Source organism: Styela clava, chromosome 2, assembly GCF_964204865.1.
Source record: "Styela clava chromosome 2, kaStyClav1.hap1.2, whole genome shotgun sequence".
Classification (NCBI taxonomy): Eukaryota; Metazoa; Chordata; class Ascidiacea; order Stolidobranchia; family Styelidae; genus Styela; species Styela clava.
The window spans coordinates 31,029,150-31,173,328 of record NC_135251.1 but is presented as its reverse complement, the minus strand read 5'-3'; the positions used below and the strand labels follow the sequence as shown (position 1 = coordinate 31,173,328).

General features: G+C 36.4%; 6 protein-coding genes across 8 annotated transcripts; 3 read left to right on the top strand and 3 right to left on the bottom strand.

Moving 5' to 3' along the window:
* The first annotated feature begins 57,542 nt into the window (after positions 1-57,542).
* On the top strand, positions 57,543-62,355 carry LOC120335572 (alpha-1,3/1,6-mannosyltransferase ALG2-like). The gene is made up of 8 exons (XM_078110171.1): positions 57,543-57,838; positions 57,963-58,152; positions 58,442-58,605; positions 58,947-59,162; positions 59,478-59,600; positions 59,840-59,988; positions 60,175-60,278; positions 60,487-62,355. The coding sequence occupies exons 1-8, from the start codon at positions 57,694-57,696 to the stop codon at positions 60,614-60,616; spliced, it is 1,221 nt and encodes a 406-aa protein (XP_077966297.1). The 5' UTR covers positions 57,543-57,693; the 3' UTR covers positions 60,617-62,355.
* Positions 62,356-62,625: 270 nt separating this feature from the next.
* On the bottom strand, positions 62,626-80,860 carry LOC120335571 (cilia- and flagella-associated protein 57-like). 2 transcript variants are annotated; one of them, XM_039403103.2, is made up of 25 exons: positions 80,538-80,859; positions 79,541-79,656; positions 77,908-78,090; positions 77,154-77,294; positions 76,666-76,784; positions 76,232-76,412; positions 75,567-75,720; positions 74,822-74,960; positions 74,345-74,510; positions 73,976-74,089; positions 73,581-73,793; positions 73,169-73,342; positions 72,239-72,400; positions 71,964-72,089; positions 71,442-71,565; positions 71,103-71,293; positions 70,807-70,980; positions 70,394-70,552; positions 69,915-70,055; positions 69,251-69,370; positions 68,961-69,092; positions 68,692-68,835; positions 63,402-63,555; positions 63,012-63,121; positions 62,626-62,847 (listed from the first exon to the last, which is right to left on the bottom strand). In XM_039403103.2, the coding sequence occupies exons 1-25, from the start codon at positions 80,710-80,712 to the stop codon at positions 62,770-62,772; spliced, it is 3,690 nt and encodes a 1,229-aa protein (XP_039259037.2). In that variant the 5' UTR covers positions 80,713-80,859; the 3' UTR covers positions 62,626-62,769. The 2 variants fall into 2 exon arrangements, with proteins under 2 accessions (XP_039259037.2, XP_077966296.1); XM_078110170.1 differs by lacking the exons at positions 62,626-62,847; positions 63,012-63,121; positions 63,402-63,555 and adding exons at positions 67,054-67,286; positions 67,420-67,529; positions 67,806-67,959 and having other exon boundaries at positions 80,538-80,860.
* On the top strand, positions 63,826-66,490 carry LOC144419925 (alpha-1,3/1,6-mannosyltransferase ALG2-like). The gene is made up of 5 exons (XM_078110172.1): positions 63,826-64,096; positions 64,336-64,484; positions 64,672-64,775; positions 65,046-65,169; positions 65,617-66,490. Exons 1-5 carry the CDS (start codon positions 64,027-64,029, stop codon positions 65,620-65,622), a joined length of 453 nt encoding a protein of 150 aa, XP_077966298.1. The 5' UTR covers positions 63,826-64,026; the 3' UTR covers positions 65,623-66,490.
* A 5,117-nt stretch (positions 80,861-85,977) lies between the features above and the next one.
* Positions 85,978-88,926, top strand: LOC120336350 (uncharacterized). Of its 2 annotated transcripts, none has more exons than XM_039404020.2 (4): positions 85,978-86,140; positions 86,406-86,532; positions 87,528-87,578; positions 88,213-88,926. In XM_039404020.2, exons 1-4 carry the CDS (start codon positions 86,007-86,009, stop codon positions 88,228-88,230), a joined length of 330 nt encoding a protein of 109 aa, XP_039259954.1. In that variant the 5' UTR covers positions 85,978-86,006; the 3' UTR covers positions 88,231-88,926. The 2 variants fall into 2 exon arrangements, with proteins under 2 accessions (XP_039259954.1, XP_039259952.1); XM_039404018.2 differs by having other exon boundaries at positions 85,978-86,206.
* Positions 88,927-92,040: 3,114 nt separating this feature from the next.
* On the bottom strand, positions 92,041-112,507 carry LOC120336349 (tubulin polyglutamylase TTLL7-like). Its single transcript, XM_039404017.2, has 22 exons — positions 111,966-112,507; positions 109,953-110,126; positions 109,438-109,633; positions 108,978-109,139; positions 106,365-106,581; positions 105,048-105,212; positions 104,864-104,969; positions 104,440-104,500; positions 103,256-103,342; positions 102,397-102,547; positions 102,051-102,163; positions 99,845-99,941; positions 99,264-99,452; positions 98,659-98,751; positions 98,272-98,438; positions 97,441-97,551; positions 96,703-96,895; positions 96,358-96,438; positions 95,978-96,138; positions 95,393-95,713; positions 94,943-95,131; positions 92,041-93,556 (listed from the first exon to the last, which is right to left on the bottom strand). The coding sequence occupies exons 1-22, from the start codon at positions 112,039-112,041 to the stop codon at positions 93,379-93,381; spliced, it is 3,288 nt and encodes a 1,095-aa protein (XP_039259951.2). The 5' UTR covers positions 112,042-112,507; the 3' UTR covers positions 92,041-93,378.
* A 22,505-nt stretch (positions 112,508-135,012) lies between these two features.
* On the bottom strand, positions 135,013-137,670 carry LOC120336229 (nonsense-mediated mRNA decay factor SMG9-like). Its single transcript, XM_039403856.2, has one exon. The coding sequence runs from the start codon at positions 137,605-137,607 to the stop codon at positions 136,081-136,083; it is 1,527 nt and encodes a 508-aa protein (XP_039259790.2). The 5' UTR covers positions 137,608-137,670; the 3' UTR covers positions 135,013-136,080.
* Positions 137,671-144,179: the final 6,509 nt, after the last annotated feature.

The window sequence follows — 144,179 nt, the reverse complement described above, 5'->3', positions numbered from 1 at the left end:
CCGACAGGGACCCGTGGGTATTGAACCCGACCCGACCCGACCCCGACCAATTAACTGAATTTGCAGGCCCGACCCGACCCGAGCCCGCCTAATTAACTGGATTTGCAGGCGCGACCCGAGCCGAGTATGGTAAAGTATAGGAAGAATATTTTCGGAATTCAAGAGTCGGGGAAAGGTTCATTACAGCTTCTTCTCTGTTTTTATTCAAATTGTTTCTTTTATAACAAGTATTCCTTTGTTTAGTATCCACACATAGATTTTTTTTAAACATATATTTATTTCAAAAAAAGTAAGCGATAGAGAAGCCCGACCCGACCCGAACGTAATGATTGACATTTCAGGCCCGACCCAAACGTAATGATTGGCATTTCAGGCCCGACTCGAACGTAATGATTGGCATTTCAGGCCCGACCCGACTCGAAATGTCGGATCAGGCTCGGGCTTCAGATCTTAGCTCTACTCTGAGGGATCGGACGCTCTTAATCACCACACGAGCTAAACACTCAGTCACGCAGTTTGTAAAGAGATAAAAACAAAGCACTAAAGAGACCATGAAATGGAATCAAAATAGTCACAAGTTGATTAGTTTTTGACATCCTTCCCAATTGAGCAATACGCAATGGTTGGGTGGTTGGCCTAGTGGGTACTTTTATCTGACTTTGTTCTGATTAAAAAAATCCACAGAATCATTGCGGCATATATTTTGATAAAACGAATAATACACCCAGTGCCATATCACAAATTCAAATATTCTTTAACTTTCTTCCCGAAAGTAGCATTTTCCTTTCCACCTCGAACTTAATGCTGGAAAGAACTTTTTAAGTTCAGGGGTTTAGCAAAATTGTGTTCCCACACGTCGCAATTAAAGCAATGATGATGCGCCATTGTTTGGAAACAATATATGTTCGAAGTCAAGTTCAATCGTCAATGTGTTCATTGACTTTACTGATAGAATTCTGTATCCGTGTCGAGCCGTTTTTTTTTTATTATGGAATCAAGAAACGTTGTATATCTACAATCGGTTACTACTGCATTAAAAGCACAAAACATAATTCATATTCATCGATCGTGTGAAAACGGTGAGGTGCCCTGAGAAAAAATTGCCACGGATCCACCAGTCAATCCACAGGCAGGAAAGGTATATATCAGTGGTTCTCGACCGGGGGCCTCGGAGCAGTTTGAGGGGGCCACGACACAAGGCTAATAATTGATCATAAAGCGACATTGTTTGCATACTTTCCTTTTAAAATAAAATTTCCCGTTCAGACGTTCACCGCAGTTTCATTACCTAAATAGGGTATTTGCGATCACTGGTTGTATTCATTTTCTTGAGCGTGAATTGTTTGATCACAATGAAATTTGGAATCCACCAATCAAAATAGTTCCCCAGTATGTTGCCTAACTTGCAGACTGGCAGTTCCACTGGTTATGGTTCTTCTAATATAATATATATTATTATCATCAACACAAAATCTAGAAACCGTCTTGATGTTGACAATGACATTCGTCTAACTATGTAAAAGAACTCGCCTCATATATATAAGAAACTTCGTCAGACAGTCCCAAGCGCAAGATTTCCTTTGATTTTACACTGGATAGCTTTTACCTCTTTGTCTGTGGTTTGCTTTTGCATTACATAATAGGTCGTAAAAACATAATACAATCAACACGTTCAGTTTTCGGGAATGGCGGACAGGGAGACCCACGAGTGCAAAAGGTCGCCGGAGGGGGGGCCCCGAGGCATAAAAGGTTGGGAACCACTGGTATATATATATATACATCTTCAGGTGTAACCAAAAAAATGCGTAAGATTATTTGTCTGATCAGTATAGGTAAGCTTATTCGTTGCTATGGTTCCTCAAAGATCCAAATGGAACAAACAGAGCCCACCTTAATTTCCTGTAAATTATTTTGCACTGCTCACGGCGGCTATAAAAATGATAACACGTTATTTTATCCTACAAAAAAGTCGGTATTCACTGAAATCAAAGACCAGATTGAATACGATCTTTCTCCACATTATGTGAATTGTCGATTAATTTCGAAATCTCAAGATCCGACTCCAGCAATGCCAGTTGATTGACCACGTGATAGAAAAACGTTGCATATTTGACATCCATACAATCACAATATATTCAATTTGTGAGCTCCAAACTGAACTACGGGCTATTGGTATGGCCACAGATTTCATCATCGATATCGCTTCAAATAAAATTGGTAAGTTTGTCAAATTTGAAAATTCCAGTAAGCAATCGTTATCGTACGACACGACGTTTTTTTATTCCTCCACTTGTAATGAGAAAAACAAATTTAGTTGGTAATCCAATTTTTCCTGTTTGTTTTCTTCTTCATGAAAGAAAATCACGAGCTTCTTTTTTTCATTCGTACAAACGGCAATCAAAGTGGGAAACGACAGTGAGATTCCAATTTCAACGGACATGGAATTTTCAATAATAAATTTAATAAAAAAACAGCAAAGGCTGAAAAACGTATATTGCACTAATCACATTTTACGGGACGTGGAATCTTGGATAAAGATAAATGAAGGAACTGCGCACGATATCAAAGTGTATGAAGACCATGTGGAGCGATTGATAGATTGCGCTGATCTTGAAGTATATATATATATATCAATCGTTATACATGAAATTTTTTAATAAATGATCAAGGCTGTTTAAAATTTTAATAATCAACTTAGTTCAGACATCATCAATGGTTCCCTAAAAAATTGCAACAAGTAGATTCCGAGCTTTTAACAACATCACCACCACAAATAACGCGAGTGAATCCTTTAATAAAGTACTAAGAGATGCATGTGAATCCCGAGAGCGCCGTGTAGACGATATGGCTTTAATATTATTCAAAATCCAGTCCTATGAATATGATTTTTAAATGACGTAAATGGGTCTTGGTCGATTTCAATTATTTCCAGGAGTTGAAAGAAAGGTAATGGATTATGAAAATATTCCAAAGCTCCTGTCTTTGAGCGACATATACAAACAAATACAAGGTAAACGTATTACCAAAAAGCTTTCTCAGCCTGACAGAGAGCCGCAAAAACGAATCGTCGGAGACATGGTGTCACAATAGAACACCAATCCGGAACGTTCGTTGTTCGTAATCCCCATGCAGATACGCGGAACGCTGTAACCATCAATCCAAAAATATGTAGCTGTCTTAGTAAAAAAGGATACTGGCACTTAAAGGCAGTGGATATTTGCCTGCAAACTCAGCAATTAGACAAAAAAAAAATTCATTGTCGGCCTTACGGAAGAAACAGCGGAATATCAAGGGAAAATCTGGCCGAAGAGTCAGACAAAAAGAATACCACTATAATGTGATATCAGCTCCGGATGCGTTTACAAATAATTTACTTGATGCGTACCGCAATAACTCGCAATTGAGTGTTAGTGAGAATGATGAATTGCCAATAACATCAACGCCAAAACATCCGGTAAATATTTAAAACAAACTACAATGAAAGCCGAATTCTCTGAAACCCTTGGCATTTTTCAAACCTGGTCAATGGTTGACTGACGACTGCGTAAACTTAGCTGTAGAGCAAATTGAGGAGGACTTGGAAGAACATCAACAGGTTCTCGTAGTGCCAAGCACTATGTTTCAAGCCGCTCAACATGAAAATTGGAAATGTGTAGCTGAGTTTCTCAGTAGGTACGATGCTTTGAATTACGACCTGTTCGTTTTTGTTGTAAATTATATATACAGAGATAATGGGAGCTAGTCGTAGCAAATTTAGACAAAAAAGATATTTGTATGTTTGATTCCGAGATGGCTGGTCGCAATTTTTGCCAGTCAAAAACCACCATTGACATATGTATGGGAATAATACATTCCTCATACGCAGCAATAGGCCGCTCCCCGAACATACTGGAGTGGAAGCGATTCGTTCATTTTGATACACCCCAGCAAAACAACACCCCTAAACTGCGGAATGTTCGTTGTATGAAATGTTTTCTTTGTTTTGTCTCTATTACTTTTCGCATCTATTAACGGCCTGGTTGCAAGACAATGGGGAGAATATATCTATCTCTACTGGTGCCGTAAATGGTACCACAATCAATGCCAAAATAATTTTGAATTAAAAACATATTGGGTATGCAATAGGTGTATACAATGAAACTGTATTTTACGGTCTATCATTTAACTTTTCAACGTTTTTCCTTTTTAAAACTCCGTATTCCTACCTCAATTTGCCTAGAACCCTATTTGTTGTGTCTTTTTTAAATCATTATAGAGTGATACACAATTTTGGTATAGTTTGAAATTGGTCCATATATATATATATATATATATATATGTGATAAAATAGTAGTAATGAATAAACAATATTATTGATACCACGTGGAAACTCAAAGTAATTTTTTCTACTATAGAACAACAAAAATTTTTACTAAGGAGGAATTCTTCCTTGCTGGAAAACGCTAATATAATCGTTTTTTATCCTCTTTGGATAAATAAACTTCATTAAATCCTATTTTTATTATTTTTCACAACTTTTCGTAACTCATTTGCTATATGTAAATCATTAAGTAGTAGCCTATTTTACAACCGTATTTTACTATCTCTTTTTAAAATGTGAGATCGCGGACCTCTTTACAATTTCCGGTATTTTTGGATTTAGGCTGTTATAAAATTATTCACCTGCGACTGCAGCAACTGTATTATATATATATCGATATCAAGTTTTATGGCAGCTTATTTACAGATGAATTCTCGCTATAAATGTTCAAAATTTATTAATTTTGAATTGGTGTTTGACAGGACAGTATGTTTATTTTAAAAAATAGTATACAGTCTTCCCAATCACAATGCCCTGAATATATCAAATATTCTTGGCCTCTGATAGCACATATATAAGTTGATAGCATGATCTGATAGCTCTGCTTGCTATCCATTGTATTCAAGCCAAATTTTCCTTAGTCTGCAAACGTTGAATTGCAGTTCTACAAATTAGAATATCTTATTCGATTAGGATGAAAATGACAGTAAACTTATTTATCAAGTATTTGCGTAATTTTTGAGGTTATATATGACGCCGAAATAAATCCGAAATCCGACACCTAGAGAATTGACAATTACTTTCAGCAAATCCATCTAGGCCGCAATAATAACAATGTCTTGTTTATAATGAGAATCGTTTACGCAAATGACAGCCATTAGTTTATTTTTATTCCATTTTGTATTGCGTTCCTTTCAATAGTCTGTCAATTTCCTTGTGTATTTTTTCTACATGCAAAATTCCATTAAAATAAAACCAAAAAACAAATATTGATTAACGCTCATTCTTGCAATCATGCAGTTCATGAAATAAATCAAAAAGTATGATCACGAGTGCTTCACAGCTCTCAGGTTTCGCCGATATGTCGTAGTGAAAATATAATAGAGCGACATCAATATTATACAATAGGTGCTTCGTTTTACTAAACAAAGTACCTTCCAGATAACAAAATTTTATTAGATGTTCGTCTGCTATGTGAGTTTGATAAATGCTATGAAGAAAATACATATATAATGTTTTTATCGGCAACGCCCACTTTCCAGTCTTCCAAAGTACCTGCAATTGTGCCACCGATATTAATTTACCATTCTCAATTAGAAGAACAATAAGTTTGTTAGTCGGCTATATGTCTTTAATTGCTGTAGAAGGCGTAAAATCAATCACAGAAATCATTACAATCTCAGTGTATTTTTATGGGTGGGCGAACACGTACTACTTCTTTTATCAATACCTTTCCATCTAAAATCTGTACGCTTCAAACATTTTTTGAGGTTTTGTTTGCTCTTCCGATTCTCTAATTAGTTACTTTTATTTTTTTGTTTTTATCTATTATTTTATCTTCTATTGCTGATTATGGAGTCATAATAGACTTATAACGACCTATGTTGATCTCTATTTTTTTTAAATGTTTAATCAAAAATATTTGCGTGATTCTCTGTCCGTCATTATTAGATTTATCCGATTCGCAGGTGTTTCTCACTTTTTATGTAAAGGTTTTATGAGAGAAACACAGAATAAACTATATATATATACATATATATATGCATGTTTACGCTTTTCTCTATTTCCCCGGGAGCCGGCGACTGGGCCCGATACCAATTTACCATTTTGATTTGAAACTACTAGAATCAATTGTATACATCGGATATGAATGTAGGCTATATCGACTTCGTAATTAGCTAAACCGACAATAAATCAATCGGCAAAAAACAGCATAAAATATGGCCCCGGATTCCTATTATGACCCCATTTTCTACTAACGATATCGAGCGCGACTCCGTCTGATACTACATTTTGAACCTCATTTATTGGTTTACTCATTATACTTCAGATGTTCAACATTCAAGCTTTGTAATGCATATAACAAATTCAATGTATTTAACTAATTTATTATGTTTCCAGAGAGTATTACACCCATTTTCCCTTTTTCCGAAATGCCTAATCGGTTGTGCCTGCCGGTAACAATTTATCATTCCTGAATAAAACGACTAGTGCAAATGCCTTCATCGGATATTCCACCAGCGTAACTAATAGAAATATTTTCATTTCATGGTATTTAATCAGTGATGAGCCCATTACCTTTTTGTTAAGCATATAGAGGACTTGCACGGGTCATGTGACCCGTGTTACTGGACGGCAATAAAACAAAAACGTCCATTTGGCTCCTGTCAGTTGCAAGTCGGATTATACGTTTCCGTTTTGATTGGCTGTTGAAAATGGTTATTTCGTATTGTTCCGTTGGCTGTACGTATAGTATAGACAACGAAATGGATCTTCAGTTATATTTCACTGATTTCAAAAGATCCGGAACGTCGCGCAATGTGGATATCATCTATTGCCTATTGGCAGAACTGCTTGGTGTCAAGTCCAGAAGCCATCTTACTTGTGTTTCACTGTTTGCGGACAGCACTTCGTTGATGATGAGTGATAATGTGGTGATAGTGTGTCGTTATCAATTTCTTTAAATATTCACAAGCTCCCTCATTTCAATGGAAAGCAGATGACAAACTACTGTTATTACAGTATTAGTAGGCCTAGGCGTGGGCCTACTTGCAGTTGCAGACTTGACTTGTGTAAGACAGTAAGGAATTGATAATCAATTGCTATAAGGTATTGTTTCCCTAATTAGCAGGTAATCTATTAAAAAGGGGGAAAGATTGAATAGATACCTAAAGTTTAACACCAGTGGTCATGCAAAAAAATAACCAGAATTCAATTGAATTCGCCATCTAGGAATACGCTCGCCACCGCGTCTCTGATCACCCTGGTAGTTTCACAGGTTTCAATCCCATGCGGGGATAGTTATGTGCGAGAGGATTGCAGCTCTACTCCCACCGAGGGTGGTTCACATGACCGCTGATCGGTTACGACCATTCCCCACCATCCAAGTCCATGCTTCTGAAAACAAATAACTGGCTCCCCCCAGATAAATCCTATCCTAATGGTGCTTGTACAACTGATCCAAAATGTCTTTTTATTGTCATTGGTAAAAAAGATATGCTACCCGGAATCAAATTCATTTACGACTAGTGGCTGTGGTGGGATATGGACCTAAATTTCACACTCCTTGATTTGATCGTTAGATTTTATGAAAACTCTATCTGTATCCATTATCTTACATATATGAGTGCGACCATGGAATAGATGGATGGCAAAGTATAAGTTGCAACAAGACCACAGTGGCGCAAGACCTCAACTTGCGTGACTTGATATTACATCTTCAGTATCCATTTATTGATGCTTATCGTAATGACAAAGTAACTTGTGATTACTGTGGATTGGTGGAGATAAATTGTCCATTGTGCTTTAACGAAAGCGACTTCAAGACGACCCTATCAAGAAAAAAAAATTGTTTCGGTGGGTCTGGTAGTGAAGGTTTCAGTCTAAAGTTGAACACCGATACTACAAACAGATACAGTTGCCAATGAAACTTAGCGAGGCGTAATATTGCGACTTTGTGATCTGAAAGGAAATTCTGATGGGTAGCCGGCTAGCCGCAACCTTTGTTCAAAGATATTATGAGATATGACTTAAGAGTCTAAACTTTTATTTGAGAGGGGTGTAACCCAAGCTAATTTGCAAATGGTATTCATGGTACCAAATGGATCACAAACTTTACAGTAATTATAAATAAAGCACATCAGAAATGTATTTTTGAAAAACAATTGGTTTTATCTGCAGATACTAGATTGATATTGAGATTGACCATTTCAATGCTAAATTTTCTTTAGTCAAAAGGCACACTTGATTCACAAAGATTTGTGAATGCGCACAGTACACCAATTTGTCTAATATTTTGATTCCATAGGCAGGAGGTTGTGGATCGGTGCTGCTCAGGATGGGATATTTTTGCCTCTAAATGCATATTACGTGTTTCACATGAATCCATCGTGCTCAGATTCGACTGTTTTCAAGGTCTGAAGGCTCCAACATCCTTATTTTAAGAGTACACAAAAGAATTTTCAGTGTGGCATGCATGGGTCAGTTGGAGTCACTAACATCAAGATATCTATAAGCAAGGAAAAGATAACCTGGAAGTAACATTCCATAATTTAGAGTAAAAAATGTATCTGCCTCAACAGCCCTTTCAAATGGAAGATATGATGCTTCGGGGGTAATTTCTATCAAATATTTTACAGTATTATGGTTCTAGTGAAAAGGGGTGTAGGCGGCTTTTTTTAAAGTGTGGTAGGTCTAGTCGAAAGACACATTAAATGTTTATGCTAACAACTGCAAATTAATATTGCAACGCATACAAGTTAACAGAATTCGTTGAAATGGTCCTGCCTTTTGCCTTTCTTCAAAATCCCCCTTTTTCTAACTATTCTCTTCCTCTCTGGGGATGGCGAAAATTCAAATATCGATGGGACATATAAGCAGCTGATGATGGGTTATCTTCCCTTTTTCCTGAAAATAAATTAAACACTAATCATCATTTGACAGTGCCAAGTTTGTGTATCAGATCAGTAATAAATTACCTGCTAACTAACAAAACAATCAGACAACACCTTCTGACCATTAATGAAGATTTCTTTCAATTTAAAACGCAACTATGCCTACCAATGTGGGTAGTTTTTAGGATAGAATTTATCTGTGGTTGGGGACAGATTGCAAGGTGCAACATCGTACCATTACCATTCTATGTCGGGATTAGTTAGCCAGTTATTTGTTTTAGAAGCATGGAATTGATGGTGGGGGATGTCGTAATCGATCAGCGGTCGTGTGAACCACCCTCAGTGGGAGGAGAGCTGCAATCCCCTCGCCCATAGCTATCCCCGCATGGGATTGGAACCTGTGAAACTCCCAGGGGGATCAGAGATGCTGTGGCGAGCGTATTCTTAGATGGAGAATTCAATTGAATTCTGGTTATTTTTTGCTCTAGCACTGGCGTTAAACTTTAGTTATCTATTCAACTTTTCACACTTACTAATAGATTACCTGCTATCTAGGGAAACAATACCTTATGGTAATTATTGATTAATACCTTACACGAGTCAAGTCTGCAAGTAGGCCTACCAATAACAGTAGTTTGTCATCTGCTTTCCATTGAAATGAGGGAGCTTATAAATATTTGAAAAAAATGATAACGGCACATTATGACTCACCATCAACGAAGTGCTGTCCGCAAACAGTGAAACACAAATGAGATGGCTTCTGGACTTGACACCAAGCTGTCCTGCCAATAGATGATATCCACACTGCGCGACGTTCCGGATCTTTTGAAAACAGTGGAATATAACTAAAGATCCATTTCGTTGTCTATACTATACGTACAGCCAGCGGAACAATACGAAATAACCATTTTCAACAGCCAAACAAAACGGAAACGTATAATCCGACTTGCAACTGACAGGAGCCAAATGGACGTTTTTGTTTTAAGCCGTCCAGTAAACAAGGTCACGTGACCCATACAAGTCCTCTATATGGTCATCAAGCGCGTGCGACTCCTTCTAACGCTGCGGCGGTGTGGCTCAACGGGCTAAGCGTTAGCAATACGCTCGCCACCGCACCTCTAATTACTCTGCGTGGGTTCGCAGGTTCGAATCCCATGCAGGGATGGTTATGTGCGAGAGAATTGCTGGACTCCTCGCCGTCGTTGGGTGGTTCACGTAACCGCTGGTCGGTTACGGCTTCCTCCACCACCAAGTCCATGCTTCCGAAAACAAACAATATATATAACTAATCCCATACCCGACTTGGAATGGTAACCGGACGAGAGGCCGTGGTTCGCCATATGGATAAGCCGTCTTATCGACTTTCCTCTCCCCACGGGATAAATATGTAAATCCTATCCTAACACTATGTTTTAACCCCCAGTTTTGAACCTTTGGTTTACTCTTTGCATGTTCTATACAAATCCGACTATTTTTAGGTAATTCATTATATCCATTTCCCCCTTTTTCGAATTTATTCGAACTTATGAATAACACGTTCTTATTCAAACCGTAGATTATCAATCATTTAAAACGTGTAAGGGGAATAAAAAAATCTCGCGGTATCGACTAGGTCTTATTTTAAGGGGAGGGCTTATATTAAAATCATTTTTAAAATTCAGGCTAGGTAACTGTATATTTTCAGCGTGGGTCTTATTTTTGGGGAAACACGGTACGCTAATCATTTTGACTAATATTTTTATTTTCTGTCCGTTTATTGGTGATAATTCCCATTTTATTTATATTTTCGACGTGCCTAAATAAGCGCCCAGCATATTTGGTGATCGATCGCGTGCGCCTCCTCAGTATATATTTACGGTTAAAACATTCAGGTGTATATAACCTCAATGGGTTAAAGGCACTCAAATAAACCTTTTTACGGTGCAGCAGCGCGCTCTCATGTCGTTTCGTACCTAAAGTACTTCTCATGGGCGTAGCATGACAATTTTGCATATGTCAATCCTAACCCCCACCTGACTGCGTCATCCGAAAATTACGTCACTAAGACGTCGCAGTGACATAATAGAGCCCTTCAAACTATACGGACTGTCATCCAAGACGCGCAGACGATCACCCGAAATCGAGTAAGCTATTTTTCTCGTTGCAACGATCCTGTTTCGAGAGATATCGCTGCTGTTAGTGAGGTATTTAAATCGGCGCAGATGACATTTCGGGCGATCGTAGGTATACTTTGGCAAGCTCTATGACGTGAGTGTGACGTCGTAATGACGTAATTATTAGATGGCGTATTCAGGTGGTAGTTAGGATTGACACATGAAAAAATTGTTAGGCTACAGCTACACTAGACCCGAATAGTCTATTATCACAAAACAAACGAAGATTGAAGTGGACAACACTGAAAGGCTGAAGAAAGAAACGGATGAAGTGGAGGGAAAACGGAAGTTGAAGTGTTCCCAAAGGTGAAAAATTAAAAAAAAACACTAAAAGGCTGAACACTGAAAGGAAGAAGTGGATGAAATTTCTTCCGACGGGTAGTTAGGTGGCTGAAGTCACTGAAAAGCTGAACACTAAAAAGAAGAGGTGGATGAAATTTTTTCCGACGAATAATGAGGTGGTTGAAGTCACTAAAAAGCTGAACACTAAAAGGAAGAAGTGGATGAAATTTTTTTCCGACGAATAATGAGGTGGTTGAAGTCACTAAAAAGCTGAACACTAAAAGGAAGAAGTGGATGAAATTTCTTCCGACGAATAATGAGGTGATTGAAGTCACTAAAAAGAAGAAGTGGATGAAATTTTTTCCGACGAATAATAAGGTGATTGACGTCACTACAAAACTGAACACTAAAAGGAAGAAGTGGATAAAAAAATTTCCGACGAATAATGAGGTGGTTGAAGTCACTAAAAAGCTGAACACTAAAAGGAAGAAGTGGATAAAAAAATTTCCGACGAATAATGAGGTGGTTGAAGTCACTAAAAACTGTACACTAAAAGGAAGAAGTGAATAAAGTTTCTTCCGACGAATAATGAGGTGGTCGAAGTCACTAAAAAGTTGAACACTAAAAGGAAGAAGTAGATGAAATTTTTTCCGACGAATAATGAGGTGGTCGAAGTTACTAAAAAGCTGAACACTAAATAGAAGAAGTGGATGAAATTTATGCCGACGAATAATGAGGTGGTTGAAGTCACTAAAAAGCTGAACACTAAAAAGAAGAAGTGGATGAAATTTTTTCCGACGAATAATAAGGTGATTGACGTCACTAAAAAGCTGAACACTAAAAGGAAGAAGTGGATGAATTTTTTTCCGACGAATAATGAGGTGGTCGAAGTCACTAAAAAGCTGAACGCTAAAAGGAAGAAGTGGATAAAAAAATTTCCGACGAATAATGAGGTGGTTGAAGTCACTAAAAACTGTACACTAAAAGGAAGAAGTGAATAAAGTTTCTTCCGACGAATAATGAGGTGGTCGAAGTCACTAAAAAGTTGAACACTAAAAGGAAGAAGTGGATGAAATTTTTTCCGACGAATAATGAGGTAGTCGAAGTCACTAAAAAGCTGAACACTAAATAGAAGAAGTGGATGAAATTTTTTCCGACGAATAATGAGGTGGTTGAAGTCACTGAAAAGATGAACACTAAAGGGAAGAAGTGGATGAAATTTCTTCCGACGGCTGGTGAGGTGGATGAAGTCACAAAAAATATGAACACTAAAAGGAAGAAGTGGATGGAATTTCTTCCGACGGCTGGTGAGGTGGATGAAGTCACAAAAAATATGAACACTAAAAGGAAGAAATGGATGGAATTTCTTCCGACGGTTGGTGAGGTGGTTGAAGTCACTAAAAATATGAACACTAAAAGGAAGAAGTGGATGGAATTTCTTCCGACGGCTGGTGAGGTGGATGAAGTCACTAAAAATATGAACACTAAAAGGAAGAAGTGGATGGAATTTCTTCCGACGGCTGGTGAGGTGGATGAAGTCACAAAAAATATGAACACTCAAAGGAAGAAGTGGATGGAATTTCTTCCGACGGGTGGTGAGGTGGTTGAAGTCACTAAAAATATGAACACTAAAAGGAAGAAGTGGATGGAATTTCTTCCGACGGCTGGTGAGGTGGATGAAGTCACAAAAAAGATGAACACTAAAAGGAAGAAGTGGATGGAATTTCTTCCGACGGCTGGTGAGGTGGATGAAGTCACAAAAAATATGAACACTAAAAGGAAGAAGTGGATGGAATTTCTTCCGACGGGTGGTGAGGTGGATGAAGTCACAAAAAATATGAACACTAAAAGGAAGAAGTGGAATTTCTTCCGACGGCTGGTGAGGTGGATGAAGTCACAGAAAATATGAACACTAAAAGGAAGAAGTGGATGGAATTTCTTCCGACGGCTGGTGAGGTGGATGAAGTCACAAAAAAATATGAACACTAAAAGGAAGAAGTGGATGGAATTTCTTTCGACGGCTGGTGAGGTGGATGAAGTCACAAAAAATATGAACACTAAAAGGAAGAAGTGGATGGAATTTCTTTCGACGGCTGGTGAGGTGGATGAAGTCACAAAAAATATGAACACTAAAAGGAAGAAGTGGATGGAATTTCTTCCGACGGCTGGTGAGGTGGATGAAGTCACAAAAAATATGAACACTAAAAGGAAGAAGTGGTTGGAATTTCTTCCGACGGGTGGTGAGGTGGATGAAGTCACAAAAAAGATGAACACTAAAAGGAAGAAGTGGATGGAATTTCTTCCGACGGGTGGTGAGGTGGTTGAAGTCACTAAAAATATGAACACTAAAAGGAAGAAGTGGATGGAATTTCTTCCGACGGCTGGTGAGGTGGATGAAGTCACAAAAAAGATGAACACTAAAAGGAAGAAGTGGATGGAATTTCTTCCGACGGCTGGTGAGGTGGATGAAGTCACAAAAAATATGAACACTAAAAGGAAGAAGTGGATGGAATTTCTTCCGACGGGTGGTGAGGTGGTTGAAGTCACTAAAAATATGAACACTAAAAGGAAGAAGTGGATGGAATTTCTTCCGACGGCTGGTGAGGTGGATGAAGTCACAAAAAAATATGAACACTAAAAGGAAGAAGTGGATGGAATTTCTTCCGACGGCTGGTGAGGTGGATGAAGTCACAAAAAAGATGAACACTAAAAGGAAGAAGTGGATGGAATTTCTTCCGACGGGTGGTGAGGTGGTTGAAGTCACTAAAAATATGAACACTAAAAGGAAGAAGTGAATGGAATTTCTTCCGGCGGCTGGTGAGGTGAATGAAGTCACAAAAAAGATGAACACTAAAAGGAAGAAGTGAATGGAATTTCTTCCGACGGCTGGTGAGGTGGATGAAGTCACAAAAAATATGAACACTAAAAGGAAGAAGTGGATGGAATTTCTTCCGACGGGTGGTGAGGTGGATGAAGTCACAAAAAATATGAACACTAAAAGGAAGAAGTGGATGGAATTTCTTCCGACGGCTGGTGAGGTGGATGAAGTCACAAAAAATATGAACACTAAAAGGAAGAAGTGGATGGAATTTCTTCCGACGGGTGGTGAGGTGGTTGAAGTCACTAAAAATATGAACACAAAAGGAAGAAGTGGATGGAATTTCTTCCGACGGCTGGTGAGGTGGATGAAGTCACAAAAAATATGAACACTAAAAAGAAGAAGTGGATGGAATTTCTTCCGACGGATGGTGAGGTGGTTGAAGTCACTAAAAATATGAACACTAAAAGGAAGAAGTGGATGGAATTTCTTCCGACGGCTGGTGAGGTGGATGAAGTCACAAATATATGAACACTAAAAGGAAGAAGTGGATGGAATTTCTTCCGACGGGTGGTGAGGTGGTTGAAGTCACTAAAAATATGAACACTAAATAGAAGAAGTGGATGGAATTTCTTCCGACGGCTGGTGAGGTGGATGAAGTCACAAAAAATATGAACACTAAAATGAAGAAGTGGATGGAATTTCTTCCGACGGGTGGTGAGGTGGTTGAAGTCACTAAAAAAATGAACACTAAAAGGAAGAAGTGGATGGAATTTCTTCCGACGGCTGGTGAGGTGGTTGAAGTCACAAAAAATATGAACACTAAAAGGAAGAAGTGGATGGAATTTCTTCCGACGGCTGGTGAGGTGGATGAAGGCACAAAAAATATGAACACTAAAAGGAAGAAGTGGATGGAATTTCTTCCGCCGGCTGGTGAGGTGGATGAAGTCACAAAAAATATGAACACTAAAAGGAAGAAGTGGATGGAATTTCTTCCGACGGCTGGTGAGGTGGATGAAGTCACAAAAAATATGAACACTAAAAGGAAGAAGTGGATGGAATTTCTTCCGACGGGTGGTGAGGTGGTTGAAGTCACTAGAAAGCTGAACACTAAAAGGGAGAAGTGGATAAAAAAATTTCCGACGAATAAAGAGGTGGTTGGAGTCACTAAAAACACTAAAAGGAAGAAGTGGATGGAATTTCTTCCGACGGGTGGTGAGGTGGTTGAAGTCACTAAAAATATGAACACTAAAAGGAAGAAGTGGAGGGAATTTCTTCCGACGGCTGGTGAGGTGGATGAGGTCACAAAAAATATGAACACTAAAAGGAAGAAGTGGATGGAATTTCTTTCGACGGGTGGTGAGGTGGTTGAAGTCACTAGAAAGCTGAACACTAAAACGGAGAAGTGGATAAAAAAATTTCCGACGAATAATGAGGTGGTTGAAGTCACTAAAACACTAAAAGTAAGAAGTGGATGAAATTTCTTCCTACGGGTTGTTAGGTGGCTGAAGTCACTAAAAAGCTGAACACTAAAAGGAAGAGGTGAATGAAATTTTTTCCGACGAATAATGAGGTGGTTGAAGTCACTAAAAAGCTGAACACTAAATAGAAGAAGTGGAATTTCTTCCGACGGCTGGTGAGGTGGATGAAGTCACAAAAAATATGAACACTAAAAGGAAGAAGTGGATGGAATTTCTTCCGACGGCTGGTGAGGTGGATGAAGTCACAAAAAAATATGAACACTAAAAGGAAGAAGTGGATGGAATTTCTTTCGACGGCTGGTGAGGTGGATGAAGTCACAAAAAATATGAACACTAAAAGGAAGAAGTGGATGGAATTTCTTTCGACGGCTGGTGAGGTGGATGAAGTCACAAAAAATATGAACACTAAAAGGAAGAAGTGGATGGAATTTCTTCCGACGGCTGGTGAGGTGGATGAAGTCACAAAAAAATATGAACACTAAAAGGAAGAAGTGGATGGAATTTCTTCCGACGGCTGGTGAGGTGGATGAAGTCACAAAAAATATGAACACTAAAAGGAAGAAGTGGTTGGAATTTCTTCCGACGGGTGGTGAGGTGGATGAAGTCACAAAAAAGATGAACACTAAAAGGAAGAAGTGGATGGAATTTCTTCCGACGGGTGGTGAGGTGGTTGAAGTCACTAAAAATATGAACACTAAAAGGAAGAAGTGGATGGAATTTCTTCCGACGGCTGGTGAGGTGGATGAAGTCACAAAAAAGATGAACACTAAAAGGAAGAAGTGGATGGAATTTCTTCCGACGGCTGGTGAGGAGGATGAAGTCGCAAAAAATATGAACACTAAAAGGAAGAAGTGGATGGAATTTCTTCCGACGGGTGGTGAGGTGGTTGAAGTCACTAAAAATATGAACACTAAAAGGAAGAAGTGGATGGAATTTCTTCCGACGGCTGGTGAGGTGGATGAAGTCACAAAAAAATATGAACACTAAAAGGAAGAAGTGGATGGAATTTCTTCCGACGGCTGGTGAGGTGGATGAAGTCACAAAAAAGATGAACACTAAAAGGAAGAAGTGGATGGAATTTCTTCCGACGGGTGGTGAGGTGGTTGAAGTCACTAAAAATATGAACACTAAAAGGAAGAAGTGAATGGAATTTCTTCCGACGGCTGGTGAGGTGAATGAAGTCACAAAATAGATGAACACTAAAAGGAAGAAGTGGATGGAATTTCTTCCGACGGCTGGTGAGGTGGATGAAGTCACAAAAAATATGAACACTAAAAGGAAGAAGTGGATGGAATTTCTTCCGACGGGTGGTGAGGTGGATGAAGTCACAAAAAATATGAACACTAAAAGGAAGAAGTGGATGGAATTTCTTCCGACGGCTGGTGAGGTGGATGAAGTCACAAAAAAGATGAACACTAAAAGGAAGAAGTGGATGGAATTTCTTCCGACGGGTGGTGAGGTGGTTGAAGTCACTAAAAATATGAACACTAAAAGGAAGAAGTGGATGGAATTTCTTCCGACGGCTGGTGAGGTGGATGAAGTCACAAAAAAGATGAACACTAAAAGGAAGAAGTGGATGGAATTTCTTCCGACGGCTGGTGAGGTGGATGAAGTCGCAAAAAATATGAACACTAAAAGGAAGAAGTGGATGGAATTTCTTCCGACGGGTGGTGAGGTGGTTGAAGTCACTAAAAATATGAACACTAAAAGGAAGAAGTGGATGGAATTTCTTCCGACGGGTGGTGAGGTGGTTGAAGTCACTAAAAATATGAACACTAAAAGGAAGAAGTGGATGGAATTTCTTCCGACGGCTGGTGAGGTGGATGAAGTCACAAAAAATATGAACACTAAAATGAAGAAGTGGATGGAATTTCTTCCGACGGGTGGTGAGGTGGTTGAAGTCACTAAAAAAATGAACACTAAAAGGAAGAAGTGGATGGAATTTCTTCCGACGGCTGGTGAGGTGGTTGAAGTCACAAAAAATATGAACACTAAAAGGAAGAAGTGGATGGAATTTCTTCCGACGGCTGGTGAGGTGGATGAAGGCACAAAAAATATGAACACTAAAAGGAAGAAGTGGATGGAATTTCTTCCGCCGGCTGGTGAGGTGGATGAAGTCACAAAAAATATGAACACTAAAAGGAAGAAGTGGATGGAATTTCTTCCGACGGCTGGTGAGGTGGATGAAGTCACAAAAAATATGAACACTAAAAGGAAGAAGTGGATGGAATTTCTTCCGACGGGTGGTGAGGTGGTTGAAGTCACTAGAAAGCTGAACACTAAAAGGGAGAAGTGGATAAAAAAATTTCCGACAAATAAAGAGGTGGTTGGAGTCACTAAAAACACTAAAAGGAAGAAGTGGATGGAATTTCTTCCGACGGGTGGTGAGGTGGTTGAAGTCACTAAAAATATGAACACTAAAAGAAAGAAGTGGAGGGAATTTCTTCCGACGGCTGGTGAGGTGGATGAGGTCACAAAAAATATGAACACTAAAAGGAAGAAGTGGATGGAATTTCTTCCGACGGGTGGTGAGGTGGTTGAAGTCACTAGAAAGCTGAACACTAAAACGGAGAAGTGGATAAAAAAATTTCCGACGAATAATGAGGTGGTTGAAGTCACTAAAACACTAAAAGTAAGAAGTGGATGGAATTTCTTCCGACGGCTGGTGAGGTGGATGAAGTCACAAAAAAGATGAACACTAAAAGGAAGAAGTGGATGGAATTTCTTCCGACGGCTGGTGAGGTGGATGAAGTCACAAAAAATATGAACACTAAAAGGAAGAAGTGGATGGAATTTCTTCCGACGGGTGGTGAGGTGGATGAAGTCACAAAAAATATGAACACTAAAAGGAAGAAGTGGAATTTCTTCCGACGGCTGGTGAGGTGGATGAAGTCACAGAAAATATGAACACTAAAAGGAAGAAGTGGATGGAATTTCTTCCGACGGCTGGTGAGGTGGATGAAGTCACAAAAAAATATGAACACTAAAAGGAAGAAGTGGATGGAATTTCTTTCGACGGCTGGTGAGGTGGATGAAGTCACAAAAAATATGAACACTAAAAGGAAGAAGTGGATGGAATTTCTTTCGACGGCTGGTGAGGTGGATGAAGTCACAAAAAATATGAACACTAAAAGGAAGAAGTGGATGGAATTTCTTCCGACGGCTGGTGAGGTGGATGAAGTCACAAAAAATATGAACACTAAAAGGAAGAAGTGGTTGGAATTTCTTCCGACGGGTGGTGAGGTGGATGAAGTCACAAAAAAGATGAACACTAAAAGGAAGAAGTGGATGGAATTTCTTCCGACGGGTGGTGAGGTGGTTGAAGTCACTAAAAATATGAACACTAAAAGGAAGAAGTGGATGGAATTTCTTCCGACGGCTGGTGAGGTGGATGAAGTCACAAAAAAGATGAACACTAAAAGGAAGAAGTGGATGGAATTTCTTCCGACGGCTGGTGAGGTGGATGAAGTCACAAAAAATATGAACACTAAAAGGAAGAAGTGGATGGAATTTCTTCCGACGGGTGGTGAGGTGGTTGAAGTCACTAAAAATATGAACACTAAAAGGAAGAAGTGGATGGAATTTCTTCCGACGGCTGGTGAGGTGGATGAAGTCACAAAAAAATATGAACACTAAAAGGAAGAAGTGGATGGAATTTCTTCCGACGGCTGGTGAGGTGGATGAAGTCACAAAAAAGATGAACACTAAAAGGAAGAAGTGGATGGAATTTCTTCCGACGGGTGGTGAGGTGGTTGAAGTCACTAAAAATATGAACACTAAAAGGAAGAAGTGAATGGAATTTCTTCCGGCGGCTGGTGAGGTGAATGAAGTCACAAAAAAGATGAACACTAAAAGGAAGAAGTGAATGGAATTTCTTCCGACGGCTGGTGAGGTGGATGAAGTCACAAAAAATATGAACACTAAAAGGAAGAAGTGGATGGAATTTCTTCCGACGGGTGGTGAGGTGGATGAAGTCACAAAAAATATGAACACTAAAAGGAAGAAGTGGATGGAATTTCTTCCGACGGCTGGTGAGGTGGATGAAGTCACAAAAAATATGAACACTAAAAGGAAGAAGTGGATGGAATTTCTTCCGACGGGTGGTGAGGTGGTTGAAGTCACTAAAAATATGAACACAAAAGGAAGAAGTGGATGGAATTTCTTCCGACGGCTGGTGAGGTGGATGAAGTCACAAAAAATATGAACACTAAAAAGAAGAAGTGGATGGAATTTCTTCCGACGGATGGTGAGGTGGTTGAAGTCACTAAAAATATGAACACTAAAAGGAAGAAGTGGATGGAATTTCTTCCGACGGCTGGTGAGGTGGATGAAGTCACAAATATATGAACACTAAAAGGAAGAAGTGGATGGAATTTCTTCCGACGGGTGGTGAGGTGGTTGAAGTCACTAAAAATATGAACACTAAATAGAAGAAGTGGATGGAATTTCTTCCGACGGCTGGTGAGGTGGATGAAGTCACAAAAAATATGAACACTAAAATGAAGAAGTGGATGGAATTTCTTCCGACGGGTGGTGAGGTGGTTGAAGTCACTAAAAAAATGAACACTAAAAGGAAGAAGTGGATGGAATTTCTTCCGACGGCTGGTGAGGTGGTTGAAGTCACAAAAAATATGAACACTAAAAGGAAGAAGTGGATGGAATTTCTTCCGACGGCTGGTGAGGTGGATGAAGGCACAAAAAATATGAACACTAAAAGGAAGAAGTGGATGGAATTTCTTCCGCCGGCTGGTGAGGTGGATGAAGTCACAAAAAATATGAACACTAAAAGGAAGAAGTGGATGGAATTTCTTCCGACGGCTGGTGAGGTGGATGAAGTCACAAAAAATATGAACACTAAAAGGAAGAAGTGGATGGAATTTCTTCCGACGGGTGGTGAGGTGGTTGAAGTCACTAGAAAGCTGAACACTAAAAGGGAGAAGTGGATAAAAAAATTTCCGACGAATAAAGAGGTGGTTGGAGTCACTAAAAACACTAAAAGGAAGAAGTGGATGGAATTTCTTCCGACGGGTGGTGAGGTGGTTGAAGTCACTAAAAATATGAACACTAAAAGGAAGAAGTGGAGGGAATTTCTTCCGACGGCTGGTGAGGTGGATGAGGTCACAAAAAATATGAACACTAAAAGGAAGAAGTGGATGGAATTTCTTTCGACGGGTGGTGAGGTGGTTGAAGTCACTAGAAAGCTGAACACTAAAACGGAGAAGTGGATAAAAAAATTTCCGACGAATAATGAGGTGGTTGAAGTCACTAAAACACTAAAAGTAAGAAGTGGATGAAATTTCTTCCTACGGGTTGTTAGGTGGCTGAAGTCACTAAAAAGCTGAACACTAAAAGGAAGAGGTGAATGAAATTTTTTCCGACGAATAATGAGGTGGTTGAAGTCACTAAAAAGCTGAACACTAAATAGAAGAAGTGGAATTTCTTCCGACGGCTGGTGAGGTGGATGAAGTCACAAAAAATATGAACACTAAAAGGAAGAAGTGGATGGAATTTCTTCCGACGGCTGGTGAGGTGGATGAAGTCACAAAAAAATATGAACACTAAAAGGAAGAAGTGGATGGAATTTCTTTCGACGGCTGGTGAGGTGGATGAAGTCACAAAAAATATGAACACTAAAAGGAAGAAGTGGATGGAATTTCTTTCGACGGCTGGTGAGGTGGATGAAGTCACAAAAAATATGAACACTAAAAGGAAGAAGTGGATGGAATTTCTTCCGACGGCTGGTGAGGTGGATGAAGTCACAAAAAAATATGAACACTAAAAGGAAGAAGTGGATGGAATTTCTTCCGACGGCTGGTGAGGTGGATGAAGTCACAAAAAATATGAACACTAAAAGGAAGAAGTGGTTGGAATTTCTTCCGACGGGTGGTGAGGTGGATGAAGTCACAAAAAAGATGAACACTAAAAGGAAGAAGTGGATGGAATTTCTTCCGACGGGTGGTGAGGTGGTTGAAGTCACTAAAAATATGAACACTAAAAGGAAGAAGTGGATGGAATTTCTTCCGACGGCTGGTGAGGTGGATGAAGTCACAAAAAAGATGAACACTAAAAGGAAGAAGTGGATGGAATTTCTTCCGACGGCTGGTGAGGAGGATGAAGTCGCAAAAAATATGAACACTAAAAGGAAGAAGTGGATGGAATTTCTTCCGACGGGTGGTGAGGTGGTTGAAGTCACTAAAAATATGAACACTAAAAGGAAGAAGTGGATGGAATTTCTTCCGACGGCTGGTGAGGTGGATGAAGTCACAAAAAAATATGAACACTAAAAGGAAGAAGTGGATGGAATTTCTTCCGACGGCTGGTGAGGTGGATGAAGTCACAAAAAAGATGAACACTAAAAGGAAGAAGTGGATGGAATTTCTTCCGACGGGTGGTGAGGTGGTTGAAGTCACTAAAAATATGAACACTAAAAGGAAGAAGTGAATGGAATTTCTTCCGACGGCTGGTGAGGTGAATGAAGTCACAAAATAGATGAACACTAAAAGGAAGAAGTGGATGGAATTTCTTCCGACGGCTGGTGAGGTGGATGAAGTCACAAAAAATATGAACACTAAAAGGAAGAAGTGGATGGAATTTCTTCCGACGGGTGGTGAGGTGGATGAAGTCACAAAAAATATGAACACTAAAAGGAAGAAGTGGATGGAATTTCTTCCGACGGCTGGTGAGGTGGATGAAGTCACAAAAAAGATGAACACTAAAAGGAAGAAGTGGATGGAATTTCTTCCGACGGGTGGTGAGGTGGTTGAAGTCACTAAAAATATGAACACTAAAAGGAAGAAGTGGATGGAATTTCTTCCGACGGCTGGTGAGGTGGATGAAGTCACAAAAAAGATGAACACTAAAAGGAAGAAGTGGATGGAATTTCTTCCGACGGCTGGTGAGGTGGATGAAGTCGCAAAAAATATGAACACTAAAAGGAAGAAGTGGATGGAATTTCTTCCGACGGGTGGTGAGGTGGTTGAAGTCACTAAAAATATGAACACTAAAAGGAAGAAGTGGATGGAATTTCTTCCGACGGGTGGTGAGGTGGTTGAAGTCACTAAAAATATGAACACTAAAAGGAAGAAGTGGATGGAATTTCTTCCGACGGCTGGTGAGGTGGATGAAGTCACAAAAAATATGAACACTAAAATGAAGAAGTGGATGGAATTTCTTCCGACGGGTGGTGAGGTGGTTGAAGTCACTAAAAAAATGAACACTAAAAGGAAGAAGTGGATGGAATTTCTTCCGACGGCTGGTGAGGTGGTTGAAGTCACAAAAAATATGAACACTAAAAGGAAGAAGTGGATGGAATTTCTTCCGACGGCTGGTGAGGTGGATGAAGGCACAAAAAATATGAACACTAAAAGGAAGAAGTGGATGGAATTTCTTCCGCCGGCTGGTGAGGTGGATGAAGTCACAAAAAATATGAACACTAAAAGGAAGAAGTGGATGGAATTTCTTCCGACGGCTGGTGAGGTGGATGAAGTCACAAAAAATATGAACACTAAAAGGAAGAAGTGGATGGAATTTCTTCCGACGGGTGGTGAGGTGGTTGAAGTCACTAGAAAGCTGAACACTAAAAGGGAGAAGTGGATAAAAAAATTTCCGACAAATAAAGAGGTGGTTGGAGTCACTAAAAACACTAAAAGGAAGAAGTGGATGGAATTTCTTCCGACGGGTGGTGAGGTGGTTGAAGTCACTAAAAATATGAACACTAAAAGAAAGAAGTGGAGGGAATTTCTTCCGACGGCTGGTGAGGTGGATGAGGTCACAAAAAATATGAACACTAAAAGGAAGAAGTGGATGGAATTTCTTCCGACGGGTGGTGAGGTGGTTGAAGTCACTAGAAAGCTGAACACTAAAACGGAGAAGTGGATAAAAAAATTTCCGACGAATAATGAGGTGGTTGAAGTCACTAAAACACTAAAAGTAAGAAGTGGATGAAATTTCTTCCTACGGGTTGTTAGGTGGCTGAAGTCACTAAAAAGCTGAACACTAAAAGGAAGAGGTGAATGAAATTTTTTCCGACGAATAATGAGGTGGTTGAAGTCACTAAAAAGCTGAACACTAAAAGGAAAAAGTGGATGAAATTTCTTCCGACGAATAATGAGGTGGTTGAAGTCACTATAAAGCTGAACACTAAAAGGAAGAAGTGGATAAAATTTTTTTCGACGAATAATGAGGTGGTCGAAGTCACTAAAAAGCTGAACACTAAAAGGAAGAAGTGGATGAAATTTCTTCCGACGAATAATGAGGTGGTCGAAGTCACTAAAAAGCTGAACACTAAATAGAAGAAGTGGATGAAATTTATTCCGACGAATAATGAGGTGGTTGAAGTCACTGAAAAGATGAACACTAAAAGGAAGAAGTGGATGAAATTTCTTCCGACGGCTGGTGAGGTGGATGAAGTCACAAAAAATATGAACACTAAAAGGAAGAAGTGGATGGAATTTCTTCCGACGGCTGGTGAGGTGGATGAAGTCACAAAAAATATGAACACTAAAAGGAAGAAATGGATGGAATTTCTTCCGACGGTTGGTGAGGTGGTTGAAGTCACTAAAAATATGAACACTAAAAGGAAGAAGTGGATGGAATTTCTTCCGACGGCTGGTGAGGTGGATGAAGTCACAAATATATGAACACTAAAAGGAAGAAGTGGATGGAATTTCTTCCGACGGGTGGTGAGGTGGTTGAAGTCACTAAAAATATGAACACTAAAAGGAAGAAGTGGATGGAATTTCTTCCGACGGCTGGTGAGGTGGATGAAGTCACAAAAAATATGAACACTAAAATGAAGAAGTGGATGGAATTTCTTCCGACGGGTGGTGAGGTGGTTGAAGTCACTAAAAAAATGAACACTAAAAGGAAGAAGTGGATGGAATTTCTTCCGACGGCTGGTGAGGTGGTTGAAGTCACAAAAAATATGAACACTAAAAGGAAGAAGTGGATGGAATTTCTTCCGACGGCTGGTGAGGTGGATGAAGGCACAAAAAATATGAACACTAAAAGGAAGAAGTGGATGGAATTTCTTCCGCCGGCTGGTGAGGTGGATGAAGTCACAAAAAATATGAACACTAAAAGGAAGAAGTGGATGGAATTTCTTCCGACGGCTGGTGAGGTGGATGAAGTCACAAAAAATATGAACACTAAAAGGAAGAAGTGGATGGAATTTCTTCCGACGGGTGGTGAGGTGGTTGAAGTCACTAGAAAGCTGAACACTAAAAGGGAGAAGTGGATAAAAAAATTTCCGACGAATAAAGAGGTGGTTGGAGTCACTAAAAACACTAAAAGGAAGAAGTGGATGGAATTTCTTCCGACGGGTGGTGAGGTGGTTGAAGTCACTAAAAATATGAACACTAAAAGGAAGAAGTGGAGGGAATTTCTTCCGACGGCTGGTGAGGTGGATGAGGTCACAAAAAATATGAACACTAAAAGGAAGAAGTGGATGGAATTTCTTTCGACGGGTGGTGAGGTGGTTGAAGTCACTAGAAAGCTGAACACTAAAACGGAGAAGTGGATAAAAAAATTTCCGACGAATAATGAGGTGGTTGAAGTCACTAAAACACTAAAAGTAAGAAGTGGATGAAATTTCTTCCTACGGGTTGTTAGGTGGCTGAAGTCACTAAAAAGCTGAACACTAAAAGGAAGAGGTGAATGAAATTTTTTCCGACGAATAATGAGGTGGTTGAAGTCACTAAAAAGCTGAACACTAAATAGAAGAAGTGGAATTTCTTCCGACGGCTGGTGAGGTGGATGAAGTCACAAAAAATATGAACACTAAAAGGAAGAAGTGGATGGAATTTCTTCCGACGGCTGGTGAGGTGGATGAAGTCACAAAAAAATATGAACACTAAAAGGAAGAAGTGGATGGAATTTCTTTCGACGGCTGGTGAGGTGGATGAAGTCACAAAAAATATGAACACTAAAAGGAAGAAGTGGATGGAATTTCTTTCGACGGCTGGTGAGGTGTATGAAGTCACAAAAAATATGAACACTAAAAGGAAGAAGTGGATGGAATTTCTTCCGACGGCAGGTGAGGTGGATGAAGTCACAAAAAAATATGAACACTAAAAGGAAGAAGTGGATGGAATTTCTTCCGACGGCTGGTGAGGTGGATGAAGTCACAAAAAATATGAACACTAAAAGGAAGAAGTGGTTGGAATTTCTTCCGACGGGTGGTGAGGTGGATGAAGTCACAAAAAAGATGAACACTAAAAGGAAGAAGTGGATGGAATTTCTTCCGACGGGTGGTGAGGTGGTTGAAGTCACTAAAAATATGAACACTAAAAGGAAGAAGTGGATGGAATTTCTTCCGACGGCTGGTGAGGTGGATGAAGTCACAAAAAAGATGAACACTAAAAGGAAGAAGTGGATGGAATTTCTTCCGACGGCTGGTGAGGTGGATGAAGTCGCAAAAAATATGAACACTAAAAGGAAGAAGTGGATGGAATTTCTTCCGACGGGTGGTGAGGTGGTTGAAGTCACTAAAAATATGAACACTAAAAGGAAGAAGTGGATGGAATTTCTTCCGACGGCTGGTGAGGTGGATGAAGTCACAAAAAAGATGAACACTAAAAGGAAGAAGTGGATGGAATTTCTTCCGACGGGTGGTGAGGTGGTTGAAGTCACTAAAAATATGAACACTAAAAGGAAGAAGTGAATGGAATTTCTTCCGACGGCTGGTGAGGTGAATGAAGTCACAAAATAGATGAACACTAAAAGGAAGAAGTGGATGGAATTTCTTCCGACGGCTGGTGAGGTGGATGAAGTCACAAAAAATATGAACACTAAAAGGAAGAAGTGGATGGAATTTCTTCCGACGGGTGGTGAGGTGGATGAAGTCACAAAAAATATGAACACTAAAAGGAAGAAGTGGATGGAATTTCTTCCGACGGCTGGTGAGGTGGATGAAGTCACAAAAAATATGAACACTAAAAGGAAGAAGTGGATGGAATTTCTTCCGACGGGTGGTGAGGTGGTTGAAGTCACTAAAAATATGAACACTAAAAGGAAGAAGTGGATGGAATTTCTTCCGACGGCTGGTGAGGTGGATGAAGTCACAAAAAATATGAACACTAAAAAGAAGAAGTGGATGGAATTTCTTCCGACGGATGGTGAGGTGGTTGAAGTCACTGAAAATATGAACACTAAAAGGAGGAAGTGGATGGAATTTCTTCCGACGGCTGGTGAGGTGGATGAAGTCACAAAAAATATGAACACTAAAAGGAAGAAGTGGATGGAATTTCTTCCGACGGGTGGTGAGGTGGTTGAAGTCACTAAAAATATGAACACTAAAAGGAAGAAGTGGATGGAATTTCTTCCGACGGCTGGTGAGGTGGATGAAGTCACAAAAAATATGAACACTAAAATGAAGAAGTGGATGGAATTTCTTCCGACGGGTGGTGAGGTGGTTGAAGTCACTAAAAAAATGAACACTAAAAGGAAGAAGTGGATGGAATTTCTTCCGACGGCTGGTGAGGTGGTTGAAGTCACAAAAAATATGAACACTAAAAGGAAGAAGTGGATGGAATTTCTTCCGACGGCTGGTGAGGTGGATGAAGTCACAAAAAAATATGAACACTAAAAGGAAGAAGTGGATGGAATTTCTTCCGACGGGTGGTGAGGTGGATGAAGTCACAAAAAATATGAACACTAAAAGGAAGAAGTGGATGGAATTTCTTCCGACGGCTGGTGAGGTGGATGAAGTCACAAAAAATATGAACACTAAAAGGAAGAAGTGGATGGAATTTCTTCCGACGGGTGGTGAGGTGGTTGAAGTCACTAAAAATATGAACACAAAAGGAAGAAGTGGATGGAATTTCTTCCGACGGCTGGTGAGGTGGATGAAGTCACAAAAAATATGAACACTAAAAAGAAGAAGTGGATGGAATTTCTTCCGACGGATGGTGAGGTGGTTGAAGTCACTAAAAATATGAACACTAAAAGGAAGAAGTGGATGGAATTTCTTCCGACGGCTGGTGAGGTGGATGAAGTCACAAATATATGAACACTAAAAGGAAGAAGTGGATGGAATTTCTTCCGACGGGTGGTGAGGTGGTTGAAGTCACTAAAAATATGAACACTAAATAGAAGAAGTGGATGGAATTTCTTCCGACGGCTGGTGAGGTGGATGAAGTCACAAAAAATATGAACACTAAAATGAAGAAGTGGATGGAATTTCTTCCGACGGGTGGTGAGGTGGTTGAAGTCACTAAAAAAATGAACACTAAAAGGAAGAAGTGGATGGAATTTCTTCCGACGGCTGGTGAGGTGGTTGAAGTCACAAAAAATATGAACACTAAAAGGAAGAAGTGGATGGAATTTCTTCCGACGGCTGGTGAGGTGGATGAAGGCACAAAAAATATGAACACTAAAAGGAAGAAGTGGATGGAATTTCTTCCGCCGGCTGGTGAGGTGGATGAAGTCACAAAAAATATGAACACTAAAAGGAAGAAGTGGATGGAATTTCTTCCGACGGCTGGTGAGGTGGATGAAGTCACAAAAAATATGAACACTAAAAGGAAGAAGTGGATGGAATTTCTTCCGACGGGTGGTGAGGTGGTTGAAGTCACTAGAAAGCTGAACACTAAAAGGGAGAAGTGGATAAAAAAATTTCCGACGAATAAAGAGGTGGTTGGAGTCACTAAAAACACTAAAAGGAAGAAGTGGATGGAATTTCTTCCGACGGGTGGTGAGGTGGTTGAAGTCACTAAAAATATGAACACTAAAAGGAAGAAGTGGAGGGAATTTCTTCCGACGGCTGGTGAGGTGGATGAGGTCACAAAAAATATGAACACTAAAAGGAAGAAGTGGATGGAATTTCTTTCGACGGGTGGTGAGGTGGTTGAAGTCACTAGAAAGCTGAACACTAAAACGGAGAAGTGGATAAAAAAATTTCCGACGAATAATGAGGTGGTTGAAGTCACTAAAACACTAAAAGTAAGAAGTGGATGAAATTTCTTCCTACGGGTTGTTAGGTGGCTGAAGTCACTAAAAAGCTGAACACTAAAAGGAAGAGGTGAATGAAATTTTTTCCGACGAATAATGAGGTGGTTGAAGTCACTAAAAAGCTGAACACTAAATAGAAGAAGTGGAATTTCTTCCGACGGCTGGTGAGGTGGATGAAGTCACAAAAAATATGAACACTAAAAGGAAGAAGTGGATGGAATTTCTTCCGACGGCTGGTGAGGTGGATGAAGTCACAAAAAAATATGAACACTAAAAGGAAGAAGTGGATGGAATTTCTTTCGACGGCTGGTGAGGTGGATGAAGTCACAAAAAATATGAACACTAAAAGGAAGAAGTGGATGGAATTTCTTTCGACGGCTGGTGAGGTGGATGAAGTCACAAAAAATATGAACACTAAAAGGAAGAAGTGGATGGAATTTCTTCCGACGGCTGGTGAGGTGGATGAAGTCACAAAAAAATATGAACACTAAAAGGAAGAAGTGGATGGAATTTCTTCCGACGGCTGGTGAGGTGGATGAAGTCACAAAAAATATGAACACTAAAAGGAAGAAGTGGTTGGAATTTCTTCCGACGGGTGGTGAGGTGGATGAAGTCACAAAAAAGATGAACACTAAAAGGAAGAAGTGGATGGAATTTCTTCCGACGGGTGGTGAGGTGGTTGAAGTCACTAAAAATATGAACACTAAAAGGAAGAAGTGGATGGAATTTCTTCCGACGGCTGGTGAGGTGGATGAAGTCACAAAAAAGATGAACACTAAAAGGAAGAAGTGGATGGAATTTCTTCCGACGGCTGGTGAGGAGGATGAAGTCGCAAAAAATATGAACACTAAAAGGAAGAAGTGGATGGAATTTCTTCCGACGGGTGGTGAGGTGGTTGAAGTCACTAAAAATATGAACACTAAAAGGAAGAAGTGGATGGAATTTCTTCCGACGGCTGGTGAGGTGGATGAAGTCACAAAAAAATATGAACACTAAAAGGAAGAAGTGGATGGAATTTCTTCCGACGGCTGGTGAGGTGGATGAAGTCACAAAAAAGATGAACACTAAAAGGAAGAAGTGGATGGAATTTCTTCCGACGGGTGGTGAGGTGGTTGAAGTCACTAAAAATATGAACACTAAAAGGAAGAAGTGAATGGAATTTCTTCCGACGGCTGGTGAGGTGAATGAAGTCACAAAATAGATGAACACTAAAAGGAAGAAGTGGATGGAATTTCTTCCGACGGCTGGTGAGGTGGATGAAGTCACAAAAAATATGAACACTAAAAGGAAGAAGTGGATGGAATTTCTTCCGACGGGTGGTGAGGTGGATGAAGTCACAAAAAATATGAACACTAAAAGGAAGAAGTGGATGGAATTTCTTCCGACGGCTGGTGAGGTGGATGAAGTCACAAAAAAGATGAACACTAAAAGGAAGAAGTGGATGGAATTTCTTCCGACGGGTGGTGAGGTGGTTGAAGTCACTAAAAATATGAACACTAAAAGGAAGAAGTGGATGGAATTTCTTCCGACGGCTGGTGAGGTGGATGAAGTCACAAAAAAGATGAACACTAAAAGGAAGAAGTGGATGGAATTTCTTCCGACGGCTGGTGAGGTGGATGAAGTCGCAAAAAATATGAACACTAAAAGGAAGAAGTGGATGGAATTTCTTCCGACGGGTGGTGAGGTGGTTGAAGTCACTAAAAATATGAACACTAAAAGGAAGAAGTGGATGGAATTTCTTCCGACGGGTGGTGAGGTGGTTGAAGTCACTAAAAATATGAACACTAAAAGGAAGAAGTGGATGGAATTTCTTCCGACGGCTGGTGAGGTGGATGAAGTCACAAAAAATATGAACACTAAAATGAAGAAGTGGATGGAATTTCTTCCGACGGGTGGTGAGGTGGTTGAAGTCACTAAAAAAATGAACACTAAAAGGAAGAAGTGGATGGAATTTCTTCCGACGGCTGGTGAGGTGGTTGAAGTCACAAAAAATATGAACACTAAAAGGAAGAAGTGGATGGAATTTCTTCCGACGGCTGGTGAGGTGGATGAAGGCACAAAAAATATGAACACTAAAAGGAAGAAGTGGATGGAATTTCTTCCGCCGGCTGGTGAGGTGGATGAAGTCACAAAAAATATGAACACTAAAAGGAAGAAGTGGATGGAATTTCTTCCGACGGCTGGTGAGGTGGATGAAGTCACAAAAAATATGAACACTAAAAGGAAGAAGTGGATGGAATTTCTTCCGACGGGTGGTGAGGTGGTTGAAGTCACTAGAAAGCTGAACACTAAAAGGGAGAAGTGGATAAAAAAATTTCCGACAAATAAAGAGGTGGTTGGAGTCACTAAAAACACTAAAAGGAAGAAGTGGATGGAATTTCTTCCGACGGGTGGTGAGGTGGTTGAAGTCACTAAAAATATGAACACTAAAAGAAAGAAGTGGAGGGAATTTCTTCCGACGGCTGGTGAGGTGGATGAGGTCACAAAAAATATGAACACTAAAAGGAAGAAGTGGATGGAATTTCTTCCGACGGGTGGTGAGGTGGTTGAAGTCACTAGAAAGCTGAACACTAAAACGGAGAAGTGGATAAAAAAATTTCCGACGAATAATGAGGTGGTTGAAGTCACTAAAACACTAAAAGTAAGAAGTGGATGAAATTTCTTCCTACGGGTTGTTAGGTGGCTGAAGTCACTAAAAAGCTGAACACTAAAAGGAAGAGGTGAATGAAATTTTTTCCGACGAATAATGAGGTGGTTGAAGTCACTAAAAAGCTGAACACTAAAAGGAAAAAGTGGATGAAATTTCTTCCGACGAATAATGAGGTGGTTGAAGTCACTATAAAGCTGAACACTAAAAGGAAGAAGTGGATGAAATTTTTTTCGACGAATAATGAGGTGGTCGAAGTCACTAAAAAGCTGAACACTAAAAGGAAGAAGTGGATGAAATTTCTTCCGACGAATAATGAGGTGGTCGAAGTCACTAAAAAGCTGAACACTAAATAGAAGAAGTGGATGAAATTTATTCCGACGAATAATGAGGTGGTTGAAGTCACTGAAAAGATGAACACTAAAAGGAAGAAGTGGATGAAATTTCTTCCGACGGCTGGTGAGGTGGATGAAGTCACAAAAAATATGAACACTAAAAGGAAGAAGTGGATGGAATTTCTTCCGACGGCTGGTGAGGTGGATGAAGTCACAAAAAATATGAACACTAAAAGGAAGAAATGGATGGAATTTCTTCCGACGGTTGGTGAGGTGGTTGAAGTCACTAAAAATATGAACACTAAAAGGAAGAAGTGGATGGAATTTCTTCCGACGGCTGGTGAGGTGGATGAAGTCACAAATATATGAACACTAAAAGGAAGAAGTGGATGGAATTTCTTCCGACGGGTGGTGAGGTGGTTGAAGTCACTAAAAATATGAACACTAAAAGGAAGAAGTGGATGGAATTTCTTCCGACGGCTGGTGAGGTGGATGAAGTCACAAAAAATATGAACACTAAAATGAAGAAGTGGATGGAATTTCTTCCGACGGGTGGTGAGGTGGTTGAAGTCACTAAAAAAATGAACACTAAAAGGAAGAAGTGGATGGAATTTCTTCCGACGGCTGGTGAGGTGGTTGAAGTCACAAAAAATATGAACACTAAAAGGAAGAAGTGGATGGAATTTCTTCCGACGGCTGGTGAGGTGGATGAAGGCACAAAAAATATGAACACTAAAAGGAAGAAGTGGATGGAATTTCTTCCGCCGGCTGGTGAGGTGGATGAAGTCACAAAAAATATGAACACTAAAAGGAAGAAGTGGATGGAATTTCTTCCGACGGCTGGTGAGGTGGATGAAGTCACAAAAAATATGAACACTAAAAGGAAGAAGTGGATGGAATTTCTTCCGACGGGTGGTGAGGTGGTTGAAGTCACTAGAAAGCTGAACACTAAAAGGGAGAAGTGGATAAAAAAATTTCCGACGAATAAAGAGGTGGTTGGAGTCACTAAAAACACTAAAAGGAAGAAGTGGATGGAATTTCTTCCGACGGGTGGTGAGGTGGTTGAAGTCACTAAAAATATGAACACTAAAAGGAAGAAGTGGAGGGAATTTCTTCCGACGGCTGGTGAGGTGGATGAGGTCACAAAAAATATGAACACTAAAAGGAAGAAGTGGATGGAATTTCTTTCGACGGGTGGTGAGGTGGTTGAAGTCACTAGAAAGCTGAACACTAAAACGGAGAAGTGGATAAAAAAATTTCCGACGAATAATGAGGTGGTTGGAGTCACTAAAAACACTAAAAGGAAGAAGTGGATGAAATTTCTTCCTACGGGTTGTTAGGTGGCTGAAGTCACTAAAAAGCTGAACACTAAAAGGAAGAGGTGAATGAAATTTTTTCCGACGAATAATGAGGTGGTTGAAGTCACTAAAAAGCTGAACACTAAATAGAAGAAGTGGAATTTCTTCCGACGGCTGGTGAGGTGGATGAAGTCACAAAAAATATGAACACTAAAAGGAAGAAGTGGATGGAATTTCTTCCGACGGCTGGTGAGGTGGATGAAGTCACAAAAAAATATGAACACTAAAAGGAAGAAGTGGATGGAATTTCTTTCGACGGCTGGTGAGGTGGATGAAGTCACAAAAAATATGAACACTAAAAGGAAGAAGTGGATGGAATTTCTTTCGACGGCTGGTGAGGTGTATGAAGTCACAAAAAATATGAACACTAAAAGGAAGAAGTGGATGGAATTTCTTCCGACGGCAGGTGAGGTGGATGAAGTCACAAAAAAATATGAACACTAAAAGGAAGAAGTGGATGGAATTTCTTCCGACGGCTGGTGAGGTGGATGAAGTCACAAAAAATATGAACACTAAAAGGAAGAAGTGGTTGGAATTTCTTCCGACGGGTGGTGAGGTGGATGAAGTCACAAAAAAGATGAACACTAAAAGGAAGAAGTGGATGGAATTTCTTCCGACGGGTGGTGAGGTGGTTGAAGTCACTAAAAATATGAACACTAAAAGGAAGAAGTGGATGGAATTTCTTCCGACGGCTGGTGAGGTGGATGAAGTCACAAAAAAGATGAACACTAAAAGGAAGAAGTGGATGGAATTTCTTCCGACGGCTGGTGAGGTGGATGAAGTCGCAAAAAATATGAACACTAAAAGGAAGAAGTGGATGGAATTTCTTCCGACGGGTGGTGAGGTGGTTGAAGTCACTAAAAATATGAACACTAAAAGGAAGAAGTGGATGGAATTTCTTCCGACGGCTGGTGAGGTGGATGAAGTCACAAAAAAGATGAACACTAAAAGGAAGAAGTGGATGGAATTTCTTCCGACGGGTGGTGAGGTGGTTGAAGTCACTAAAAATATGAACACTAAAAGGAAGAAGTGAATGGAATTTCTTCCGACGGCTGGTGAGGTGAATGAAGTCACAAAATAGATGAACACTAAAAGGAAGAAGTGGATGGAATTTCTTCCGACGGCTGGTGAGGTGGATGAAGTCACAAAAAATATGAACACTAAAAGGAAGAAGTGGATGGAATTTCTTCCGACGGGTGGTGAGGTGGATGAAGTCACAAAAAATATGAACACTAAAAGGAAGAAGTGGATGGAATTTCTTCCGACGGCTGGTGAGGTGGATGAAGTCACAAAAAATATGAACACTAAAAGGAAGAAGTGGATGGAATTTCTTCCGACGGGTGGTGAGGTGGTTGAAGTCACTAAAAATATGAACACTAAAAGGAAGAAGTGGATGGAATTTCTTCCGACGGCTGGTGAGGTGGATGAAGTCACAAAAAATATGAACACTAAAAAGAAGAAGTGGATGGAATTTCTTCCGACGGATGGTGAGGTGGTTGAAGTCACTGAAAATATGAACACTAAAAGGAAGAAGTGGATGGAATTTCTTCCGACGGCTGGTGAGGTGGATGAAGTCACAAAAAATATGAACACTAAAAGGAAGAAGTGGATGGAATTTCTTCCGACGGGTGGTGAGGTGGTTGAAGTCACTAAAAATATGAACACTAAAAGGAAGAAGTGGATGGAATTTCTTCCGACGGCTGGTGAGGTGGATGAAGTCACAAAAAATATGAACACTAAAATGAAGAAGTGGATGGAATTTCTTCCGACGGGTGGTGAGGTGGTTGAAGTCACTAAAAAAATGAACACTAAAAGGAAGAAGTGGATGGAATTTCTTCCGACGGCTGGTGAGGTGGTTGAAGTCACAAAAAATATGAACACTAAAAGGAAGAAGTGGATGGAATTTCTTCCGACGGCTGGTGAGGTGGATGAAGGCACAAAAAATATGAACACTAAAAGGAAGAAGTGGATGGAATTTCTTCCGCCGGCTGGTGAGGTGGATGAAGTCACAAAAAATATGAACACTAAAAGGAAGAAGTGGATGGAATTTCTTCCGACGGCTGGTGAGGTGGATGAAGTCACAAAAAATATGAACACTAAAAGGAAGAAGTGGATGGAATTTCTTCCGACGGGTGGTGAGGTGGTTGAAGTCACTAGAAAGCTGAACACTAAAAGGGAGAAGTGGATAAAAAAATTTCCGACAAATAAAGAGGTGGTTGGAGTCACTAAAAACACTAAAAGGAAGAAGTGGATGGAATTTCTTCCGACGGGTGGTGAGGTGGTTGAAGTCACTAAAAATATGAACACTAAAAGAAAGAAGTGGAGGGAATTTCTTCCGACGGCTGGTGAGGTGGATGAGGTCACAAAAAATATGAACACTAAAAGGAAGAAGTGGATGGAATTTCTTCCGACGGGTGGTGAGGTGGTTGAAGTCACTAGAAAGCTGAACACTAAAACGGAGAAGTGGATAAAAAAATTTCCGACGAATAATGAGGTGGTTGAAGTCACTAAAACACTAAAAGTAAGAAGTGGATGAAATTTCTTCCTACGGGTTGTTAGGTGGCTGAAGTCACTAAAAAGCTGAACACTAAAAGGAAGAGGTGAATGAAATTTTTTCCGACGAATAATGAGGTGGTTGAAGTCACTAAAAAGCTGAACACTAAAAGGAAAAAGTGGATGAAATTTCTTCCGACGAATAATGAGGTGGTTGAAGTCACTATAAAGCTGAACACTAAAAGGAAGAAGTGGATGAAATTTTTTTCGACGAATAATGAGGTGGTCGAAGTCACTAAAAAGCTGAACACTAAAAGGAAGAAGTGGATGAAATTTCTTCCGACGAATAATGAGGTGGTCGAAGTCACTAAAAAGCTGAACACTAAATAGAAGAAGTGGATGAAATTTATTCCGACGAATAATGAGGTGGTTGAAGTCACTGAAAAGATGAACACTAAAAGGAAGAAGTGGATGAAATTTCTTCCGACGGCTGGTGAGGTGGATGAAGTCACAAAAAATATGAACACTAAAAGGAAGAAGTGGATGGAATTTCTTCCGACGGCTGGTGAGGTGGATGAAGTCACAAAAAATATGAACACTAAAAGGAAGAAATGGATGGAATTTCTTCCGACGGTTGGTGAGGTGGTTGAAGTCACTAAAAATATGAACACTAAAAGGAAGAAGTGGATGGAATTTCTTCCGACGGCTGGTGAGGTGGATGAAGTCACTAAAAATATGAACACTAAAAGGAAGAAGTGGATGGAATTTCTTCCGACGGCTGGTGAGGTGGATGAAGTCACAAAAAATATGAACACTCAAAGGAAGAAGTGGATGGAATTTCTTCCGACGGGTGGTGAGGTGGTTGAAGTCACTAAAAATATGAACACTAAAAGGAAGAAGTGGATGGAATTTCTTCCGACGGCTGGTGAGGTGGATGAAGTCACAAAAAAGATGAACACTAAAAGGAAGAAGTGGATGGAATTTCTTCCGACGGCTGGTGAGGTGGATGAAGTCACAAAAAATATGAACACTAAAAGGAAGAAGTGGATGGAATTTCTTCCGACGGGTGGTGAGGTGGATGAAGTCACAATAAATATGAACACTAAAAGGAAGAAGTGGAATTTCTTCCGACGGCTGGTGAGGTGGATGAAGTCACAAAAAATATGAACACTAAAAGGAAGAAGTGGATGGAATTTCTTCCGACGGCTGGTGAGGTGGATGAAGTCACAAAAAAATATGAACACTAAAAGGAAGAAGTGGATGGAATTTCTTTCGACGGCTGGTGAGGTGGATGAAGTCACAAAAAATATGAACACTAAAAAGAAGAAGTGGATGGAATTTCTTTCGACGGCTGGTGAGGTGGATGAAGTCACAAAAAATATGAACACTAAAAGGAAGAAGTGGATGGAATTTCTTCCGACGGCTGGTGAGGTGGATGAAGTCACAAAAAAATATGAACACTAAAAGGAAGAAGTGGATGGAATTTCTTCCGACGGCTGGTGAGGTGGATGAAGTCACAAAAAATATGAACACTAAAAGGAAGAAGTGGTTGGAATTTCTTCCGACGGGTGGTGAGGTGGATGAAGTCACAAAAAAGATGAACACTAAAAGGAAGAAGTGGATGGAATTTCTTCCGACGGGTGGTGAGGTGGTTGAAGTCACTAAAAATATGAACACTAAAAGGAAGAAGTGGATGGAATTTCTTCCGACGGCTGGTGAGGTGGATGAAGTCACAAAAAAGATGAACACTAAAAGGAAGAAGTGGATGGAATTTCTTCCGACGGCTGGTGAGGTGGATGAAGTCACAAAAAATATGAACACTAAAAGGAAGAAGTGGATGGAATTTCTTCCGACGGGTGGTGAGGTGGTTGAAGTCACTAAAAATATGAACACTAAAAGGAAGAAGTGGATGGAATTTCTTCCGACGGCTGGTGAGGTGGATGAAGTCACAAAAAAATATGAACACTAAAAGGAAGAAGTGGATGGAATTTCTTCCGACGGCTGGTGAGGTGGATGAAGTCACAAAAAAGATGAACACTAAAAGGAAGAAGTGGATGGAATTTCTTCCGACGGGTGGTGAGGTGGTTGAAGTCACTAAAAATATGAACACTAAAAGGAAGAAGTGAATGGAATTTCTTCCGACGGCTGGTGAGGTGAATGAAGTCACAAAAAAGATGAACACTAAAAGGAAGAAGTGGATGGAATTTCTTCCGACGGCTGGTGAGGTGGATGAAGTCACAAAAAATATGAACACTAAAAGGAAGAAGTGGATGGAATTTCTTCCGACGGGTGGTGAGGTGGATGAAGTCACAAAAAATATGAACACTAAAAGGAAGAAGTGGATGGAATTTCTTCCGACGGCTGGTGAGGTGGATGAAGTCACAAAAAATATGAACACTAAAAGGAAGAAGTGGATGGAATTTCTTCCGACGGGTGGTGAGGTGGTTGAAGTCACTAAAAATATGAACACTAAAAGGAAGAAGTGGATGGAATTTCTTCCGACGGCTGGTGAGGTGGATGAAGTCACAAAAAATATGAACACTAAAAAGAAGAAGTGGATGGAATTTCTTCCGACGGATGGTGAGGTGGTTGAAGTCACTAAAAATATGAACACTAAAAGGAAGAAGTGGATGGAATTTCTTCCGACGGCTGGTGAGGTGGATGAAGTCACAAAAAATATGAACACTAAAAGGAAGAAGTGGATGGAATTTCTTCCGACGGGTGGTGAGGTGGTTGAAATCACTAAAAAAATGAACACTAAAAGGAAGAAGTGGATGGAATTTCTTCCGACGGCTGGTGAGGTGGATGAAGTCACAAAAAATATGAACACTAAAATGAAGAAGTGGATGGAATTTCTTCCGACGGGTGGTGAGGTGGTTGAAGTCACTAAAAAAATGAACACTAAAAGGAAGAAGTGGATGGAATTTCTTCCGACGGCTGGTGAGGTGGTTGAAGTCACAAAAAATATGAACACTAAAAGGAAGAAGTGGATGGAATTTCTTCCGACGGCTGGTGAGGTGGATGAAGGCACAAAAAATATGAACACTAAAAGGAAGAAGTGGATGGAATTTCTTCCGCCGGCTGGTGAGGTGGATGAAGTCACAAAAAATATGAACACTAAAAGGAAGAAGTGGATGGAATTTCTTCCGACGGCTGGTGAGGTGGATGAAGTCACAAAAAATATGAACACTAAAAGGAAGAAGTGGATGGAATTTCTTCCGACGGGTGGTGAGGTGGTTGAAGTCACTAGAAAGCTGAACACTAAAAGGGAGAAGTAGATAAAAAAATTTCCACGAATAAAGAGGTGGTTGGAGTCACTAAAAACACTAAAAGGAAGAAGTGGATGGAATTTCTTCCGACGGGTGGTGAGGTGGTTGAAGTCACTAAAAATATGAACACTAAAAGGAAGAAGTGGAGGGAATTTCTTCCGACGGCTGGTGAGGTGGATGAGGTCACAAAAAATATGAACACTAAAAGGAAGAAGTGGATGGAATTTCTTTCGACGGGTGGTGAGGTGGTTGAAGTCACTAGAAAGCTGAACACTAAAACGGAGAAGTGGATAAAAAAATTTCCGACGAATAATGAGGTGGTTGAAGTCACTAAAACACTAAAAGTAAGAAGTGGATGAAATTTCTTCCTACGGGTTGTTAGGTGGCTGAAGTCACTAAAAAGCTGAACACTAAAAGGAAGAGGTGAATGAAATTTTTTCCGACGAATAATGAGGTGGTTGAAGTCACTAAAAAGCTGAACACTAAATAGAAGAAGTGGAATTTCTTCCGACGGCTGGTGAGGTGGATGAAGTCACAAAAAATATGAACACTAAAAGGAAGAAGTGGATGGAATTTCTTCCGACGGCTGGTGAGGTGGATGAAGTCACAAAAAAATATGAACACTAAAAGGAAGAAGTGGATGGAATTTCTTTCGACGGCTGGTGAGGTGGATGAAGTCACAAAAAATATGAACACTAAAAGGAAGAAGTGGATGGAATTTCTTTCGACGGCTGGTGAGGTGGATGAAGTCACAAAAAATATGAACACTAAAAGGAAGAAGTGGATGGAATTTCTTCCGACGGCTGGTGAGGTGGATGAAGTCACAAAAAAATATGAACACTAAAAGGAAGAAGTGGATGGAATTTCTTCCGACGGCTGGTGAGGTGGATGAAGTCACAAAAAATATGAACACTAAAAGGAAGAAGTGGTTGGAATTTCTTCCGACGGGTGGTGAGGTGGATGAAGTCACAAAAAAGATGAACACTAAAAGGAAGAAGTGGATGGAATTTCTTCCGACGGGTGGTGAGGTGGTTGAAGTCACTAAAAATATGAACACTAAAAGGAAGAAGTGGATGGAATTTCTTCCGACGGCTGGTGAGGTGGATGAAGTCACAAAAAAGATGAACACTAAAAGGAAGAAGTGGATGGAATTTCTTCCGACGGCTGGTGAGGTGGATGAAGTCACAAAAAATATGAACACTAAAAGGAAGAAGTGGATGGAATTTCTTCCGACGGGTGGTGAGGTGGTTGAAGTCACTAAAAATATGAACACTAAAAGGAAGAAGTGGATGGAATTTCTTCCGACGGCTGGTGAGGTGGATGAAGTCACAAAAAAATATGAACACTAAAAGGAAGAAGTGGATGGAATTTCTTCCGACGGCTGGTGAGGTGGATGAAGTCACAAAAAAGATGAACACTAAAAGGAAGAAGTGGATGGAATTTCTTCCGACGGGTGGTGAGGTGGTTGAAGTCACTAAAAATATGAACACTAAAAGGAAGAAGTGAATGGAATTTCTTCCGACGGCTGGTGAGGTGAATGAAGTCACAAAATAGATGAACACTAAAAGGAAGAAGTGGATGGAATTTCTTCCGACGGCTGGTGAGGTGGATGAAGTCACAAAAAATATGAACACTAAAAGGAAGAAGTGGATGGAATTTCTTCCGACGGGTGGTGAGGTGGATGAAGTCACAAAAAATATGAACACTAAAAGGAAGAAGTGGATGGAATTTCTTCCGACGGCTGGTGAGGTGGATGAAGTCACAAAAAATATGAACACTAAAAGGAAGAAGTGGATGGAATTTCTTCCGACGGGTGGTGAGGTGGTTGAAGTCACTAAAAATATGAACACTAAAAGGAAGAAGTGGATGGAATTTCTTCCGACGGCTGGTGAGGTGGATGAAGTCACAAAAAATATGAACACTAAAAAGAAGAAGTGGATGGAATTTCTTCCGACGGATGGTGAGGTGGTTGAAGTCACTGAAAATATGAACACTAAAAGGAAGAAGTGGATGGAATTTCTTCCGACGGCTGGTGAGGTGGATGAAGTCACAAAAAATATGAACACTAAAAGGAAGAAGTGGATGGAATTTCTTCCGACGGGTGGTGAGGTGGTTGAAGTCACTAAAAATATGAACACTAAAAGGAAGAAGTGGATGGAATTTCTTCCGACGGCTGGTGAGGTGGATGAAGTCACAAAAAATATGAACACTAAAATGAAGAAGTGGATGAAATTTTTTCCGACGAATAATGAGGTGGTCGAAGTCACTAAAAAGCTGAACGCTAAAAGGAAGAAGTGGATAAAAAAATTTCCGACGAATAATGAGGTGGTTGAAGTCACTAAAAACTGTACACTAAAAGGAAGAAGTGAATAAAGTTTCTTCCGACGAATAATGAGGTGGTCGAAGTCACTAAAAAGTTGAACACTAAAAGGAAGAAGTGGATGAAATTTTTTCCGACGAATAATGAGGTGGTCGAAGTCACTAAAAAGCTGAACACTAAATAGAAGAAGTGGATGAAATTTATTCCGACGAATAATGAGGTGGTTGAAGTCACTGAAAAGATGAACACTAAAAGGAAGAAGTGGATGAAATTTCTTCCGACGGCTGGTGAGGTGGATGAAGTCACAAAAAATATGAACACTAAAAGGAAGAAGTGGATGGAATTTCTTCCGACGGCTGGTGAGGTGGATGAAGTCACAAAAAATATGAACACTAAAAGGAAGAAATGGATGGAATTTCTTCCGACGGTTGGTGAGGTGGTTGAAGTCACTAAAAATATGAACACTAAAAGGAAGAAGTGGATGGAATTTCTTCCGACGGCTGGTGAGGTGGATGAAGTCACTAAAAATATGAACACTAAAAGGAAGAAGTGGATGGAATTTCTTCCGACGGCTGGTGAGGTGGATGAAGTCACAAAAAATATGAACACTCAAAGGAAGAAGTGGATGGAATTTCTTCCGACGGGTGGTTAGGTGGTTGAAGTCACTAAAAATATGAACACTAAAAGGAAGAAGTGGATGGAATTTCTTCCGACGGCTGGTGAGGTGGATGAAGTCACAAAAAAGATGAACACTAAAAGGAAGAAGTGGATGGAATTTCTTCCGACGGCTGGTGAGGTGGATGAAGTCACAAAAAATATGAACACTAAAAGGAAGAAGTGGATGGAATTTCTTCCGACGGGTGGTGAGGTGGATGAAGTCACAAAAAATATGAACACTAAAAGGAAGAAGTGGAATTTCTTCCGACGGCTGGTGAGGTGGATGAAGTCACAAAAAATATGAACACTAAAAGGAAGAAGTGGATGGAATTTCTTCCGACGGCTGGTGAGGTGGATGAAGTCACAAAAAAATATGAACACTAAAAGGAAGAAGTGGATGGAATTTCTTTCGACGGCTGGTGAGGTGGATGAAGTCACAAAAAATATGAACACTAAAAGGAAGAAGTGGATGGAATTTCTTTCGACGGCTGGTGAGGTGGATGAAGTCACAAAAAATATGAACACTAAAAGGAAGAAGTGGATGGAATTTCTTCCGACGGCTGGTGAGATGGATGAAGTCACAAAAAAATATGAACACTAAAAGGAAGAAGTGGATGGAATTTCTTCCGACGGCTGGTGAGGTGGATGAAGTCACAAAAAATATGAACACTAAAAGGAAGAAGTGGTTGGAATTTCTTCCGACGGGTGGTGAGGTGGATGAAGTCACAAAAAAGATGAACACTAAAAGGAAGAAGTGGATGGAATTTCTTCCGACGGCTGGTGAGGTGGATGAAGTCACAAAAAATATGAACACTAAAAGGAAGAAGTGGATGGAATTTCTTCCGACGGGTGGTGAGGTGGTTGAAGTCACTAAAAATATGAACACTAAAAGGAAGAAGTGGATGGAATTTCTTCCGACGGCTGGTGAGGTGGATGAAGTCACAAAAAAATATGAACACTAAAAGGAAGAAGTGGATGGAATTTCTTCCGACGGCTGGTGAGGTGGATGAAGTCACAAAAAAGATGAACACTAAAAGGAAGAAGTGGATGGAATTTCTTCCGACGGGTGGTGAGGTGGTTGAAGTCACTAAAAATATGAACACTAAAAGGAAGAAGTGAATGGAATTTCTTCCGACGGCTGGTGAGGTGAATGAAGTCACAAAAAAGATGAACACTAAAAGGAAGAAGTGGATGGAATTTCTTCCGACGGCTGGTGAGGTGGATGAAGTCACAAAAAATATGAACACTAAAAGGAAGAAGTGGATGGAATTTCTTCCGACGGGTGGTGAGGTGGATGAAGTCACAAAAAATATGAACACTAAAAGGAAGAAGTGGATGGAATTTCTTCCGACGGCTGGTGAGGTGGATGAAGTCACAAAAAATATGAACACTAAAAGGAAGAAGTGGATGGAATTTCTTCCGACGGGTGGTGAGGTGGTTGAAGTCACTAAAAATATGAACACTAAAAGGAAGAAGTGGATGGAATTTCTTCCGACGGCTGGTGAGGTGGATGAAGTCACAAAAAATATGAACACTAAAAAGAAGAAGTGGATGGAATTTCTTCCGACGGATGGTGAGGTGGTTGAAGTCACTAAAAATATGAACACTAAAAGGAAGAAGTGGATGGAATTTCTTCCGACGGCTGGTGAGGTGGATGAAGTCACAAAAAATATGAACACTAAAAGGAAGAAGTGGATGGAATTTCTTCCGACGGGTGGTGAGGTGGTTGAAGTCACTAAAAATATGAACACTAAAAGGAAGAAGTGGATGGAATTTCTTCCGACGGCTGGTGAGGTGGATGAAGTCACAAAAAATATGAACACTAAAATGAAGAAGTGGATGGAATTTCTTCCGACGGGTGGTGAGGTGGTTGAAGTCACTAAAAAAATGAACACTAAAAGGAAGAAGTGGATGGAATTTCTTCCGACGGCTGGTGAGGTGGTTGAAGTCACAAAAAATATGAACACTAAAAGGAAGAAGTGGATGGAATTTCTTCCGACGGCTGGTGAGGTGGATGAAGGCACAAAAAATATGAACACTAAAAGGAAGAAGTGGATGGAATTTCTTCCGCCGGCTGGTGAGGTGGATGAAGTCACAAAAAATATGAACACTAAAAGGAAGAAGTGGATGGAATTTCTTCCGACGGCTGGTGAGGTGGATGAAGTCACAAAAAATATGAACACTAAAAGGAAGAAGTGGATGGAATTCCTTTCGACGGGTGGTGAGGTGGTTGAAGTCACTAGAAAGCTGAACACTAAAAAGGAGAAGTGGATAAAAAAATTTCCGACGAATAAAGAGGTGGTTGGAGTCACTAAAAACACTAAAAGGAAGAAGTGGATGGAATTTCTTCCGACGGGTGGTGAGGTGGTTGAAGTCACTAAAAATATGAACACTAAAAGGAAGAAGTGGAGGGAATTTCTTCCGACGGCTGGTGAGGTGGATGAGGTCACAAAAAATATGAACACTAAAAGGAAGAAGTGGATGGAATTTCTTTCGACGGGTGGTGAGGTGGTTGAAGTCACTAGAAAGCTGAACACTAAAACGGAGAAGTGGATAAAAAAATTTCCGACGAATAATGAGGTGGTTGAAGTCACTAAAACACTAAAAGTAAGAAGTGGATGAAATTTCTTCCTACGGGTTGTTAGGTGGCTGAAGTCACTAAAAAGCTGAACACTAAAAGGAAGAGGTGAATGAAATTTTTTCCGACGAATAATGAGGTGGTTGAAGTCACTAAAAAGCTGAACACTAAATAGAAGAAGTGGAATTTCTTCCGACGGCTGGTGAGGTGGATGAAGTCACAAAAAATATGAACACTAAAAGGAAGAAGTGGATGGAATTTCTTCCGACGGCTGGTGAGGTGGATGAAGTCACAAAAAAATATGAACACTAAAAGGAAGAAGTGGATGGAATTTCTTTCGACGGCTGGTGAGGTGGATGAAGTCACAAAAAATATGAACACTAAAAGGAAGAAGTGGATGGAATTTCTTTCGACGGCTGGTGAGGTGGATGAAGTCACAAAAAATATGAACACTAAAAGGAAGAAGTGGATGGAATTTCTTCCGACGGCTGGTGAGGTGGATGAAGTCACAAAAAAATATGAACACTAATAGGAAGAAGTGGATGGAATTTTTTCCGACGGCTGGTGAGGTGGATGAAGTCACAAAAAATATGAACACTAAAAGGAAGAAGTGGTTGGAATTTCTTCCGACGGGTGGTGAGGTGGATGAAGTCACAAAAAAGATGAACACTAAAAGGAAGAAGTGGATGGAATTTCTTCCGACGGGTGGTGAGGTGGTTGAAGTCACTAAAAATATGAACACTAAAAGCAAGAAGTGGATGGAATTTCTTCCGACGGCTGGTGAGGTGGATGAAGTCACAAAAAAGATGAACACTAAAAGGAAGAAGTGGATGGAATTTCTTCCGACGGCTGGTGAGGTGGATGAAGTCGCAAAAAATATGAACACTAAAAGGAAGAAGTGGATGGAATTTCTTCCGACGGGTGGTGAGGTGGTTGAAGTCACTAAAAATATGAACACTAAAAGGAAGAAGTGGATGGAATTTCTTCCGACGGCTGGTGAGGTGGATGAAGTCACAAAAAAATATGAACACTAAAAGGAAGAAGTGGATGGAATTTCTTCCGACGGCTGGTGAGGTGGATGAAGTCACAAAAAAGATGAACACTAAAAGGAAGAAGTGGATGGAATTTCTTCCGACGGGTGGTGAGGTGGTTGAAGTCACTAAAAATATGAACACTAAAAGGAAGAAGTGAATGGAATTTCTTCCGACGGCTGGTGAGGTGAATGAAGTCACAAAATAGATGAACACTAAAAGGAAGAAGTGGATGGAATTTCTTCCGACGGCTGGTGAGGTGGATGAAGTCACAAAAAATATGAACACTAAAAGGAAGAAGTGGATGGAATTTCTTCCGACGGGTGGTGAGGTGGATGAAGTCACAAAAAATATGAACACTAAAAGGAAGAAGTGGATGGAATTTCTTCCGACGGCTGGTGAGGTGGATGAAGTCACAAAAAATATGAACACTAAAAGGAAGAAGTGGATGGAATTTCTTCCGACGGGTGGTGAGGTGGTTGAAGTCACTAAAAATATGAACACTAAAAGGAAGAAGTGGATGGAATTTCTTCCGACGGCTGGTGAGGTGGATGAAGTCACAAAAAATATGAACACTAAAAAGAAGAAGTGGATGGAATTTCTTCCGACGGATGGTGAGGTGGTTGAAGTCACTGAAAATATGAACACTAAAAGGAAGAAGTGGATGGAATTTCTTCCGACGGCTGGTGAGGTGGATGAAGTCACAAAAAATATGAACACTAAAAGGAAGAAGTGGATGGAAATTCTTCCGACGGGTGGTGAGGTGGTTGAAGTCACTAAAAATATGAACACTAAAAGGAAGAAGTGGATGGAATTTCTTCCGACGGCTGGTGAGGTGGATGAAGTCACAAAAAATATGAACACTAAAATGAAGAAGTGGATGGAATTTCTTCCGACGGGTGGTGAGGTGGTTGAAGTCACTAAAAAAATGAACACTAAAAGGAAGAAGTGGATGGAATTTCTTCCGACGGCTGGTGAGGTGGTTGAAGTCACAAAAAATATGAACACTAAAAGGAAGAAGTGGATGGAATTTCTTCCGACGGCTGGTGAGGTGGATGAAGGCACAAAAAATATGAACACTAAAAGGAAGAAGTGGATGGAATTTCTTCCGCCGGCTGGTGAGGTGGATGAAGTCACAAAAAATATGAACACTAAAAGGAAGAAGTGGATGGAATTTCTTCCGACGGCTGGTGAGGTGGATGAAGTCACAAAAAATATGAACACTAAAAGGAAGAAGTGGATGGAATTTCTTCCGACGGGTGGTGAGGTGGTTGAAGTCACTAGAAAGCTGAACACTAAAAGGGAGAAGTGGATAAAAAAATTTCCGACAAATAAAGAGGTGGTTGGAGTCACTAAAAACACTAAAAGGAAGAAGTGGATGGAATTTCTTCCGACGGGTGGTGAGGTGGTTGAAGTCACTAAAAATATGAACACTAAAAGGAAGAAGTGGAGGGAATTTCTTCCGACGGCTGGTGAGGTGGATGAGGTCACAAAAAATATGAACACTAAAAGGAAGAAGTGGATGGAATTTCTTCCGACGGGTGGTGAGGTGGTTGAAGTCACTAGAAAGCTGAACACTAAAACGGAGAAGTGGATAAAAAAATTTCCGACGAATAATGAGGTGGTTGAAGTCACTAAAACACTAAAAGTAAGAAGTGGATGAAATTTCTTCCTACGGGTTGTTAGGTGGCTGAAGTCACTAAAAAGCTGAACACTAAAAGGAAGAGGTGAATGAAATTTTTTCCGACGAATAATGAGGTGGTTGAAGTCACTAAAAAGCTGAACACTAAAAGGAAAAAGTGGATGAAATTTCTTCCGACGAATAATGAGGTGGTTGAAGTCACTATAAAGCTGAACACTAAAAGGAAGAAGTGGATGAAATTTTTTTCGACGAATAATGAGGTGGTCGAAGTCACTAAAAAGCTGAACACTAAAAGGAAGAAGTGGATGAAATTTCTTCCGACGAATAATGAGGTGGTTGAAGTCACTAAAAAGCTGAACACTAAAAGGAAAAAGTGGATGAAATTTCTTCCGACGAATAATGAGGTGGTTGAAGTCACTATAAAGCTGAACACTAAAAGGAAGAAGTGGATAAAATTTATTCCGACGATTGATGAGGTGGTTGAAGTCACTAAAAAGCTGAACACTAAAAGGGAGAAGTGGATAAAAAAATTTCCGACGAATAATGAGGTAGTTTTAGTCACTAAAAACTGTACACTAAAAGGAAGAAGTGAATAAAGTTTCTTCCGACGAATAATGAGGTGGTTGAAGTCACTAAAAAGATGAACACTAAAAGGAAGAAGTGGATGAAATTTCTTCCGACGGATAGTGAGGAATACTTGAAAATTTAATATATTAGGAATTGGGTAATTTAATGTTTGTTCTGTTCGTATTTATGAGACAATGTCCTCGTGGATTCGTTTTTTGTTAATTTTTTATATGTTATGCTCAGTTCGAGCCTGGCGTTGAAGGCCATGACATTCTCGTTATATATTTTTTAATTTTGATGTAATGTGCAAACAAATTAATATATATATATTTTCATATCTAGTCGCTCTAGATCAACAAACCTTGTAATTTATAATAGCCCACCTCAAAATGCCTCTGAAGCTTACCAGTGGCCCATGGCCCATTGGTTGAGAACCAGTGGTCTAACAGGACTTCGATTCGACTAATACATCATTATTCAAAGTCTTCGTGCGTGAACTGCTTGCAAAATTTATAAAAACAGATATTAAGTTCAAGGAATGAAATACGGAATCAAAAATAAATTATATTCGGGCACAATATCACGGCAATCTATGTACATAGATGTGTGGTCAACTGCGCGATTATTATTAATTTTTGATTGCTATTTTCGTATTTACAAAATACAACGGCGATCCATGGACTTAAAATGTGTGGTAAACTGCCAGATTATAATTAATTCTTGATACATATTTTCGTATTTATAAAATAATAAAAGATATATATGCGGACATTGAAGTGCCCGAATATAAAAAAAATTCATTCGTATTTACTCACGAAAAAATTGTCGCAAGTCAGAAATATAATTTATACTTTATCCCGCTTTTTGGCAAATAATTTGGATAATGGTTGGTATTTAACAACCGGCTCTCAACCTTTCCTGCGGCTCTTGGTAATGCCTTGAAAATTAATCCTTTTTCAAAGAAAATTTTCAATTGAAAACTAATCATTGACTTGAAAATAAAATGTGGAAGTGTATTAGTCAGTCGAATGGATTCCCCCGTGTTTATTTGCTTAGTGTTGACTAATCTATACAAGATGCAATAGTGACGCAACTGTAAGCATTTTCGCGGCCACTCCGACACTTTTCACTTGGAAAGATTTTAAACATGACTGTAATCATTATTGGCTTGTTTTCGGGGATTTTCAGTTTTTGTCGCATTTCTGAATATTATGTATAAATCAAATAACTCAATGATTTTATTAATTTCTAGAGCATTTTAATTTTGTTCCAGTAATCAAAAATAGTCCCGAAATATTTGGCGATCATCTTAAGCAGCTACTGCACATTGCATCCTCCACGATTACGACCCGCTTTGACAAACTCATTTATAATCAAAGCCAAATTAAATGGCTATTAGTCTAGGGTGGACAAAATCGAATTTTTTTTCGAATTGAATAATTTGATATTTATTAAAATGATAATTGAGTTTCTCATGCTTTTCTATGGTGTTCGTGTTATTTTAGCATTAGATAGATAAACCTAGTGAACTTACGATTGTGTGAATCCTGAATGTTGATTTAAAATAGCGATTAAATAAATTGGCAATAAAGGCATTTCTAGGCCTTTGTGCCTAATAGAGGGTCAGACGCTAATTATACCTAATTCCTTCAAGTTTTAAATTTTTTTTTTTCAACAAAACAACACCCCGATGGTTATTATATCTATAATACTTACTGAGTAACGCTCAATATTCTTTAAGGAATTTGCAAAACAGCACTTCACCTAATGATTTTGATTATGTCATGCCTTGATGCTTAATTATTACTGCCCAAATGCTTCAAAATTTAACAATTGTAATCATTTTCAATGATAATAGACGCAACAAGTCATGAACGAATCAGTGTGCATTGTTACAACAAAATTCTCGATTGATATTACGTTCTAACTTTTGGCTTAACGGCCATGTATGATCGAGTAAAATGTTTACATATTCGGAACATTACTTGGCTAAAGACGGAAGGAATCACTAAAGAGCTAATACAAAGTGCTTTAAAGGGAGTAGGACGTGGCATTTCTTATCTGGTTACAACGTAATGAATGTGTTTCATACAAGTAGCTCATACCAATATTTGGAAAAACTTTTGGTCATTTTTAAATCCATGCTATTTATATAACTAGAGTTTTCTAACGACCTAAAATCATTTTAACATTTGATTTTAATCAACTTTATGTTCGGTAATGCAAGAAATGGCTAATGACATGTCACCAAGCATGCGGAGTTTAAAACCTGGGGAATTTATTTTGAATACCTAATCTGGTTTGACGTTTCTAAATTTACATAACGGTCGTTACGTTTTTTTGCAAAATATGGAATTGAAACGTTACGTTAGGTGCAAAGATAAACATATAGCACCATAACACAATAAAACGACTTTTCAAATTTGTCTTTTTTTCTGATAGCGAGCGCTGTTTACAAAGCTCGCACAATTCACGATTGAGTTGGAGACGCGCGAGTTCGGTGTCCAAGCAGAGCGGCGCCGGTCACGTGGTACCGGATATTCGAATACATATAAAAATGTCATTCAAATATTTTATGATACAAATATTTTGCCCAGCCTTAGTTGTTACGTGTGTTGTTGTTACGATGACTAAGTATTTTAAATACGCGCTTAAGGTTTGTTGTTATTTTACCTTGCGTTGTTTGTGTGCGGCTCTTCATAACTTTGAGGTTTGAAATGCGGCTCTGGGACTAAAAAAGTTTGAGAACCACTGATATAGATCATTGATTTTTAACCGGTGTTCCGCGAGAGACCTCCGGGTGTTCCGCGGAAAATTGCTTTTTGCAGTATTATGACGTCATAACTGATATTTACCCGTCCGATGGATTTATATAAATTTCACAAAGCGCGGTTCACAACCGCTTCCAATCTTGCTATCATTTTTCACTACCTATCTTTGCGAAATGAGTTTTTTAAGCATGGCCGGTCTAGGGCTGTGCAAAATATTCGAATAGCGAATACAATATTAAAATATGCGAATGCCATTTTACTATTCGTATGTACAATACCACATAATCTGTACCGCTTTGCTTGGGCACGGAATTCACGCCGGTAAATCGATCGCTTGGATTACGCGAGAATTCACCCTCGGCTTCCACTGTTATTTTGCAAAAAGCGTGCCGACACTAGTCCGTAAAGGTAGAAACGTCAACCCAAATAAGATATCTAAAATAAAGTTACCAGATTTTAAAGATGTTATTAGCCCCCGCATGCATGACCCGAATAGAAAATCATTTTCGGAAATTAAGAGTTACAAAGACGTTTTCGATACATGGTGAAAACGGCAATTTTAGGTCGTCAGAAAATTCGAGTTATATAATTGGTACTCCTGTAATATGCGAACCAAGACGTTGGACACCAGAACGTAGTATGTGTACCAGGTTAGGCCAAAATTTTGTTCAAATTTTCCTCATTTTAGTTCTATTATGAGTTCAGGGACTAGCCAGGTGACTCCTATAGTATTCGTACCTGAAGTTATGGCCTGACCCTAACTTGGTACACATACTACGTTCGTGTGTCCGCCATCTTGGTTCACATACCACGGGAGTACCATATGAATAGCATAGATTTGAAAATTGCGAGTCAGAGTTTTGAAAAGCCGGTATAAAAACTTATAACCAGATAAGAAATGACAGGCCATACTTTCTTTTAATGGACTTTCTAATAGCTCGGCGTGTATTTTTAGTGATCCATTTCATCCTTGACCAAATAATGTTTCAAAAATGTGAACATTATACTCGACCATGGATGGAGTCATCATCGGAATTGACTACATTTGTTGCATTTTGAAGCTTTTCTTGCAGTATTAATCAGGGCGTGGCATCATCAAAATCGTCAAGTGGAGTGTTGAATTTGTAAATTCCGTAAATAAAATTATGAATTTCCCGGTAACGATATTAGCTATGATAATGGTCGGGGTATTGATTTGTTGTAAAATAAATGGTGACTTGAGGTGATTAATTATAATTAGCGTCTTCCCTTCTACTAGGTACGAAAAGCACTTGGGCACAAAATTGTTTACAATTTTTTCGGTATCAGGTCGCGTGTGTAAAATATCGTTCAAGAGTGCTGCCAAACGACAACGTAGAAATGCCTTTATTTCAGATTTTAAATCAACATTCTTTATTCACGCAATCACAGCTTCACAGATTTATCTAATCACAGTATCAAATTGATTTATTTCGAAAATAACACTGAGCCTAAGAAAGTCAATTGTCGTCTTAATAATAAATGTGTGCATCCCGTTGACGATAATGATAATATTATTTGCTTAAAACTGGGACGTTTAATTTGCAAACGGCGATAAGTTAGATCAGAGTCGGCGCAAAAGATAAATACAATTAATTTGGCTTTGAAATCACTCCTTAATGTCATTAAAATCTGTCGCTGATGTGAACTCATAGTTATATCAATAATATGAAACTTCGATCTCCGCCGACCCACGGGAATTAATAGTTGCGCAAAAGAACAAATGGCGGGAATTTAAAAACGTTCAGGGGGACAAAATATCAGCGCACATAATTAACCAGTAAAAATCGCTTTGTTGCCGATTTTCAATGTTTCTATTAATTTCCAAATCTACCTCCGACGTTCTGGACCCTGCTGCGTATAAAAAATATTCGGTATTGGACTATTCGGTATTTGTTAAGAATATTCGAATTATTTGATTCGAAAAAAATATTCGATTTTGCCCACCCTTTTCTTGGCCGCCATAAGAGTATAAAAACACGAAAAATTGAGAGTCGTCGAGAAAGAGCTGCGTGTTTGTCTCTCTCAATTAAATTCCAGCCAGAATAAAAAATTGAAACTCATCGAAACAGGTCCAGATATTACATTAAAATACCATTTCTGTTCCTAGCTCATCGGTAGCTCTGAATCGGAATATGTGTAACGTCTTTTCCAGCTGAAGTTGACAAGCTAATATTAATCTCGTTAATTTATTTTTTTCCGAAATGATCGATGTCAGTTAATTGCATAATATAGTTTATTTCCAAAAATCTCATTTGGTGTTCCGTCACAATTTTAGAATAAAAAAAGTGTTCCGCGATACAAAAAAGGTTGAAAATCACTGGTGTACGAGGTTAGGGATCAGGTTGTGCGACATCTTGGTGCGCATACTTCAGTAGTACCTATATTTCAATTTCAACGAAGTTTAAATTAAATTTCAGTCAAAATTAAATGTTTTCTAGAAGTCGGTATCTGATCGTTTATCATTTTCATGTCAAGGCGTATCATAACTTAGTCGCAGAGAAGGTGTGCTGTTTTTAACAAAATTGCCACGAACTTTCGGGTATACGATCCATTTAAATTTGCGTGTGATAGAAACTTAGGTCATTCAGTGGGATAATCAACAGACAGATTGAAGGAAATTAATTACCCACACAGCACGTCAGCATCTCGAGTGATGATCAGGGTGTGTTGCGCTGAACATGAAAATAAATGAAGGCAGATCAATAAAAGTAAATAACGAAAAATTCATTTACATTCTCGTCTGGCAATTGGTGTTATTTGGAGTGTTTGTTTTTCTTCGCTAAACGGCTCTCTTTCTTTCGAATCGCGTAAATATGATTCGAAAAAAATTGCGATTTGAATCGATTCAATTCATAAATCTAAAAGGGGCATGCCTACTCATCAGTCCGCTTTCAGGGTCTTCATTCAATCTCAATTCCGTCGGGATATGTTTTGGCTATTTAACTCTCCCAATGTTCGGTATTTTAGTGACTTCAACCGCCTCAAAATTGATAGGACAAAATATCATCTAACCCTAACGTACTTTTTCCTTTTAGTGTTTAGATTTTTAGTGACCTCAGCCACCTCACCACCCGTCGGAAGAAATTCCATCCACTTCTTTCTGTTAGTGTTCAGCTTTTCAGTGACCTCCGCCACCTCATTATCCATTGGAAGAAATTTCATCCATTTCTTCCTTTTAGTGTTCAGCTTTTTAGTGACTTCAACCACCTCATTATTCGCCGGAAGAAATTTCATCCACTGCTTCCTTTTAGTGTTCAGCTTTTTAGTGACTTCAACCACCTCATTATTCGCCGGAAGAAATTTCATCAACTTCTTCCTTTTACTGTTCAGCTTTTTAGTGACTTCAACCACCTCATTATTCGTCGGAAGAAATTTCATCACCTTCTTCCTTTTAGTGTTCAGCCTTTTAGTGACGTCATCACCTTATTATTCGTCGGAAAAAATTTCATCCACTTCTTCCTTTTAGTGTTCAGCTTTTTAGTGACGTCAACCACCTCATTATTTGTCGGAAGAAATTTCATCCACTTCTTCTTTTTAGAGTTCAGCTTTTTAGTGACTTCAACCATCTCATTATTCGTCGGAAGAAATTTCATCCACTTCTTCCTTTTAGTGTTCAGCGTGTTAGTGACTTCAACCACCTCATTATTCGTCGGAAAATATTTCATCCACCTCTTCCTTTTAGCGTTCAGCTTTTTAGTGACTTCAGCCACCTAACTACCCGTCGGAAGAAATTACATCCACTTCTTCCTTTTAGTGTTCAGCCTTTTAGTGACGTCAATCACCTTATTATTCGTCGGAAAAAATTTCATCCACTTCTTCCTTTTAGTGTTCAGCTTTTTAGTGATTTCAACCACCTCATTATTCGTCGGAAGAAATTTCATCCACTTCTTCCTTCTAGTGTTCAGCCCTTTAGTGACTTCAACCACCTCATTATTCGTCGGAAGAAATTTCATCACCTTCTTCCTTTTAGTGTTCAGCTTTTTAGTGACTTCAACCAGTGACTTCGACCACCTCATTATTCGTCGGAAGAAATTTCATCACCTTCTTCTTTTTAGTGTTCAGCTTTTTAGTGACTTCAACCAGTGACTTCGACAACCTCATTATTCGTCGGAAAAAATTTCATCCACTTCTTCCTTTTAGTGTTCAGCCTTTTAGTGACGTCAATCACCTTATTATTCGTCAGAAAAAATTTCATCCACTTCTTCCTTTTAGTGTTCAGCTTTTTAGTGACTTCAACCACCTCATTATTCGTCGGAGGAAATTTCATCCACTTCTTCCTTTTAGTGTTCAGCTTTTTAGTGACGTCAACCACCTCATTATTCGTCGGAAGAAATTTTATCCACTTCTTCTTTTTAGTGTTCAGCTTTTTAGTGACTTCAACCACTTCATTATTCGTCAGAAGAAATTTCATCCACTTCTTCCTTTTAGTGTTCAGCTTTTTAGTGACTTCAACCACCTCATTATTCGTCGGAAAATATTTCATCCACCTCTTCCTTTTAGCGTTCAGCTTTTTAGTGACTTCAGCCACCTAACTACCCGTCGGAAGAAATTTCATCCACTTCTTCCTTTTAGTGTTCAGCCTTTTAGTGACGTCAATCACCTTATTATTCGTCGGAAAAAATTTCATCCACTTCTTCCTTTTAGTGTTCAGCTTTTTAGTGACTTCAACCACCTCATTATTCGTCGGAAGAAATTTCATCCACTTCTTCCTTTTAGTGTTCAGCTTTTTAGTGAATTCGACCACCTTATTATTTGTCGGAAGAAATTTCATCCACTGCTTCCTTTTAGTGTTCAGCTTTTTAGTGACTTCAACCACCTCATTATTCGCCGGAAGAAATTTCATCAACTTCTTCCTTTTACTGTTCAGCTTTTTAGTGACTTCAACCACCTCATTATTCGTCGGAAGAAATTTCATCACCTTCTTCCTTTTAGTGTTCAGCTTTTTAGTGACTTCAACCACTTCATTATTCGTCGGAAGAAATTTCATCCACTGCTTCCTTTTAGTGTTCAGCTTTTTAGTGACTTCAACCACCTCATTATTCGTCGGAAGAAATTTCATCCACTCTTCCTTTTAGTATTCATCTTTTTAGTGACTTCAACCAGTGACTTCGACCACCTCATTATTCGTCGGAAAAAATTTCATCCACTTCTTCCTTTTAGTGTTCAGCCTTTTAGTGATGTCAATCACCTTATTATTCGTCGAAAATAATTTCATCCACTTCTTCCTTTTAGTGTTCAGCTTTTCAGTGACTTCAACCACCTCATTATTCGTCGGGAGAAATTTCATCCACTTCTTCCTTTTAGTGTTCAGCTTTTTAGTGACGTCAACCACCTCATTATTCGTCGGAAGAAATTTCATTCACTTCTTCTTTTTAGTGTTCAGCTTTTTAGTGACTTCAACCACCTCATTATTCGTCGGAAGAAATTTCATCCACTTCTTCCTTTTAGTGTTCAGCTTTTTAGTGACTTCAACCACCTCATTATTCGTCGGAAAATATTTCATCCACCTCTTCCTTTTAGCGTTCAGCTTTTTAGTGACTTCAGCCACCTAACTACCCGTCGGAAGAAATTTCATCCACTTCTTCCTTTTAGTGTTCAGCCTTTTAGTGTTTTTTAATTTTTCACCTTTGGGAACACTTGAACTTCCGTTTTCCCTCCACTTCATCCGTTTCTTCCGTCAGCCTTTTAGTGTTGTCCGATTGAAGTCTCGTGTACTTTCGTACCTAACATACTTCTGGTGGGCGTAGAATAACAATATTTGCATGTGTCAATCCTAACCCCCACCTGACTACGCCATCCAAAAATTACGTCTCTAAGACGTCACAGTGACGTAATACAGTCCCTTCCCATACTTCTAGTGAGCGTATCGCAATAATTTCGTATGTATATATTTCACAAGCTCTATGACGTGATTGTGACTGTATTTTGTTGTCCCTTTGTTGATGTTTTGTGTTTTGTTTGTATCAGAGTGACCAAATAAAATTGATTGATTGACGTCGTAGTGACGTATTTTTTAAATGGCGTAGTCTGGTGAGGGTTAGGATTGATATTTCAAAAAATTGTTATGCTACGCCCACTAGAAGTGATTTAGGTACGAAACTACATGAGACGCGTAGTTATTATAGCCGGTTATTCGATAGCATTTCTGTTCTATGTCAGTACTGCAGTATGTAGGCCTACAGATGTATGTAAATCTGTACCGGTAAATGTTCATATCTTGTTTCTGTCTACATGTGTGGATCATACATTAACACAGGGGTCGGGAACCCATGGCTCGCGAGCCATATATGGCTCTTTTGGTGACTGCATATGGCTCCCAGAAAAATCTAACTTTCTGAGGCTAAGCTTACTATTATTACGATAACTCTTTTATAGCCAAATATGGCAGGAAATTTGTCAAAACGTTTTGAAAACGCGAGCCAAGCGCATGTAAGAGAATTACCAGACAGGCATTGTGATATAACTAGGGAATTCTGTAACATATATTGTGACATCACAAATTGATGAAGTCGTATTTTTTCATATTTAGATCTGACTAGCAAAGCTAGTTTTCAAATACTACGGAAATGCCTAAACAAAAGAAGGGTGATGACTGTTGACATGAGTGTCGTAGATTTAATCTTGTGCTGTATATGAGCAGCCGTTATTAATATCCTGTAGCAACAACATGCAGCATCAGAAGTCATATAAACAGATATTGACATTGTATGTGTTGACTTTTGAGTAAATATTTCAGGCCTGATTAGCTGAAGAAAATCTATATGGCTCGCGCGAAAATCCAATTGTACCTTTTATGGCTCTCTTGACCAAAAAGGTTCCTGACCCCTGTAAATAACACTTGCAGCCTTGTGCAGTTGTGTATGAGTCAGAATATTTATTACAGTACCGGTACGTATTACTTGATTCAATACATCCATAAAAAGTTGAGGGTCTCGTGAAGGTGGAGCAAACACTGTAACTGCTTAAATACCCTCAAACACAAATGCGGTGTGAAAATGAATGCTTAAATAAAGCCAAACAAAAACATGAGGCTAAACGCATGGGGCAAACGGGAGGCGAAACCTTTTCGCATTTTCGATGGCGACGTTTTGAGACGATATGCAGATATGGATGTGATTTCGACCTTTTACGTTAAAATTTCACATCACATTTTTATTGGGTGTTATTTGAGCAGTTGCGGCATTCATTTCCCATCACAATTTTGTTTATGCGTCATTTAAGCAGTTACTGCGTTTACTTCACTAGACCCAAAGTTGCCCTTCAGCCCTTGGTATTAAATCAAATTTTAGTTTGTATATTTTCAAGTTGCCAACTGCTAGTGGGAATTATTATTGCCTAAGTGCGTGGGTGCTGAAAGTGCACCTTATTCCATTGCTAGCCTATAAATGTTGACATTGCCATAAGAAGTCATGCTGCAGATTGTGTTTTTACATCCTGATCTTGGTATTGGAGGTGCAGAAAGACTTGTCGTAGATGCGGCTTTGGCATTGAAGTCTAAGGGACACCGTGTTAGTTTTTTGACATCACATCATGACAAATCTCATTGCTTTGAAGGTAAATCTATTTTGTTATTTTCTATTTCTGTATTTGTGATACAGGTGTCAACATTGTAGTTTGTACCTATAACTTATGTTCGATTCCGAATTTTTATACATTTAACCCATTTTCTATTTCCTAGAAACGAAAGATGGGACGTTCTCTATTACAGTTGTTGGAGATTGGATTCCTAGACATGTTGGGGGAAGGTTTCATGCTGCCTTCGCATATTTAAGAATGATCTTCACTGCTTTTTATCTTGCTTTGATTTCAAATCTTAAACCTGATGTTATTTTTTGTGACCAGATATCGGCGTGTATTCCTATATTGAAGTTAGTATTATTAATATTCAAAATTGTCAGGTTTTCTGCAACTCAAATAATAATATTATCTGTTGTTATGATTAAATGAGTATGGTAATTTAAGTTAAAGTTTGGGGATTTGTTACAAAGTTGTATAGTAATCAATATTCGCTGTTGTTGCCTTGTTGATGAAGTTTAATGCTGGAAAAGGCTGATGTAAAGTCATAAGATAATATTATTGGATTTCATATTCTTTTACGTTGACTATGTGAATATACTATGTGAATATACCTTCCTGATAATAAACTTTCATTTTCAGATATGGAACTGGTGCAAAAATCTTGTTTTATTGTCATTTTCCTGATCAACTTTTGACAAAGCGTCAATCATTTTTCAAACAAATATATCGAGCGCCATTAGATTGGCTTGAAGAAAAAACTACTGGGATGGCAGATTTGGTTCTGGTCAACAGTCATTTTACAGGTAATTCATTGGCATTGCAGTACTAGTTTTAATAGATCTATATATTTCGAATAAAAATTCAACATTGTCGTTAGTCAAACATATATAGTACAGTGTAATAATACTCATTTCAAATTCCTACTTGGGTTTGAAACCAGTTCTTGTAGCAAAAGTATTTTTATGTTTGAAACAAAATAACAATGAAAGGTTAATAATTTTAATATTTGAGAAATGGCGGATAATACGAGTAGTCAACTTTTTTCCTACAAACTCAACTCCAACATTTTTTACCTAAAAGATATAACTTGTGAAATTTAAAAAGCAAAAAATGTTATATTCTATCCCCGTAAATCCATCTCCAGCTAAAGTCTTCAAAGATACGTTCACATCCCTCAAGTCACTGGAAACACATATTTTATATCCAAGTTTGAACACAGAAGTATTCGATGATGCAAAGCAAACATATGGGAAGTATCACATAAAACGAGATGCATTTCCATCTGATGCAACCTGTATATTTCTTTCAATAAATCGGTTTGAACGAAAAAAAAATTTATCATTGGCTATCTATGCAATGGGTAAGCAATGTTGATTTCAAAACCTCATGTTATTGGATATGTGATTCGAAAGGAAAATGAAATGGCCAGTATTTAAAAAGCTTTGTAGGAGTTATCATTCTTGCATTTTACAATTGAATGTTGGCATACATACCCTAAGAAATATTCCTAGCTAAGTGTTACAAGTTGGTTGCTTAATTGATTCATGTCAACTAAAAAACCCTTGAATGGCTGTCTGAATGATCTAAGTTTTAAAAATGCTGTTATTGTAATGATGTTCTTCATATATAGTAACCATTTCTATTATCTTTTTAAATTTTAATATTTTGTTTATAGCGGAATTGAAGAAATTATTGTCTGATGCCGAATGGAATAGCGTTCATCTTGCAATGGCTGGTGGATATGATGAGAATTTAGCAGAAAATGTTGAACATTTCCATGAACTTCAAGATTTACTAGGTTGGTAATTAGTAGTTGGAATTATTTTTTACCGTTCATCATCCATTGCTGTATATTTAGCCAATTTCTACTGATTTTTATATTAGTTGAACTGTTACACTGTTCTTATTTTTCTATTTGTTGGTATGATGTTTCGAATCGTGTTTTCAACATTTGAAAATTGGACTTGCTTTTTGCAACTTTGCTCAAAAAGAATTTGAATTTAATGAAGTTTTAATACTTTAACCCTCAATTTTCAGGTAAACTTGATTTAAGTGGGAAAGTTTCATTCTTTAAATCAGTATCAAGTACAGCAAAAATGGCTTTGTTTAAATCAGCCTCTGCGGTTATTTATACTCCATCAAATGAACATTTTGGTATTGTGCCATTGGAATCGATGTATATGGAAGTGAGTTACGAAAATTGTTACCATGAAGTTCTACATAATATGCATACATCATCGTATGTACTAGTCCTTTGATTTCATGTGTATAGAAGTAAAATCTTAGAGGAAATCTACCTTTGTTGAATCTAAAAAGCAGAGGAAAGACCATTCCATATGTATTTCCAGATGAAAAAATACTTTTCTTTTTAGAAACCTGTTATAGCAATGAAGAGTGGAGGACCCCTGGAAACCGTAGATAATGAGAAAACAGGATTTTTGTGCGATGAGAATCCAATTTCGGTAGCAGAGGCAATGTGAGAGTGCAATATATTTAATGTCGTTAGGCATAAAATAACTGCCTAAAATTCCAAATACATATAATCTGATGAAGAGCAGCGTGACATGAAAACTAGTGGTTTATTAATATTGTCGATTGGTAATAGAAATGATGTTATTTTCTGGTGTAGAGTGCATTTTTGAAGTACCGTCTTTATTTCATCGAGTTTTCTTGTTATTCTGTAGGGTCAAGTTCATCAGATATCCTGACCTTGCGAAAGAAATGGGATCAGCTGGAAAACAGAGAGTGAAAACTCATTTTTCATTCACATCATTTGCAAATACATTGAATGGAATGATACTATCAATAGTATGATTAACACTACTATCAATATTTTGATAGTACCCCAGCTTGTGAGTAGGAATATCGGACCCATCAGAAGTGCATCTCGAGACTAAAGAAAATGCATCAATAAATGACATGTCCACAGATTTTTCTTTTATTTGGACTTTTTTAATATTGTTCTGTCTTCAAATACCTTCATACTGAAACCAATGATAGTCTGCGATTTTAGACTTCATGCTGAAATGTTCTCGGTTGAAAATGCTTCTTAGATATGCTGCGCTAAAACGATGTTTCTTAACCTTGCACATATTCTGCTGAAATCAATTTCGTAATTTCGACAAAATCGATCACATAATTGTGATAGTTTTACTTATATTGCACTGACCGATTTCTCCAGTCCATGAAAGTATGGAAACATGACGACGTGTGTTGCAAGCATGCGTGATGTTTTACTTGCATTGCACTTACCAATTCCTCTAGTCATAAAAGAATGGAATCAAGAAGACATGTGCTGCAAGTATCGCGGTACATATGAATAAGCTGAAATTAGGCGAACAAATTAAATGGACAAATGATCATGTCATACCAATCAACGAATGAAATGGACAAATTGCCAAACGAATAAGCAACATTGCGTTGGAATAGACAGCTATTATTTTCAAAAGCAGATGGAGATGTAACTTGTTTTTCATACTTCGTTGCGACTTTGTCAACAAAGAATGTTTCCATAAATTATTGTGCAACTTAGCCACGTATCTGATCACCATAAGTTTTATGCCTGATTTTCAATCTGAGCGAGACGTGCATTGTGTACTTGTGTCTCAATGAAAATTCATAAAAATACACAAGCGACCTATGGTAAATTTAGTTTTGCGATATTGTAACACAATGCGATAAAATAACTGTTCATTGATAATCATGTTGCAAGCAGTGGCGCAGCAGTGGGGTTCAAGTTTGAACGTCTACTTTTGAAATTTTCTGACTAAAATAAGGGAATGAATACTCTGAGTGAAAGATGTTTTATAAAATACTGCAAATAAAACGAAAAATATACCATGAATTTTGTTTTAACAGCCACGTGAGAGATAAAACACAGTATGTTAGACACTGTAAATCGCCAAAATTCATGTTCTTGCGGCAGACATATTTGGGTAAGGCCAATACCGAATAATTGAGTATTTCGAATGCATTCAAAATTATTATTTTCGAATATGAAATATCCAATACATTCAAAAATCAAGTTAAAGAAGCTTTTCTTTGTGTATGAAGGAATTTACATATTATAAACAATGAACTAACTGTTATCTACAAGCATTTATGTCTGCAGCTTGCTGTGATATTTTTTATTGCTTTTATTTTTTCATATCTATCAAATTGCTTAAATAATAAACATATGCAGTGAGTGTGGTACTTGCTAAATGTTCAATGTTGTCTTGAGGAAAAAAGTCCTTCACATCTAGTTTGGCATATTGTCCCCTCGAAGATCAATTCTGACCTTCATTCAATAAATGTTCAATGTTGTCTTGAGGAAAAAAGTCCTTCACATCTAGTGTGGCATATTGTCCCCTCGAAGATCAATTCTGACCTTCATTCAATATAAGAGACCCACACTGTGTATTTGCATGGTTCAGGGTAAATTTGTACGTGTGATCTAATAATTTTATACGAAACAATTGTTGCTGTGCCAGCGTTTTTGAAAGACTCACTGATGCCTATGAAATCATTTGCAGCTAGATGTTCATATATTACAGCAATTTTTTTATACTCAATTGGTGTGTCATTTAGTGTTATTCATGGGGTCCGTCTACTTGGTATGACCATAAATGCGATGAAAGTCCATCCAATTGTTAGGATTTTTTATATTTTGTCCTTTATTAAAATATAAATAGACTCAAGTTAGTAATGAGATCCCTATTAGGTATTTCTGGCACTGGTGCGCGAAGAACTCTCTTTTACTAGTTCAGTGTTGAACACCTCTGTTGAGGTGGTGGTCATGCGAAAGGTCCGGTGCAACCAACGCCTTAAAAACCACTGGCAAATCATGAAGTTCTCTTGTTTATGGTAACATATGCATACAGTTAATCTTTTTTACATAAAATAACACACAAAGCTATATGTAAACTATGAGTAGTTGAAAATAAAAACACAAGTTGGCTGTTCTGAATTATCCAAAATAAATAACATCACTGTGAAAGTACCATTGGTGGAAGTCTTGTACCAGATGGGGGACGTCTACTCAATTGCTCCTCCATATCCATCACCTGTGACAAAAAAGTTCCCATTACTGAGTATTGGAATTTAAAAGTTCACATATAGACAGTGGAAGTTTTATTTGATAAGGAGCAGCAAATTCTGGATGCTTTAAATGTGCCCATCTAGAAACTGGTGTGTCATTGCAGTTTTTGACCTCTTTCATAATTGTTACCTGATTTCTCAGCTTTCTAATCTCTGTTTTTTGCATTTCGATGATGCGAGGAATTTCTTCTTCAGGATTTTGTCTCATGACACTTTGAGGTCCGCTTCCTCCAGATATTGCTGGAATATATACATTTAAAGATTACAATGTAACTAAATTAACTAAAAAAATTTCAGTCGAATTGCGAGAGTATTTCCATTTCAGAATATGCTCAAAATGATAGACACCTATCACAGTATCAGGTTAACAGGAAGATCCAGAGACTCACAGTATGTGTTATAACTAATGAGGCTTAATTCAGGATATGCCATTTCTTGTATACCGAGCTAATGTGATGGCACAAGGCATACTTATCGTTCAGAAGATGAAACAAACAATGCGAGCAGACTAAATACTAACTTGTAGCTGCAGTTTCAAGTCGTCGCCCAACATTGTTTGCCCCTCTGTTTGCACGGTTGGTTCCCAGAGTGGCTTCGAGGTCGTGAACCTGAGTCCGAGATAATTTTAATTCCCGACGTAAGTCATTGATTTCTTTGATCAACATAACATTTTCCTGTTAGAAATTCATGTCATGCATTAAATATTTATATTGGCTACTTTCATTTAACACCTAATGCAAAACAAAATATGACCTGATGTAATATTTATTGACTATTTCATCAACTTTTCTTAAAAGACTAGAGGAAAATTACGCTTGATATAGCCTACAACAGGGATGGCGCACTGTGACCCATCGCTTTGTAGGAGTTATCATTCTTGCATTTTACAATTGAATGTTGGCATACATACCCTAAGAAATATTCCTAGCTAAGTGTTACAAGTTGGTTGCTTAATTGATTCATGTCAACTAAAAAACCCTTGAATGGCTGTCTGAATGATCTAAGTTTTAAAAATGCTGTTATTGTAATGATGTTCTTCATATATAGTAACCATTTCTATTATCTTTTTAAATTTTAATATTTTGTTTATAGCGGAATTGAAGAAATTATTGTCTGATGCCGAATGGAATAGCGTTCATCTTGCAATGGCTGGTGGATATGATGAGAATTTAGCAGAAAATGTTGAACATTTCCATGAACTTCAAGATTTACTAGGTTGGTAATTAGTAGTTGGAATTATTTTTTACCGTTCATCATCCATTGCTGTATATTTAGCCAATTTCTACTGATTTTTATATTAGTTGAACTGTTACACTGTTCTTATTTTTCTATTTGTTGGTATGATGTTTCGAATCGTGTTTTCAACATTTGAAAATTGGACTTGCTTTTTGCAACTTTGCTCAAAAAGAATTTGAATTTAATGAAGTTTTAATACTTTAACCCTCAATTTTCAGGTAAACTTGATTTAAGTGGGAAAGTTTCATTCTTTAAATCAGTATCAAGTACAGCAAAAATGGCTTTGTTTAAATCAGCCTCTGCGGTTATTTATACTCCATCAAATGAACATTTTGGTATTGTGCCATTGGAATCGATGTATATGGAAGTGAGTTACGAAAATTGTTACAATGAAGTTCTACATAATATGCATGCATCAGCGTATGTACTAGTCCTTTGATTTCATGTGTATATAAGTAAAATCTTAGAGGAAATCTACCTTTGTTGAATCTAAAAAGCAGAGGAAAGACCATTCCATATGTATTTCCAGATGAAAAAATACTTTTCTTCTTTAGAAACCTGTTATAGCAATGAAGAGTGGAGGACCTCTGGAAACCGTAGAAAATGAAAAAACAGGATTTTTGTGCGATGAGAATCCAATTCCAGTAGCGGAGGCAATGTAAGAGTGCAATATATAAATGTCGTTATGTATAAAATGTATTTTGCTTTTGACACTAATATAACTGCCTAAAATACCAAGTACTTATTAATCCATTAATTAGGTGAATGTTTTACCTTATCTACATAATCTGATGAAGAGCAGAGTGACAGGAAAACTAGTGGTTTATTAATATTGTCGATTGCTAATAGAAATGATGTTATTTTCTGGTGTAGAGTACATTTTTGAAGTACCGTCTTTATTTCATCGAGTTTCCTTGTTATTCTATAGGGTCAAGTTCATCAGATATCCTGACCTTGCGAAAGAAATGGGATCAGCTGGAAAACAGAGAGTGAAAACTCATTTTTCATTCACATCATTTGCAAATACATTGAATGGAATGATACTATCAATAGTATGATTAACACTACTATCAATATTATGATAGTACCCCAGCTTGTGAGTAGGAATATCGGACCCATCAGAAGTGCATCTCGAGACTAAAGAAAATGCATCAATAAATGACATGTCCACAAATTTTTCTTTCATCTGGACTTTTTTAATATTTTCCTGTCTTTAAATACCTTCATACTGAAACCAATGATAGTCTGCGATTTTAGACTTCATGCTGAAATGTTTTCGGTTGAAAATGCTTCTGAGATACGCTGCGCTAAAACGATGTTTCTTAACCTTGCATGTATTCTGCTGAAATCAATTCCGTAATTTCGCTCACATAATTGCGATAGTTTTACTTATATTGCACTTACCGATTTCTCCAGTCAATGAAAGTATGGAAACATGACGATGTGTGTTGCAAGCATGCGTGATGTTTTACTTACATTGCACTTACCAATTCCTCTAGTCATAAAAGAATGGAATCAAGAAGACATGTGCTGAAAGCATCGCAGTACATATAAATAGGCTGAAACTGGGCGAACAAATAATTGGACAAAGTGCCAAACGAATAAGCAACATTGCATTGGAATAGACAGCTATTATTTTCAAAAGCGGATGAAAGTGTAACTATTTTTCGTTTAACTTGTTTTTCATACTTCGTTGCGACTTTGTCAACAAAGAACGTTTTCATAAATTATTGTTCAAAGCAATGTACCTGGATACCATAAATTTTATGTCTGATTTTCAATCTGAGCGAGACGTGCATTGTGTACTTGTGTCTCAATGAAAATTCATAAAAATACACCAGCGACCTATGGAAAATTTAGTTTTGCGATATTGTAACACAATGCGATAAAATAACTGTTCATTGATAATCGAGTTGCAAGCAGTGGCGCAGCAGTGGGGTTCAAGTTTGAACGTCTACTTTTGAAATTTTCTGACTAAAATAAGGGAATGAATACTCTGAGTGAAAGACGTTTTATAAAATACTGCAAATAAAACGAAAAATATACCATGAATTTTGTTTTAACAGCCACGCGAGAGATAAAACACAGTATGTTAGACACTGTAAATCGCCAAAATTTATGTTCTTGCGGCAGACATTATATTCGGGGAAGGCCAATACCGAATAATTGAGTATTTCGAATGCATTCAAAATTATTATTTTCGAATATGAAATATCCAAGACATTCAAAAATCAAGTGATTTACATATAATAAACAATAAACTAACTGTTATCTACAAGCATTTATGTCCGCAGCTTGCTGTGATATTTTTTATTGCTTTTATTTTTTCATATCAAATTGCTTAAATAATAAACATATGCAGTGAGTGTGGTACTTGCTAAATGTTCAATGTTGTCTTGAGGAAAAAAGTCCTTCACATCTAGTGTGGCATATTGTCCCCTCAAAGCGCACTTCTGACCTTCATTCAATATAAGAGACCCACACTGTGTATTTGCATGGTTCAGGGTAAATTTGTACGTGTGATCTAATAATTTTATACGAAACAATTGTTGCTGTGCCAGCGTTTTTGAAAGACACTGATGCCTATGAAATCTTTTCTATCCTATTTGTAATTTGCAGGTAGTTTTTCAGCTGTAAATTTGATGGATGTTCACATATTATAGCAATTTTTTTATACTCAATTGGTGTGTCAGTTAGTGTTATTCATGGGGTCCGCCTACTTGGTATGACCATAAATGCGATGAAAGTCCATCCAATTGTTAGGATTTTTTATTATCTGTCCTTTATTAAAATATAAATAGACTCAAGTTAGTAATTAGACCCTTATCATGGCACTGGTGCACAAGAACTCTTTTTTACTGGTTCAGTGTTGCACACCTCTGTTGAGGTGGTGGTCATGCGAAAGGTCCGGTGACCTGGTTGCACGCCCAATAAAACCACTGGCAAATCATGAAGTACTCTTGTTTATGGTAACATATGCATACAGTAAATCTTTTTTACATAAAATAACACACAAAGCTATATGTAAACTATGAGTAGTTAAAAATAAAAACACAAGTTGGCTGTTCTGAATTATCCAAAATAAATAACATCACTGTGAAAGTACCATTGGTGGAAGTCTTGTACCAGATGGGGGACGTCTACTCAATTGCTCCTCCATATCCATCACCTGTGACAAAAAAGTTCCCATTACTGAGTATTGGAATTTAAAAAGTTCACATACAGACAGGAGGTTATATTTGATAAGGAGCAGCAAATTCTGGCGTGTCATTGCAGTTTTTGACCTCTTTCATAATTGTTACCTGATTTCTCAGCTTTCTAATCTCTGTTTTTTGCATTTCGATGATGCGAGGAATTTCTTCTTCAGGATTTTGTCTCATGACACTTTGAGGTCCGCTTCCTCCAGATATTGCTGGAATATATATATACATTTAAAGATTACAATGTAACTAAATTAACTAAAAAAATTCCAGTCGAATTACAAGAGTATTTCCATTTTAGAATATGCTCAAAATGATAGACACCTATCAGGTTAACAGGAAAATCCAGAGACTCACAGTATGTGTGATAACTAATGAGGCTTAATTCAGGATATGCCATTTCTTGTATACCGAGATAATGTGATGGCACAAGGCATACTTATCATTCAGAAGATGAAACAAACAATGCGAGCAGACTAAATACTAACTTGTAGCTGCAGTTTCAAGTCGTCGCCCAACATTGTTTGCCCCTCTGTTTGCACGGTTGGTTCCCAGAGTGGCTTCGAGGTCGTGAACCTGAGTCCGAGATAATTTTAATTCCCGTCGTAAGTCATTGATTTCTTTGATCAACATAACATTTTCCTGTTAGAAATTGATGTCATGCATTAAATATTTATATTGGCTACTTTCATTTAACACCTAATGCAAAACAAAATATAACCTGATGTAATATTTATCGACTATTTCATCAACTATTGGCTCTGATATCGTTTATGACATAACAATGCAATTGATCTGTTTATTTCTCGCAACGTCGAGATAATACGAGAACTAGATGCCACTTTGCATTTTATTAGTTTCTCGCCTACACTTGAAATAAAAACCTAGAATTCTGAAATAACGAGGCAGTGTAATAGTGCCTTAATGTGGTTGAAAACTGATCGAAAAATATAACACTATCAGAGTGGAATTCCCTCCAAACTCGTTGGAACAGTAAAATAATTTGCTGCATCGTCCTAAACGTTTTTGGTAATTCATATGCGTGTTTTTGTACTCTAATTTCATAAAATCGAATGCCATAAAAAGTCCCTGATAGAAGTGCTGCATAAGTAAAGCCCAAAACTACACCAACACCAACAAAAACCTATAAGATTTGTGTCAGAAAGTTCTTATAGATACAAACACTGATTAAATATCTGTGACCCACTCTCTTCTTTTACGCGATAAAAATATTTTTTTGACCCACTCATCGAAAAAGGTTCGCCATCCCTGGCCTACAATATCGATGTACTATTTTCATTGTGCCCTTTGGTGTGGGAAAATGTTGTCTACACTCACTACACTATAGAAAAGATCAAATTTCTAACATTATACCTGCATGATGCGAACATTGTCAGCCCTGTGAATTTCTGTATCCTTTGAAAGTTTTTTACGGAGAGATGCCACAGATCGTTCCAAGTGTTCTCTTTGTCTTGCGTATTCTTTTTGAATATCAGCATCTACTCCACTAGATTCAACCTAGATAGTTGTAACATTCGAGTTTAATGTATAAAATACAATGGGAGACCTTCCTCAACAACTTAAGTTCTATTTTAACCAGGAATAAAATAAATCTACAAAATAAATGAAAACACAGAACTCACTGTGTCATCATGCACATGTTTCTCATACGCTTCTTTGATCGATTCCTTCAACTTTTTAGGGTCTTGAATATTTCCGACACAGTTATGAAGGTCAGTTTTGATTCGCTTGATAATTGCTTCAACATCACGAACCTAGATAAAAAAAATTCCAAAACTGATTACAAAAATCAATAGGAAAAAATTATTATGAAAGTTTTCAAACTCTGCAGTACATTATGTACCATTGTTCTAATGGTGTTTAATATTTACTATATTATAGATACCCCCGCAATGAATTACAAAAGCCATACTCGTTGTCGCTCCATACGTAATTCTTCATCAGTAGCTCTCAACTTTTGTTTATATTCAGTAATATTCAATTCCAGTTGTGTGTTCAACTTGTGGAATCTTTCCAATTCGCTTTCCATTTCCTGGCATAAAGAAAACAAATATATATTGTGGTTTGTTCATGGATATATTCATGGAAAATAAATATATCCAATCTCAGTAAAAATGCAGACTTTCTCATTTTTGAATAAATAAGCAGTGCAGCAACACATCAAAAATTGGATTGAAACAAGATTTGGTTGGTGCGTTCATCCCTCAAGTGTGAGAGAATGCTGAATCATCAAGTCTAAAAGTGCGCATGGAAATAAAGTCACTATGCCTTCTACAACTGAGACTGTAAATACTTGAGAATTACTGCAATTTACTAATAATGTAATGATATTTTGTTGTCAGTACTGCATTGTTTTAGGGTCAGATACTAAAAATATTTTATATTGTATATTGATATGCTTAAACCTATGAAATTGTGCTATATAACACAACCAAAGATTAGTTTTCTTCTCATAGTTCTTCTAATTAAATCTTGCAGTTTTGCATGTAATTTTTGAGTCAACGTGGCTGTTTTGCATGACGTTTGAAACCAACTAACGCAAGTTCATCAAACTTCCAATTACTAATTGTTTTTACCTGTATTTGTTCTCTCATCAGCTTAATATCATTCTCTCTTGGCTCAATTTGTTTTTTCAGTTCTTTGATTTTATAATCCAGAACAAACTTGAATTTTTCCAATTCTTGATTTTTCTTCTTCAAATCGTAGATTCGTTTCTCCTAGTTTACCAATTTAGAATGGATTCAGTCGAAAAAACGCATTAAAGTCAACGGAATGTTGAATCACCAACTGCAAAGCTATTAAAGTTTATTGTTGTTCTTCATGTTTTAGGAATTAACACGCGCTCATATTGGAATTAAACTAGAAATTGGGTCATAATTTGGAAAGTTTATTTTGCTGTATATGGAAGAATAAATATACACCAAATATGTTGAATGAAGAATAACATTTTGGATTAACAATTCTAATTGGATTAGCATATCACAACAACAACAGCAAGTATGGATCCTCACACTGACAATGATAGGAGTAACACAATATCATAACTAGAATTTACTTTATCCTGGATCGTTTCATCTCTTTCTTGAATTTCTTTTTTTAATCCATGAATGTCTTTCTCAAGTGATTTAATGACATTTTCTAATTTCTGTTTTTCTTGTTGCATTGTTTTTATTTCCTCATTTTTACTGTCAATTTCTTTGTTGAGGCTGTTGAACTGTTGAGAAGTAATTGATTAGTTTATTGGGTGCTTGGACAAGACTTTGGACAGAGACTTAGACAATGAGTGTATCCTTGTCCAATGGACAGAGCACTAAAGATGCAATAAAGAAAAAATAATGAAAAAATCAAAGCTATCTATAGAATTAAAATGTGGTGCAAAGGGAAAAATCTATTTAAGAATTTAATGAAACATCAAATCCAATGTGATAGTAGTTCATATTAATTTCAGGAAAATACAAGTTTTCGTACCTTCTTTCTCATGATGCCAGATTCTCCTTTCAATCTCATATTTGTTTCAATTTCATCTCTCAATCTTCTCTCATATTTATTTTTAATGTCAAGGATTTCACGATCAGCATCTTCCTCAATTTGTTTCTTTGTTTCCTCATATTCCCGATTTTGTTGTCTTGCTTCATCATTAGCCTGCAAGGTAAGAAACAAAAAATGATAGCAGTGAAATAACTTATTTACATTAGTTCCAATGGAACAACACTTTAAACACTCAAAGTAAGAGCTATTATGAGGATGAATAAGAGACTTCTTACTTGATCCAGCATTGTTGACTTTTCTTGCAATTTAGTTTCATAAAATTCAGTCAATTCCTCAAGTGCATGTTCTTTTGAATCTTCTGCTTCTTGTAGTTGTCTTTCATAATCTTCTTGCATGCGTTGTGAGGTCGCTTGCAATTCTTGATATTTCTCATACTCGGACATCAGTTTCTGATTGTTAGTCGACTCTATGGATGTCCAGAAACACATTGGAATTTCAGAATAAAATATATCAAATTAAATTGAACAGCAAAATTTGGGAATATATCCCAATATCTTCAATTCAAAGATAGATTGGTGAAAAGTACAATATCTATTTCCAAAAAATCATATTACCTAGATCTTGCATTTCTTTTGAATGTTTATCGATAACTTCAGCAACTTCCTCTTCATGTTTTGCTCCTTCTTTCTCCTTTTCCGTCTTCAAGACTTGATTCTTTGTTTTTAAACTTTCCATTTCCTATAATAACAAGCAATCAGTATGACAGGACTGAGAAAATTCATGATTTATGGAAACAGTATTTCATGTGCGACGATTGGGAGAAAATAACTTTAAATTGGCTATATTAATGCATGACATCATACAATAAACAAGATTCCCAATCATTTTTATGGAAAATGTGTCAATAAGTAGATTTTCAGTAACAAGATACAAGCACATCCATGAGAAAATAAGTCAAAAATTATACAACATAGTCATGATATCAAATGTTTTTTAATTCTCTAGCAGGTTTTGTACCTAAGTTGTCATTGACAGTTAATGGAACAGACAGGAAAGTCAACACAGTATTTGCCAAATAATGGTAGAATCAGTAGTTTCCAAAAGAAACTCATAATCCCAAATCATTCACTACAAACCTGGATAAATTTTTCTGTTAGTTCTTTGATCTTTTCATTATAATTCATGTCCTTTAATCTCAGTTGATATTCATTTTCCATCTTCAATTCTTCTACTCGAGTTTTAAGTTCTGACATAAGTTGGTTCTGTTAAAAAATTTTGACATAAAAATATCTAGAAGCTCAAAAACACCCATCATTTTATTTTAGAAATATTACCATTGTGTTCATTTTAAAAAACTCTTGATATAGAAAAACATAATAATATGTAACAGTTAAACAAAAAAATATTTTGCCTTTTCTTCCAAGTCTGATTTCGTTATGAGAATCTCTTCAGCAAATGGAACTTCTCTGTCATGTTTGACTCCTCTTCCCTCTTTGTCAGCAATCTTCCAAGTCATCAAACAAGCGTCTTCGGATACAGTCACCAAATATTGGTCATCATATGTAATTTTCATCTGAGGAAAAATAATAAGCAATGATGATTAATGGGAATGTGACATGTTCTGTTGTATGACAATTACAGAAATTTATGAAAACTGTAGTTGAGAGATCTTTTTGAGTATGCATCATATAGAAAAAAGAATAGTTTGATGCATATTAGTAATAGTATGAACAATGTGGATCTGCAGAGAGTAATGGGCTGTGATATCTCACCACACAAGATAGAATTCACATATTTATCCCGGCGAGGGGAAAGCCAATAAGACAGCTCAATCATATACCCAACCACGGCCTCTTATCCGTTTACCAGTTCATCTCGGATATGGGATAAGTTATTTGTTTCAGATGCATGGACTTGATAGCGGAGGAAGCTGCGAACCACCCTACAGCGGCGGGGAGTCCAGCAATCCTCTCGCACATAATTATCCCCAACAGGATTCGAACCTGCTAACCCAGGCATGGTAATCAGAGGTGCGAGGGCAAGCGTATTCATAACACTTAGCGCGATATGCTTGAAACCCTCTAGCCACCACTCAATGATTGCAAACTAACACACAATGATTGCAAACTAAGTTTGGATTTCATATTCATTTTGATCAAGTTTATACGTCAGGTTTTATATGGGATCAGATGACTGCCGAATTAACCCCAGTGCATGTAATGTTTGGCGGAGGAAGCAGTTTCGGTATTAAAACAACCAAGGCAACGTTGCAGCATAGGGGAATCTAGGTCAATTGAGCCTATTTCTAGTAATTAGCAAGATGAGGCAATCTATCAAATACCTTGGTGATTTGTGCAGCATGAGCCTGATGTTCAGTGAATTCACCAGATTCAGTCAATGGATATTTTATAGAACGAAGACTTCCCGTAGTTGTTCCACAAAATAACATCCTACCAGAATGTGACATTGCAACTTGTGTTAGAGTTGCACCTCCTGCATCTACTGCCCGAAGTATCTGAATATCAGAGAAAATTAAAAAAAAAAAACTCATTTTTAATAAATGAACATTATAACTGAGACAATTTACATGTACAAGACCTTGCTTGCCTAAGACACAGTTGTGCAACAAGTAACCTTCACAAATATAACAGCAGGACCGCCATACAATATTTAGCTAATGGTAGGTTTATGTCTCAGGTTCCCATTGTGAATCCAGGTATATAAATGAATCTCATATAATTCATGCTTTTTACCTGAGATTCAGTTATCTCTTTGAGAGATTTATCTGAACCAACGGCATAAGTATGTTTTCCATTTGGTGAAGCAGTAACGCCGGTGTAAGCACATGTCTTTAAAACAGCTTCATTTACACGTTTTGCAGTTGCCGTTGACCATTCGTAAACTGCACCATCCATTCCAGCAGATATCAGCTTACTGTCATCAGCAGTCCAAGCGATTGATCGAACCTGAAAAAAAAGCGCAACCCAATGAACCCAATGTGAGGAGAGTCGCTTTTCTATATGACTGCTGCACTAAATGGAATGATTCAAAAATAAGAAATATTAAAAGCATGATATTAAAAGCACAGGAATCAATGGAGCCTGTCAATGATCTGAGGAATACTTTTAATTATATTGAAAAAAAATACCTTTCCGTTGTGGCCTTTTAAATTTGATACATTTTCAAATGTAGTTGATGAATATACTTGGATAACATTTCCATGAACTGCAGCAAACAAATGTCCACCATTGCTGAATGCACACTGAAAAGCAAAAGTTTTTACAATTAAACATTCACTACCCAACCTGCTAGACCTGGGCAAGGTGCAAGGCATCACTCGATTATGTATATTTAGACAAACTCAAGTATGTAATTTCTAATTTGCAATAGTGATCAATATCACCGAGAATGATATATTGTGCACTTCAGTTCAGTATTGATTGGTAACAATCTAATCTACTCAAAAGATTCAAATTGTGTTCATAATTCACATATGAACAATTCTATTTTAAGTCACCTCTCTGCATCCACGTATAGTGAATTCTTTAAAGATACGAATATCATCAATAAGTATATTCATGAGTCGCAGTTTGTCACTGAATCCAACAAGAATATACAATCCAGAAGGATGAAGAGCAATACTGAATGCTTCCTCTTGAAACACTTTATACAATTCCAGAGAACTGAAAAATGATTTATTCAGTATTTCAAAACACATCTGACATTTAGTTTAAATTGCGCCACAAATAGTATCATATAATTATGTGTTTTTCAACAGCAGAACTGCAAATTAGTACATTCTCTCCCTTAGATCGAGAGAAACTGCCTAAATATTCCTCTTCTCCTAACATTATTTTTTGAAACATTAATGACCTAGTTATAACTGGATCTCTTGGCACCTCAACAGCTTCTTCCGAGTATCTTTACTAATGAGTGAATGATTGTTTGTAAAGATACAAATACAATGCGGAAAATAAAACTACTTATCACTCACTTGGTTTCATAATTCCAAATTCTAACAGATCTGTCAGCAGAACATGTAGCAATGAGAGGCTTCCTAATACAAACATCTAGTCCAGTAACTCCGCTACTGTGGAACGAATGAACAAGAGGCTCGAAGTAAGCCTGATCACCTGAGAAATTCAGAACATTGATGCTCATTATTGTAAATGTTCATTCCAGTGGGCTTTGAAATAGATTATTAATGTAACTCTAGCTAGGGGGAAGACGATTTGAACTAGGTAACAACTAAATTTCTATCACCAATTAATTAATTTTTGTCAATCCCACAACATGTTGTTTGCCCAGCATCATGGTACAAATATGATAGATCCAAAACTACCTTCAAGCTTTTAAAACATTTCTCATTGACAAATTGTGGCTTCACTTAATGTATTCAGAGATATAATAACGCACTTCATACTCTCGCTTTAAAGAATCCTGCTCACTGAAAAATTCTGTGTTAGGCGTTTTCAAATAATTTCTTGCCCTGTATAACTGCTATCTATTTAACTGTTTGCCTAAGAATGTCGACTTCGATTATAAACAGTTTTGTATAATCCAAGGCAAAAATGAATGTTATATAATTCGTAGCAAATCAGTTGTCGTTTGCAACCCTTCTTAAATTCTCTTTCAACTTGTACTTGAATGTTTGGCACCTTGTACTTGTTTGAAAAGGAATATTAAAATTTGTGACAAATTCTGTATTTCGACCATAGAGTGACAGCTTATTTAATTACCTTTGCTGAGTTCAGCAGAAGACAAGGCGATGCTATAAAGTTGACTGTGATCAGTTGCAGCAACTAAACTTTCTTCACTTGGACTGACAGTGAGAGATAACACCTGTTGAGTTTCTGCTTGTAATGGATCAGTACTATGTGGATCTGGTGGTACCTGAAATATAGGATAGGATTTACATATTTATCCCGGGAGAGAGGAAAGTCGATAAGACGGCCGACCGACCAGCGGTTACGTGAACCACCCTACAACGGCGAGGAGTCCAGCAATCCTCTCGCACATGATCATCCCCGTATGGGATTCGAACCCGCGAACCCACAAAGGGTACTCAGAGATGCGGTGGCGAGCGTATTCCAAACACTTAGCACGATGCGCCACACCGCCGAGCCAAAATATGAACTTGAGCTTAATTGGGTTTTGTTTTATTAAAAAATATATACATTATGAATTGAGAATTCACAGTAGTGTAAGCGAAATAGCAAGGTGTTTGTAGTAGTATATCATATTGTACTGGTATATGATTTTGGACATAGTAAAACAATTGTTGATTCCAAAAATCCAAAATTGTCGAAAAATGATGTATAATCTAACAAAATTATTACATCTGGTAAGGTTATGAAATGGTGTGCATGACATTTACAAGACAATGCGTGATTTTTCAAGTTACCTTTACAACCCTGACTTTTCTATAGAGATCTCGATCATCAGTTTTTTCGTAGAGATGAACATTACCAAGACCAGCAGAACATGCGAAACCCTTGGAATAAGCAACTATCGATGCTACACGAGGATCTGAGGTGTTGGTTGTTGCACTTGTTGCATCTTCAGGAATGATGCTGATACTTTGTCTGATTTGAGCAAAGCACAGAAATGAAACAGATTGGAAATGCAAAAAATATAGATCAAAAAAAGCTTAAACAAAAATAACAATGAACGAATCTGCTTTGAATAATTTGTAACCATCAATTGAAACCTTTAAAATTCTGATTTCTTATATATAAAAATAAATTGTGCAGATCTAATCAGTGCCATAATCAAATGCAAATCCGTCTATTTTGAGTGATGAAAATCTTGGTGAAATACCACTACCAAAATATTTACCTTGCATCTGAAGACGTTCCTGCTGTCAGAGAAACATAGAAATCAGCTTTCATTTCCCCATTTTCAAACAAAAGTATATGTCCCGAATCATTTCCCACGACAACACGTTCATCAGATACCTTAAAGGTTGATAAAAATGTTACATGGGAAGCACAAAATAGTCTGGAGGAAAAGTAACATGTTCCAGCAAATCCCATACTGTATTTCAATAAAGGGAAAGTTTGTTTGCTATACATCATTCATGCTATTTGTCTTCCTCTGCATAAACATTGAAGCTAGGAATAACTTAGCAGCAATAGGTGTTGAACATCAAAGAAACCCGCAATAAGACATAAAATATGGTTGAAATACAAATTTCAGGAAAACTCGTTGCATAGTTCAACAACAATGTATGGTAAAAAAAATGATCGAGGGTTTCTCGTTTCTCTCAGTGAACAAATATATTGCAAAATCTACAGATTGTTTAATAAATATATCACAAAACATACCCAAGCATGAGAAAGAAAATTTTGAGGTTCCAACTTCTGAAATCCAAATTGTTTTAAATTTCCTTCAGCATATCGAAATAATTTGAAAATGTGATTTCCTGTTACACAAATCTGTGTGTTGTCTTGTGGATTAAAGCTTACCTGGGAAAATTGAATAGGTCAGCTAGTACCTGTTAGCCTGGCATACACAAAAAGGATTTCTCTTTATCATTTATATAAGTGGTTCTCAACCCTTTTACCTTGGAGGATCTGTAACATCAAATAAAATGACCTTGCAGACCATCAACACAAAATTGAACTGACACAAAGCATGAATATAAAAGAGGTAAAATTTGAACGAGGTCCCATTTTATTGATTGACTTTTTCGCTTGTTGTGTTGTATTTGACTGTTTGAAACACTTCAAAATAATAAAGTAGGACAATAGAATAGCCAATCATTACACACAGTTTTCAGCATATGGATGAGAATGTTTAACTTTTTATCTTCTTTGTAAATAAAAAACGTCTTTAAAAATAATAAACGCATTTATGATAGGAACTTAATATGAATTTTTCTTTAAAACAGTACCAGGGTCTTGAGTTTTGTCACAAATAACTGATCAGTTTTAAAATGATAATACACATGTAGCCTTGTTGACTTTCACTGGTGCAATGTTGACTAAAACACATATGTACATTTAGTGGTCTTTGACATTTGCGAGATTTAAATAAATTTTCAAACATTAATAAATGATACAAATTAGTAAACTTTACTTGATATATTGGTTGTCCAGCCTGATTTGTCGTTTTCATTGTTGCCATGACTTTAGATTTTTCCCAAACCCAATACACCAGTGTCCATTCAGGTTTTCCACCTTGAGCTATCAAGTATTTTGAGTCAGGAGAAAATGACAAGCTTACATATTCATGTGTCTGCAGCTCTGGACAAGTCAACATCTAAGTAATGACAATGCTGAGGTTAGAACAAGTTTATACATAGCTTAAATTTATCTAATACTCGAGAACATCATCCGTGATGAAAATTGAAATGATTTGAAACCTCGTCCTTGATTCGTTTACTGGATATAAATATTTTGTTAAAAAATGCACCATATTACTTTCGAATTTCTGTCCTGCATTATGTAAATGTTGTAAATATTTTCATGGTATTAGTGTGCATATGGCAGATGAAAGATAAGTAAATCATCAGTAATCGGGGTTGTTCCAAAAATTTTTATCAACAAAATAAGAATTAGGTGTTTATAAAAAGTGCTTTGCGTTTATAAGAATATGGAATACAATCTTGCCGTCATCGCTGGAAAGTTTTGATTGAAAATACTTTACAATGATTATCTTTTATATCAGCATAATGAAGGATAGTTAAGAGTGGTCATGGAAAAAGCCAAAGATAAAAAGGGACACATTGCACTCATCATTAATTTTGTTTTTCATCTTTAGTTTTAATCGAAATCCAGCATAGTGCGAAATGTTTGCATCTCTTGTGATTTCAAGTGTTTGAAATGGTGTTTGCATAACGTTTTGTATCCATCAAAAATTAGAAGTGTGTCAATCTGTGCACGTTGGTAGGGATTTCGATTTTACTGTGCGATTTGAAACATTTCACTGCGCTCCCAGTTGTTCTCCTAGTACTATGGTGTTTGCTACAGTTCCTAGTCGTATCACAAACATATTAATCTGCTTCACTATGATGACATTATTAACGGTTAACTCCCCTTTCGTTGAATGTTAATGAACTGAAAACTAATTAGGTTGTGGGGGATTTTAGAATGTAAGCCTATTCAGAATTCCGTGTTCAAAAATATTTTTAGGTTATATTGGTAATAGTATAGTATTGAGTTAGTTATGGAAAATGGGATTCTGGAACATATTTGGTGACATCACAAAGCTGCGGAGCAATAGAGAAAAGCTTTTCGTCTGTTTGTACGTAGCCTACTGTTTACAGTATTTTTCATATTTAGATAGGTAAAATACTACGGAGATGCCTAAACGTAAGGAGGGTGATGAGTATCGTATATTTCAACTTGTGCCGCATGTGAGCACCATAAGCCACATAAAATGTATATTGGCATTGCATGTGTTGACCTTTGAGTAATAATTTCAGGCCTGATTAAATGACGAAATGCTATATGGCTCGCACGGAAATGCATTTGAAAATATGTACCTTTCATGGCTCTCTTGACCGAAAAGGTTCCCGACCCCTGCCCTAATAGCTATTTCAAAAATTCAAATTCTTGAATTTTGGTTGTGAGGCGATGCCAAAAGTATATTGAATTGAATAGCATTGTCATGTAATCTTTGCTGAAATGGAAATTACTATATATCCAATTGAAATGTATTTCTTAATTTGAGTTTATGAAATTCAGCAATATAAAAAATTAACACAAACTTTTCTTTTTTTCGATTGATCATGTAACAAATCAAAAACTGTAACTGTTGGTTTTTCACCACGTTCTGCAACAGCAACATATCTTCGATTTGGACTTAGAGCAATTGCTGTCATTCCTGCACATAAATTAAAAAGTGTGACACAATCACTTTGTATTATATATAAAACACATAATTATTATTCGTTATTATTATTGAATTATTATTTATACTCACTTAACTATTGCTATCTTTCACCTACAAAATGTTTTACAATCACTCTAAAAACATAGCAACCACTCAATCTCAATCAATACAGTTATGTATACAAGCTGTTTACACTCCCACGTTACAGCATTACCATACTGAAATACGTACAACTGCAAAAATGCTTGAAACACTTAATAATAACGAAAAACAAGACAAATGTTAACAAAAGTCACATTATCGCCAAGGAAAAGACAGACTTTTGGAGGCGCAGTTCTTACCACTTCATGGCAGCTCCTGCCACGAACGTACCACGCCGTCTCCTGCCATGGTTTTATGGCGCTATTACCGGTATATTTACAAATTCATGTACCATATTTTAGTTTATCATGCGAAATTATATCTACTTAAACCCTAACCCTAACCCCAAATCCATCCAAACTGTATCCATAAGAAAAACATTCCAACTCACCAAATATTTATCACCATCAGCAGATTAGGGGCAGCCCTGCCATTACAGCCGACCTGCCGTGGTTACGGCAGTAAAATTGGTGGTATTCGATTTGCTGCCGTAACCACGGCAGCTCGCTATTGGTTTGTGGCAGCTAAAAAGTCAGTCGCCGTGGGTTTGGTCTTAGTGGCCGTGGTTTGGAAATCCCGCCATGGTTTTGCGGCAGCTGTAGACGCCACAAAATACTTGAAACTGCACTTGGACTTTTGGACAACATTCACTTAAAAAATAGATATAGCCTACCGTACATTAGCACTGTAGCATGAGTGAAGAAATAAATAATCATTCTATCTTAACTCACCCCGAGATTTATCCGAGCCCGGAATAAATTTTTGTTGCTTTTGATCGACATTGAATCGGACAACTTGATTTCCTGAGGGAAAAACTATGGTTTGTTCATCCAGGTAGTTGATATTTCCATTGATGTTCGATCTCAATCCAAAAATATGGTGAGGTTGAGCTGCCGCAATTGCCATTTTTATGCTGTTGTATCGAAGTACTAACAACGGCGGACTCCGCACCTAAAATAAATTGTGGCGACAGCAAGGTCTGAACGTGCAACAAAAAATTTTCACTCACTTGCTTGAACGGTTGTCATAGTAACCATCACTACGATTCACAACGCCGCAAGTGGCGACAGGTCATGAGTCAAGAATGTTTAGGAATGTTTCCCCGAGCATCTATTTCAGCACAAATGTTGTCATCAGTGGCGTGCCTAGAGGGGGCGAAGGGGGCAATCGCCCCGGGCAGCACTTTATAGAGGGTAGCAGAACGGAGCTTTAGTTTGCGTGTACACATGTTTTTCTCGACGTGTTTTTATTTAACTAGAAGCTGACATTAGGCGTTTAAACTTTTGTGACTAACTGTGGTGATGGTGAGTCAACAATTGACGTTTACCCGACTGTTGAACCCAGAAAAACTCTTTCTATATTTAGGCTCACCATACGTAGACAGAATAATCATTGAATTATTTGATTCGTACTGTAATTTCCGAAACACAAGCAAAAAGCAATAACTAATAAAAACCATGCAAAAAGATAATGTTTACAATCATGCGATAAAATCTGTCTGTGTGACTGCTAAAATATCTACCGATGCGTCGCTTTTCCGACGTGGAAACGAAGATTTTCCAAAAAATGTTGAAGATTTTATTGCTTCGTTTATTGGGCTCGGCTGGAATGTTTTTCATACTTCGTGCATTGCATATTCTTTATTACTCATAATTGGCTACTCAATTGCTAATTGCGAACGATCTTTCTCAAAGTGAAACAGATAAAAACATATTAAATGTCTTCGATGTCAAATCTGGGCCTGTTAAGTTTATCTTTGATCAGCATCGAAAAGAAATTTCTGACTAACGAGGTGTAAGAGCCTGTTGTTCAGACATTTGTTGCCAGCAAAGTAGCGATTGAACATGATTTTGGCTAATAAATGTATTCGATCTTGTAAATATGAGTATGTTACTTAGGTTGACGATTTATTTTTTAATAAAACAAACGTTTTCATCTTACTTGGCCTTTAGTTTATTTATTCCCATGCATAACAACATCTATAATTTGTTATTTTCACGAATTATTTTTTTTGAAGTTAGTTATAAGAGGCAGCATTATCAAAACTCGCCCCGGGCAGCAGGAGAGTTTGGCAAGCCCCTGGTTGTCATGCATTGTCTCTGATTTCAGAATGGTCCAAGATTGCGAGATTGATTAAAGTGCCGCAAAAAGTAAACGATGACGAAACAATGGTAATTTGTGTAGTCGCTCAGAAACCTCCTTCGTTCAGAGTCTCATTGACTCATTCTCGCGCTTTTTCGTATTATTTGTCAGTTATCAGTTTCAGTTGTGTTTCAAAAAAGTAACTGTAAATCAAATAATAATTTAATGGCCATTATGTCCCCGTCCACCCATGGACCGGGATTCAGTGGGACATGCTCTACGGGGCACAATTCGACAGTGTTTTCTCTATTAAATACTTAGTGGCCTAGAGATGAGTTATGTTTTTTTGTAATATCAGGGTTTCCTCTGATCCATAGCCCAATATGGAATATATTCTATATTCAAAAATATTTTTCAGAGTGGCTCAGGTTCGAAAAAGTAAATAATTTGCATCTGGCCGGAATTAGAAAGTTCACCTAATGATGTATAAAGGTTGCTTTTGTTTTAGTGGACGCAGTAAACAGTTTAGGGATTAAAAAAATCACATGAACAACATGTTCATATATTCCATGAACAACACTCAAAACCCGTATTTGATGTTTATGGCCTTTTTAACGAAGAACTGTCATCGTCGAGAATGAAAGTTTTAGAACTCATTTTTTTTCAATCGTTTGAAATTAGGCATGATCCAAGAGTAAATCAATTAATTTAGAATCTGCCCCTATTACACTCTGGAAGTTATAATAACAATTGAGCTATTTGATTTGCAACTATTTTCTGTAAACATAACTGAAAACTGACAAATACTACGCAAAACTAGAAAACGACGCAATGTTTATAACTATGCTTGAATATCTGTCTGAGCAAAAAACAATCTGAGCGGCTGTACAAGTTGCAATTGTTACGTGTTGGTTGACTAATTGCTGAGTGGTCATTGTTACGGATATAAACAAGGAAATCGATGCTCGAGGAAACATTTATTACAATTTTGGCTTTGCTGATCGACTCTCTTTAAATAATTTCACATGATGTTATGTAGCAGAAACTTGATACTGTAATTAAGAAAAAAAAATAGCAGTGGCCCGAAGCAGTAGGCTATGGGAAGATGCACCTTGAATATTACAATAAGAGATTGCATCAGAAACGAAGAAGTTTAAGGAGTAAATAGATACTTGAAAGAACATACAGCATGAAAGGCCGAAGGGCAGGACATCTTGCCAAAATGGGCAATACGAGCTGGGCCAAAATCACAGCAGAATGGACCCCGAAGGAAGAAAAAAGAGGGAAAGATAGACCAGAAAAGTGATGAAGAGACAGCATGGAGGGAAAGTGTGGCATCATCTGAAATCTGGATGCAACTTGCTCAAGAGAGTAATACCTGACGTCAAATGTGATTTGGCATGAACAGCTGACGGGGATGCTATGTCCTGAAAATGTTAAAAATGGGAGATCTGGTGGCTCTAATGTTTTTTGAATGCCCTTTTAATCGTAATATTGACCAATCAAGATGAAATCTGACTTAAAATCTGAAATACGCTACCCCTTGATGATTGTTATGGCTGCTCTCAAAAATCGCTGAATGTTAAATCTCATGGAGAGTTCTCAATTCGAGCGATATATATGTATATTTATACATTTTCTGATGTATTTGATAATATGCAAATATATATCAAAAGTTTGCTATTCAATTAGGTTGCCTTACGGGCTTTCGATCCCACGAAAACAGTGAAATCATGTAGCGGACAATGATAAATTTAGACGAGGGTTATTCAGATTCTCCTTTAAGTACGAAAGGGCCAATGTTTAGGGTTTTGTTTTTTATCAATTCTAAAACAGTGAAATCATATAGCGGACAATGATAAATTTGGACGAGGGTTATTCAGATTCTCCTTTAAGTACGAAAGGGCCAATGTTTAGGGTTTTGTTTTTTATCAATTCTAAAAATAACATCGTGTTTTAAAACAAGGGCTTGTTTTAAATCAAAATTTTTCTGTATTTTTAATTAAAATACCCCTTGCAAAACTAGCTCACGAGCCCACTACAAAAGCAATTCGATCAAGTGCAGCCCTGCCGCAAAACGAATGAGTTGCGATAATGAAGAATATGCTTATATCGGCGGTAATCTACTGATATGAATGATGAGACACCCTAACCCTAGCCTATGTTACTTGTAAGAGTTCTCTGATGCAAAGACGCCACAACTAATCTGTTATGACGCCATATTATGGATTTCGAGGTCATGTATTGACATTTTTCTCATAAAATGAAGTCATTGTTACGGTTAATACTGTTCGGTTGATTTATGCTTAGCAGTTAGCATGCTTTGTTTTTTAAGGTTGAAGTGAGTTTTTCAAGGTTCTACAAACTCATTTATTCGATCGCATTTCAATTTTCGCAACGTGGTTTCATCCCAGCAGGGTCGTTCACGTAATGGCTTATCGGTTGCGTCCTACTGCGCCAACCACTTAACTACAGCTTGAGAAGGTGTGCATGTCCCTTCATCGATATTTGTGGCGTTTCGAAAGATTTATTGCAAATAAGAAGCGCTTGGCAAGTTTTTACATCCATTTTTCTTCAACCTATTTAATACAAAAAAATCCAATAGTACAGCCATTTTGAACAAAACAGGCCCAAAAACCTGATTTAAAACAATTGTTTTAAAACAATTCTTTTTGAACAAATCCCTACCAATGTTTAAATCTGAAATTTCCTAAAATCATTCAAGAATGACGAATCCAGTTGTAATGCTAAAGGCATCTCGAATAGCGTGGTCAGAAAGAATACAGTTCTATTCGATAGTTAACTACTGTGTTTTCCCAAAAATAAGACCTAGTCAATACCAAAATGTAATAATCTTCAATGAATTTTGAAATCCACTTTACCTTACAAAATTTATTACATTAAATGGCTAATCTATATTATATATATATATATATTCCTTAATAACCATATGTAAAAAAAGATTTTTTTTTTCAATTTGGCTCATTTTTCTATTTAGCTTCGCAGTCTCTAGACTCACTTGTTCATTTAGAAAGTTAATTTAATATCTACTCTAAAATAAAATAAAATGTTTGGAATATTTCACAATAGGGTTCATAATTTGGGAATAAAACATTGAGGCTCAAATTCAGAAGAAATTTCCAATGCAGGTATTATTGTAAGTTAAAAACATTGAATTATTTTTCCGTAATTTTGCTTAAACATAACATAATACATGTCTTCAATATTGGTAATTTCAGGTAAGTTCTAATTACGTTCTCTTTGGTCTCATGTGCTTTTTCAATGGAAAGTTCAGTAAACTTCCTGACCTCCCCCATTTAGAGGAATATGACAAATACGAATAAGACTAAAGACACAAAGAAAATTGAACATAACAAGGGTAAGGGTTACAACAAAATTGAATTCTGAAAATTTAAATCCGTTGTTTAGTTTTATTGAAGAAAAAAATACTGCCTTGATTAAAAAAGTTCACTGTAAGAAAGATATTGTCTTCAAATTAGGTAATGTATTCCATTATTTCACCAAACCTTTTTATGACGCCCGTGACTACGTCGTGATACATCGTTCGAATGGCAGCGTTCAATTTATTGATGTTTAGCTTAATGCTAGCCAAATTCCTAGGAAAGCGTTGAATAATTTTAAAGCTAACGACAAAGCAATTTCATTGGACCTGATGAAAGTCTCTGAAGATAAAGAATACTATTACCACGGGAAATTAATTATGCATGGTCCTAGAATTATATAAAAATGAGCTGAATAGAATTCTTCAAAGTAGCTTCAATGCAGGGGTGGAGCGAGGAATCATCAGCCTTTGGACTTGATATGCTGCAATACCAGTAGTTTTGTTCTTCCTCGTCTTTTGCCTGGAGCGAACTAAATTGCATTTGACTCCGTAAAAGTAGTCGAACAAAATATTTAATACTGAATATATTTTATAACAAATTCGGGGGTGGATTAAAAATATGTGTGGTTTTAGGTCGGCTATAATGAGAGTTTTGATGTTTCCCTGGTGGGTTGTTTCTTTAGCGAAAGAATTGATTTGACACGATAAATTAAATTTATATTTTTATTTTCATCTCTCTCAGTATCACAATAGAAAAATTGAAAAAAAAACTAAAATGGAAAAATCCAGTGGAAGAACCCTGGGTGTTTTTCTTGTGTTGTACATCACAACAAGTTGCTTTATCGCGGAGATCCATGCACAACACCATTGGACCAGTTGGTGGAAACCAGGTGGATTCACTGGGAAAAGGTATTATAACATAGTGTCAGAATCACGAAGTCCCTGGGGTCGAAAACCAGCTTCTGCCTCAAAAAGGTACTTAGCAATATTGGAATTTAATTAAATTTAATGTCCAATTTATTGCTGGTTGAATTGATTATTATGGTAGCGCTCACATAAAATGCTATATATGTATATTTAAGATTGTGTGAATATATATTTTTGAAGTAGTGAACTCTATATCTCAAGATGTGAAACTTTTGTAATTTTTCTGATCGCAATATGTGTGTTCCAGGAACTTTGGAAATGTTGAATCCGACAGAGCTGAACTGGGACCGATTTTAATCAAGCTACTGGCCGGATATCCAGAGAAGATGAATGAGGCTGACAATGGAGATTCAGCTTACGCGCAGGTGTTGGCGGTACGTATTGGTGTTGTTACCTTATGACTTTGCGCACGGCATATGGATATTTATTCCGTTCCGAAACATGCTTAATTAATGGCGCATAAAACAGCGCCTCGGAGAAGGTTATCTTCGAAGTTTCATTGGTCACCTAGTCCCTTTTAGGATTATTATGTCTTTTAATACCTTGGCATTTGTGGAGAATTTTTGCGCTTTTGTAAAAGTACGACTGCTGTAAGACTTTGGAAAATTGAACGTTTGTCGCAAATGGGGGTGAATGCTGAACCAGTGTTTAGTAAAATTGAGTAAAAGATTTGGCAAATGAACATGAACAAAATGGGAAATTTAACAAGAAACGTTCGTCCTATCTGTGACATTGGCCCTATTTTTCATTCATCACCCTGAAGGTAGGCAGTTAGTTCTTGTGGATCTCTGGTGGGCCCCCAGTCCTAAATTTCGCAATAACACGAGCACGCACACACTTTTTACTCTTAAAATTTTACAAACAAAAGAGTTCGGTGATCGTAGGCTATATTAGGGTTTTAGCCCTTTGGTACGTAATATGACTGTGACGAGGATTCCAGCTTATATTATAATATTTCTGCGGTACAAGTTATTTCAAATAATTACCAGTTTTAATATATAATTTTTTCTTATCAGTTTTCGTGACAGCGTTGGGTTGGCGGTACTGTTTAGGCAAGGGGTATGACAAAAATGTTTAAAATGTTATGGTTTGTAATTACCCTGTTGTAGACCTACCTAATTAATTAAAAGAATAATGCTATTTTACATTGTATCGGCGCATTGAAAATAAAGCATCGATCATTGTTAAGCATACACTTGATTATCGATTTAAATATTTTAATTTCTACGAATACATGATGTTCTCACTCGTTGCTTTTTGTTTGAAAAGGTTTTTTTGCGTGGCAAGTTTTAGTGACCTATTACTTTCGAGTAATCCATTGCTTGATTTCTGTTATATTTCACACAAAAAGCTTTGGTTTTTGTTCCAGGATATATTGAGCTACAGAATGATGGATCAAAAAAAGGATGAACCCGACATTGTGAGTTATATTATCGTGTAATTTAAAAGTTTTCATAATCGACTAATTTGTCATATGTATCAGCATTTGCTGACCAAGTAGTCCCTTTGGAACTCCTGAGTATGCCAATGAGGTTTTTTGTACTGACAAGTCGAAATGACTATATTTCTCGTTGGACATTTCTGCATTACTTTTATATACTCGCATGATAGCCTAGGGAAATTACTGATATATATTTGGAAATAATTCTATCAGCTGTTTCACCACTTTGACCACACCAATTATTGCGTAAAATTCTATGCGGTTAATGGGGAAAAGGCACTTTTGACTGATTTGCTCCTAACACTTGATAAATTTAAATCTATCCCAAGGATGGACAACAAGAACATGGTCACTCCAAGTGGACAATTGTTCACAAAAACTTGCGCAGAAGAAATTAGCAATCGTAACATCTAGAATAGGAAGGCCAAGCCAGTTAGGCTACCAACCAGACAATTACAAATAGATCGAGTCTCGCACATTTATTCGGTGGCAATTTTCATTCAAATTCAAAAAGAGATGAAAACTATGTTATTAACTTAATTAATCAACGATTAAATGAGATTTGATAAAACCTTTTATCAGGTAACTTTTGTAATGTCTTTATTTTTTTTAGAACGCGATGCTTCGATAATCAGGATCAAGAGGACACCACAAAAATGACACCGAATATAATGAACTTTCTGCATTGTATGTTTTAGACGCAAAACATAACTGTTTTTGAATAAATTGTAAAGAACATACTTTGGAAGCTTTTATTCACATATCGTACATATTATAATATCTTAAAATTCTAGCACACGTGTACATGAACAATAAATATAATAATAGAGTCTCAAAATAGTGTTGATATTTCGTATTATGAAGAAATATAGAATGGGTGCCATTGAAGTAATTAGTGATAAAATGTCTAAAAATATACAAGGCATATTTCATGTATCGATCAGTATATCCCATTTTGAACACCCGCCATATGCCCTAATAGCTGTCCTGTTCAGGCTAAGCTAAGCTCTGTAATCGGAAACTCCAAAATCGTAAGTTCGTGTACGATAGAAGAGACTGACGTTTCGTCGAACAAATTAAACTCCAACTGTTGCCAATCGATTATACCCACAATGTAGGCTATTGGCAGCAGCTAAACCATTTACTTAGGAATTTATTTGATGAGAAAATATATGGGGTCCGTAGAACGTAGAAAGTTTATTTCGTCATATTTCAGCGACATTTCTGTGGGATAATGAACATCTACTCAACGCCCGCCAATTAAATCCACGGTTGACGGTTATTTTTGTCTGCAGCAAAGGGTTCCAAAACTGCCTAATATCAAGGTACGTTCAGTAATCAGTAATCAGTAGTTTATTTTTTCACCACACATGAAATACACTAAATGCATACGGAATGTAAAAGGAAGCAAAAACGGATAATTGGAGGTGAAAGGAGTCGCGAAAACCAAAATTGGTTATCGAGCAGCGACACCTGAGCTAAAGTCTAATAAATGAATCATAAAACAATGAAAAAAGTCAAACAATGAATAAAAGAATATAAAGAAGTGAAAAATCGAGACGACCTGAATCCAAGAGACGCTCGAAACACAGAAAAGCAAAACCAAAAACGACTCCAAGCACATATGTGCGAGTAACTATGGGAACGGCAGCAGGAATGCAGTACAGTGCGATGACAGGATACCGAGCCGATATCGCAGCATTATGGAATTGATAGTTATTTAAACAGATTTTAAATATATCCCGGTAGGGATATTATGCCGATAACACGGCGTAATCATAGTTATAAATGTTTGCCAAGAGTTCAAATAAGATTGCAAGTGCTGGGGTGCAAGAAGATTGCAAGTGCTGGGGTAAGTCGAATCGTCATTAATACATTACAGATAAAAATTATTCTAATCTGTGAAAAACAGGTTAACTCAACAAAGTAGATGGGGGTAACAATAAATAGCGTTATAAATTAGTAAGCATACCGCTTGGAATCGTTGAGAATATAGAATGAACACGATATGTGTATGAACAGATGGATGAAATAACCACTGCAGCACTGAGTACCGTAAAAGCAGGTAACTTCGGATGATTTCACTATATTATGAACAATTTCTCCGCCGTTTATTGTTCAATTGAAGCCAAACTTGGAATATAATACATTGAAGCCTTTCTCCTCGCGATAAACTCGGTTTCATATCAATCAATACTTTTTTTCATTCAAATTATTGACTTTATTTGCCTGCCGATCTGTATTCCAAATGTTTATAACTTCGGATGGCCACTTTTCGCTTTGCGTCACTTCGTCGTGAGAGAGAAATGTCTGCGTGATCAGTGACGCGTGATAACGTCGCTGCGTAGAACTTACGACGCCGTGATTCGTTTTGCGTGTCGCACACTGGCGTTCATCTATGATGGCCGTTTTTGTGATTATTAATTCTTCCGGGTCGGCGGACATCAAAGTTTTATATATCTGGTGTACCCGTGTGTTTACATCGGCAACAGCTCTTGAAGACAAGAAGGACTGATTTCAAAACCCAAATTAATTTTGTTCTGATTTAATCTTACGTGTTGGCTTTGATCTTACTTATCACCGTTTGTATACTATTAATCGTTCGAGTTTAAAGCGAACGGTGATATTATTATCGTCGCCGAGATGGAGATATTTATTAAGACGATGATTGATGTTGTTATGCTTTGCACCCGCGATTGTGCGAATACTGAATTTTTATTTATAATAATGATTGAATAAATCGGCCGTTATGCATTTATACTTGTCATAAGGCTTTTGGTCCTGATAGCGGGTCGGACACTAATTATAACTATTTCTTTCAAGTTTTAACTTTTTTTTGAACAAAACAATACCCCAACGGTTATTATAGCTAAAACCGTTACCGACTAATTCACAATTTTATCTGCGGAATTTGCGAACTCAGCACTTTACTCGACGATTTTGACAGTGTCGCGCCATAATTATTACCGCTAAATGCTTCAAAATACAACGCATGTAATAATTTTGCCCAGCCTTATTCCTGACGTTTCGCAAAACTAAACCATTTATCTCTTGACTATTCTTAATTTCATGAAAGTGCTATATCTTGCTATTATGATCGTTTCAATACGAAACAAAAATGAGACAACATGGGACAAATGAAAATAAAAAACGGACGAATAAAATAAGTCGTAAAAGTAAAAATGGAAAACAATTTTTAATACAAAACAAAAATGAAACGAATGAAAATAATAAAAAAGAAAAATGGATGATGAATTACGGTAGGTAGTAAAAGTAAAAAAAATGGAAGTGGACAACAATATGGAACAGTGTAGCTTGTGGCCGTGTTGATAATTCAGATATAATGTATTCACAGGCAGATAGACATGAAACGGATAAAAACGCCAAAAACCTCCAATCTCCTGCTGTGTGCACCTGTGCAGAGTTTCATGCTCACCTGTGCAACATTCTACTCTTAATATATTATCATCGCCGATCGTAAAACCTTGTCATTGTGATAGTATAGATACGCGTATCTGGCTGTTCATCAGCCTTACGTATCAACAACATCTATACGGTCGAAGAATGCCGAAATGTTAACACACAAATTTAATGTGCATTAACCGGATTCACAATGAATAAACAGCATATGACCGGGGCTATAATTAAGTTTTTGTAGGATTTGGTGACGAGGATCAGGTAGGAGTTTACACTTTATATTTAACTACACGTGGCGCCACATAGTCTGGCGTTCAAATGTCGCAGCGAGTTACGCACGAGTTACGCAATGTGACGTCGGCCTTAAATGGAGCGAAATTGAATCACGTTGTTGACGTCACGTTCAGCGTAAGCACCGTAACGTCGATATTTTGACGAAATTTTTAAATCAAAATAATATATTTTACTTGAATCTCGTACGACATCTCGTGATCACTGTAATTTTCCTTGTACATTGTGTATGCCCTCTAGCGATTGACGGTCTTTTAGTGAAGTTAGCGTCGATAGAAGTCGCTATTTTAGCCGCTCAAAAGCGAGGTGTCAATTTTTGGCAAAAAGGTGATTTTTTGTGTCAAAAAATAAATCCTATTAGGCGACTGAATATGATAAGAGATTAAGATATATAAGGACTCTCTATAGAAACTGCCAGAAGCAGAATATGACGTAATTTAGTCGAGATATAAACGATTGAAAATTTCATCCGAAGTTATAAACCATCCGAAGTTACCTGCGTTTACGGTATCAACAGTGCTATATATATACAAATTTCGAAAATGCAACAAAGCACAATAATAATAAAGTGGTAAATATGATAGCTTTTTACAAAAATATATACGAGATAGTTATTAAATTGTATTTGGTGAGAGACCAATATCAAGGATCATGAGTGTAAAACTGTTGAAAGACAAGTTCCCGTCGACAAGTTCATAAAATTAAGTAAGCAAGTGTATAAAAAAGGACCGCAAGAGCGGTTAAATCCCTCCGATGTGATGCGTCACGAAAATAGGACTTGTATTGTGTTTTGACACTGACAATCGCTTAAGTATAAGTAACTGAAAGGTGAACAAGTTCATGGCAGAGACATCACATCACATATCATGACTATAGGTAAAAGCTTTCTCTGTGGTTGTGGACTACTACAACGGAATGGCTTGATAATGAGCACAAAATTAGACACAGACCCCTTTACTCATAGACTTGATGATTTTTTTGAACTCGAATTTAATCCAATAAAACTCATTTTGACACTACAGTGAGACACAGTTGTATTTGACACTACTTGTATTACAAATTATTCTTAGGATATTGAAGTGCACAGTGTGATACAAAAATACAATGAAATCCTAACTATTTAGTAAAATAAGTACAATTCATCTTGTAAATTAGCTAATACTGCTCTTTGCAGGTGAAGGCACATTAAAATAAGAGATAATAATAATGAAACTAGACTGTGGCACAGATGTTGCATACATCATACAGTATAGTAATATACACCAGTACAGAAAGAACCATGTATACCGCAAAAGAAGGCAAATATAGACATATACATATAAACATACCAATGGACTTGCTTCATACATAGGAACCGTGTTAGATGTACTATGTTAAATGTATTTTTATAGCAAAACAACACATGTTCTAGGGATGTAAACTCACATAACATATTTGACAAAAAGCTAGAAATATGCATTTTAAGTGTATACAACAAAGCTAGACACACTTCAATAGCAATCATGGAACTGAGAAAAATGCTGATAGAACCTGTATGAAATAAAAGCCATTCTAAAATAGTGAAAGTTTCTGAATATCATAACTTGGTGTACATGATATCAAGTCAAGATATTCATGGGTAAAAAAAATTGCACAAAATAAATTCCAGAATTTGGATTTTAAGATAAAGAATTGTTTCCATCAGTATCATCAGCAAAAATTATTTATTCTGTGTTAAATCGAAACTGTACCACATTTTACAGCATTTTCATTTTGTTACAAATATTGACAATATACTAAATGACAAAATACCCCAATTTGTACCGTATGAACTGCTAGAATCTGATTATCACCATACTATAAAGTAAATTGAATGATTATATTAGAAGTGCGGGTGAAATAACTATTACAAACGATCAGTCTAATAACATGGTATAGATTTTTAATGAAGACGTTTTAATAGCACTGACTATAACGAGCATAGTCTTGTCTGACAGTGAAACAAAAATTCATTCTATCTGTTGCACTTAATTTATGTCTTGAAGAGAATTATTTAACTTAAGTGCAAATAAAAAAAACTAAATGATGTTGCTCAGCGAGTTTTTATTCCAACATCAGTCTTTGATCTTTGCAAGGATGAGAGTATATTACTTCTCTCCATTTCATTATTTGGATTTTGTTGACGGGAATAAATTGGAGCATTGGATGTCAATCTAGCTGATGATCCATACGTTGAATTCATGGATGGCATTTGCAAAGATCTGGTAAATCTGTAATGAGTCATTATTGTTTTATTGAGTATAGTAATGAGTAGACAGAAGTATACAAATAAATAAACAAATATATGATATATTTCGGATGGGGACAATGCAAATACATTTTCAATTTCCTCCCAGGGTCAACAACAAATGGACAAACAAAATGCAGATTTACATGGAAGATGAGCAAAACTCAGGACAAAGTAAAACATACAAGTATGCACTCATCCACTAAAAACAGTTGAAGCCCATAATAAAATAAACCCACACGATACTAAATCGGGCAATAACTTTCAAATCTATTCAAGATAGGAGAACACTGATCAAAAGAAGAACAGGGCAACACTTTGTCGCTCATGCGTTGTTTTTATCCAGTAATCATTCTGCATTAAATTGACATTTTGAAAAATATAAACATTCCTGCAATTGCAAATTGCCATTATTAAATATTGATATTGCGAAATGGGCTATAATCTAATGTCTCAATTATTCATGGTTTCCGCAATAGTAAGGACTGTCACAAAATCAAACTGTCAGAAAATAATTTTGAGTCGTCTAGAATTATCATTGGGTATTATTATCGTTTGAAGAAATGTATGCGTAAAGTAGACATGCAAAATCAAGTGCGTGCGATGAAGATATTTTATTGCATCAATTCTGCATCAACAGTCGGCGCGGCGGTGTGGCTCAACGTGTTAAGCGTTAGAAATACGCTCGCGAGCGCACCTCTAATTACTCTGCGTGGGTTCGCAGGTTCGAATCCCATGCAGGGATGGTTATGTGCGAGAGGATTGCTGGACTCCTCGCCGTCGTTGGGTGGTTCACGTAACCGCTGGTCGGTTACGGCTTCCTCCACCACCAAGTCCATGCTTCCGAAAACAAACAATACAGTATAACTAACTAATCCCATATCCGACTTGGAATGGTAACCGGACGAGAGGCCGTGGTTCGCCATATGGATAAGCCGTCTTATCGGCTTCCCTCTCCCCGGGATAAATATGTAAATCCTCCAGTAAGAGTTTAGTAATGTGAAATTTTTTTACCAGAGTAAAGAAAAGGGCAATGATATTGTATATTTTTTTTATGAATAACAATATTTGTAATGGGTTCTAAGCATTATCAATGATTGCTTGACTGTGAATGTATCACAATCTGTATCAAGTCTAAGCATCTAAATCAAATAAATGGTCAACTACTCCCATACTCGACATGACCTGGTAACCGGATGAAATGCTGTGGCTTGCCATATGATTAAATCGCATCATCAGCTTTCCTTTCCCCAAGATATTAAAATCCTAACCTATCTTGCAAGAAAATCTTGTCACATTCGAAGACAATAGAGAGACTTTCGACACAGCATATGTATGAAACTGAAAACATATATTTAGGATCATGTACCTCTTGGGAAGGTCGTCCAAGGATAGAGGTGCCATGTTTCTGTCCTCGGTCAGTCTATTCTTGTACTTGTCATCCAACAGAGATATTCTACTAGTTGTACTATCACCAGATGCTTGCTTTTCTGCTGTACCAATCAAAGAAAGAGGAGATCGATCTGGACGATTGGACACCACATGTACTACATGGTCACTGAAAGAAAAATCCTGGTTATTGTTTTAAGGTATATGTTTAGAAATATTTGAGACTCATTCTTACGATTGGATGTTTCCTGAAATCAGATGTTTTAACCAAATGCAAGAAAAAAACTGAAAAAACCCTCGGCACACAGAAAATCCCCTGATTCAAAGAAAAAATTGTTTGTAGATATTCATAATCTTCATTCATTTTCAAAACTAAATACTGTGATACAGTATTTATGTTCAGAACATATTCATGTTCAAAAAATGGTACCTTTTATGCGAATTCAAATCAGTTCTTGAAAATGATGGTTTGTCAGGCTTCATGTAAATTCCTCTTGTGATTGCATGGTTCGACATAGCAAGTGTTGCAGAACGTGGACTCTGTGAATATGAAGATCCTGGGAGCACCTTGGTTTGTATTGTTTGTGTACTTGGTGGTACATAATTTGCAGAAGAAGTCTGTGCATCACTTGCAAATTGATAAACAATCAGCAAGCAATCTTTACATAATTGCACAATTCTTCTACAACATTCCATCTCGCATTCTGACAATGTGTCACTGCTTTTACTGAACATTGTTTCCCATGAATTACTGGTATAAAATACAATCAGTATGTTAAATACATAAAAAGCTAATTTTTCAATATCAATTTCAATGGCTGTGTACAGCAAAATCATGATACAAATAAAAATGCATTAAAAAAAAAAATTAGACAGATTGAAAACTTGGGTTACAGGTAAGATTCTTTCAAACCTTTCAAAAATGGCAGTTTCATATTTTGTGTCAAAAGTCTTCAGGCATTTCTAAATCACCAATGTGGTAAATTAAAAGCATATTGTCAAATTTTGAAGATACCTTGAGGTTGAAAAACAACTCCACAACCCTTGTCCATGATTAGCATGCATTCTGTTGAATACTCTATTAAAAGTTCTCATTATTTTCAATGAATCCACATTAACAACAATCCAAGTCCTTTGCACAACAGCTCGTACATTTCCACGAACTATATCAATTACCTGATGATTGATAAGAATATTCATAAAACATCATGAAAAGATGAAGGTTTCGGGATTTTAGCATATGATGCTTGTTTTTTTTATTTTTCACATATAGCTGTAATATTAGTAGATTTCCACAAAATACAATTTGAAAAAACGGTGTTACCTATTTTCAATATAATAATAATTCATTTTTTCATGTACAAAAAGTGTATTCTTATCTTTTGGCAAATGTACCTTCTTTCGCTTAGCAGTATCAAGTTTTATCAGCCAGTAAGAAGCAACTCTTGATTTATGAGATTTCCAGTTATCCATGATCTAGAAACAATCAAATTATACGAAATTTATGATAAATTTGTGATTAAACAATGCTAATAATATTACATATAATGTTGTTTTTATCTGTGGTTATAGGAAGAGTATCATAAATCATTTTACATGAGCAGCAAACACTAGAACCAGGCAGCATCCACTAACATAATTACATTTAAATGTTTCTGGCTGGATATAGCAGATGATTTGTCATTTATTTTCAGCGTCTCAAAATTTCAACTTATGTCATTCAAAATTATTCCAACTTACATCATCCAAAATTCTTTCAGCTCCAGAATCAGATTTACCAGGAAACTTTATTCTTGTGTTTTTCAATGCAGTCAATGTTCTGGCAAATAATTCTTCCTCTCTTTCATGGGCTGCACTTGCTGTTAACTCATCCAAATCCAATGTCTTTTGTTTATTCGTTCTTCCACGATTTATTGGATAGTGTTTCGATTTTCTGTACATGAAACAAATCTTGTTCATTAACATTTGTGAAGGACACAATTAAGATTTCATGTTTTACTTCAATGAAACAAAAAACACTACTCCTACTTCTGAATGACATTTTGCAGTGATAACAAGCCCAGCACAAGCGATGGGCTGGGCCCGGTGGTGCGTACAAAAAAATTGGGTACAGTACAAAAAAGAAATAATAACACAGTCCCATAAGTATTGAATGAATTTAACAAGCCGATACAAATAAAAACTGCAATAACATTACAAAATAGCGAAGTAAGAAGAAATTGCATGACCTGTTTGAAGCTTCAGATAAAATGACATATCGAGTTAATTTATTAAAAATTAACTTGAAAACCTATTAATTTTTCAGCAATTTAGTTAAACAAACATTGTGTATAATTTTAATTTGAAATGACCTGCATAAATGTCACATATTATTATATATTGCACTCTGAAATATATTTTATTTCCCACAATCGACATGAAATGAATAAAATTCAAGATCATTTTAAGTTCAATATATAATTTGATGAAATTTCCAACCTTCCCACTTCACTGTATGAATTAATGTAAGCTTGAACGATAGCAGCATGTCCTATGTCAGCTGTCATTCCATTGGGCGCCATTTGCTGGGAAACAATACCGACATTTGGCCTAAAATAATGGTGGAAATATAAAATAAGAAGATTTGAGAATAACACACGCAATCGTTTGATTAATTCAATAATTGGAAACCAGTAAAAATTAAGTTTGCTGTCTACATTAACCTGAGCAAGAATTAATGTAAGCTCAAAATCTCGAGTATTCAATCCAAGTAATTTTCAAAAAAATATTATCTTGGATTTATTAGTGTGCAAATCCATTTCCAGTCAAAGGTCTGTCGAAGGCAGTATAAACACACAGTTTAATTTCTAAAAACCTCAGGCTAATTCAAGTCATCTAAATATTTAAATATGGAGACTTTTCTAACTAAACAGAATAAAATATTTATAAAAAACTCATTATAAATATTTGTTTTGTCCATACCAAAATATTTATATTCGTATTATCGTTAAGTGACACATAAATATTAATGATAAATAAATGATTTCTCGAAACCAACGACCAAAAAAACCTTTTATTATCTCGCTCTCTCCCACGCAAACAATAAATTGCATGAAGTCATCACAAATTCAAAATTGACAGCAGAAAATTTAGAGAAATTATATTTATTGAGTTTAAATCGAATTAGAGACAATGTTGAGTCATGTAGCAAGACCACTGGCACACCCTAGTGAGGACAATTTATTAAGTGTACTTTATTCAGATACACACAATATAAAGGCATAATATTTTATTTGCATTTTAATTTAGCATGACTAAAGTATACTATACCGCGGATCATTGGGTCTGGTTGGTTTCTTCCCGTAATCTCTATTACTGCTGTTGCTGGTTAAGGGTCTACTCTGTACCGGTGAGGCACTTTTTGTTCGATTAGATCCTGCAGACTTTGCTCGAACTGGTGAATAAATACTGCGAGTCTGTGCACTGCCATGGCGAACCTCGAGATGTAATAATAATATATTAAATACTCAAACCAAAGCTATAATATATAACATACGTATGTTATGTACATATCTATGTTGAGGATTATTTCAGAATAACATAAAAAGGTATTATTGTCTCTAGCACCATGCACCATCTTTAATCTGCTGAATATATTTGAGCAAAAATTTGACTGTGAAAATTATATAACAAGAAAATAAAAGTATAAATACCAACCAGATGAGTTGCTCTTTCAGCTTCAGGTGATAATTTGGATATTGTGTGTCGCTTGCTTTTACTTTCCAGATTCCCATACTTCTTTTGTTCATCCTTAATTTCAATAGGAAATGCTTATCAAAGAGTAATATAGAAATGTAAGAGTGCAGAGTACAGCAATCTCCTAATTTGAAAGTATTATATGTGAACATTGATTACCAAATTTATTTTCTGTTTTGCACTGCTTCATTTGTAAGTGACATGATCATAACTGGATGCCAGAATACCACTGTCAATATGTAAAATGAGATTTGCTCTTTTATTTTTTTAGCTTCTCTGCTCAATATCCTTTTGGGAATGAAAGCGGTATATGATTGAGAAATGCATTGATTCGAAATTTACAAATAAAAGAATAGGTGAATCATTAAATTTGTGAGCTATTCCAGGGCAATTTTTTTTCGAATGTATCTGCAAAGATGGAAAATGTTTGAAATTCGTACTAGATTGGAGCTTCATAAGAATTGCAGAACGGTTCCATGGTGAGAAAACGAAAAAAAAATTTCGCCAACTTTTATCTGTTTAGTAATGTCAAGCTATCTAAATCTGGTAATTGCATTTAATCTTACTTCCGAAGAACTTGAATCAGAAGAATCACTGGTGGAAGATGAAGATCTATTTCTTCTTCTAGAAGATTTCGATGAAGGAGGTGATAAAACTGGCATGCTTGATAACAGTTGGGGTTGTTGTCGTGACCTGGGATTTTCTCCAACTTCTTCGCTCTCACATTGTTCAAGTAGGTCAAGTATTTCATCTTCCTGATTTTTAATGTACCAAATTCATTAAACCAAAAAAAGAAAAATATCTCTGCACAAATCTAGTTTTTAAAACACATTCATGAAGTCTTTGTAATAACAGAACCTACTAGATTAATGAAGTTTGTTTCGTTTTGTGATGAAAATTTTAATTCGGAATGAGCGCAAGATTAAAATTTTGAAATATTTATTGAAATATTATAGTTAGAAAAATAATTTCACTGGATTGACACTACAACTCTCCCAAGTATGGTCCATATAGCATATGAGTCACCAACATGGACAGAGCAACCATGATAGATGGTATACATATATAACAGAATTATATCATATTATAACAACAATAATCTTAAATAAGATTGTTCAGTCTACTGTCCAAACCAGCAAATGCTCACTTTCTGTTGTTTATACTGGTCAATGATATTCTTCTGGAAGGGAGCTGAGCGAGATTGTAGGAAAAGACTAAATGATTCTTGAAGTAATCCGAGATATCTAAGGTAAAGGATGTATATTAGCATAGAGAATTAAAAATAATAGAAACACTGAAAGGCAATTGATTACCGGTAGGTTTGATGTATGTGAAATGCAGGTTAACCAGTCAATTGATTAGTGAGAAAACAAAAATATTCAATATGTACACTGTTGACCGTGAGCAACCAATAACGAATGTTGATAAATGAGAGGAATTATGATTATACGGATTACATTCCACCAATAAATATTTACTCTAGAGAGCAAATTTCCCGATCTACCCATGTGGTCAGTCAGTTAATAAAACTGTTTTATTAATTGTTGGTAAATATCATGAGTATGAATACTTTATCATCATTTGACACTGGTCAATATGTTCATTACACTTTTATTAATCGAAAAGATCATGCAGTTCTATACGTCTACTTTTATCAAATTTTTGTTAATACTGAATTGAAACTAATTTTTTATAGCCCGTCACCTGAACGTAATTTGCTAAAATTTTGGCTCAATTACACTTTCAATTATACCTGGGGTCACCAAATTACGGCGTCCTTTCGTCTGGCCCGCATTAACATGAAAAAGGGCGAAATATTTTTCCAAGGGGCGTATTCCGAGAATCGCCTTCCCTTTTTATTTCGTAACATTAGCCCATCAGCAAGGTGCAAAAAAGTGACGTAACAATATGCCGTTTCGCATCCGTTAAGACACTCAGACAGGTTTTCAGTGGTGGTTGTAAACAAAACCTCACTTCGCGATTTCGAACGCTATTCGTTAGTTTTTAGTTGTGTTTCGGAAATTTAGGTTTGAATCAAATAAGTGAATCAACATTTTATAGTCTTCTTAGGAGTTGTAGTTTAATTAATAGAAGTAATCAAAAATTGGTCTAAAAATAGCTGCTTCGCTCTGTGTAACGTGCCCATATATTTGAGCATTGCTCTGTTGTAATTGTCACTGTAATTTGATATTTTTGCACGGAGTCATCGTAATATACCGTAATTGAAATATTTAAGGGAGTAATTGTAATTGAACTGAATTACTGTAACTGATCCAACTCTGATCAACATCACTATATTCTCAGAGTAAGGTTTCCAATTAATCCAATTTTGTAGATTCATTTGAATGAACTTATTGGGAAGTGGGGACACTGCTACGAATGAAAACGAAATTTTAGAAAATCTCCAAAATTTTTTTAATCTACAGCACATATTATGCTATTTTGGAAAATTTTGAAATATATTTAATAGTCATTGAAGTTAGTCAATTGTGCTCGCGATGTACCTTCTTATCTATTCTTAAATTACCGTTAGACCGCACCCAACTTTTTCCCTGAATTATTATGGATATAAGCTAACCGATGTTAAGTATATTTAATCAATTTATTATTGTACTGAAATAAATAGTGTTCCTTCAGTGTTCAACTGTCAAATCCGACAGTTGACACACATTTTATGTACACATATTGCTGTGGCATTTTCGAGTAATAATGCTTTCATTTTCTTGTAAGTCAGTTATGTTGAACAGAATTAAATTAATATGGCAAGACATTTTAAATGCTGGTCATAGATTGAATATCTTACGCAAAAGAAAATCATCCCCTGAAAAAGTCGATTCTTTTAACTATTATTATGTTCAATATTACTCCCTATCATTTTCGCTCGCGAAGTGTAGGACCGATAGTGTGGCACGGGATTGGCTGGAGTAAACATTTCACAGGACGGCTTTCTAAAAGTGAATGCCTTTGGTTATTAAATACAGCTTCACAAAATTCTCAATTTTTTAAAGTAACTGGAAATGAATGCGTAAATTAAGTGGAAGCTTTGCAAGGGAAGCGTGTATATGTTCACCACACAACCATGTCGCAACAAAATATGCACCGCACGTTTGCACAGAAGATAACAAAAAATCAAAGTGCCAATTCTATTTTGTCAAACACGAAACACATTGCTGACGGCAAAAAGTGGCCTTATTAGGTATTATTCTAAAATTAGCTAAAAAAGCATTCGAATACTTTAATATTCAAATATTCGATTCATTTTGAACAATCCTGGCTACAATAGCTACTTCAGCATATTTAAGTAAAATAAGTTAGTAAGTAATACTTCATAAACAAGCCAACTATGGATTAACCTATCTTGTTGCTGTTTTTCTGGAGATGGAAAGATTCTCATATAATTATTCATATTTTTATTTTCATATTCTTCTCTTGCTGAATCTTTTCTTGCCCAAATCAGTCGTTCTTTCTAAAAAGTAGCATAGAATGAATATAAAAATGCCACATTTCTAAAAAAATCAAAAGTATATAAAAGCAATAACTTGAATGATATTTCAAGCAGGTAAAGGTATAGTGAGAATTTTATCATGACAGGGAATACAAATAAGAGACCAATTTTTAAATAATAGTTAGTGAACTAATTGGTATGAAAAACATTTTTCATTCTGCCATTGAACAATATTTATAGTAATAATTAAATACCAATTCCTCTTTTCTTCTATTCAAAACCAATTTTCTTTTAGCAGCTGTTGACAAACTGCTAGATGTTACAAGACGTTTATGTGATGGTCTCAGTAACCTCTTTTGAGCTTCTAACTTTTGTTGAGCCAGGTTACGGGACTTATCACTGGAGCTGAAAATAAAGCAAAAACAACTTATAAATCAATACGTGGGAATATGATCTGGACAAAAATAAGTTGTCCATGTCCTCGCAAATATTCCTCCTTTCATTGAAACAAATTAAACTGGTTAACCATACTTTATCTGACTAATATCAACTATATAATAAAAATGAACTAATTGAGACAGTGGTCATACCGTATTTAGATGGAGATACCACCAGATGGAGAAGATTTAAGGCTGTCACTCTAACAATAAAGTTGTGTCTCAAGATTATAGCTAGTTATACTCCTGCATCTAACTAATTGCACTTAACGCAAATGCATTGCTGAATGTATTAGTTTATTAGGTGCTTCAGAAGTATGTGCATCAAGATGGCGGACACCGGAATGTCGTATGTGTACTAGGTAAGGGTTAGGCCATAATTTTATTTCAATTTTCCTTATTTTAGTTTTATTACGAGTTCGGTGACTAGCCAAGTGACTCCCGTAGTATTTGTACTTAAAATTATGGCCTAGCCCTAATCTGGTAAACATATGACGTCTGGTGTCTGCCATCTTGGTGCACATACTTCTGGAGTACCGTTTATTATACATAGGTATATATATTCAAAATAGTTTGACCTGTGATAATCGTACGTAAAGATGGCTTGCATGACTGAATGAATGGTAATTCTAATAAAAATCATTCATATTCCCTAATTATTTTTATTAATGCATACCGAATATTTAGTAGCCTCAAAGCATCTTTCACGACTCCACTTTTGATATCATAATCAACTCGTTCATCTGTTCCAAAACTCGGTGATCTGGAATACAGTGAAATGGTATGACAAAAAGAAAAAAAAAAACAATGATGGACAGTTGGTGGAACCTGAGTTTCTACTAGAAAGTTACATTGTGTCTGTTGCACCTATCAACATAAGGATTCTCATATGTACTAGTAAACAAGAATTATACACAAATTATCATAAATGCATGAATCGTGTATCAAATTGAAAAAGGGCATTAAATGTTTTGTGATATTCTACAGCAGGGTTTCCCAAACTGGGGTCCCTAGGTCGTTTGAGCCTTTTGTTCATTAAATTAGGTCCACTGATCTTGTGGCTCAAAATTAGTTTGTTTGTATTTTATTTCTTTTCCACCACTTGCCTCCACAAACTCATGCTCCGTGATTGGCTTGGGTCCACATAGATGCCATATAGTTTATACCGCTTGCTTTAGTTATCCCAATTTTATTTTGCAGTTATTGCAACACTTTTCTTAAGAGATTTATCAGTTCGGTCATTTTCATTTTAATCCGCTACTTTATCAAAATTTTCCACTTTCATTGTTTCAAAATTTCACCCAGGTCGATAGGAAAAGGCGAGTGGTACCGTAATTATAATTCAGTTACATTTTCTCCATGTTTAGAACCCATCGCCAAGTTTGCCAGCCCCTCGCAACAATTTTAAATTTGTTATTTTTGCAGATGATTTTCTCTGTGAGTTGTCGGTGTCTGCCGTTGACGTGTCTTTTAAATATCTTAAAATGTTCCATCCGCCAGACAACGTACCACTTGCCAAATATTCATAAATACCGTTTTTGTCCCCCATGCGCGGGGGAGGCCAGGGTTACTGACGAATGTACCATTGATAAATTGAAATAAAAGTTCAAAAAACAAAAATTATCCTTTCTCGTTGGTTAAGCACATAAATTGATACGACATAGGATGGGGTCCGTAAAAACAAGATTCACAAACAGAAGTCCGCGGTCCAAATGGTTTGAGAAACCCTGCTCTACGGAAATCTTTGGAACAAATAAAAAAAAGTGTTGACTGCATCTGCATGTATTTTTTACAAATAGTAAACCTAAATCTAACAATTTGCATCAGTTATCGGTGCAAATATTCCAATGACATATTTACCTGTTAACTTCCAAAAGCCATGGCTTCAATTTTCTGTCCAAAAATATATCAAATCCGAGAACTAAACAAAAGTTATATCAAAAATTTAAATCTGAAATGATAATTTATATGAAGCAAAGCCAAGAAAAAAGAAAATAAATGCTACACAGGTATGATCAGTGTCACTTCACATTGTTAAGCAAAACTTTATAAGTGTTTTATGATAAATATATCAGAAACCAGTCATTTGAGCAAAAAGATTTTCAATGGAGAATACAAAATAATTACGGTATGTTTTGGGTTACAGCAATCGGCTGATATTTTATGTTCTACATCTTTACATCATGTCACAAAATATACACAAGAGAGCAACAGACTGAAATCTATTGGTCTGGCAAACTTAGGTTATTACACCCAATGTGGTAAGTATTCTGTTGTAGCTTACCTTCGAAGCAAACGCTGTCTGCATGTGGGGGAGTACCAGGTCTACTCATACGATATGAATGAAGAATATGAGGACTCACAACAATTAGTGTTTTCACCAGAAGATCCTGATTAAAAACAAAATATATTCTGATGAATGTAATGGATTCGTTTAAGTTGAATCCTTGAGCATCATCAGTACTCACAATAATATTCCTCCATAATGTTGTTGTATCATAACCAGCAGTACGAAGATAATTCATGAAGGATTTTACACTTCTTTTACTTCCTCGATCATAATCAGCATGTCGTTCGAATTTTTCATTATATTTATTCACAGAATAATTTGTGAGATGCATAAACAGAGAATCCTATAAAAGTACAAAGATTTTATTATTATTAAATTCAAAATAGTGAATTTGTGACACATTACATCCAGATTGTAAATTTTAATACAGCTCTATTTGGGACAACCACCATTGATTGTTTTTCGCCACAAAGATTGCTACAATCAGGGATGGCCATGGCCAATACTGAATACCTCCCTATTTGTTTAAAAAACAGACTAATTTTTAGCCTGCATTATGCTTCATAGGTACTGGAATAAACAAAAAACACCATAATGCGAAGATGACTACTCAATTTCGACACCTCTGTGTGTTCACGAGAACTGTGATTAATTTCTTACAGGATTCTCAAGCATTTTATTCAACGATGCGGGAGTTCTGTGTCAGCGCAAAGCACAGGTCATGTTAAACAGTAAAATGCCATTCGAATATTTTATTATTTTGTTTGCTATTCAACGATGCGGGAGTTCTGTGTCAGCGCAAAGCACAGGTCATGTTAAACAGTAAAATGCCATTCGAATATTTTATTATTTTGTTTGCTATTCATTACTTGAATATTGTGCCTTAAGAAGTTAATTTTAAGTTCAAATTTTCAAATAATACTTTGTTGTATAAGTTGTATAAGCATTCTCAAGGAACAATTGAAAAAGGCACGCATACCCAAAAAGGTTTTATTGGATATGATTTTTTGTAGTCCAGAGTTGGTGTCTTATTAATAATAATAAAAACATGTCATGCACCTCAAGGTATATGCAAATTCTTTGAACAGTGAAATGAAACGAAGATTGTGGAAGTTAACAACAAACATAACTAGCATCCCTGTATTACGATAGTATACTCTATTAAAACAATACAGGATTATCCAAGCAAATTTATTCGTCAACCTTACCGCACTGAACTAGCAAACAATATGCCCAATATTTAATAATTAACTCGCAGGAAATTTTTTTATGAAAAAAGACTTGGTATGGTTAATCTACCGGTATATGAAACTGTCAACATAGAAGGTGAAATTTGATATCTGCTTTAATTGTTGCTACAGAATGAAAAGTTGCGTATTAATAATTATTGTCATGCCAATGAAAGCTTTAGTTGTGAAATATGCATCGAATGATTTCATGGATTAATACCAGGGAGATTCTGATTTTCTATACAATACCATCTTGTATTACTCACCACATTGCTCTCTGAAGGACTTGCATATTTTTCAGTTCCAAGTCTCACAAGGCCGTCTCGATACAAAAATGCTCGAAGTGGATCACAGTGAGTTACTAGAACATACAATCGAAGATCGATCTTGTAATCATCAAGTAAGAAGGGGCGATCAAGGTATTCCTGTACAATCATGTGTTCATGCGGAACAAGTCGCTCTGGGTTCCGAAAAAGATGAATTCTGAAAGAAAAAAATAGTTTTGCTACGAAAACAATTAATCTGGGTCCGACATCTGAAATCAGTTTTAAACATGTATATTGGCCAAACATGTAAAATAGATGGAATGTGAAAATGAGGCCCACCCATTATCCACGATTGCAAAAAACAAAGAAGAAGGAATGTTATAATCAGAATGGTAAATATAGCATCAGTCTAGACAAAGCAAAAGCAAACATAATCTTCTCTTCTTGGTGAATTCTAATTGCTCATAGTTGGGTAAATATGAGTTGAATAACCTCTTGACAATCACACAAACATAATTGTGCAAATATTAAAAGCTTATTCTTCAAATCAGGACCAATTGATAGAAATTTTATTAATTAACATCAATCAACCTCGATTTTTTCATATCTATTACAAACGAAAATTTAGTTTCGTTCAAAGTTTTATGATTTTCACAATATTTGAATATTATAATTAGATCTTTCTATTCCAATCTTGTTCTTTATGTTAGAAATGATATGTATAGTTTCATAACAACAAGTTTAAAATGAGATTAATAATGCAAAAATCATGGAATCCCACTAGTTACAGTGGTGCAGGCGTCAGTGGTCGCAATAATTTTGTGTGTATGAGTACTGGTTTATTAGAACAAAAAGTCATTAAAATCTATTGTTTGTGACTCGTGTCACGTCAAAAGAACATTTTAATTGAAGGTTTCATCTTTCACAGATGAAGGATTTCAAAATTCCTAGAATAAAATAAAACATTCATGGTGTATTGTTAGGTAACAGACCATCACAACCCCAGTTTATGATATGTCATCAAGTCATGCACAGCCATGTTTAATTATACAATAATTCTGAACAACAAAGTGACTAACAAAGAAGGTGAATATCTTTCGTCATCGATTCAAAGAAGACTTTGTTTTTAAAACACATACGATAGGTAAGGGTGGAAGTGAAAAATCTAACCTTCAGATAAGCATCAATGTTAGATATATAGAATTGATATTGGAAAAAAAAATTAATTGTACATTTAAAACAACTAAAGTAACATGATATTACTAGTTCAGAGTTAATCAGGCTCAAAGGGATATTAAAATGAAAAAATATGATGATAAATGGATGCACACTTAAAATAGTTTGTCGGTTATATAAATAAAGATTTGGCTATGCCAAAATCAACGTGAAATACAAATAACCATTAATGGGGCTGGCCATTCCAAGCAAATGTTGAATTTCATAAATATTTTAAAAAAGTGCAGTAAAAGTATTTTTTTGTATTTTTTAAATCAAAAGACACTTGAATTTTATTGGACTGCATTCATTTCATGAAAAAAGTGTTTGATTTCACCCAGGTTTTTGATGGTTTACACAAAATGGCCTGAAATGTAGAAATTTTGATGTAATTGACATTTCTTGTGATGACTTGTAACAAAAAGTGTTTGATTGTTTGGTACAGTTATTCATTGCAAAAAGATGCACTGGACTTAAATTAATAAAGATTAGTGTTTGCAGTGCTGTAGATTGTAGAACATTGTAGATTGTAGATTTATTGCTAGAATTTTAGGAGATGATAGAGGCCGCTGTTCCGAAGTGGAAAAAAGTCACGTAGTGTCACGTACAATGTGCACATTATCTTCATGGATCTACAGTATTACATTGAGTAACAGTACATTGAGTACCAGTTATATCATTTCAATAAGATGCACTGGACTTAGTTAATAAAGATTAATGTTTGCAATGCTGTACTGTAGAACATGTCTCCTTTAGCTATTTAACGATTTATTGTTAGAATTTTAAGAGATGATAGAGGCCGCTGTTTCGAAGTGGAAAAATCTCACGTAGTGTCACTGTCACGTACAATGTGCACATTATCATCATGGATCTACAGTGTTACATTGAGTATATTGAGTGGGACATAGAGGGGTCCTACAGTTACTGCACCAGAAAATATTGAGGGCTCCCGCTGTACTAGCGCAACAATTTACAACACAATGAAAAGTTAATGCATGGTGGATTTGCTGTCCCGTAGAGTCACGCTATACTTTAATATATATTTTATATCCACTAAGTAAGTCTTGAGTGTAACTTACGTGCAGTTTTGTTCAAACCCCATAAAGGACCGATTGGACAATAATACAAAGCATGTAGGTAGCAATGTATAAATATATTGCATCTAACAACATGCAAAATTTCTGGAATTGTCCTATAGAGTCACTTGGAATAGCCCAATGATGCATCAATATACTTATATGCCTATATCGGATATTAAACTATAACATCAATAAATACAACTTCAAAAAGTTTTTATGAAATCCTGCTTTGTAAAAACCAGCATGTATATTAATTTACTGCAGTGAGTATCGTATTTCATGCATGCTGCATTTCAAGAAATGATGAAAGTTGAATTACCCATTTCCCATAGCACCATTGGCTGGTTTCATGATGAAAGTCGGTGGTTTTCTATTCCGTTTTCTCAAATCTCTCCAATGTAAAACGAGTAAATTATACTCTGATGGCAAAATCCAAGTACGAGGTATAAAATGGTATTCGTCTGGTCTGGCTCGACTCATTCTAAAACAAATGGAAACAGTATAACATGGACTAAATGTAGAAGGTATTTTCAATTCCTAGACTTTTATCTGTTACACTTAAGATAATAATCTACTTAGTCAACAGGTAAAAGTAGCCTAGTTTAAAATGGCCTTTATCTTTAGCAGATGAAATTGCTGAAGTTTCGGACAATTTTGTAGTTATTATTATATGTGGAATTGAAATTAAGCAAGGAACACATGTTTCTTTATGTAAACATACATAAACAATTGCATATCAAATATGATGTTTCGATAATAGAAAAAAAAAAGAAATATACTTGGCCATATTTCGTGCCAGGTAGTCCTTGCGACATATTTCAGCCATTCCAGGGAAATGATTTATATGTTGATAACTCTTTAATTCTTGAATACGATCAGCCTGTACAGCAGAATCACACCAAACAAGATATGCATGAGATGCAGTATCTTCATCACGCAGTGAAACCATACCAAGTTCTTCCATGCTTCTTCGAACTAAATAGCATAATATAGATTTCAAATAAAAATAATCAGATATGAGTTTGAGGACTTTCCATATTTACGCTAGGGAAAAAAGAGTTATAGACCTAAATAAGCTTAATCAGCTAAGCCACATTATCAGCTTTTGTAAGTGATTTTTTCAACATTATCAAGTCTCTGGATGAACAGTGGATACAAAAATTTAGTAAATTATACATGTTATTATTACAGTTTAGCCATGTGTGTTCTAGAAATATCTCTTTTTTATTTTTAATAATTTTTATCTCTCGCTTTTCGTGTCGAACGATAACAGTTTGATTTCAAGGTAAATTACCAAGATCATATCTTGTGGCTGAAGTACACGCTGTTACAACATTTCTTCTTCTCTTTTTCTTCGTCGTTGATAAACCTCCTGAAGAAATTATTGAACTTTTCGTCATTGTATCTGTGTCTTCAAAATCTAATATTCCTGACGTAGACATTCGTTGATCAAATTGCCCATGGTCCACTGCAGAAAATTGGTATTAAATCAAACACGACTGAATTCAAGATTCTGAGTTATAGAGAAATCATTTAGAAATGGGAAATTAAAGAAATATATTTGGCATAAATTACAAATATCCTAACAGGATAAATGATGAGCTAATTTCATTACTAGATTGATGTTTCATTCAATTCCAAATTAAAAACTTCAATTTGTATATAATAACCAACTTTATTAAGACAGAAAGACGTCCAGGAGCCCAGCACATAACTATCATCTAGAACAGTGGTTCCCAAACTTTTTCAGCTTGCGGCACACTAACAAGAATAAAAAGTCGCGGCACACTTTAATAAATCCTTTATCTGTAAATATTATGCGTTTCAACAATAAACAAGATTTCGTGGGTCAATTCTCAATTGTAACAAGTCTTTATCGTTTTTAGCTTTTAACTTCTGTCAGTGCAGAAAAATAATATATGCAGAATCATGAAAATGGGATGAAAAAAATATTTTGTTGTACTATATATATTGTATTGCATATGTTGAACTGATATATACTGACAGAAAATACGCATGAGGAAGTTTGTGGTAAAATTAAAAACTCTAAATATTTCATGTGAAAAATTATGAAAGTAATATCACTTTAAAAGTCTCCTCTATTTCTTAATTGCTGACAGTTTAAAAATATTGTTTAGTTTAAAGTCTAGCGACTTTGCCTTGAGCAAACTTGTATTTTTGGGTCGGGGTCGAGAAAGTATAACGCTTTATATATTCAGATATTAGAGAAGTGTGGCATATTACATCACCCTTCGGTGGACACAGAATAATAAATCTTTATACAGGGTGACCCAGAAAAAAAGAACCCATACAATCTGTTCCGAATCGACTGGGTTCCTTTTTTTTTGGTTCACCTTTTATATGTGTAGTACCGAACTATACCCATTATTGATTGCAATGTAATAAAGTTCATGTTGCAGTGTTAATTATCGTGATGAAATCTCAACAATTTTATGAAAATTCGGCATACAGTTTGAGAAACCCTGATCTAGAAGTGTGGTATGTCAATGAATTACATCCAATACCTCCAGAATATAGCTACTGTTGATCATTTCGATAAATTTTACTTTATGTGTCAGAGTTTGCATGTAACGCTAGTAGGCTAGTAGGAGACTAGAAATGGTAGTACAATATGTGCATTTTCACGCCAATAAATGTACGCATCACACATCTGCTAGGTAACATTTCCTTCGTGTCAGACTCAGAGCACTGCTTATAAAAAATTGATTGATGAAAACTTTAAACACGCCCCTGCCTTCAGTGGTCATGTACCCGTTTACATCAGGAAGTTCTGAGATTTTCTTGTGCATAATTGATTAGAACGAATTTGTATAGATTCCTATTTTTACATTATCTTTTTCATTTTCATTCGGTTACCTTCAGAAATAGCATAGATAGGCTACAATTTGATATTTATCGGTCTCCCAGTCACAGTTTTTAACCTGATGGAGAAAAAGAGCCACTAAAATGCTGATATCTCCATTATTTCTTGGATGTTTTTCGCAAACTTAGTAATTGTTTTCTTATTTTCAACTTAAATCTATCAACTGACACAGATTTCAGATACTGAGGGTTTAGCATCGATAGCTCAAATTTATAGAACTGAAAACATAGCTGATTATTGACTAATCCACCCTAAATACCAGATATGGAATGATTAAACAGAAATCGGGTCAAGTGTAGTTTAGTACTTCTAGTGGGCTTGGCATAACCCTTTTTGCATATGTTATTCCTAACCACCACCTAACTACGCCATCCAGAAATTATGTCACTACGACATCACAATCGAAACCCAGTAGTTCGTTACCTTCAGATATTGTCTCCAGTGAAGATCCAAGGGAAAGGTCATTCGACGAACGAGGATATTGATTTGCAGAAGGCATATCTCCTCAAGAACTTGAATTATAATGCATACAGATACAGTGGCAAATGACAAAACAGCGCCCGCATGTAACTTTTTTTGCCAAATAAATTCTAATGCCAAACAGAATTTTTGTATAGAGATTTTAGTGTCGAATTAGAATAAATTGCCCGATTTTTTGTATTATGATTTAACAGTTTTATAATTTCAAACACATTCCCCACAAGTTCAAATAGGAAAAGTAAAAATATAAAACCATACAATTACCAGAATTTTGTTAATCCAATGTAAGATATACGTCCATAGAAAATAAGTTAATCCATATTATCATACAGTCGTCATCCAATTTGTGCAATCATTCATATTTACCAGTAATTAATCAAATTAGTTAATTTTTTGCATGAAAATTGAAAAAATTTGAGAGTGGGTGCTCGGCATTTTTCTATTCCTGTATTCATTATCTGTGTATGAATATCTAATCTGAATTATGGATAAATTTGACATTTGAATCTTTTCATATAAGTTAGGCTAGTATTCATCAAAGCTGGTGTTGCATAGAAAATGTCACATCATGATTGATGTGTGGGATCGTCATGTCTCTACATGTGTTCATACTGTCATACAATAATAAATCATTTCTTTTAATGTTACTTGTTTTTAATAAATTCAATATTCCTATCAGGTCACACTTAAAAATTGAACGAACTATTTCATCATATTTTACTGAATTTCGATATTCCCAAATTGTTGATTTTCCGCATATTATTGTGCCCGCACATACCGTACCTAAGTTACCGGTAACGTACTCGTGGCTAAATCAAAGTGACTATAAACTAGTCACTTTGTGCTAAATGAATATTAGCAGCGTCGCGCTGCCCGGGAAACAGCCACAAACATTTTGTTAGTATAGCGACATCTTGTGTCAAATAAAAATCATAGGGTCATCAAAGTTCGGCAAAAATAACGATCTTGATCGGTAAGTCTGTTGATATGTTTGTTCAAGGTCGAATATGACCGTAAATACATACTATGACCAGTGGTGGTATTTTTACTGTCGCTGTTTTGTCTTTGGGATTCGGGTATACTGTCGGAAATATGAGGCAAATGGTTCAGGACTGGACACAGTGCCAATACTGCGGACATATAACCAGTTGTGAAATTCAAATTTTTTGTCAGCCGGTTCCATCACAAAAATCCTATTTTTCAGCTGGTTCTGTTACAAAAAGTCATGTTTTTTCAGTAATGTTAACCAGTTCGCTGATCTCATAAAATTCCGTGAGACGGAACCGGTGCGAACCGGCCGAATCTCATCACTGCATATTACCAGTGATGAGCTAGAAAAATCGTAACAACCAGAACGCAACTGATTCGTGAAAATGTATGAGATTTACAACACGTCCCCGGCCCTTTCCTCGAATTGTGTTTCCCCTTAAAATGGCATATTTTCATAAAGTTCGTCGTCACGTAACAATTGAAAATTATCCAGCAGACCAGACACTTTTTTACTCAGACCAATGAGCACATATACAATGAGTGGAAACTTCCAAATATTTGCTCATTAATCCATTGTGCCCTGCATTTTTACGTCGTCCAGCTAAATGGTTCGTTGCATATGGAGAAAGCATATCGCTCGCTGCAAAAATCCTTTGCTTCGGCCGCGCCGGGTGCGAAATTGGCCGTATTGAGGCTTTTAATTTTTCGATTCGTGTTCGGTTTTGAGTTTCGAAGTATGGTACGTTGAAAGCATACTAACTATGAGTATATGCTTATTGGGAATGCATATCTATTATGCAGAAAACGTAGCTATAGCACAGAATATGAAGTCAAGTGCGGTCATTTCTAATTATAGCATGGGATTTAGGTACATATTTATCCAGGGGAAAGCAATGGCGATAAGAAGGCCTAAATGTATGGCGAACCACGGCTTCTCACGATCATAGTTTATAAGGTGCTCCATACGAATCCCCAGGGCTCCCCTATTTTAAATTACTCTGTCAGTTTGGGATATCTTGACATTAAAAACGAAGACAAAAAATCGAAGAATAGCAGGGAATCGGTTTTCCTCTCCACCCGGGTAAATCTGTGAACCCCATCCTTTATCAATGAATAAAATGCTTCACGTCCCCCTTTACATGGGTCGCATTCCGTTTGAGAATCTTTTTTATGAGAAACTTCTTCCACAAAAAAGCAGCACCGTCGTTTTACGATCGCGCATTATGGTTTCGTCAAAACGATATTATTCTGTGTATTATCACTGCAGCGCAATTAACACCGCCATACTTTTTTATCTTTACGTAATGTCATCTTTTTCAGTTGACGCTAATAATGATAAATAAGAATGCGTGATTGTTATTCAGTAACGCGCATGTAACCGTCGTTTAGGGCGTTTAAAATGAAAGAAGGGTTATAAGGTAATTTAAGGACATTCTCTTTTATTTTAATACAAATACAGGGCACATTAAAGGAAAATAGAATTTATTAACATAAATTTACAACGAGTTACGTAAAATTTACCGACGGCTATCGCCAACAGGCAGAAACGATGAATGTGAGAATTTTTTGTTTTGTTTCAATTTTGCGCCATCATATTTTTCAATTTCTAATTTTGCCTAAATCGCGTCAACATCGTTTTTGTAAATTTAGAAACTGAACCAGATAAGCAAGGCATGTGAATAAGGTATTCTATGCAAATTTCCCGAGATATTGTGGAGAAATAATATTTTGACCACGTAGACCATTATTGCTGATTTATTCACGTGTTAAGTATCAGTGTTTGAAACCAAAGCTAAGTTACGTGAATACTCAACAATTTGCGGAGTTTTTTAATTATTATTTAATACAAAAGTAACACGAAAACGATATAAAATTAAAACATAAAAAATGTCAACTATTAGCTTCACAAATATCGCATCCCGGGGTCAGTAAGGATAATATTGTTCGCTCAAAATTGGGACCGTAACTGTGATACAAATCCTACAGAGAAGATAAAAATCAGAATAAAATCACGACGCATGTAAATAATCATTGAATGACAATAAAAAATCAACTTTATTAGCATTAAATTCTAAGTAAAAGTTCCACATTTCATGCGTTCGATCGGCGTTATAGGCGAGCGTGTTTTTGTATATATTCACCAAAACCTTCAGAGGCGAGCTACACGTAACTGTGGAATTTCGCTGTGAACGACGCATTGTTTTTAATTTATTACCCGCCTTACGCCGTCATGAATTGAACTTTTGGTGCACTGTTTTAAAACCACCGTAACCCCCCGTTGGAAAAATCCTGGCTGCGCCCCTTGTCCAAGTTCTATATCTCACTATTAATTACAAATATATAATTGCATCCAAATCAACAGTATCTATATATATGACTATATGAAGGATCGTTAAAATAAAACAATGTATATGCAAAAATCATAATTGATAACAAAATGTACTCTAAATAAGACAATAAAAAAAAAAAATTTGTGTAAATTCACAAGACATGAAAACGGCAAATTTTAAATTTCAAGGGCAAGATATACCAGAGTAATTTAAAGTTAAAATCAGTATTTTAATAAGTAAACGAATAGCTTACAAAGTCCTGGCAGCCTGGGGGTCCATATGGAGCCCAGAGCTATTTGGAGAGGCCGTGGTTTGCCATATATATTCAGGCTTTTGGCTTTCCTCTCTCCCTCGATAAATATGTAAGTCCCATGTTATATCAATGAATAAATACAGCAATAACCTCACCCCACGTGATGACTGATTCATATTCTGTTCTGTGGCTACGTTTTCTGCCTAATAGATATGCATTCCCGATATGCGTATGCTCCTAGTTAGTATGCTTTTAACGTACCATACTTCGAAACCCAAAACCGAACACGAATCGAAAAATTAAAAGCCTCAATACGGCCAATTTCGCATCCAATTCAGCTGAAACAAGGGATTTTTGCAGCCAACGATATGCTTTCTCCATATGCAACGAACCATTTAGCTGGACAACGTAAAAATGCAGGGCACAATGGATTAATGAGCAAATATTTGGAAGTTTCCACTCATTGTATATATGCTCATTGCTCAGACAGATTTTCAAGCGCATTTGTAAACCTTGCCTTGTTGCCGCTCCAGAAGTATGCGCACCAATATGGAGGGAGGTAAATAATTTTGTTCGCGTACTTTACATCAAGTTGTGTAAAGGGACGGAAGCCTATAGGTAGGGGGCAGGGGCGGATTAAGCCGCTTTGGTGCCCTAGCACTGAAGACTTTGGTGCCCTTCGTGTGTAATTTAATTATAAAAACAATAAACCACGTAAGTGTATTATCCATTAAAAAAATACTAACCAACAGTAAATAAAGCAACTTTTACGAACATTTTTAGTTTTTTTCAGCTGTTATACATAGCCGATATATACATCGGCATTTTACTGCCGATATGAAATATCGGCAAACACGCAATATCGGGCCGATATATCGGTTGAGCTCTAAACCTGAGGGAGTGTGACAATAAAGATTCATGCCTCCAGTCTCAACGAGATTCGAAATACCAAAGGATACATATCACAACTGTAGTTTGAAATGTTACCGGTACCTATTAGTATGCCTCGGGGTGGTTCAAGGTTACAGGCCCGCAAAAACTTTTGAGGAGGTCTCGCGGGCCGCAAGTCGGAGAAAACCCAAAAGTGATCGAAATATCGCGAGTTTACTCACTTTAAATTTAATAAACAACGAGAGTTTACCGTTCTAATCAAATTAATATTATGTTGCATGGGTGGCGTTCTTTAAAGACGATATATAAAGCCTTCAGTTATTTTGAAGTTAATTCCCGAATTACAGTTGTATTTTGCGCATCTCGCGTTTAATGTCGCTTCAAATTATATTGTTTTGTGACAGATATTACTTGAAATCAAACCAGACACTATGTAATCGTATTGGGCAAGGAGATACGTTTCCGCCGTGTATTTCCTTATGTCACCTTTCTTGCGATACTCGTTTTATTACGAATTGTTATATTGCTTAATTTAAAAACTTGCAATTGCAATTGTCCAATTGTTGAAGAGAAAAGAATTTTTTTAAAACAAAAATGCAGCAACAAGAAGAATACTAGAAAGAAAAAACAACAACAATTTAAGAAAACGACCTATAGGCCCATTTCGTGTCAAAAAATAAAAGTTTTAGTGTTTATTTTTAATAAAGAAGGTTAATATGATACTTGAAGACGAAAAATAAGCGAACTTTTTGAAGTTTGAGTCGTCTGGTGAACTCGTAATATTTTAATAAACATCGATAAACTATATAAAATTCTGCTCTAAAATTTTTGTGGTGCCCCTCTTTGCTTGGTGCCCTAAGCACATGCTTATATTGTTCAATGGTTAATCTGGCGCTGGTAGGGGGTATATTCACTTAACTAGCACAAACAGTCCCCGAACTTGTAATAGAACCAAATTAAGGAAAATCGGAATAAAATCATGGTCTAGCCCAGTGATTCCCAAAGTGGGCGATATCGCCCCCCAGTGGGCGAAAACGATACAGAGGGGGGGGCGAAAAAGTCGAAGGGGGCGATTTCGCATCGTGCACTTGATTACTGTACTCACGCGAAAGGATTGCTGGACTCGTCTTCGTAGTAAGGTACGGTAGTTTGCGTATCCCAGTGGTCGTGAAATCTGGTCCAAGACGCTTCATTGAATGGACCCTTTTCTGACCCTTGACCCCGGAAAATTCCTTCCTTACTTTACCATTCTAAAATTTATTTTATCGGTGCTTATTTTAGGAGTGGTTTCGCAAGTTGTTGCCTTTAAAATGAAGTATTTGTTTCAAAATATCATTCTAATTCATACCATTCAACAATGTGTTTTTTAAAAGTACCGATAAATTTTTTTAGCCTAGTCTATCACAGCTATTTCTACACTAATTTTTGATGCTGTAATTAAACTGAAACTCCTAGGATGATCATTGACTTATTCAACTAAAAACTAACGAATATAATTCAAAATCGCGAAAATGAGGTAATGTTCACGACCACGCCTGAAAGTCTGTCTGAGTGAGGAATGTGTCTGAGCGGAAGCGAAGGGGGGCATTGTTACGTTTATTTTTGCATCTTGCTGAATGTCCAATGTCATGAAGTATACATGAAAGTCTATGTCAGGGGAAGCATCCAAGCGGGGTTTTAACGATGAATTAATTTTATGTATTGTCTACGCTTGAGGAGTAAATCACATTTTTTTACGTAACAGAATTTATCGTGAGACACGTTCAGACTAAATTGTATTATATCCTGAAAATTATATTGAACAGCTACTCGTTTAACGAGCCTACAATTTAATTATAATTAGACAAATGGAAACACGCAGAAATAAAATTCATATTCTATTCGAGAGATTTATCACTGCTTAATTTTTGTAAGAATGTATCTTCTTTAAAGAAAATCTTTATCAAAATTTCAGAAACCATGCTAAAATATTCACTTCGATGTTTGAAAGTACATATTTGAGCAAACAAAGAACTAAGATTAGTGATGCCCATTTAGAAAATCTTCCAATCTTGGCGTCGTAAAGCTATCAAGCGTGATGCAGCAACAAGACAGTGTCACATTAAATGTCGTTGTAATAACTTTTTAATAAGACGACTGAGTTGAGTTTACGAATTGTCACAGTTTTCGCACGATGTTCCGTTTTCAACTTTCAAAAAATATATGCGCTCCGCAAAATAATAGCTATCCTAAATTTTGTCCCGCAAGCGACGTAAAATTTGCGGATCCCTGTGCCATCCAAGTCCACGAATCCAAAACAAATGGCTGATTGATTCCATGGACTGGTTATCCGACTGGAAGACGTGGTAGGAAGAGGAATAGGGGATGAATTTTACCGAAGACCGTTATATATCATGTATTTTGGTGAAGGTCATCAGGCTGTACAAATACTACGGGAGTACCGCCTTGTTTATGTAGTTTTAGGTTTAGATTATATTTCCAAATATAGGAGTACTTTTCAATAACAGGTGTTTGATTATTTTAAATCAAATAGTGTTTTGAAGCGTTCAACCTGTCGGCACACGCCGGAACTTGAAAACCATTTTCAAAATAAGCATGGAAAATCTTATAATGATAAATTATGGACGTTTCCCAGAACTTTGGCCCCAGAAAATTTCTCCTTACTGCCTACTTTATTTTTACAATAACTTTTCAGCCTATTTTGGAGTGTCAATAGCTCTTGTAAACTGGTTTACATGTTTAAAACCAAAATTGGTATTAGAATTATTCGTTTACAAATACTGATAGCTAGCTACTGATAGCTTTAACCTAGTTTAGGGGTCGGCAACCTACGGCCCGCGGCGTAAAATAATTCGGCCCGCGACGTTTCACTGAATTATAGCGACAAAACGGCGGTTTTGACAATGAATTAATTTTATAATCTACGCTCAATGAGTAGTTTATATTATTTACGTATCAGAAATTGTTGTGAGACACGTGTAGACTGAATTATATAATACCCTAACAATTAAGTGAGCAGCTAGCTACTCGTAACGAGCCTGCAATTTAATTATAATTAGACAAATGGCAACACACTAAGGACAGTGGTTCAATGGCGCAAAAAAAATCAAATTGAGCTTCTTGGTATGCGATGCAATTTGAGATGCAATCCAAATTTGACAAGCCATGCAAAAAATTTGCATCGATGTTTGGAAGCACAACTACATATGCGTGCAAACAATTATTTTTCGAAAATCAATCTTATTCAAAGAATCCTTATACAATCCCTAAATCCAATCGAATGGGCCGACAAAAGCTAAAACAAATGACATAATGATGATTCAAAGAATTTGATTCATCATAATGATGATTCAAAGGACAAAATGATGATTCAGATAGATCTAAACTAGTCAAAAAACATCTTCTAATTCGAAAAATCACTTATCTAACAGATCGCTGTAAATAATCACACTCTCATACTAATTAGGGTAGGCCAAAACTCAAATTGTCTCTTTAGCAAAAGCATAACTCATTTAACACGTCAATGTGAATCTGTTTACGATAGCTTCGAACTTCTACATAAGTCCTACGCTATTGTAGCAGTGAGGAGTGAGGAATGGAGTGAAGAAGTAATCAGCATCAACAAGTTATTTATATAATATAAAATAAAGATATGCTTCACTGGTGATCCCGACGTGTTCGTACTTTGTGCTCGTTAATATATTCGTTAAATACGAGTATATTCGAATTCGAACAAATATACTAATCAAAAGCGCTATTTTTTTTCAAAGCGACAAGCGATATTTTACGAGCATCGAGAGTTATTTAGTGGGATGAAGTTGAAATATGTTGAATTGAAATACTTGTTTCAACTGTCAAAATCAAATTCCAAACCATTCATACGCCGATTCTTTTCTAAAATCTTTTCTCTAACTTTTGCACACTTACCAATTTTCTATTCTTCATTCCCCTTCCACGTCCCACTAATTTGTATATAATTGTAGTTTGTTTATATGTGTGTATTTTTTTCATAATTTTCATCTATATTTTGTGTCATATTTACCATGCTTTTCCGTGTTCTCATGAATCTAGGACTAGGTGATAATTACGTCCAAAGCCCCATTTCCAATGTTAAGCGTCGAGATAACATGTGAGGAATATTAGTAATTTAAACAAAATGATGATATAGAATATAGATGGATCCAAACTAGTCAAAAAACGTCTTCTAATTCAAAAAAATCACTGTAAATAATCACACGCTCATACTAATTAGGCCAAAACTCAAATTGTCCTTTTAACAAAAGTATAACCCATTTAACACGTCACTGTGAATCTGTTTACAATAGTGTCGAACTTCCATATAAGTCGTACGCTATTGTATCATTGGGTAGTGAGGGGTGAAGAGTGGAGTAAAAAATGATCAGCATCAACAAGTTATTTATATAATATAAAATAAAAATATTCTACAAGCCTACCACACTTCACGAACTCAGAACGCTGCCTACCTAATAAAAAGAGAGGTTTGCCTATTCGGTCACAGGCAGTGGAGATATTGGCTGACAAGAAACAGGAACCGTCACTCAGGAATTCTTGCGGGCAATGACGGGCAGCAATTTAATAAACATTATACGAATTAGCATCTTCGACAATACATACGAAAGTCCGAACAAAGTAGTCGTCCTCAAGATGTTTGTCATTTTAAAAACCGAAACTATTAAAACTCAGCTCGGACTGGATAGGGAAGAAAGATATATACATCAACTTGACATGAACTAATACAACAAATGGTAATAGGTGAGTTTGTACAGTATATATATAGATAAGAGTATATTTCGACCCAAAATTTCAAACAAAATTACGAGCTACAGCAAAGCTGGAAAGAACTACCGTGTTTCCCAAAAAATAAGACCTACCTAGCCTGAATTTTAAAAAGGATTTTCATATAAACCCTCCCCTTAAAATAAGACCTAGTCAATAACGCGAATTTTTTTTTTGACCTATAGTCGATAGCAAGAAATTTCTCCGACACATTTTAAATGATTGATCATCTACGTTTTGCAGTTATTTTGAATAGAAACGTGTTGTTTATAAGTAAAGGGATATCGGTTTTCATATTTTGTATATTTGAAAATCTCGTAATTCTCTACTTTATAATTTTGTTTATGATAAATGAAAATATAAGACATCCCCCGGAAATAAGCCCAAGTGTTATTTGTCGGTAGAAAATTGAAATAAGACCCAGTCCACTTGGGATATGAAAAATCTACATCGAAGAGTTAATAAAATTTATACACAATTATTCCAATTTATACACCATTATTTGCTATTTGATTAAGTCGCTTACAGGTTCGTTGTATATACTATTATGAAGTTTAACTAAATCAGAAAATTGAAGGAAAATTCAATCAATTGTCAACTAAATTGGATCTTATGGAAGCTCACATCACAAAAAATTTGAAGGTGGAAATTAAAGCTATTGTGGAAGACAGCATCAGGGATTTGCTAGAAGACTCGATTAGTGAGCACGACAAAAGAATGTCTACCTATATAAATGAGTCTGTTTTGAACAACACTCAGCAAATGACTGAAAAACTGGAAGTCATGTTCGAACAGAGTGACGAGCTTGTTAAGAAATTTGCTGAGCTATCAAAAGATTTGGATTGCATTCGTAATGACCACGTAAAATTAAATACTAATGTTTGTGCTGTGCAGGCCAGTCAGGATTTTATAAATGCTGAATTTGAGAGTCAGAAGGACTACATAGCAAAACTTAACCAAATGGTAAAAGACCTATTCGCAAGAAATGAAAGCCTGTTGAATAAGTGTTCCTCTCTGCAGCATCGGTTTGACCATGAGTTTGACGATCTAGCTCAGTATGTGCGTAGGGAGAACTTGGAGTTCCACGGCATCCCTTATACCGTTGGTGAAGACACAGACAAAATTTTTGTGCACTTAGGAAAATTGCTGGGCATCACTGTGGAAAGGCTGGACATATCCATATCCCATAGAATTCCCAGAAAAGATAACTCAAAAACTGGACCAATTATTGTGAGATTTACAAACCGAAACAAAAGAAACGAGTTTATATCCAAGAAATACGAAACATTTGATGTAAAGGAATTTGGCATAACAGGTATGAACAGGCATTTGGCTATACATTAATGAAAACCTCACGCATTATTGAAACAACCTATTATATAATGCCAGAGTAGCCAAAAGATCTAAAATGTATGAAAGACTGTGGACAACAAATGGAAATATTTACATAAAAAAAACAAAGACAGCCCCAGAATTCCCATAACTAAACTTTCAGATATTGAAAAATTGGCATAAATTATTTGTGTATAATAATTTCCCTTTTTAATTAGCAAAATGGCTGATCGAAATTTTTGCTCTAATTGTTCTAAAATTATGCTGAAAAATAGTCCCAGTATTCTTTGTCCTGTTTGTACAGGATTATTTTCAATAGACAGACAACAGGAATCAGATGCCCATCTTGACATATCCGATTTCAATTTTCAAAATGTCGAACCATGTCTATTAATCGAAACTGTCGACAATGTTCGAAATTTCTTGACACATTCTGGCTTATCAAAAAATCATTTTACCCTGGCTCACTTTAATATTCGATCAATACAAAAACATATCGATGAGTTGTCCACTATTATATGTAATTTGGAGTCATCCCCTACCATAATTGCACTTTCAGAAACCAAACTTAAAATCAGATCCCATAGTGAACATTGATATTGATGGATATGACTCCCTCCGTGCTCCAACAAAAACTAATACTGGAGGTGTGGGAATGTACTTTAAATCATATTTAAATCCATCTTTGGTCAATAAATATATGCTGGACATCACCGAATGTGAAGAGTTGTGGGTAGAATTACCGATTTGTATTGAAAAGTCAACTTCAATTATCATAGGTGTAGTATATCGCCATCCTGGTTCCAATCAATCAGAATTTTCTAATGCCCTCAGTAACACTTTGTACAATTTCTCTTTTGATAAAAAAAAATATATAATATTAGGTGACATTAACATTAATTTATTTAGTTCCTCAACTTTTAGAAGTGGTTTTCTTGACATGCTGAGGTCACATGCCACAATTCCACTGATAACACAACCAACAAGAATAACTAGTTCTAGTGCAACGTTATTGGATCATATATATACCAATATATTTGAAAAACCAATTTTGCCAATTGTGTGGCTGAATTGTATGACTGACCATTACCCTGTTTTTTGTCATCTCCAACTCAATCATGCATTACCACCAAATCTTCACAATTTAAAAAGGGATATGAGATACTTTGATGCTGACAAATTCGTCAGGGATGCCCAAGAAATTTTCTATCCATATGAGATACCTAGTAATATTCATACTGAAAATTTAAATTCATATTTTGATGATTTTGCCTCGAAAGTTCTAAACGTCTGCGACAAACATGCACCACTCAGAAAACTAACCCGAAAAGAGCGCCAACTTAAAAAAAAACGTGGATCACCTCTGGTATTCTACGTTCAACTAAGATAAGAGATAAATTGCACAAATCCCACTTTGTTAGTGGCTCTATTGAACAAAAACAACACTATAAAAGATATGCTAACAAATTATGTCATTTGAAGGATAAAGCCATAGAAATGTTTTTTGCCGAATGCTTTGAAAAAAATATAAATGATCCCAAAAAGACCTGGAGTACAGTTAATTCGTTAATAAATTCGAAATCCAACAAAGATATTCCTCAAAGGCTACTAAATCCCCGGTCAGGGAAATTGTGCATGGCAGTAGGGAAATGCCCTCATTATTCAATACTTACTTTTCACAAATTGGGCAAAATTTATCTGCGGCATTCCATATGGTAGAAGATAATGATCATCTTGAATACATGTGTACTTCAAATATATCATCTATGTTTATGTAAGACTGCTCAGTGATCGAGATAGAAAATATCATAAACTCTCTAAATGCGAACAAAGCTACAGGGTATGACCATATACCAGTTTATCTTCTAAAACTTCTTGGTAGTACAATCAGTCCTGCACTCTGCAAACTGTTCAATAATTCTGTGTTTCTAGGTATCTTTCCCAGAGCATCTTAAATTAGCGAGGGTTGTTCCAGTTTATAAGGCTGGAAAAAAATAAGATGTTTCTAATTATCGTTCTGTATCAATTCTGTCATGTCTCTTAAATATTTTTGAGAAGTTAATGCTTGTTCGCCTCCAACATTTCCTTGATAAACACTCAATTATAAATTGTCATCAGTTTGGATTTCGAAATCACCACTCTACAAAACATGCAATCTTAGATAATATTAGTAAATAATATGAAATTGTAGATAAGGGACAGGTAGGCAGAAGTTAATGCTTGTTCGCCACCAAAATTTCCTTGATAAACACTCAATTATAAATTGTCATCAGTTTGGATTTCGAAATCACCACTCTACAAAACATGCAATCTTAGATAATATTAGTAAATATTATGAAATTGTAGATAAGGGACAGGTAGGCTGTAGCATATTCTTAGATTTGAAAAAAGCATTCGACACGGTTGACCATAAAATACTACTTAGCAAACTGAAACATTACGGAGTTCGTGGTACAGTAAATAAATTGTTCTCAAGGTATCTAAATGACCTTACTCAATTTGTATCTTTTTCTGCCAACGAATCACATCGTCAACTTTTACCTGTGGGCGTGCCCCAGGGCTCTGTTCTTGGCCCGACCCTGTTCCTAGTGTATATTAACGATGTAGTTAATTCCACCTCAGCTTCTGTAAAACTCTTCGCAGATGATACAAGTGCGACTTCGATATCTTCCAATATTACTCACTTATCCAGCCTAGTCACTCAAAATTTAGAAAATATTTCTGTTTGGATGAAATCAAACAAATTAACTATAAATCCACTAAAAACTCAATTAATGCTTATTAATTATCCCAATGATAAAAAAAGCAATTCTTCACCCATTCTGGACTTCACATTAAATGGCACCAAATTGAAGATTCATGATTTTGTTAAATATCTCGGGGTATTTATTGATAATAAACTAAAGTGGGAAAATCACATCAATTGCCTTAAATTAAAGCTGTCAAGGGCTGTGGGTATCATGACAAGACTAAAAAGATATTTACCCAAAAAAGTCATGCGTACTGTGTATTTTTCACTTTTTTATGCACACTTGCAGTATGGAATTGTGGCATGGGGCCCGGCAGACAAAAGTAAACTTCAATCTATATCAGTGTTACAAAATCGAGCTCTCAGAGTTATGACCAATACCCCGCTGTAGCAGAGAATGAGTCCTGTTTATAAGCGTATGAATCTTTTAAAATTATCAGATGTATATATTTATGAAGTTTCTAAATTGATGTTCCAATTTAGACATAACTTGTTGCCCGAGGCTTTCAACACCTATTCACTGACTGTGCTGATGTCCATGCATATAATGCTCGTTCAGCATCTAAAGGAGCATTCTTCATTTCTCGAACTAATCTCAAATTTACCCAAAATTCTATAAAACTTGCTGGCCCCAAAATTTGGAATGAAATACCTGACATTTTCAAATCATATCCATACAAAAAATTCAAAATTGAATTTATGAAACACATCATATCTAAATATTGATTGTAATTGCCATTGTTTTTATGGCTAAATGTATATTTGCCTATTTGTATAGTGGAGATCAGTCAAGAGATCATTTATATCCTGTTCTTTGTCTATGGTCATGTGGATTCAAATTTACACAAATTTAGTAGGTAATTAAATTAACATGTGATCTGATATTATACTTCGTCTTATTTTGGTGCGCATTATACATGAAGGAACAAGTTATCTATATACATAATTACTTTTTTTCTATGCAAAATTTTTCAATATCTATCCTGTCATTATACCTCTATGGGGGTGCCAATGCAATCTTACAATCTATTGCAATTTGGTACCGATGACCCCGAATCCAACATTTTTAATTACCATGTGATCTAGTATCATGCTTCACTGCAATATTAATTCATATGTGTTATGCAAGGACCAATGTGTTATTGATAAGATACATGTCACTGTCTTGCTATGCAAATCCTCAACTTCCATGGCAATGCAATCTTACAATCTATTGCAACTTGGTACTGATCAACATTTTCAAAATATTCATACCATACTTCTATCAAACATTGGGTAATTATGGCTTCATTCTTACCTAATGCTTGTTACATTATTTTCTATGGTCAAATTTTTATATAAATGTTCCAAATATGTTTACACATATCTATGTTCTGGGTTATTTGCTTTTGCCATCTGAAATGAAATTAATTTAATAAAATGGATTATCTGTTGGTCTATATTTTAATGTTTTGTTGATTTGACTCCATCGAAGGCCATTATATAAAACAATTGTTGTTGTTTGATATTTTTCTATTTGGTTTCAGCCTAGTCAGGTGTAAACATATACTGTATTCTTGAATCCATGATACTTGACTTGATTTGGATGTGATTTTGGAGATTACTGTTTTTTTGTGTTTGCGATACTTCGCTATATCACCAATTTTACATATCGTGTGTTGTACTTTGCTGCTCTAAATCAAAATTCCATCTTATATTGCAACCATGATATTTCCCAAGCAACATTAACTCTCTTTTTTATATTTGATTACTATTATTAAATGTTCATATTTAAACCTGCCCAAATCATGTTATAAAATGTTACATTCTTCATTTTTTAAAGTTGATATGCCAAGCTTACATCTATGCTTGGTATTTGCTTTGCCATCTATAATGAAACTCGTTTATATAAAAATGGATTATCTGTTGGTCAAAAATTTCACTTAGTTTGATGCAAGCGAAGACCATCATATAAAAAAATTGTTGTTGTATGATATTTATATATTTGGCTTTAGCCTAGTCAGGTGTAAATATAAAATATATACTGTGTCTGTATCCTTGAATCCATATACACTTGCAATTCCAATATGCTTGACTTGTGCATTCACAGTGAATTGTTACTGTTTTCTTATTGTGATTTTGGAGACTGCTGTTTTTTTTATGTTTGCAATCCTTCGCTTTATTCACCAATGTTACATATCGTGCGTTGTACTTTGCTGCTCTAAACCAAAATTGCAACTTATCTTGCATCCATGATATTTCCTAAGCTACTTTAACGCCCTACATTCTTCATTTTTTAAATTTAACATGGTATTTGCTTTGCCATCTAAAATGATATTCTTTTAACGCTTGAAATTGAATACCATCATATAAAACAATTGTTGCTGTATGATATTAATTTATTTGGTTTTAGCCTAGTCAGGTGTAAATATAAAATATATACTGTGTCTGTATCCTTGAAATCATATACACTTGCAATTCCAATATGCTTGACTTGTGCATTCTAAGTGAATTGCTATTGATTTCTCATTGTGAATTTGGAGATTACAGTTTTCTTTTTTTTGTTTGCAATCCTTCGCTATATTCACCAATGTTACATATCGTGTGTTGTACTTTGCTGCTCTAAACGAAAATTTCACCTTATATCCCATCCATGATATTTCATAAGCAACTTTACCTTTCTATTTTTATATTTGATTACTATAGTATTACTAAATGCTCATATTGAAAGTGTTATGTGAATGTTATAAAATGTTGCATTCTTCATTTTTTTTATTTCATAAGGCTAATATGCCAGCTGTTTAGCTGTTTTGCACCTAGCACTCTAGATCGTGCTATAACTTTCTTGAATTAGTAAAGAGGTTATTACTTTATCATAACTAATATACTTTTTACTCTTAAAGTAAAGTGGCGCGGCGGTGTGGCTCAAGGCGCGGCGGTGTGGCTCAACGGGATAAGCGTTAGGAATACGCTCGCCACTGCACTTCTAATTACTCTGCGTGGGTTCGCAGGTTCGAATCCCAGGCAGTGATGGTTATGTGCGAGAGGATTGCTGGACTCCTCGTTATCGTTGGGTGGTTCACGTAACCGCTGGTCGGTTACGGCTTCCTCCGCCGCCAAGTCCATGCTTCCGAAAACAAACAATACAGTAAAACTAATCTCATACCCGACTTGTAATGGTAACCGGACGAGAGGCCGTGGTTCGTCATATGGATAAGCCGTCTTATCGGCTTTCCTCTCCCCCGGGATAAATATGTAAATCCTATCCTATCCTAAAAGCTACGCTATTAATAAACAAGAGAGCTATGCTCAAATATATGGGCACGTAGCGCCAAATAATTTTGATGACGTCATAGCAAAAATAAAAGTGATAGTCTCCTGGAGAAAAATTCCATCTTTAACCACTGAAAATTTCAAAGCAATCGGTCCACTAATCAAAGAGAAAAGCGATTTCATCAAAACGTGTCATTGGACAAGAACAACATAACAACAAAACGATCGTTATGACCACTAAACGTGTCCAATAACAACAAAACGATCGTTATGTCCCCTAAACGTGTCCAAAAACAATTTGCCTCAAAATTGATGAACTTTTATTCGTTGTATGCCGTCAAATAAAATATTTAGTTCGAACTTTCAAATGAAGGCAAAATACATATTATTATAAATTACCATATATTTGTGTAACCTTTGCTGAATGAAGATGCATGCTAAAATAAAACACACTTTTGAAAGCACAAGAAAAAACTTTTAGTGCGTTATAACATACACGAAATAAGCAAGAAAGATATTTCGATGCGAAAGAATCTCAGCCACGAAATAGAAATTCGTATATACACCTATCTGAATCAAAGCGCTTGAATTCCATTAAATGCCTTTTTGATTTGGTCATTAAAATACATATATATATGTGACTTAGATAGAAATAGATTTATTTCGGATGGCATATCTATACGCAAAAAGGGTACAATTGATACACAGGAACTCGGAAAAACGACCAAAACCAATTTTAAAAACATGCTCGTAACATTTGTTCGTGTACCGAAAAATTAATATTGTTACACAGAGGCTTTAGTGCTCAGACTAATTTGAACGCGTGAATATTGTGAAATAAATTTCTTGAAATCAAACTGTTTATTCCGTCATAAAACTGCAAAAACTAAAAGCCACACCCGGCCAAAATCAGCAATCCGTGGATCGCTCTTCCCACAGTGTGTAGGCCTAAGTTATATGCACAAGTGATCTGTAGCGGGAACGCACTGCAGCGCCGTACCTTATTTTAAATATTTTTTGCGCTTGCTTTCCTGTTGTTGATATAAATTTATGTTATTGGAAGTTTAACTTCTCCTATTGCGGATATTAATAAGAACATTGAAGGTTATTTTGATTAAGATGCGTATAAAATTGTTATAAATATATATAGTTATCATTTTACATAGACGTTTTTCCTAAAATTTTCTAAAATTTTAATGTATAACTTTTCGGCTTCATCTTAGGCCAGACAAAAATGTCTGTAAGCTTTGGGAACAAATTTTTCAGCTCGTCACTGGTTATTCCCCACGGGATTTACACCTGCAAACCCCCGCAGAAGAATCGAAGGGTGTATCCAACGCTATACGCAGAATGTTTCCCAACTTTTTATTTTAGGGGGGGGGGGGTGTTTCAAAATTTAGGGGGTGGTAATTAATTTGCTATTAGCGATAAAACTATTTGTATTCTCAAAAATTGGTTGGTATGTATTTGAGAAACAATGTACATGAGGGGTTCCCCCAAGTTGATTGACGGCGAGCAGAATAAAATTGTAGGGCCAGAAAATGGTAGCGAGGAAAAGTGTGCGGCGACACGGCTGGAGTTCTATTTTGAGAAATAGGCTCTAAGCTTGATTTTAGATACACCTAGTATCACAGTTTGTTATGTAATGAAATTATTTATTATAATATTTAGCTGATACAATTCCCGAGAAATAAATAACAAGCACGGCTTTCAGCAAGTAATTTGCAACTGATAGTGACTAATGAAGTTACTTGCTCATCCAGCATATGGCATCGTATGAATGGCTACTTATAGCTTGTTTTGTTACACATTGCACATTTTTTTGAACATATTTGCTTGACTTTTGTATGAATTAAGCAATGAATCAAATTTTGAAATACGCGCATCAACTGATCATAATGTTGTATTCCTTCAGAACTGAAATATTTTGTTGGCAAGGAAGACAAATCGCTGAAGTTTGATTCTTGCCAATAAAGAAATAAAAACGCTGCCATTCATCTAAAAAATGTCTGTTTTCAGTGCCTAGTTTTCGTTTTGTGATATCTTTAAGCTTTCTTAATATACGGCTGATACCTAAAATACTGCAGTGTGTTAACCATACGTACGCTGGGTATAGCATACGTATACATATTAAGATACCGGTATAATTCAATTGTTACGAAATAAACGTGCTTAAACTGTGATATTGATGTAACGATAGACGGTATCTAAAACTCAAAAGGTACCACATGAAGTGTTAAACAATTTCACTCATGTTCGGCGGGCCATTTTAAATCGTTACGAGGGCCGTAATTGGCCCGCCGCAGACTGCGGTTCGGAACCTCTCATCCGCACTGATAAATATGCCATAGTCGTTATATTTGAATACAATTATACCTGAGTTAGAAATTACAGTGTGGAATCGCACCTCAAAATTAAGGGGGGTGTTTAAAATTTTAGGGGGGGGGGGGGGGATGTAGGGAAATCACTGGATGCTTATCCAGCCTATATCCAACGCTTAGTTAGCACAACGCAGCAACCGCCGTTTTCTTTTGGGCAGGAATTCTCTGCATTATCTGAACCTTGAAAGTACTCGACCAAATTCGTCGTCATGCTCGTAATGTCAAAGTTAGGCTGTTTTACTGCGGTTGTTACATCAGAAGACCAAAGATTCAGGATTGATTATTTGTTGAGAACAGCAACTCGATACTTTTAATAGCAACAGTAGCAGTAGCATACACAGATGAAAACATCCAAGCTTGAGCTTGGTAAATGAAGACGGAAGCGAAATATATTTTCTCTCGTCATACGTGGATGATCGAGTATTACAAAGACAAGATCCTGAAATACTTCCATAAAAATGGCTAGATGATTAAGATTTGCAAACATTTTCTAAAATGTACTTTCAATAGCTATGCCAAAATTTATCAATACGGTTCAAGGAATATAATATTTAGTTTTCTTGTTATGGAAAAGTATGCACGCTCATCATTTATTTTATTATTAATTCTTGGCTCGTTTGTTTCATTAACACTATCAAGTTCATCTCGATAAATATTCAAATAACACAAATATTAAATATTCGACTTCGTTATAGACGAATAAATTGGCAACGATATACGCGCAATAATCATAAATTTGTTGTAGGTTATACGAGCAATATTAATTATATCTTCAACAAAGATTTGACGCTTAATTAATGTAGACTACGCTTACTTCCAATTTGCAACTCGTCCGTAAAACTAAGCTATTCCAATAAAGTGAGGTGTCATCCACGCAAATATTCAGCTTAAAATTTTGAGGTTTAATATAACCATCATAGACAGATCCACTAAAGCTTTTATCTGTGCAAAACTACGCATATACTTAAGGTATGATATTTATTTATTGTCCAAATGAAGAAGTTTATTTCCTGCGGTATACCAGTTACTTTTAAATGGGCAATAAAAAGACTTATTATCATGTATTTTGGAGGGCCTTCGTCGAAACCAGGTTAACACCGAGGTAGGTGATTGCGTAATTGATTTTGAAATTGCCAATTTCCTAATCTTTTTAATATATAATACAAAAAAAAGATTAAATTATTGCCATGGAAATGCTGTTGTAGTTATTCACCTAATTTTAGTAAATTTAGCTGTTGCTGATCAACTGCCATTTTTCACTTAATATTTCAATAACAAGTGATTTATTATAAATTAATCTCTGATGCATGAATAGACTATGGCTTTGACAGGCAACCACCGTGCATTCATTGTGTACCGTTTTCTCACTAACAGGAAATATGAAAAAAACTAACTGTAAATGTTACTGCTCATGCTATTCTGTTTACCAGTGATGATGGTCATTTTCATTCATCTGGTTTTGTCAATATGCAAAGCGGAAGCGGAAAAATCGTTCCGGTTATACTTCAGCTCGATATGTGCATATATATATATGCTTCAAAATTTGTTTAATGCTCAAACTCAAGAATCTTAGAGAAAATGCAACGGTTTGGTTTCAACAAAATGTAATAACTGCAAATATGGCAATCATCGGTGTTTTGCGAGGATTTTTCCGAACACATTTGATTTGCTGATGGCCTGACCTTGATTATTTTCTGTAGTTATTTCCAGGCTGAGGTGAAAAAGTACCGACCGACAATCATTGATGGACTGAAAGTTGCCATTTGCAAAATGCAAAGGTTGTTTTTAGAAATTAGGTATGTGTTAAATAATGTGATACATAATGTCTACAATTCTTGTCCATTTTTTGAAAAATGAAATGTGGGTGGTTTTGTTGACTCGCCCTACAGTAAAAGTGTCAATGATCAAACTAATATCCTTTTGTCTATTTTACAGATCATCAAGTTGAACTTTCGAAGTTTTGTTCATTTGCAGTCATACCCTTTTCCCAGTCCCGTTTCAGAAAGATCACTTTGGGAAACACTGTTGTAGTGCAGAGCTTCGCAATGGACCCCATGAAATTTAAGTTTTCGACCATTTATACCTTGCTGATTCCTCATCAGAATATTATTGTGTTTTCTTCAAATATCTCTCCGCTACAATTTTAAACATTTATTTTAATCAATTACCTTAAATATTTACTAATCTTAACTTAGAACTTTCTGGTCTATTTGAACGAAGAAATTTACACATATAAGATGGCTGCTTCAACTGCGGCATATCACACTTGCCATGAGTTGAAAATGTTTCCAATTCATATTTTAAATACTTCGCGTAGGCTATGTGGTTGTGTTATCTTTACGTTTCAGTCTTGGGTTTGCTGGTGGTCAGAATATTCTCGATGATGCCGGCCAATGTTATAACATAATATATTTGGTCGCAAGTCTGCTGCGTTGTACCTTCATTGTTTGTGATTACAAAAAGGGTGATTTTTGGCGGTGCCTATAAAATAATTTTTACGGATATCAACGCGGCCTGTCCTGCAAAATCGGCGAACGAGATAGGCTGGTGAAACTGTTCGCAATGGGCGATGATTTCAAATAGATCTAAATTAACTACAAACGATTTCTGTGTGAGGTTATAAACAAAACGCGAATCGTTTGATTCTGGGTCGACGAATAAAATGACTTGTGCACTGTGCAGAACCCAGCCCACCCTCAGCTTTGTCGAATGGACTTTTTACTCTATAACGAGCTTCGAGTTGTCTGATGATATATTTACGTGTTCATTCTGAAATAATATCATTATTCGGAATATATACATAAGAAGCACTCGCCATGATTGGAGAAGATTCCAGTCTTATTGCTGTGTCGAGAAAAAACTCATCCGAATCCTGGACACGAATGATGTTATGAAAATTGTGAGTTCATAGTGTGATGTTATGAAAATCGTGAGTTCCACACAGTTCCATGGCCCGCGAAAACTAGAACAATGGTATTGTGGCCCACTTTTTGTATAGTGTCTACATCAAGGAGGAATCATTTTGGAACATGAATATCAGTCTCAAGATCACAGCGTGGCGCGTGAGTGTATCAAAAAATCCAAGTTCAAGCATCAGGGAAAATCAATAACGGACTTTTTTTCTCGAATTCAGATTGTTTCATTTACAATTATACAGTATTTGAAATACCTATTATTGTAAAAAAATTGTCGTTATGCTGCTGACGATTCTTGCTCAATATTGTGTTTATTTCAGAATTGACCTAACGTAAGAATCTATCCAATTAACGCTGTGCAACGGTAATTCAATTTTTAACAATATTTATAGCAAGACCATACTATTTCGGACGGAATTAAAGGTCCGAAAGTAAGTGGTATGGACATTTTAAAGAGAATTTGCTCAGAACAAGGTTACGTGTATCCACTCAAATGTATCATCTCTCTGCACAGAAATGAAGAAAATTTTCAATGTCCATACAATAACAGGAAATGAATAGGAAGATATTATGCCTAGCTACTATAAATGTTAATCAAGTATTGGAAGCTTCACACTGAGTTCCTGAAAATGTATCACCGATTTGGTGATTTTGTCAGTGGCCTTAGGTGGTCGAGCTCATAGCAATATTGCTGGTTCACACGTAATGTGCTTTTGCAAAAGACACCAACCCAATTTGACTTCAAAGTATTTTGACCCATTGAGGGGAGCAACAACCTTTTTACAAGAACAGCCTTACGCGGGGAGAAATTTATCTTATTGAAGCTTTTTGAAACAGACTTTTGTCCGGAGATTGGTAAAAATATATGTTTGCGGAAATAAAGCGGATGACATTGTGCAATTACAAACTTTTGGGACGACTAAATTCACGAAAACACGCGGCCGCGTTTCGACTTTACGATTGTTAGAATTATTGCGGTAAAGAGTGTAAATTGACTCCGCGCATTTTTACTAAACAAATACATATGATCTTGGATTTTTTTTCAGATATCGATGCACTCAATGCATACGAAATCCTATCAACCAATAACTACAACGACACGCAAAGTGATGATAAACTGAAAGAGCTTCTGCTGAATTTAACCTACAAATTATTTTATCGCGGTAAATATTTGCTAAGCAACGAGCTCTAAATGGGAGAATCTCGTATTGGAAATTTTGAGCTAACAAAATGGACAAATACAAAATAAAGCGACCAAGGAATTCGAACATTTAGCAGCCGGAGTTAGTGAGTAAAGCACGCTAAGTGACCCACACAATAAACTTTACTATGAAATACTACTCAAAACGTGTATGCATGTCCAAAGCACAATCGCAATATAAGTAAGATAATCATCCAATGAGGATTTGCCATATTTTCTCATATTACACTCAATTTTTATTCAAAATAGTACAGTATTCACAGGAATTGACAAAACTCCACTTCAAAAATGCATTCGCCATATACCATTCTGTTACAATATTATCGAGTGATGATGAAACTAGAAATATACAAATCAGAAACAAAAAGATGAGAAATAAGTAACAGCAAAACAATTTTATACATCCATCCAATTAATATTATGATTACTTCGCTTGCTCATGTTTTTTCCATCTCTTTACTTATATTCTGTCTCGGTGCTAAGTGTCCCAAATGTTTATTATACATATATGTACAATTACAACAAAGTCAGTCCATAATATTCTTCTTGATCAGATCATGGTATGAATAACAAGCAAGAAGTATATAAACAATTTCAAAATGTGGTTAATCGAATAACAACAACATCGATGAACTAAGTATTCTTGCAATATATTAGAACATTGTAGGGTAGACAATTGGTACAGAATACAACTTAGAATTCATGGATAAAATTCAGTACCACATATTTTTGTTATTACATTACTGCTGTAAACTTTTCATTTGTCTGCTTTTAAATTCCATTTTTGTGAATGTAAACATGCTAACGGATCTCTGACAGACTTGATGTTATTTGGTGTCTTCTTTAACAGCCACACAACTCATTAACCCATTTTGTGCAGGTCCATCCACCTTCAGGCAACTAGATAATTGCACTCTTCTCAGTTGACATGACATAGTAACGCTAGACCAAATGGAGATTATATTTTTCATACTAAGAGTCTATTGAACTCTGCCATCATCTGTGACTTCTTAATAGCTTCCCAAGTTTTTGCTGCATAATAGAACCAGCTCTTTTCTGTGAGGGCTTGTCTCGTCAACCGAAGTCTTCGTATTGACAATATCATGTTTCTGAAAACCTTCAAAATTTGCTTATTCTTTGGAAGTGCTGTATACTTTGGTAATTGATAGAATTGTGAATCTTCCATGTTATCTCTCTCGTGATCATTATCATTCAAATTAAACAATGGGATTAGAAAGATATTTATCTCTGATGGAGGAGATGTACAAAGTGATATATTCGGGAGTAAGACAGACTTTGATAAAGATATAGAATCTTTGTACAATAGCTTCGAATGTGCCAACATATTGGAAATCATTTCACTCATTGATATTATGCAAGATGGGTCGAAATGAGCAGGTTCAGATTTGTTCTGAACAAAAATCACATGTGGATGAAACTCATCAAACTCACTCTCCATGCTTGAAGATTCAGAATTTGGAGTGGGTGACGTCAATTTCAGCATTTCTGCACATTGCAAAAAACTATACAAACTACAGTCTGAAAACCAATCTTGCATGATGATAACAACATGGCATATGCTGAGAAACAATGTTGCAAGTTGTAAAGATTGCATTTCTATTCCAGCAGCTGGACCATTATATTCAGCAGACATTTTCCGATCGTTATAAATACACTGTTCCAGCAAGGAAGGGCTTAGTAATGGTTGAGAATCTAGAAATATTGTGCGCTCTTCTGTAACATACATGTCCACACCTACTGTCATATTACTTGCTTTTTCCATAACATCCTTAGTCTGACAAGGGAAAATGAGCTTTTTTGATGTTATGTCACTTCCTGCCAAATAAGACATTATAGTAGATTTTCCAACTCCCTGAGGGCCGAGAACGCCAACAACAAGAAAATGTGTTTGATCCTCCAGCAACTCAATTCCACAGTCTGTCCAATGTAGCAACCCATCCAATATCTTCACAGATTTTATATTTCCTTTAGTGTCATCAGGAGATTTTGACGCTGAACTATCCAGTCCTGGAGAAATATGTCCAGCATTGCCCTTCGTACTTTTACTTGAAAGATTAGCTTTATGTAGATCAAGTTTCCCTGAAAATGGTTTGGTCTCCCGTGGCTGACCATAATACTTCTCAGTGGGAGATGAGTTTTCAACAAGCACTGAAGAGAGAAAAGAGTTCTTGGACTTCAAGTTCATTTTAGATAATTCAGAACTTGGACTTGAAGCTGTATTCACCAATTTTTGCTTTGATGCATCGTTAGAATCTGGTTTGGCAAGAATAATCGGTTGTTTCAGCACAGTATGGGGAGTAGAAACAGGTTTTTCTCTGCTTTCATATTGGGAATAGTCACGAGTGTTACGACGATAGTCATTTCGACCATTGTATGAATCCCTCGGAAATTCTTTTTCACGATATATTGGTCTCTCTCTAGGTGGTCTTCTTTTTCTTCGTATCCCAACACCATACATACCAGGATCAGCCATTAATTCAGCAAAAGCTAACGCACCAGTATATAGTATTGAGAAAACTAATAATTTTTAAGTAAATGAAAAGAGTTCAAGAGTAATTATAAAAAATAGATCATAAAAGTATGAATTCAGCCATGCTTTGCCAAATGTAGGCATTTTTATTACAGACCAATTCACCTATTTATGATCATTGATAATATCCAGTTTGATTATCCTTAAAACAATATAAGCAAAAAACCTTCAACCTAACAAGTATCTCATCTGATATCAGTTTGAATGATTTGCTGCATTGCTGGTAATTATTTATAACAAAACTTTCACCAAGGAGCAGATGTCTCCAATTGAGCTCTCTGATGTGAAAGACACTCAATAGTTGAGCTGCACATTGACATTGGACCATTTGATTTCAAGAATGTTTAAACAGAATTACAATTTGGATTACGTAATTGAAAATGCTGGGTTTGGAATGCAGGAATGTGAAGATATTTAAACCTTTTTAGAAGATGTGAAACTTGACGAAATCATATTTCAGTACCAGTATTTGGAGAATCTGACCATAGATAGGGAAATGAACAACTTGTTTTAAATTGCATGAGGAGGACTTGGCAGAATTTTCTAGTTCCATGCCTATGTATTCACTACGACCTGCCCATGGTACCGGTACAAAATTGCTGAATTGTAAATAAAAATTGTGTTTTGTGCTAGTCTATGGTACGGTAAACCCGGTACCGTACGGCATAGGTTCTCAAAGTGCTCCGTACGGAGCCCCAGGGCTCCGCAAGAGAAACCCAGGGGCTCTGCGAGCTTTTCGGTTACTTTTCAAAATACTGACTTGACTAATTTTGTAACTGTTCAAAGAAGCAATAACAGCTTTGATAAAATTGGACAACAATATAGCCTCGAAATATGGCAAAAAGGCGGAATTAAAAAATGACATTATTTATAAGTAGGAGCACAGCCAGGATTCTTAAGAGGGAGGGGTTCAAAATTGGAATTGGAAATTTCTACGCAACATTCTTCATTTAAATTGCATTTAAAGTGTCTTGTCGTAATAATTCTAGTTGTGCTCATCGTCACTCACGTTTGATTCGAGATTACTATTAGGATTACTAAAATGAAAGAATACCATTCTAAAACAAGAGAGCTACGCACAAATATATGGACACGTTAGACCAGAGCGAATCAGTCTTTACCGGTACCTTTGACGCTACCGGTACCCTCAAAAAAGTTCTGAATTTCCAGTAGCAAGAATTTTGTCGAATCAAAACGTACAGCCAGTCATGACACTGACTAAAATCCGTGTTCCCATGGATAAAAAATAATACAGCAAAATTTTAGACGAAATATCAAATTTCATAGAATTCACGCAAAATTTTGAAATAAATAAAAGTAATAGCCTTCTAGCGAAGAAATTAATCTTTAACCACTGAAAATTTCAAAGCAATTGGTCCAGTATTCGAAGAGAAAAGCGATTTTTTAAAAACGTGTCAAAGAACAAGAACAACAACAACATAATATTGAAACGATCGTTATGGCCACTAAACGTGTCCAATAACATAAAATACCCAAGGTCTGGGCAAAATATGAACGATTGTAATTTATTTTATTGCATGCGGCTAAAAGGTACAACGCATGCACAATTGACTGTGTTTCGATTTCGCAGTTACTATGATGAATAACCAAAGTAAACATAAAACTAAATTTTGTGATTCACAATGTCTATAAAAGTCTGCTGAAACAACACTTATAGTGTTATCTCCCATTTAAGTTTCAGTTTTAATATTTTAGAATGTCGCTTTCCAATCAAGAAATTCGAGTTGCGGATTTACCTCTTTATTAATTATTATTTTTAGTATTTCGTCGCCGATGACTATAATATGATAACATGTTTTTTTACATTGAACTCATAATTCCCCACGAGAACAAAAAAGCAATTATCGTTGTCATTGTGGAACAATATCGCGCGCGTTTTTATCGCCTTTTAAGTCTTCCAAAAATGTCAAAAGGGAAAAGATTCGACCCCTAATTTATTAATATGTTTGTCAAGTGTCAAATTTATAGCTTTAGTATATATAATTTATCTTTGAAATTTAGATTCATTTATGACTTGTATTAACCCTATTAAAAAGGTGTTGCATTCAAATTAAGTAAAGTACTTTTAACTTACTCAGGAATATTAATTGGAAAGTAACAATTTTAACATTTATTTTGGGGCTCCGTGAATAATGGTCAACCTTTTCAAGGGCTCCGCAACATCAAAAGTTTGAGAACCCCTGCCGTACGGTACCGGTACCTTCTGACCTTTCAGCCTTTGTTTCCTGTTACTACAGTACGGCACACTATACAAATCGGGTGACATTGTCCCGTTTCAAAGAAACCCGTTTTACAGATGATCAGACACCCCTCCTTTGGGAGACGTCTGGACATTGTTGTCCCTCAATATCAGTAATAATACAGTATAATGAAGATGCGCAAAATACTACAAAAAAGCGCAATCCAGTAACGTCATCATTGTTTTCCTTGGGAAAAAATAATCCGATTTAACGAAGGAAAAAAAATTTTACTGTAGCATTCGAGAATTTTTAGCCAAAAACAGCAATTTTGGTCATGTGACGGCCGCGATTAATTTAGATTATTATTGAGACAAGAATTTCGCTCAGAATAATACGGTCAGAAGGTGTTCAGTTTTGAGTCCTGTACCGGACCGGGTACCTACGTTACCATCAATTAGTACCGGTACCGGTATCAGACCATACTGCCATAAAGGCATAAGGGATATCATCACAGAATTATCTGCGAGAGGATTGCTCGAGTTCTCTCTGCCGTAGAGCAGTAGACTACGAGCCACATGGAAAGAATTTGCAACATATCTTGAACTAATACCGGTACCGTACTGTCAGACTGTAACGGTACCGTAAGGTAACCATTATCCTGTTATCTGATTATACAGTAAAGAAGAATTGATGCACTACTCTTTGCCATCACACACTACTGCACACCACTGTGAAGCTAGCAGCACTTTCAGCCAGAATATTTTTACACATTGAATATAGGTTCCACGCGCATATAGTGTTCACTTATAGGTAAATATGAAAATTGAAAATGCTGATCAAAATATAATATTGTCACGAAAATAGATGAAAAATCTTTAAACTGAATGAATACATTAAATTTAACAAGAAAATAGTGTTCAAAAAAAGACTAACTAAACGAAAAATGAATTTTCAGGTATTCCGCAAATCCAAAGTTTCGGAAAATTATCCTTTTCGGAACCTCGATTCCTCGAAAACCGCCAATAAAGGCAGCACCACGACACATTTGGATAAAAGCAGATACCATATAAATTCAATTTTTCTATAACAGAACAGTAGCAGTACGTTTTGGCTTGACCATATATATTACCAAACATATCGTGTAATCTAAATTTTAATAACGGCATGGACGTAACAAATTTAAAATTGATTTTGTATTTTAACTAAATTTGCTAGATAATGGATAAAATATCATTTTCTTTTTGTCACACATTAATACTGTACATCTTTTAAACTCGGAATACGTTGCGGGAAGTATAAAACAGAAAAAAATCATTTGCGACTCCTAGTGGATTCTGTCCTGGATTACAAAAAATTATCGTTTTTAAAATGGCGATTTTTCGAAAACCGCCAATAAAGGCAGCACTACGACATATTCGGATAAAAGCACATACATTATAGATTCGATTTTATTTTGCCAGAACAGTAGCAGCACGTTTTGACTTGGCCATATATAATACCAAAAATAGCGTATATTCCTCGATTTTTAAAACAAAGGTACGTAACATATTAAAAAAGGGTTTGTATTTCAACTAAAGTTGCAGGATAATTGATCAAATATCTTCTTCTCTTTGTCACACATCAATACTGTACGTCTATTAAAGTTAGAATAAGTTTCAGAAAGTATAAAGTAATAATAAAAATTTTGCGCACCCCCTTGAATTAGTTTGAGAATTTCGAAAATTATCGTTTTTGGATTAGTGATTTCTCAAAAACCGCCAATAAAGGCAGCATCACGACACATTCAGAGAAAAGCACATACCTTATAGATTCAATTTTATTATGTCAGAACGGTAGCAGAACGTTTTGACTTTGCCATATATAATACCAAACATAGCGTATACTCTTCAATTTTATGAACAATGTGGACGAAACAAAATTTAAAAAGGAATTGTATGTCAACTAAATTTGCTGAACAATTGATAAAATATATATTTTTCTCTTTGTCACACATTAATACTGTACGTCTATTAAACTTAGAATGAGTTGCAGAAGAAAAGTATAAAATACCAAAAAAATATTTTACGCCCTCTCGTGGATTCTTTTCAAAATTTCGAAAAATTATCGATTTTGGAAGGGGAATTTCTCGAAAACCGCCAATAAAGGCAGCACTACGACACATTCGGAAAAAAGTATATACCCTATAGATTTGATTTCACTATAACAAAACAGTGGCAGCATGTTTTGACTCGGCTACATATAATACCAAAATAGCGTGTATTCTCAGTTTTATAAACATTGTCGACGTAACAAATTTAATAGGGATTTGTATTTCAACTGAAGCTGCTGGAAAATTGATCAAATATATTTTTCTCTTTGTCACAAATGAATACTGTACGTTTATTAAACTAAGAATTAATTGGGAAAGTTTAAAATATATAAAAAAACATTTTACGCTCTCTATAATGGGTTCTTTTCTGAATTCCGAAAAATAATCGTTTTTGAAAGGGCGATTTCTCGAAAACCGCCAATAAAGGCAGCACTACGACACATTCGGAAAAAAGCAAATACCTTTTAGATTCGACTTCACTATACCATAACAGTAGCAGCACGTTTTGACTTGGCCATTCATAATACCAAACATAGCGTATATCTCAAATATTTGAATAGCGTAGATGTTCACATATTTTGAAAAGGTTTGGTATTTCAAATAAACTCACCTAATATCGTAATATTCCGTTTTCTTACTTTTTCAAACACCGATACTGTGTGTTAATTAAACTTGGAATAAGATGCAAATTGTATGAAAAAGTGAAAAATGTCTTACAACCTATATATAATTTTTCAATTTCCCAAGCATGCCGTTTTTGGAGTGACGATTTCTCGGACAATGGCCAATAAAGGCAGCAATACGACACTTTTGGAGAATAGCAGATACGTTAAAGATTCGATTTCACCAAACCAGAACAGTAACAGCACGTTTTGATCTGGCCATATTTAATACTAAACATAGCATATCATTTTCAAATTTATCAACTATGTATATGTAACATATTTAAAAACGGTTAAGTATTTCAACTAAATTTCATCAAACACTTTTCTCTCTTGGTCATACATCAAAACTGTACGTTCATTAAACTTGAAATTAGTGTGCAAATCTTAAGATGCCAAAAAATGATTTGCCCTCTAGTGGATCCTTTTCGGAATTTCGAAAAATTATCGTTTTTGAAAGGGCGATTTCTCAAAAACCGCCAATAAAGGCAGCACTACGACACATTCGGAGTAAAGCAGATACCTTATAGATTTGATTTCATTGTGTCACAACAGTAGCAGCACGTTTTGACTTGGTCATATATGATACCAAACATAGTGTGTATTCAAAATGTTATAAACAATGCAGACGTAACATATTTAAAATCCGTTTGGTATTTCAACTAAATTTCCTAGATAATTTATCAAACATCATTTTCTTTTGGTATACATACATACTGTACGTCCATTAAACTTGGAAGGAGTTGCGTAAAGTAGGAAATACGAAAAAAATCATTTTACGCCCTCTTGTGGATTTTTTTTGGAATTTCAAAATAATATCATTTTTTAAAGGGCGATTTCTCAAAAATTACCAATAAAGGCAGCACTACGACACATTCGGAGAAAAGCAGATATCTTATATATTTGATTTCAATATGTCAGAACAGTAGCAGCAAGTTTTGACTTGGCCATATAGAAATACCAAACATAGTGTGTATTCAAAAAGTTATAAACAATGCAGACGTAACATATTCAAAAAACGTTTGGTATTTCAACTAAATTTCCTAGATAATTTATCAAACATCTTTTTCTCTTGAACATACATATATACTATACGTTCATTAAATTTGGAATAAGTTGCGGAAAGTATAAAATACCAAAAAGCATTTAACGTCCTTTTGTGAATTATTTTCAAAATTTCAAAAAATTATCGTTATTGAAATAGCGATTTCTCGAAAACCGCCAATAAAGGCAGCATTGCGACACATTTGGAGAGAAGCAGATACCTTTTAGATTCGATTTTAATAAGTCAGAACAGTAGCAGCACGTTTTGACTTGGCCATATATGATTCCAAACATAGCGTATATTTTCAATTTTATTAAAAAATGTAGATGTGACTTATTTAAAATCGGTTTGGTATTTCAACTAAATTTACTGGAAAATTCATCAAATACTTTCTTCTCTTGGGTATACAACAAAACTGTACGTTCATTAAACTTGGAATTAGTGTGCAAATCTTAAAATGCCAAAAAATGATTTGACGCCCTCTTGTGGATCCTTTTCGGAATTTCGAAAAATTATCG

Excerpts from the sequence above, each read along its gene's own strand:
- LOC120335572 (XM_078110171.1), top strand. The coding sequence starts at position 57,694 with ATGCTGCAGATTGTGTTTTTACATCCTGATCTTGGTATTGGAGGTGCA. Across the intron at positions 57,839-57,962 it reads CAAATCTCATTGCTTTGAAG|AAACGAAAGATGGGACGTTC; the intron begins GTAAATCTATTT and ends TCTATTTCCTAG. Across the intron at positions 59,163-59,477 it reads ATTGGCTATCTATGCAATGG|CGGAATTGAAGAAATTATTG; the intron begins GTAAGCAATGTT and ends TTTTGTTTATAG.
- LOC144419925 (XM_078110172.1), top strand. The coding sequence starts at position 64,027 with ATGGCTGGTGGATATGATGAGAATTTAGCAGAAAATGTTGAACATTTC. Across the intron at positions 64,097-64,335 it reads TGAACTTCAAGATTTACTAG|GTAAACTTGATTTAAGTGGG; the intron begins GTTGGTAATTAG and ends CTCAATTTTCAG. Across the intron at positions 64,776-65,045 it reads ATTCCAGTAGCGGAGGCAAT|GGTCAAGTTCATCAGATATC; the intron begins GTAAGAGTGCAA and ends GTTATTCTATAG.
- LOC120335571 (XM_078110170.1), bottom strand. The coding sequence starts at position 80,712 with ATGGCAATTGCGGCAGCTCAACCTCACCATATTTTTGGATTGAGATCG. Across the intron at positions 74,961-75,566 it reads TTCTGCTGAACTCAGCAAAG|GTGATCAGGCTTACTTCGAG; the intron begins GTAATTAAATAA and ends TGAATTTCTCAG. Across the intron at positions 74,511-74,821 it reads ATTTGGAATTATGAAACCAA|TTCTCTGGAATTGTATAAAG; the intron begins GTGAGTGATAAG and ends ATCATTTTTCAG.
- LOC120336350 (XM_039404018.2), top strand. The coding sequence starts at position 86,007 with ATGGAAAAATCCAGTGGAAGAACCCTGGGTGTTTTTCTTGTGTTGTAC. Across the intron at positions 86,207-86,405 it reads CCAGCTTCTGCCTCAAAAAG|GAACTTTGGAAATGTTGAAT; the intron begins GTACTTAGCAAT and ends TGTGTGTTCCAG. Across the intron at positions 86,533-87,527 it reads CTTACGCGCAGGTGTTGGCG|GATATATTGAGCTACAGAAT; the intron begins GTACGTATTGGT and ends TTTTTGTTCCAG.
- LOC120336349 (XM_039404017.2), bottom strand. The coding sequence starts at position 112,041 with ATGCCTTCTGCAAATCAATATCCTCGTTCGTCGAATGACCTTTCCCTT. Across the intron at positions 109,634-109,952 it reads AGCCACAAGATATGATCTTG|TTCGAAGAAGCATGGAAGAA; the intron begins GTAATTTACCTT and ends TATGCTATTTAG. Across the intron at positions 103,343-104,439 it reads TGGCTTTTGGAAGTTAACAG|ATCACCGAGTTTTGGAACAG; the intron begins GTAAATATGTCA and ends ACTGTATTCCAG.
- LOC120336229 (XM_039403856.2), bottom strand. The coding sequence starts at position 137,607 with ATGGCTGATCCTGGTATGTATGGTGTTGGGATACGAAGAAAAAGAAGA.